Raw genomic sequence first — 144,179 nt, 5'->3', positions numbered from 1 at the left:
AAAATCCTTAGATAAATACATTTTAAACCATAAAACTGTCTACTTACTCCATTGAGATTAGAGTAACCGACTGCTGTTGCTTGCAGTGAACAGCTCCTACAGTGTTTAATCTCACTCGGTGTGATATTTATTTCCAGTTGTTTTCTTTCTTTGCTCCACCATGTCTTTATTATTCTCTTTCCTATTACTGAACAAGAAGGATATAAAATTCAGGTTCCAGACTATTCTGTCTTTTCTGGAAAAATTCAGTTTTATGCAACGCATGAAAAGTAAGGATTGTGAAGCTATTAAAACTGTTGACATATCATACGCTAACAAAGCAGAGCAACCTAAAATAGGTACGACCAAAAGGATAGCAGTGTAGCTCCTTTCAAAGCAGTTCAAAGGAGCACATAATCAGGTGGGGAAAGGTTGTGTATACTTCAAATTCTCGTGATTTAAACAGTATGGCTTGGTTCAGACAACACGTTTCTCAACGGTAGTTTTAGAACTCCACGGTGGAGCTTTTACACCACCATTGAGAAATGTGTTGTCTGGCAGGAAAACTCTACACAACAGTGGAGGGTTTTTTTTGTGGAAAACAGCCCACACAGAATATCCACGTTGTGCAGAGGAGAGTTCCTGCACAGCCGTTCTGTTGTGCGTTGTGTGGAGGGCTCCATAGAGTTTTCTGTTGCGTTGAGTTGACTTTTCCCACTGGCTACAGAGTTCCCTGGCAAGAGCGGAAAATGGAGCGAGTGCCTCCCTAGGACAGCTGCTGGGATTACTTTTTTTTGCAGCAATGGCTGATGGGATACCATCAGGAGGACTAGGGGAGGGCAGAGGAACTGTCAATCAAACATCATGATGGATTTTACCCCACACTAGCCCACACTCATGGCAGGGGTGGAAAACCTTTTTCCGGCCAAGGGAAAGTTCGGGGGGGGAGCACATTCCTCCTGTGGTCAAAATGTAATTCTTAACTATTTTAAGCCTACTCATAAGTAAGCAGGACAAGACTCTGCATGCTTGTGCAGAAATAAGCAGAATTGTATCACTCAGTAGCACTTTCGAATAGCATCCCAAATACCAGGCCTCTTACTCAGAAGTAAGCATTAGGAGCATACCTACTCATAAGTAAGCAGTGCAAGCCACTGCATTTCTACTCAGAGGTAAGCAGGGCAAACTTCAGAAGCAGGTCTGAAACACTCAACAGCTTCCTCCTCAGCCCCCCCCCCTTCTCCCCTCACAGGGAAAATCTCTTATCTCTGATCAACTGCTGATTGGAGAGAAGAGTTTTTCTCTGCCGCATGCTGAGAAAGGGGATATTTTAATTTTATTAGTATTCTGGGGAAGAAGGTTGAGAGAAAGTGCTCCAGCCCTCTCCAGAAACCATGATACTGATCGCTTTTCCCCAAATGTTGCTACAGCAAGGTAAGAACAATCTGTAACAAGACCACTGGGTGTGTGTGTGAGAGAGTACACATATGCATGTGAGCATGCCCCCCAGCCCCATGCCAATATCACATGCGCTCTGGGTCAAAAAGTTGCGTACCCCTGCATTAGGAATATTTCTGTATAAAGTCGCAGCAATACTTTTATTAAAAATTGCTTGAATTAAAAAAAAATTAATCCATTTCCTCAAGATCCAAAAATTCCTTGATGCAGTTTGGCAATCAAGAAGTTTGAATACTGCAGCAGCTGTGTAAGGGTTACATGTTCTTCCTGTTGAAGGAAATGACCTTCAATGGGCAAGAGGATATAGAACTATCAACCATAAAATCCTATATGAATACATATACACTCCATTACATGTGAATAACTGGGCGAGTGTACATAGATTCTCACAATCGTTTAATAAGTATCACTATCAGGATAAAATTAGGGGTCGGTGGAAGAACTATGTATGATGCTTTGAGTTCCTTGGAGGAAGATAGAAATGTAATTAAATAAATAAATATAAAAGTCTACAAGTTTAACTGCCTCCCCAAAAACTCAGAAATCCCTTAGACAAAAAGATCTTCACTTAATTATACTATCTTTGTTATTTTTAATGGTTCAGGTAAACCTTGTAGTGAGTTGGGAGTCTTTGAATTTATATTTGAAATACAAATATATGTCAACTACTATGAAGAATCCAGAATGACATTTTCAAAGAATTCTTATGCCTGATAAAGCTGTTAATACTATAGTAGCTGTTCCTTTTGCTGTTCCTCTGGTTAACTGCATAATGGTCAGGCGGAACAATCCTATGCATATTTACTTGGCAGTCAATCTAACTATATTCAATGGAGCTGACTCCATATAAATTCTATAGTGTTCATTTTGGTAGTAAATCATAGGAATCTTTTCCGGAATAATTTCGGTATCAACCCACTTCTCTCAGCACACATTTGTTACTGGCGCTACACCCATACACAGTTCAAGAAAAGTGTTTATATATACTTAGTTCCTTTACGTCGTTCTTGCTCACTTTATACTAAGGAAAAACAGTGGAAGAGAATGCATTATGCCATTCAATGGCCTTTGCAATGGCTTATTGCCCTCATATAAAACAACACAGAAATAAGTTACTCTTTTGGATTTAGTTTCTTCAGCTTTCATCTTTAGATGTCTACTCTTATTATATCTTCTTCAGCAAGATGTAGTATCATTGGATATAGTGCTTTTATTTAATATACTGCCGCCCAGTGAAAGTATTGAAAGGTACTGACAATATCCATTTCTTCTAATGAGCTTTACTTTGCCAATGAAACACAGAATGCAATGGTATTCTTGCTAACAGTCACCACCGGGTCATTTAGAAACCTTCCCCAACCTGGATCTCTCCAGATATGTTGGACTACAAGTCCCATAGTCCCCACTCAGCATGGCCTCATGGTGGGTTGAGAAAGACTGATTTAGGGCATCTTATGATCCATGTCGTGTGTCTATTTGTGCCTATTTATACCATGTGTCTATTTTTCTTCTCCTTCTCATCTTTCTCCTCTCCTCTTTTCTTTTTTTCATTATCTCTCTCATAATCTTTTAAACAAACTCCTAATTTAAAATGTGTGAAAGTGCCACTGTGCACTCCACTTTAGGGAAAGGCAAGATCATTTTTGACCCAAGACGTTTTGCTACTTGGAGACCAAATGATAAGGCTGCCTTTTACTGCATGAGCCTGGACAGATTCTGTGTCCTCTTCTGTGTCCCTCTGCTATCTGAAGGTAGGTAGATGGTGATCACAGAGAGGGCCTTTTCAGTTGAGGCAGCCCATCTAAAATGCTCTTTACTTTCTGGCCTCAACTCTGATGTTATTTTATTTGCTTGGATTTTTCAGCATGTAACGTAAGCTAGCTTTCATTATGGTTTTATCAGTTCGGTGAATTTTGTGGGTTGCTTTAATTGCTGCATCTTGTGTCTGTGCAATGTTTTGTATATTTACTGTATTTAAATTTATTTTATTGTATCCTGCCCAGGTTTAAGAATAATTGCTATTTCATCCTTTCTCTTCAATCATGACATGGATCTGCTTTTCTGTTTCCTAAGCAGAATACTGGAGGCTAAACTGATATTTTGGGAAGTCTCCCATAGGCCTAAATATTGTGAAATATGCATTAAAATCCTGCTAATAAAAAAAGCCTTACTCACCGTGGTTAAAGGTGTCTTCTGAACACAGTCTGGCTTTCTGGCTTAACCACCATGGTTAAAGCCATGGTTTAAGGCAGAGCTTTCCAAACTTGTCATGTTGGAGACACACTTTTTAGACATGCATCATTTTGCGACACAGTAATTCAGTTTTACTAGCAAACCGAAGGTTAAACTAACCCCTTATAAGAGATACGGACACATACATAAATTGTAATAACGAAATGTATGGGGACACAACATATCTCATGAAAACCTTTCATTTATATTTTTTAAAATATATGATTTGCAAGATAATAACATACATTTCCAAGGCTTTTCACATTGAACCAATTTTGTCGAGCTGCCATCGAGTGGCAGTTGAGACAGTGTTCTAACATAAAACTGGACCCATGGAATTTCTCGAATGTGTCACTTCAGGTGCAGCCGCGTCACCGGAAGTGACGCGGAATCAGCTGTTTCGACCCGATTATGCATACTGCGCATGCGCAGTACCTGTATGATCCCTCGACCATGGTGTGCATACATGGATGCAACGGAAGGGGAATATACTAGTGCACCATACTAATCGGCACCTTTGCTGTGTAAAAATGCATGCAAGTTGGTATTGCTTATTTCACACAGACTCAGAGGTTTCTCGTTACGTTCACACAACACACCTACACACTGCAGCTGACACACTAACATGTCGCGACACACAGTTTGGAAAGCTCTGGTTTAAGGTGTCTTCGGAATGGGCCCAATGAGCCTTACTGTTGCCTGGAGCTGAAAAACAGTCAGGATCTACACTACTGCTTTAAAATGGTTTATAACAGTTTTAACAACTGTTGGGGCCCAGGACACACAACATGCACAGTTTCCAAAATGTTTTCAAAATGTTTCATCCTGCTTGGTGTAGATCTGGCTCTGGTTATGGAATTTCTCCTGTTGGGCTTAACCTCCAACTAAGATTTGGGAGCTAGCGTTTCATCAACTGGGCAGCTAGCTTTTCAGAGGCAACCTATGCATACTCATTTAACTAGCATAATCACAGTTTATAAGAATGAAAATAATTTCATCAATCCCAACTGCCACAATCAACTCAGATTTTAAGCAATGTGCAAAATTCCTTTTTCCTGACTTAACTAAAAAGATGCAGCAATAATTAGTACATGCGATCAAATTTTGCACTGCAGAAAAAGAAATCACTTTAGATTTGAAACCGTCATCTTGAGAGTTGGTGAGTGGGGGACTGGGAAAACTGGTGTTGAACAGGCCCAGAGAATACACTTGTTTTAGTTCACAGATACCATTTGATACAAGCAATTACAAAAAGTCAACTTGAACTCCCCCTCCCCACTGCTCTAGACTCATAACACATTCAGTCCCCATGCGCATGCTATAACCCAATTTGGATGATACAATACAAGACGATGATATCCACAAATTCCACTTCAGACATAACAGCAAGATGTTCATATTCCTGCAGGCCTCTCTTCTCTTATAGCTTTTCTAGACGAAAACGATCAACCTGCTATTTCTACTTCCAGATACTTTGGAGAATTAAGATCAGATTTCTACACAAAGTTCTTTTCCTTTCTTGCCTTTACATATTTTCCACTACATAACCTCCAAGCGCTGCAGTGCACTTGTGCTTTGTTTCGCAATGCCAAAAAATACAGAATTTCCCCCACTCACCCCCAAAGCGCTTTTGAAAGGAGTGAAACTGGAGGGTGACATCATCATCTAGAGCACTTGGAAACAACCATAAGTGAGGAATGGCGAGCGCACAATAAAAGCCTCATCTGGGGAAGCTCTTAAAGTGTCTGCATAGGCTCTAAGATTTGAAGAAGTATAAAACAAATCCTCCCTTTCTCAGTTCTCATCCTATGATCCTGTATTTGAATAATCATATGAATGATATGAATGATCTACTGATATCATCGTGAATAACACCTTGTCTGCTGGCAAGAGATGTGGATTTATTTTAATATTCAGAAGAAACAATAATAAGCCTCCTTCTATAAACTCCTCTGTCCCAATAATTTATAATTTATTTAAGGCATTTTTTTATCCCAGTCTTAGGCCAAAAAAGACTCCCTCAGCAGCTTACAAAAATAATTGAGCCATTATAATGGCGTTCTAACAGTGGCACTTAGGGCCACTGGTAAAGTGCTCAAACAAATGGTTCAGTATTTAATCCATCTCAAAAAAGGAAAGGCTTCGCAACGAAAAATAAATATAAGAAAGGGTTTGCATTAATTGTGCCACAGGGTTCATTCTTTTTCATGGATGGTGACCAAAGATTTTAAAGCTCCCAAAGAAATCACACAGCAGCAATCCAGAACCACAGTGAGCCTGTTCAGAAGACACCTTAAACCCTGCTGGTTAAGGCTTTTGGTTAAGCAGCAGGGTTTCAGGCATCTTGTGCGATGCGTTTTGCTAAACTCTGCTCACTAACCACAGTCAGACTGTCTGCAGCAGGGTTAGTGTCTCTAACCATGGTTTAAAGCATTGGTTGTGACAGCACAGCTTCTGGTTAGTCGTAACTCCAGAATACCACAGTTTTGCTAACTACAGAGCCTGAAGTGTTGTCTGCACAGGCCCAGTACCAACACAGTTAATGTGTCTGCCGGCTATTTGATGGGCTGCTAAGGTCTTCACCAGAGGCCTGCCTCTGGATGCCAACAGGTTTATTTATTTGATTTGATTTATACCCTGCTTTCTACTAACAAATGGCACTCAAGGCAGCTTACAAAACTATTTAAAATAGATTAAAACAAGAAAACACATTAAAATACAATAAAAACATAATAAGTACAGAATAAAAAGAGCACTCAACCCACAGACTCACTTCCAGACTAAAAGCCTTCTTGAATAAAGTGGTCTTTGCCTCTGGCAGAAGAACAGCACAGGGGGAGCAAATATAGCCTCTCCTGGAAGGGAGTTCCACAGTCTGGAGTGGCCACCGAAGAGGTTATTTTGTTAAAATGGGAACAACCCATTTGCACCACTCCAAGCATCTTTGGAGACAGAGCAGGATATAAATGAATGAAAGACCAGCCAATTGCGGGGAGGGAGGGAGAGAGGGAGAGAGAGGAGGTGGCATCAATTCAAAGAGTGTGTGTTAATTTGGGTAAAATTTGAGGATTATCTACATGTCTGAAAATCTGTGATAATATATAATTATCAGATATCCCTGCTAATAGTTGCAAATAGAGAAGAAACTGGCAAGTGAGAGTTACACAAGAATAAACATGATTAACTAGATCTTGGTGTATGTCAGAGCTGATTAAAGCCACATTTGTCTCTCAATTCTGGGTTAGCTACACACCAGAATAAAGCTCCAGTTTAAACTAGGGGAACCACAAGGAATTTATAATTTACAGCAGCTACTAATGGCCCCCAGAGGGCTATTCTCATAACCAAGTTTCAATTGTGTCAGCTGCTTTTCCTGTAAGATAGGAATCTTGCATATTTTCTAAAAAATATTTTGTTACATTCATCCTATAGTGCAGGAGTGCAAAACTTGTGGCCCTCCAGATGTTCTGGACTACAACTCCCATCAGCCTTAGTCAGTATAGCCAATGGTGAAGCATGATGTAGGTCAAAACATTTGGAGAGCCACAACTCCCCCCACACACTCCCGCTACAGAGGGTGCAGTCACCATGACTCTCTCCAGGGTTAGGAAACCCATGTCCTCTAGACGCTTTGGACTACAACTCCCACCAGCCCCAGTCAATATCATCCATGATCAAGGATTAAAGGATTTTTAGTCCAAAACATCTGGAGGGCACTGGGTTGTCCACCCCTTTTCTATACCAGTGCAATAAATCCTAGTACTCTTTGCTTAAATATTGTGAGGATCAGACTATTCTATTATTATTATTATTATTATTATTATTATTATTATTATTATCAACCCACCTTTTTCCCAATACTAGGACTCAAGGCAGCTTTACAAATTAAAACATGTACAGTTAAAACAGAGATATACAAAAATTAAAAATATTAAACATACTACAATATGAAAACATTTAAAAACATTTAAAATACTTTTTTTTTAAAAAAAAAAAAAGATCCAGTATATAAACAACACAATGATGCCCAGACTACTCTCCAAAGGCCAGCTTGAACAAGAAAGTTTTAGCCTGCCTCCAGAAACACACCAGGGAGAGTGTCAGTCTAGCTTCCCTGGGAAGAGAGTTCCAGAGCCCCGGGGCAGCCACTGAGAAGGCCCTGTTCTGCATTTCCACCAGGCGTGCCTGTGATGGTGGTGGGACGGAGAGAGGGCCATCCCCTGAAGTTCTCAAAATATGGGCAGGCTCCTAAGGGAGAATACGGTGTTTCATATGAACATGTATTGTGTGGCCTTATCAGACTTCTCCCCCCCACACACAATTGCCAAGGCATTCCCCAAAAAAGGGGGGGAGGAATCACTTCCATTAGCCACACCCCCAGCAGTTGCGCATTGACCAGTAACGTGAAAGGGAGCCCATGCTGACACAGATGGAATGAAGGATTGGAGTCTGAAAAGGACTGAAATCTATTGCCAGTTCCCTTCTCTGCTGATGTTATACAAAGTTTATACTGAACTATAGCATGTACAGGAGATATTTATCAAAAAGCACTGGGCCTAATCCTCCATAAACACAATCCAATTTCATGAAGATACAGTTCCACTCATTTCAACAAATGCGCTCTTGATTCATATTGATAAAAAGCAGCAGAAGAGTTATTACTTGCACGTACGAGCACAGGGAATAGACAAAATGTAATGTCAATCATTAATTGGCCTTTGAGGTTGTTTTGACCCCACAAACATTTCATCCTGTGCCCTGCCTCCCACCTTATGCCAAGAAATGTCACTCTCTGGCAAATATATTGGAATGATTCATGGCAATGGCTGTCCCTTTGACAGAGGGAAAATCCCATTCACACTAAAGCACCAGGAGGGCATGAGAAAAGTGAACCATCTCCTCCCATAATTCAAGAATTCAGAGGCTGGGCAAACCTTAACTAGAACTAGAGGCGAAATGTATTTACATTCGGTCTTTTTTCTCCTCTCCCACAGCATACTGGCAAAAGGGTGACCATGTGCCTTCTTTTACAGAGGACTGTCCTCTATTTTGAGTGAGGGCTCTATTTGAAGAGCTGAGGCCAGTCTAACTCAGGTTTAAAGATAAAGAACCATCAGAAGGGAGAGGAGGAGCTTGAAATTGCCCATCCACAGTGAACACTTGGACAGCAGATTGAGCAGGTGCCCAGTCATCTGGTCACAGTCTTCCACACTATTATTTATTATTATTTATTTATTACATTTATATCCCGCCTTTTTTCCTCCAAGGAAGCCAAGGCAGCGTACATAATCCTCCTCTTCTCCATGTTATCCTCACAACAACAACCCTGTGAGGTAGGTTGCGTTGAGAGTCTGTGACTGGCCCAAAGTCACACAGTGGTTTTCCATGGCCGAGTGGGGACTAGAACCCAGATCTCCTGACTCCCAGTCCAACGCCTTAGCCACTACACCACACTGGCTCTCACTATGGTGAGATGTACTGTATGTCTATTTTATCATTGGTCTTATTATATTTGCTTTTATTATATATGTTGACCTGAAAGCTTTAACTATAGGGTGACTTATTAATTGAATGAACTGTTGTTGTTTCTAAATTTTCATTTTTATGTAAAAAAGGCATATGCAAATTTTATGTAAATCTGCATCCTCCTTCAACCTCGTTTTTGGTGATGCATTTCTACTATCTACTATTTCTACTATCTTGACAATTTCTAAGTGGCCATCCTACTGGCCAAACAGTCTACCCACAAAATATAAAAAGCAAATTTCACTCATCATGCTGCCAGTGGGTGGTAATAAAAAGAACTGACAATGCCATAGTATGCTTTCAAGTTGGCTTCCATGTGCAAACGCTTTTCACAGATCACTTCTAACCCAATTAGAATTGCTATCTTTTATAGCTGTGTGCCAGGCAGAAAATCAATAGGTATAGGCATACTGGCCTTACTAGCCTGGCAAAGATAACAACACACACACCCTTCCCCACTAAACACACACACACACACACAGAAATAATTGCAGAATAAATTATTTTGAGATAACAATCATAACACAAGAAACAATGTACTAAAAGTTGCAATGTCCAGCTCAATGTAAAATGGACTTTTCACCCTGGATTGTCAGGCAAGTCTTATGACAGGGCAGATAGGAACAGCCACTTCAGGCATGATAGGCAACACTCCTGTCAGAGCTTCAAAGGCCAATGTAGTTGCTGAAGCCTGTTCCTCGGTTCTGGGAAGGGAAGCAGCTATGCTCTGATCCAATTGGAAGCGAAGATGGGCAGTTTCCTGTTTTAATGGCGCATAGCCCTTCACTTATCAGAACATGGAAAGAAGCATCAGCAACCCCATTGTATTACTCCACCCAATAATAAGACCAGTCTGACAACTGGGGGTAAAAAATCTACTTTGCGTTGAACGGGACATTGCAACTTTTAGTATGTTGCGCCAAACACTGGTCTGATTGTTCTTCCAAAAAATAATTGGGCAGTATCCAATAATATCATTCCACAAATTCAAATAGCACTAGTAAAACTCCTTCGAATCTTTCCGTCGAGCAAGCAGTTGCTTGTTATACATGCAAGCAGTTGACCAACCGGTTGCACAGCAGGTAACACAAGTGGAATGCATAACCAGTTGCACAACCGTGCTATGCAAACATAACTTTAGTTGCATTCTCATCTTGTGCATAGTTCAGAACCTAGTTTCTGCTAGTGCAACTTCATTTGCACTAACAGAATGACCGCTGGATTCTACCGATTAGTTTTGCAATTATTTTAACATTCAGTCCTATTTTTACTGGACTATACCTGTCATGCATGTATAGTCACAAGAAAAAGAAGGGCACCCTTCCCCACTAAACATTTTGATATCTAGTATTTGAACAATAAAAAAAATGTTCTGATGATTTAGTCTAACCAAGTCTCTTTATATCCCAAATATATCTATAGATATACATACAGCTGTTCTGTATCATATGACATTTTAAGTGTTGAACTCAAAAGAAGCACCATGTTTTGTTATAATACCAAAACTAAACAAAAAAGTGACCTTGTAGACTAGAATTTCTTTGTTAATTTCCTTCCATCTATGTTCTAGTGAACAAAGACCATCCAACAACATTAATGTCCAGTATTTGGTTCTGAATGTCATTCTTGCCAGCTGGTCCTAATTTGTAAGCTTATAAACCACAGAAGTCCTGCAAAAGTACAGGAGGACTGTCAGACACATACAGAGACATACATATATCATAAAATAAACCATGATGTTAATAAAATCATGTCAAATGTGAAGGCAGTGGACATTTGAAGCACAAGCACAAACAACAACACTTTTCAAATACCCTGTATTGTACTGCGTTTATTATGGCAGAAAAGCTCCAGCAGAAACAGAGCATGGACTAGCCTGGAATCAAGGAGCAGAAGATGAACACCATATGAGAGAGATAAATATTTGGTTGCAGCCTAAAGCTGTGTTTGCTTGCTTAAACTCAGACAGGACCTATTTCCAATGGTGTTTTTCCCCCATGTATAACTGTGAGTGTAGGATTTCAATCTTCTCCTGCCTCACGCTTTCCCTGGGCAAAGGAAAAGGAGAAGCTGTCATTTTGCCCTGCCACTCCCCCTACAATCCACCTTAGCAGTTGTTGCAGGAGCAAATGACAAGTTACTCCTTTACAAAGATAAGAACATAAGAAGAGCCCTGCTGGATCAGACCAAGGATCCATCTAGCCCAGCGTTCTGTTCACTCAGTGGACATCCAGGTGCTTGTGGGAAGCCTACAAGCAGACTGTGACTGCAATGGCACCTTCCCGGTCATGTTCCTCAGCAACTGGTGTACATAGGCGTGTAAAGAAAAGTAGAATGTAGGCATCAGGAGGGTGCCTCATATCAAGAATGTAGCCTCATATCAAGTTGTTAATCTACAGCAAGGAGAAAAGAGAATCTATGACACAATTCTCCTTGACGCTTCGAAGGGCCTTAGCAACTACTGGCTTAACACATGGTTTACATGCACAACACAGTAAACTATAACTTGGTATCTAGTTGTCCATATTCGCCCTCTGCCTTGGGACCAAGCTCTTTCAGCTCTTGTGGGAGCAACTTCTACTTAGACTGACCAGTCCCGCTCTTGAGGTCTGTAGCACACATCATCACCTCACAGCAAAGCTATTCTCTCCTCTCCTCGCCTCCATCCACTGCATGTAAACCAAATATCACACAACAACCTTTGAATTAGAACTTGCACAACTATCATGAAAATATGTTAGGGCCATGCCCTGAGCTGATCATCTGGATAAACCCTAACTGCACTAATTTTCCAAGAAATAAATAATCCTCACTCAGGATAAGAATCTGATAGAAAACAGACACAGCTCATTTGCAATGGATCCCCATCGCTGATCCAAGTTACTTATGACACATTATGTCACTCTTGCCCTTGGCTAAAAGAAAAGAAAAGAAGTCAAGACATTTTGTAGATTGAAGGCAGTTCATATCCACACAAACATGCATACCCACACAAACATACCCACAATCAATCCAAACATATAGGCTGTAATCTCCAAGCCTGTACTCCAGAGAAGTGGCATCAAAGTCAGTTGAAAATATCACTCTGGAGTAAGCAGCTGGAAAAAGTGAGACCATAACCTTGGGTATATTAAGGATGAAGCACCACAAAACGGCATCGACTTCATAACATGAGTGAGCTCAAAGGCAAATTGATCAAGAGAAAATCAGCATACCTCAGGCTGCTATTTCTCATGCTCCATAAGATTTGGAGATCTATGTCAAGTAGACAGTGCTGATGTGTCAGTACAGCCAAACACTGAAATATATCAATCTTTTTTTAATTTTTTGGCACCAACACAACCAAATAAAGAGTCCAGCATCTCAAGTTATTTAGCACAATCAGGAAATATCTATAGCTGAGATATATGCATCCTACACAAAGGTGCCAGATGCTGTATATTCATTAATTCTAACATCCCTATCTTGTTTGAGAACTAACTTTAGAGGTTACTCTTCTAGCACCTACAATCCATCATTCAGAAAACCCCTCTTGTTTACACAGGATGGCACCCTATTTTCATAGAAGTGTACCACACACAATTTATTCCCATGCTAATGTGAGGTAAGCTATTATTTCTATATTATAACCTTCTGGGGGTGGGTGGGAGGTGGCCCAGTTCAACACTTTTAGAACCAAAGCTGTGTTACCTAGTTACAACAAATAGCTATTCGCTTTGTCAAAAGAGGTACATTAATGGAGATTAACACAAAGAACATAATCAAAATATATGTTATGGCTTGCTTTCCTTACAGGCCTTGCAGGGAAAGTGGTTCATGTTAGGGATTGAATGGGGCCTTTTTTTTTATCACTAATCTGGATTTCATGTTCTCCTCTCACAAAACCTATCTCACAATGGAAAATAATAACAATAGATATGGCACATATAGTTGTAACATTCTAGAAACACAGGGAATTGGATTCTTCTGAAAACAACCTTTTTAAAAATAGTATAGATGAAAATACAATACTATATGCATTTCTTCCTTGTGGCACTTGGATGTGAGAGCTTCATAGCCATGCAAAATCTTATTTATTTATTTATTTTTAAAACGAACAAGTGGTACATATTCTTTCCCCTTAGGAGCAACATGACCTCCACTAGAAATTTAAAACAGTCCCTGTGTCTCTTTATTGTAAGTAAATTTACATTTTACAATCTGCTCTATCCCACAGGGCAGGTTAGGAAAGAGATATGTAATATTTTCAGTCTTAGGACACTATGGTTTTACAGTATAATCCTATTCATGTCTACTCAGAAGTAAGACCCAGGGAATGCAATTTGTCTTACTCTCAGACAACTGTCTATAGAACTGCAGCTTTAAGCAGGTAGAAAGGAGAACCATAAAGCCACCCACCAGCACAGCATCACTACAATTGGGCAATTCAAAATGGCTTTAAATTCTCCCAGTTCTTCTTTGGATTTATCTGTACCAACCAGAGGCTAAAATCAGATGCATTATTTTCTGTGAAGGTGCCAGGTTGCTAAGATCCCATCATCTGCATGAGGAAATGGCTCGCCAGCTTACCTGATGAAAAGGGAATGACAAATCACAACACAGCAGCCTTCCACCAGGCAGGACCATGTAAAATGTTTCCTATTGTAATGATCCAGGTTTCTGACCACAACGCGCTCTCTCTCTCTCTCTCTCTCGCTCTTATTTCTGCATTCAGTAGAAAAGAAAAACACACAGACCTTTCCAGAATTCTCTTTGCTTCTGCCTCCGCTTCCTGTTCTCAGCCTCACTCTATGGTACCCAACATATATCAGAAAACAGCTCATTAGGAGGTGGGGAGGGGGAGAGAGAAAAGATGAAGGGGGTGGGTGGGAAGGCAGCACCTATCGTGGCAGCTCCACCTACTGGTAAAGAAAATGAATAAATGAGAAGTACCAGTTTTTAAAGCCTATTCTCGAATCAACAGCTTCATAGCCGTGTTGTTGTTGTTGTTGTTATTATTATTATTATATTTATTTGTATCCCGCCTTTTGCCCAATGCTGGGCCTCAAGGCGGCCTTACAAAGTTTAAAATATACATGGAGGGGGGGAAACAAAACCATAAACATTTAAAACACACAACAAAATTATAAGACATTAACATAGATGGAGGGCCAGATTATTCTCCAAAGGCCTGCTGGAACAAAAAAGTTTTAGCCTGCTTCCGAAAGCCCATCAAGGAGGGAGCCAGCCTAGCTTCCTCGGGAAGAGAGTTCCAGAGCACCGGAGCAGCCACCGAGAAGGCCCTCTCCCATGTTCCCACCAAGCGTGCCTGTGAAGAAGGTGGGACTGAAAGAAGGGCTTCTCCAGAAGATCTCAAAGCACGGGCAGGCTCATAAGGGAGAATAAGGTCTTTCAAATAACCTGGACCGGAACTCCCAGCAAGCACACACACACACACAAACACACACAGTCAAATTGACTGCAAAAAACAAGAGGTATTGCAGAATGCCTAAAAGATATTTAAAATACTGTTGCTTTCATTTAAAATACTCTGCACAGTCCTTTTTTTTTTTGCCTTGTACCGGCCATGGCCTCTGCTTTAGGAAAGCACAGTAAATAGGACAAACAGGAAAGTAGGCCACATATTTCAGAGCTGCCTCACCAGGTGAGGTACTGTTGCCATTTACTTGAGGGGTTCTCTTTTTTTCTCTCTCACATGCCCAATTCTTTTATTATTGACTGATATTGTTACTGTATTTAAAGTACTGTTACTGTACTTTATTATTACTGACACTGATACTGTTACAAGTTCTGCAATGGACCCCTCTCGCTTTCCTTCACAAACTGGCTCATGGGATAAAAGAACATACAACGCATTAAAAACACCCGATATAAAAGTATACTGTTAAGCCCTGTCAGTCTTTAAGGCCACATAGTTTTTGCCTGCTTTGGGGCTACTAATGACCTCTGTACCTGTAGATTACGTGGAGGCAAAGGGAAGCACATTTGATTGCCTGCTTGAGGTTGATGAAGGACCAGTTATTTCTCCAGCTCCCTTAAAAACTTTCCTTTTTAGGGTGCTAAAAAAGGTACGAGGCACATGTCCCCTCCTCTTATTTGTGTTGCTGTTCATAGAACCTGCAGGCCCCCACAATCTCTTATAGGGCAATCCTATGCATGTTTACTTCAGCAGTATGCTTCACTGCATTCAGTGGGACTTACTCACTAGGAAGTGTATTTAGAGTTGAAGACTTAGTTACTACTTTGTGAGCGTATGGCCTTCAAAATGACCTATAAATACATTGAATAAATAAATACTCCCTTCTTATCCCAAACCAGGTAACTCTCCTAGGTATAGGAAGCAGCAATATAAACGAACAAAAGGTTGTGCAGAAATGCTGTTCTTCTAAACTTCATGCAATATGAAGTGGACAGCATCCACTAAGATGTATTCCAAAATAAATTTCTTAGTTTTTAAGGTGACACAAGACTCTTTGTAGTTTTGCCCTTTTGGTAACTTTCTCTTCTCCGAACAGGCATCTGTATCATGGAAGCATTCTAGGGCACCGCAGAATCTTTCAAGTTCTGCAAAACAAAATGACTTCAGGGAAGGACATCATTCACCTTGCTACCATTATGGTTCAGAAGGCACAGCGAACAGGTTGTTGTGGGCTTGCAAGAAAATGTCTTTGTCAAGGGATACTCCAGAATAATAAATTTTAATTTTATTAGCGATTACCTGTGACACTTGAACTCTCTCAAGTTAAGCATGTTTGTGAACATTCATTGTCTACATTTATCTTGAGAAATGGACGCTAAAGCAAAAGCAAATGTTAATTAGTAAACTGCCATACAGACAAATGTTAACTACTGTATGAGACTATTGCCGCATATAGAGAGAAGGTGGGAAGGAATGGACTGTTATGTGCACGACAGAATGATAAGGAGTTCCATGGACACAGCACTTCTCAGGGTTTGGTTTTCTTTGGAAGGAGGTCACTTGAAGCTTATTGGCATTTTTATTCATATATACATATACAAGTTGAACATAAAACATATCTCCAGAATATTATGGCTATCAGCACTCTTTTGTCAATGCTGGCTAGGTATTTCCTTAGAGTAACTCATGCTGATAGCCCTTCTCACAGGAATCTTCCAGTGTGATATATGCCATCATTTGCCAGCAATGTCCTACTGCATTTTTCTTAAGACAAACAGGCCAGTATCTACACAAAAGAAATGGATACAAATCTGATTTCACGTATGGCAGTGTTCAGAAACTAGACATTTCAACCTCCCAGGGCCCTCCGTCAATCGCTTTAAGGTGGCCATTCTTGAAAAAGACAACTTCCAAGAGGGATGTCAGCATGAAATTGATGAAGTACAGTTCATCAAGAGATTCAACTCTTATTTCCTATTGGATGAAAAAGGACAAAAATGCTTCCTTAAAAAAAAAATCCCACTACATATGTTAATCGGCTTACCATTGCAATGATGCCTATGTTACCATCCAACAACATTTTGTGAATGGCAACTTGCCCTTCCACACGCCGTACTGAAGGCGCATGCATGCGCCCCAAGTACGACCCCAAAACGATAGTGTGTACTACAGCCAGAAGAGACGGAGGAGGAGGCGGCTGGGGAATCCGGGCGCGTCCCGCCACTGCCGCCGCCTCCCCGCCGGCCTCCTGCTGCCTGGGTAAGAGCGACCCGGGTCGGAGAGCTCGGCTTCCGCCTCCGCCGAGCTCTCCGACCTGGGTTGCTCTTACCCAGGCAGCAGGAGGCCGGCGGGGAGGCGGCAGCGGCGGCAAGGACACGCCCAGATTCCCCAGCCGCCTCCTCCTCCGTCTCTTCTGGCTGTAGTGCACACTATCGTTTTGGGGTCGTACTTGGGGCGCATGCATGCGCCTTCAGTACGGCGTGTGGAAGGGCCCCTTGGTAATTATTACTTTCTGCATTTCAGTTCTCTCTGACAACACATTTACATTTCTCTTATCCTGCCACACACACACCACCCCAGCAAACACATATAAATCTGCCAATTTGAGGCTAACACTTCGTGCATCTGATAAAATGGACAGTGTCCATGAAAGCTTATGCCAGAATAAATGTGTTTGTCTTTAAGGTGCCACAGGGCTCTTTTTTCTGTGCATTTTTGCTGCAGCTGACTAACATGGCTACCCCTCTGGGAATCTGATAGAAAACTGATAAGAATACTTTCTTCCCAATGCTTCTGCTTTGATCAACATAAACATTACTGATCAACCAGCAGATCTCTTCAGAGGCAATGGTTTGTGTGTCAACAGGAACCAAAATGTCTTGAGAAGCAGCGATTTAAAACAACCACAACACTACCGCCACGGAATGATGAAATCACTAGTACAAAGCATCCATAATAGACCTTAATACGTTGGTTCTGCAGATGCAGCTCAAGGGCAATCTGGGGCTAAATCCATCAGCCAGACCAGCTGGTTTTGCTGGAGATGTCACAAACAACTTGGCTGCATGCTGTTGAGTTAAACCTATGACTGGTTTCTGGGAAATTCCTTGTCTCTACCAAGGCAACATGGTCTAGGAGCAACCATTCACTAATAACTTAAGAGGGCTAGCTATGAAAAATGCACTTACTGCACGTAAGTGGTCTGCTAGACTCATCTTAGAGTGTAACTGAAGTACAGCACAATTTTGAAGGAACAAAAACATTTATTTCTTCTGTACTCTCAGGTATATACACCTACGCACTTAGATGACCACTTTATCCATCTGATGAAATGGGCTTTGGCCCACAAGAGCTTATAACAGGATAAATGTGTTAGCCTTTAAGGACTCTTCATTGTAGTAGATTAATATGACTATCCTTCTGAACTTTAGCACAAGCTTTATGCAAATAAATTACACTTTAAGACATAGCTTAAGACATATGCAAAAAAAAAAGGTTGTTATATGGATATATAACCATGTTTTGGCAATAATTGTAGTTATCCATATCTGATATAGATGTGACTCATAAAAGTAATTATAAAATAAACTACATCCAGTTGTCTATATTTCTTGGTCTCATTGGCTTTTGTTGATATTCAGTATATTTCAAAAGATTGCATGTCGAACTTTGAATGACTTGTTAGCCCATTCAAAGTTCTAGCTTTGTTATTCTATGGGTCCTTTGTTGGCTACTAAGGTTGCAATCCTATGCATGTTTAGACAGAAAAAAGTCCCTAGTAGCGTAACAACTAGCAGATTGGCCTTTTGATCAGATGCCCAGGTGTTTAGCTTATTTAAGGGCGCAATCCTATGCCTGTTTAGACCACACACAAAAAGTCCTACAACTCCCAGCATGAGCCAGACAGCATAGCTGGGAGTTGCAGGACTCTTTTTTGTCTAAACACACATAAGATTGTGCCCTGAAACTTTTAATTTACCCAAGTATGGTGAGGTACAGAGTTTTATCATGTATCGGTTTGAATACTGTACTGGAATTCAGGAGATCCAGACTCTAGTTCCCACTCACACCATGAAGCTCTCTGTGTGATTTTCGGGCAGTCACTGACTCTCAGCCTAACCTACCTCACAAGGTTGTTATGAGGATAAAATGGAGAGGGGGATACTACCTTGGATTCTTTGCAAGAGGAAAAAGGGCAGAACAGAAATACAAGAAAAAGAAGAAGAAAGGGAATTTGACAGTGAAAGAAGAAAGCCAGAAAGGAGTATCCTTAAGCTCTTAGAACAATTTTATGCAATGGGACTGTATGCTTTATTTATCAAACACTGCACAACGTCTACTCACAAAGCATACTGGAGCAGAGTCACAAGAGGTAATCCTTCTAAATCTGACACGAAGTAATGCCTGTTGCATATTATAAAATTAATTAACCTATCTGGCTTATTGCTAGATGTAAATTAATCCACGGGTTTAGTACATCCTTTTTAAAAGTATTAATAATTTACATGAGAACTAGAATAGACAGTTGTAGTTCAGGGTTAGAGCTGAGACTCAAGAATTCTTGTTCAGTGAAGTCCTAGCATTACTTCAGACTTCATTGTGAGCACTGAGAAATTATGTAGACATCTGTGCCCCAATTTTCCAGTGTGTATGATACTAATGCAGCCAGGTAGTAGTGGTATGAACATTCTTTCAGTGAGGGCCAAAACAGACATTACTTTAAAACTGTGTTGAGTAGCTATGTCTTCTCATTTTTTTACTTTAGAGTAGGTGCTGCACCCCTTGATCCAACTCTTCCATACTAGGGGCCCAATCTAGACTAGGGCCCCTGGGCCTACTTTAGAGTAAAAACATGGGAGAGGGAGATATGTTGGTGCTAGATACAGATTTAAAGTAATGTGTGTTCTGGCCCAGTGGGGAAGTGGGTTGAGGTGTCAGAGCAAATTGGGAATTGCAGGTTGAGAGGCAGGCCAAGGTGAGAACACCTTAAGGTACCCTGAAAGCCTTGAGTTGAAACAGAAGTCCTCCTGCCTTCTACGTCCGTCCCTCTAGAAAGGACTGGAAACACCATAACATTGTGCCACTGCCTCCTAATTCCATACGGTCAAGACAGTCCAGAGGGATACCAAGGTCAGTGGTAAACCACACCCCCATTTCCAGCCAATTCCAGCCAGAAATTCTTAGCTATCTTTCTGTCCACCTGTGGCCATAAAAACTGCTCTTTACTGTCCCTGTGCCCCGCTCCTTCAACTGGATGGGGTGTTATATTCCCCATGTTCTGATTGATACAGCCCAAAAGCTTCTCTACATTAAGGGAAATCCCTTTGTTTATAAAGTGCTGTTGTGCTTCCTGTTTCTTTCGTGGGCTTGATATGAATTGGATTACACAGAAGAGGAGGGGTGAGGAAAGGTCCTGCTGCTGCTTCCTGGGGCTCCTTGAATGGAAGGAGCACCTCTCTCCCTGCCTGGCATGTATCCAAAGGAGGGTTTTTTCTTGTTGTGTGCTTCCTCACAGCCCACAGGAAACCGAGGACTTACTTTGGAATAGAAGGAAGAGTTTGCTGTAAGTTCACAACCATTGTTACACTTACTTAGGGGTAAGCCCCACTGAACCAATGGGACTTACTTCTGAGAAGACACATGGGGATTGGATGTGCCTCCCTTAATTGCAGGGAGGCATTTTACTCTCTCTTTGCTCTGTTCAAAGTCCTTCCTCAGCAGGTTCATAACACAATGCCAGCTTTACACAATGCCGATTTCATGCCATAAGGGGCTTATTCCAGTTTATCTGTGATGTATTTTAAAATGGAATAAGGGGGAGAAATTACAAGAGACCTCCTGTTTGAGCCCAGCATTGTTAAACTTACCCAGAGATTTCCATGAGTGGCCAGAAACGAGCATGATGTAAATAGCTTGTTTAGAGGACACCCAAAAGTTGGGAAACTTTTTCACAACTATCAGGAGACCATGGGCACCTATGAGCAACCAGCCCCACCAATTCCCTTCTACAAGCGTCCACCCCTTGTGGTACGGAGATTCTGGGGAAACTCCTAATGAGCAGAAACACTTATTAGGGAGCTCCGGTGACCTGCCCCACTCCAGAAACAAATGTTTCCATTCATTTCGGGGTTTTCCCCTGGAAGTGCTAAATCTCTGTTCTCCAGCACTGGGCACCACTTGCAGAAGGGTGGTTACTCTCAGAACAGAAGCAGCAATGGCCCACTCACAGACAGGCAGCATTGGATGCTGCTGTCCTGTCAACATCTCCATGTACAATTATCAACAGATGAAGAGGTTAATAGATTTCTTACATATCTCATTATTCCTCTTGGTCAAAGATGACCCACCCTACCCCTGCCAATTAGGAGACCAGTATTTATTAAAAATGCTTGGCAACTCGTTTATTTATTTATTACATTTATACACCGCCCCATAGCTGAAGCTCTTGTTATCTTTACTTGGCTTAGGATAACTTTTTTAAAAATGTAGTGGTAAGAAGTGAAACATGCTGTGAGTGGCCCAGAAACCTTTTAATGAAACAAGAACTATACGCATGCTTGACTATGCACATTAATCCTTTTTCATAAAGCCATGCCTTTTAAAAAGAGTTTGCAAATAAATAAACAAACCAGTAAGTGGAGGTTTGTTTGTTTGTTTGTTTGAGAAAACTCACCTAAGTTCTAATGGCTAGATCACAGTTAACCTGACCAATTAAACCACATAATCCTGTGGCAATAAATGGAATGGAAGTGTGGAATCTTTTAATTTTCATGCCTTGGGAAGGCTTTCTCAAGTTTTAAAAGCTACTCACAGCTGTTATTGCTGCTATTGTAGTGCTTGACTCATATTACCTGAATTATTTGCAGCACCAGTCCTACCATTAGGCAGAATGAGGCCTTTTTAAAAAAAGTACCATTGCATAAGAACATAAGAAGAACCATGTTGGATCAGACCAAGTGTCTAGCATTCCTGCCTACCATTCTTTGCACCCAGTGACCAACCAGCTGCCTGTGGGAAGCTCAAAATAGGATGTGCATGGAATAGCACCCTCCTGCTCATGTTCCCCAGCAACTGGCATACTGCCTCTGATACTAGAGATAGCATATAGTCCTCATGACTAGTAGCTATTGATAGCCTTATCCTACGGTGACCCTATGAAAAGGAGGACAGGGCTCCTGTATTTTTAACAATTGTATTGAAAAGGAAATTTCAGCAGGTGTCATTTGTATATATGGGGAACCTGGTGAAATTTCCTCTTCATCACAATAGTTAAAGCTGCAGGTGCCCTGCCCTCTTTTAAATCTGGTCACTCTAGTATAGTCTAACTGTTGTGATGAAGAGGGAATTTCACCAGGTTCGCCACATATACAAATGACACCTGCTGAAATTCCCTTTTCTATGCAACTGTTAAAGATACAGGAACCCTGTCCTCCTTTTCATATGGTCACCCTAATAACTTATCCTCCATAAATTTAAATAATCCCCTTTTAAAGCTATCCAATTTGGTGGCCATCACTACATCGTGTGGTAGCGACTCCCATAATTTAACTATGCACTGTGTGATGTACTTTCTTTAATCTGTCCTGAATCTCCCACCAATCATCTTAATTTGATAACCTTGGGTTCTAGCATTATGCGAGAGGGAGAAAAATTTCTCCCTACCCATTTTTTCCAGACCATGAATAATTGTATACACCTCTATCATGTCCTTCCTTACTCACTTTTTTTCCTAAGTGTATTATAGCCTTCTAGGGATATCGCCCTATAACCTAACAATGCTAATTTTAAAAATCACTTTCTGGACACTGTCATTAACCACCTTGTTAAAATGGTGGTGCATTCCACCGTATAGAACTACAACACTCTTTCATTTAGGTGGTATTTTCCTTTTTTTAAAAAAAAGATATATCTGGAAAAGTGCTTTAGCACAACTGGAAGTTTGATTAAAAATAAACCTGTGATAAAAATGGTGGCCACTGCTAAAATAATGCTACATAGGTGCCAAATTGTGATACATTCACCTGCTGAATATGTCACTGCCTGCATCGAATCGATTGAGTAAGAAAAAAGTAGAAGAAGGAAGCAATGTTGGGAAAATATGGGAAAACGTTACAAATCGATGACGACTTGTGGGCTCTCCCATAAAATGTGAGTGAATGAGCCATTGTGATGCCATAATAAATCCTCATCTGGTAGCAGCCCAAATCCCCTGTAAGAGCTCTATGATAGACCTGAAGATTGGAAACAAAATCTACCCTTTCCATGGCGGGCAGATGAAGGCAAATGCAGTGGCCAATTTATTTATTTATTTTAAAATGCCAGCATATTGCAGCTTAAAGGTCTTACTGCCAGTAACTTTTAGAATGAGGAGAAACTGCACCAAAGCTGGGAAATGATAGGTGGTTAGGGATAAGGGTTAGGGCATGGGGAAAGGGGCATGGCCCTCTAGGGAATCTCAGATGCTTGTTTGGGACCCTACAAGGGCCAAATTTGGCATCCAGACCTGCTGTAAAAAAGAGAGATGAATCAGAAGCACACAATAATGTTAAATCAAATTCACAAAGGAAGATTTAAAGCCTGCTGTATAATATGTGTAATAATGTGATCCATATTAGTCATCATAACAGCTAGCAGCTTGGCCTTGAGATCCAGATGCCCAGGTATTTGGCTTATTTAAGATACTGCTTTTAAAAGGTCAGCTTCTAAAATGGAACTTAGAGGTTTTTTCCCGCTCTAGAAATACATGCCTTGCCCAACTGATGGAATTACCAAATAAGTTGCGAAAGTGGGAGCCCTGTGAGCCTTGTTCAGTTTTGGTACTCAAAACAAATTCCTGGGCTTAGAATTCTTCAATTCTAAGTGTTGTTGTTTTTTGCAGTGGAGCAGGAGACATTTGCTTACTCCTGGTGTAGAGGGCAAGCCCTGTTGTCTGAGCAGCACTACTGTGCTGGGATTGGCCATTCTTCTTTCACCTTAGCTCTAGGTAAGTACAATCCGAATCTTTCAGATGAGAACAAAATAAACACTAACTAAAATGTGGGCAAAATTTGAATTTCCAAAGGGTTATATTCCAGATGATGAACTGATGCTTAAAATAGATTCGATATGAGTGATCTGTGACCAGAACTCCTAACATCTATTTTTTTACTTCTGGTCACAGATCACTCATATCGAATCTATTTTAAGCATCAGTTCATCATCTGGAATAAGCTAGATGATGGAATAAGCTAGGGAAATAAGCTAGAGAAGGGAATGTTTTTAATCAGGCTTGCAACATTGTAGCAAGGGATGGTTAATGCTTTCCCTCCATGCTATTTCCCTGCCCTGGCTCCTGGTTCAGAACCTGCAGCTAGTGCAAAATGCAGCAGCTAGGATGTTCAGTGGAGAATCCAGCTGTACACACATTGCACCCATATTAAAAGCACTTCACTGGCTGCCTATTCACTACTGATCCACGTTCAAGGTTGATATCCAAAGCCCTAAACAATTCAGCACCAGGATACCTAGCCAACCATCTTCCCCAATACACATTAGGGCTGTGCATGGCCCCCACTACCCACTGCAGAGATTCAGAGCTTCTAAATCAGCCCTGATCTGCCTCAGCTCATTTCAGCCTGGATCTGACCTGCTCCAGATACGGTGCTGAAGCAAGATTCGGATGTCCCAATTATTTGGACATCCAACAGGTTGGTTGGACTGGCTATCCATTCACGCCTGTGATGTTGCATACATGGCTGCTTTATGGCTGCCATTTCTGCAGTATTTCTTTTACAGAGGATCCAGGTAAGGAGCAGGGAGCTTGTACAACTTGGTGGGCGCATCTGAGGGGGTGCGAGCAGGGGAGCTGTGTGTGGGGACAGTCCTGATTGTGCCAAAGCAATCCAAAGTGCTTCTGACCTGATCCGCTGCTTCGGCACAGATATCCCCTGCTCTGGATCTGGATCTGTTCTATTCGAATCAGCCTGCTTTGGCTCAGAATTCAGATCTGGAGCCAAATCAGTGCACACCCTACCTTTGAGATCTTCTGAGGTGGCCTTGTTAGTTGCCCTATGACCACTAGTGTGTCATCAAGTAATGGCACATAAGTGGGTCTTTTTGGTAGCGGCACCCATCCTCAGGAACGCTCTTCTACATGTGGTCCAAGAGATGGAAACTTTGGTGAACTTTAGACACCTCTTGAAGCTACACTTGTTTTCTTGGGCTTTCCCTGACTTATAATTGCACTGCTCTATTTACTGTTTTTGCAACACTTTGTATTTCAATAGACTTTGGGATCAGCATCTTCAGAGATAAGGGCCAGATTTACAGCTTGTATCAAATCATTACAAATGTGGAATAAAAAGCAGCAAATAACACTATGAAAGTGGTATATGGAATGTGGATTGTGCCCTAACCGTTAACAGTGCACTTCAATACCATTATAAAGCAGTAGTGTAATCTAGTCATGCTGGCCTGGTGTTTATAAAGGAAGAAGGCATCCAAAATTGTAGGGCCATAGCTAGACCTAAGGTTTATCCCTGGATCATCCAGGGGTCAAACCTGTTCATCTAGGTGACACACAGGGGATCCAGTGCTCAGGCAGGGGCGAACCCTGGATGATCCCAGGATAAACCTTAGGTCTAGCTGTGGCCAAAGATAGCTTTGGCTTGAGAGTGACTTCTCTGTGGAGTAGCTGCTTATAGACCACACACAGGCTTACAGGGAACCAACACTGAGATTTCAAATGCTGCCAGGGCCTAAGAATGGTGCAAAATTGTGATATTTATTTATGGTTTTGAGAATATTACATTATAATATCTGTAAGGAAAATACAAGGGCAATTGCAGACAAGAGTCCTCTGGCTACAGAAACTAGCAGCATCATTATTTAAGTTTCATGTGTTATGCACAGTAAAAGCAAAAGCCTGACCTTTTGCTCCACCTCTTGGTAAAACGCCTTTGCATGATTTAATAGGAAGCTTTATTTGCTATGCAGATGACTTGTAGTCATGCTCTGAGATGAGCTGTAAAGAGAGATTTCTAGTAGACACCAGCACTTTTAGCACGTTTGAATACGCTAAAAAAAAAAAAAAAAAGCTTCCAGCTATCTCAGACATAAGACACTTAGGGCACAGTCCTATGCATGTTCAGACAGAAAAAGGTCCTACAACTCCCAACATTCCCTAGCATGGATGGCTGGGGAATGTTGGGAGTTGTAGGACTTTTCCTGTCTAAATATGCATAGGACTGTGCCCTTAACTGATAAGAAAATGAGAATACTTTAACTGACATTTATGTTCAAGTTAGTATGATTATTAATTAAACCAGAAATTAAACCCAACCATTGTAGAAGTTGCAGAAAATCTTTACTAGATAATTTATTACTCTTGTGGAAGACTAGCTATAATTCCTGAGCTACCCAAAACTTTCAGCTTCTATCTTAAAGTATATGTAAAAGTAATATTGCCAAGGAAGTCCAACACAGTCACATTTGATTTCAAAAGAGGAAACTTCTCAAAAAATAAGGGAACTGGTAAAAAGGAAGTTGAAAGTAAAAATCAAGAGAATCATATTTCTCCAGAACACTTGCGGTTATTCAATATCACAATAGAAACTTCCCTAGAATGTTAACAAACGGTGTCAAGGAAACTATTAGAGAAAAGTAGGTTTCTGTTAGAAAATAGAAGTACTGCTGAAATGAGGCACACAGGAGGAGGAGGAGGAGGAGGAGGAGGAGGAGGAGAAGGAGGGAGGAAGGAAGGAAGGAAGGAAGGAAGGAAGGAAGGAAGGAAGGAAGGAAGAAAGGAAGGAAAATACTAACTTGCATAACAGAAATGCAAGCAAACAGCAAGGGATGAAAAAAAAATTCGAAAAGAATATCACAAATAGCTAACACATTATTGTTAAAACTGGAAGTAGGAGTTAGATTGTTGGATTACAAGAGAGTTAAAGGAGTACAGAAAGAAGGTATGGAGATTGCTGAGAAGTTGAATTAATTCTTTGTGTCTGCCTTCAGGTCGGAAGATGTAAGGCAGATACTTACACCTGAAATGATATTTTCAGTTGAGGAGTCTGAGGAACTAAAGCAAATAATTTATTTATTACATTTATATACCGCCCCATAGCTGAAGCGCTAACAAATAACCGTGACAAGAGATGACTTTCCAGAACTTATTGACAAATGGAAAATAATCTCATGTCTAGATAGTATCCATCTGAGAGCTCTTAAAGAACCCAAATGTGAAATTGCTGGTCTTCTTTAAAAAAAAAAAATATGGAAAATTTGTACTAAAGGATTTGAAAATGTCCAATGTAATGCCAATTTTTCAGAATGGCCTCAGAGGAGATCCATGAATTTTAAGACTAGTTAACTTAGGGCATAATAATATTAATATTATTAGTGAGATAAGTCCTACACCTCCCATGCACCATGTACACTGATGGTGCTATATAAATAAATAAAATAATAATAATAATAATAATAATAATAATAATAATAATAATAATAATAAATAAGATTGTGCCCTGAAATTCTTAATTTCCCCAAGTACAGGGTTTTGTCATCCATTGACAGCCAGTTGTACTGGTTTGAGTGCTGGACTGGAACTCAGGAGATCCAGATTCTAGTCCCCACTTGGGCCATGGTGTTGTTTAGATGCAGTGCATTTTAACCACTGAGTTGCAGTACATCAGCTGCAATCCAGTCTCAGGAAAGCAGACCCAGGCTGCTTCCAGATAACTCAGAAAATTCAGCTGTTGCTGAGTTCTTGTTGGGGTTAGATGGTTGGATCATTTTACACCACTTCTGTACCAGCTGCACTGATTGCTGGTGTGTTTTTGACCTTTAAAGCCTTACATGGGCTCCAGGTTATTTGAAATACTGCCTACACCACATCTGGACAACCTGCAGCTCACAGCTCACTATCTGAGTACCTCAGAGAGACCTGCCCATTATTCCCTGCAGCCCAGCTGATCAGCCGGGCTATGGAGAATAGATAGCTGTTTCCCTGCTGCTGGCAAAAAGGAATCTCAAAAATAATATTGTAGAACAGGATAGAGGGCAGAAAAGGGCAATCAAAATTATCAAGGTGCTGAAGCAACCTCCCTATGAGGAAAGATTACAATATGTAGGACTTTTTAGCTTAGGAAAAAGGTGAGTAAGGGAAGACATGATAGCGGAGTATAAAATTATACATGGTGTGGAGAAAGTGGGGAAAGTCTCCTTCTCTTATAATATTTGAACTCAGGAGCATCCAATGACACTGGAGGGGAATTCAGGACAGAGAAAGGGAAGCATTTCTTCCTACAATGCATAGTTAAATTCCATAACTTGCATCTACAAGGTGTAGTTATGGCCACCAACTTTAAAGGGGGATTAGGCATGTGTTACCTCCAGTATCACAGGCAGTGGCTCCCACCATCAATCCAGGGAGAGGGAGCAGTGTGCAGGGGAATCCATCCCATAATCTCCTATTGCAGTTAACAGCCCAAACCCATGGAGGAATCAGTGGAGACTCTGCAGGCCACATGGGCATCTCTAGGGGTCAGATTAGGCCAGAGGTTCCCCATTCCTGATGAAACTGGACACCATTGTTTTGCTTCATTAACTTGGTTCTGAGCACCAGAGTAGTATTTGCTGCTGCCCCCGAAACTACTTATCTCTGGAAGCTGGCAATAGTTCCCCATTTAGTACTCTATATTAGTGTCAAAACCAGCCATTTCAGATAGGACATAGAGTAAACCAATCCCTGGAAGAATGTAACTTCTGACAAATGCAGCAGCATAATAGAGACAGATGTCACATCATGAAAAAATGATATAGCATAGAAGGTAAAACAAAAATCCTTCACTTACTATATTTATGTACAAACTGTTAGTCCCATATAGTAGCTGTGTTAATCCTATTAAAGTGCATATTCAGATTGTTGGATTAGATGGACTGAATCTGCAGAATCGATTTCAACTAAGAGATGCCTGTTGCTGGGCAATGTTTGTTATATACACAAGGAATTCAATAAAGAAGGTCTTAGCGTGTATAAAAAAAATACCTACAGAGTGAGATCTTCCTTGAATCCTCCTAAATCAGGTGAAAGGGAGGCCTTTAAAAGGAATGATTTAGATCTGGATCTTCAGAGAAGGGCTGCAAGAGTACACAATCAGGGTAGTCCAGAAATCTGTTGGTTGCACACCACACCTATGCAAATTCAAGGCTACTGTCCCTGTAAAGGATAAATCAATGCAGAAGAGTGAGAGGGGGAAAAAGAGCAATGGGCAATGAGTTGCCATTGGGTCAGATTCTCCCAGTATTTTTTTACTTAAAAGAGATTTACATCAGGGAGGTAGGGATTAAGCACAAGAATGGACTACTATATCATTCACTATTATCCCAAGTTTTTTGTGCTGCTCGTTGGCTCACTCTCAAATCCTCTACTTAGGTCCGGTGAACTCTGAATGCATATATACAATATCAGACTGAAGCATATCATGCTTCCTCAGAGCTGGAACCATACCGGATGCATTGTGAACTCTTACACATGAATGGAGAAACCTTCCCATGTTTCTAGAATGATTGAGGAAGAAGACATGTTGCAGTGGCTCTCACTGAGATAATGTTGGACGAAGCCCCTTGTCATGTTTCTCAAAAACCTCCTGCCTTCTTCGGAGACAATAACTAGGCCTGCTAAGTAATCCACAAAGCTTTATTTAAGCAATGAACAGCTCTTTCCACCTGAAGAGAGTCTAATCTCCTGGAACTTTCCCCTAGGCAAAACTATGCAAACTAAGCAAGACAATTGTCCTTTCAAGGAGAATAGAAGGTCTTTTCCCAAGATGCCTTAACTTCAGAGAGACTAATTCTGAGGTGGCTTCTGATGCGATGTGAGCCGGCCTGACTTTCTCTCGCCTTCCTTTCGCTCCACCTGCTTTAGTTTGAGGCACACTCTAGGATCGGCTAACGTCTCTGTGCACTCTCCCTCGGAAGAATGTTGGCTTCCCACTGACTGTGTATTATTTGCCCTTGACAAGATAAACTCTGGAGAGAGTTCACCACGGTGAAGAGACCGTGAGAGCTTTCTCTCCCACTGGTACAGGCTGACCTGTGTTTGGTGCTGACTCCTCTACTTCAAAGTCTGATACTGACTGATTACCTAAAGCACCTTCTTCCAAACCAGGGGGAGCAGGACTAGACATGACACACCTAGTGTCTAATGATGGGCAAACTCACAGCGAGTGGATTTGTTATTTTCTCAGAAAGTAATGAATTTGTCCACATGAGTTCAGTTGAAAGGTCTCCTTTAATATGAGAGCTCGTTCCGTGTGTACAAGTTTTTTGCACATGCACAATGTCACAGTGCATCTTAGGAGCTGTAGCTTGCAATCACGCAGTGTGACTCTCTGCAACACCACGCTCTGTGCCCTTTGCCTGCTTGGCTGTTTCTGTGTGGCCTGCCTGTGTGATGATGGCATGCGATGTTTACAGGGAGGAAAGAAGATATCCCTGCAGAGTCCTCCTCCTTGCAGTGCCAGAGCTGGGGTAATGGTGATGATGAGGGAAGTGGTGGTGGATGCTCCAGATCATTCAGTGATTTAATTCGGAACCAGCCAGAACTCTAATGGTGTTATTCAAGGTGCTGAACCTATTTTGGGTTGAGGTTCAGCACCTTGGTTAGCTCCTTTAGAGTTCTGGCCCAGAATAGATTCATGGCCCCACTGAAATTGGGGCCACCGCTGCTTTGTAGCATTCTTCATCTACACTACAGTCTACTGGAATTAAACTATCAGTGCAAGAACATACTAAAACTATCACTTCTACCTGGTGACAATAGAGCCCCATTGATAATGCCTGCAGTGCCTGTACAGAAGAGAATGTGCATTGTTGTGGTTGTTTTGGGTTCGAATCTCTGACGATCTAGGTGCTATGATTGAGAATCGGGTTTCTTTGCATTTCTTTTCAATAAGGAGCTACCTTATAGTGGATATAATTATTAATTCCTATTGTATCATATGGTAGTGGTTTATATGACAACACTGTTTATTCCAGGGTAGTTGGCATTGCTAAATTTCTTTAACCATTCTTGACTCCATTCCGAGCTATGAGAAAAATGTAAGGGCTTTCACACATAAGCTTGTTTCGGTAGCATAAAGACATTACCGCAAAGTGCATTGTGTAGATGAACTGCATCACTCTCAAAAGTGATGCATGAAATAGAAAAGAACAGGAAAATGTCAAAAGTATGTGGTTTGAGGGCCTTACAGTGCAAATAATTGCTTCTTCAGTGCTGTCCTTGGTGCTGATTTCCATCTTCTTTAAAAAGACAGCACAATGTTCAAAATGAAACTAGCCTGCAGTTCATTGGCCTGAATGCACACACACGCACACACGCACACGCACACACACACACACACCTTCAAAATAATATTGACAATAATATCACTGAACAGTAAGTATTCTTATAAACATCATGGGGCACCTCTGAGACTACTCCACTATGGTAGATTGCATTTTTGAAGTTTAAGGGATGATCCCTAAAATAAGTGAGGTCTCATTATTGCAGGAGTGGGGAACTTGAAGCCCTCCAGATGTTTTGGACTACAACTCGATGATCCTTCATCATTTGCTATGCTGGCTAGGGCTGATGGGAGATGTTGGCCAAAACCTCTGGAAGGCCATTAGTTGCCTGCTACTGTATTGTTGGCTAAGAGTTTACCAGGGTAAATGGTACCTGAGTCATTCTGTTAGACTTTAAAAAACAAAAACAAAACTAGAACCTATTAGTCTTTGTAAGATGGAGCAACATTTTTGAAAGAAAATTCCAAGCAGAAAAAGTCCTACAATTCCCATTATGCCCCAGCTACCATGGCTGCTGGAGCATGCTGAGAGTAGTAGGATTTCTTTCTGTCTAAACATGCATAGAAATGCACTTCTAATTTCTTTTCACTGCATGGAGAGTTTGATCACAGAATGCTAGAGTTTACAGGTAACTTGAAAAGAACCCACTTCTTTACAATAGCAGTATGCCCTAAAGCCAAACCATCACAGACAATTGATACACAAAATCACATTGTTTTACTTCACATCAATTAATCCAGAATAATCATCAACTCCTGGTTCTGAACCTATATGCATTAAAGCACATGTGAATTCCCATTCCATGTATTTCCACCCTTTTATCATTCTTTATACAACCTGAGTGTGAATATTGAAGAGAAGCAAAGGGGTTTCAAGGGGGTCATTGATCTATTTTAAGTCAACATGAGCATATATTCTGATGCCCCATGCATGTGATGGAATATAGAGAAGAACAACCTATAACACTCACCCTCCTGATTTATGGAGAGAACCTAATAGGGCACACAGAATGACATTCTTGACAGCTGCTTTACAATTGTGAAAGTCACCTATTTGCGATCTCCTCAAGCATTTACCCGAAGTGATGCAATTTGTGATGGTTATGGGAAGGCACTGTACCTACTTATAGTGCATATTGTGTGTGTGGGGGGGAATCTTTGGAGAAATTAGTGAAAGAGCATTAAGGGGCCACTGACAGTGCAATCCAATACCCACCGACTAAAAAATAAGACCCAATGAGTTCCATGGGACTTACTCCCAAGTCCATATGTCTAAGATTGCAGCCAGAACTGTATTAAATGATCTTTAATACACAGTCTTGAGTTTATCATCTCCTCTATATTCTATAATCATCTATAATACTCAGCTCCTTGATTTTGCTTCCTTGTGTAAGAATGGCACAACTACATAGCAGCCTCAGTGGCTCCTATGTAGTTGCAAAGCTACCCCAGAGTTTGGAGACTGCTCAAAGGCCAGGCGTCCTGAAGTTGTGCAAGAGTGCATGTCCTAGATGGTCTTTGCCAAACAAAGCAAGAAAACTGTTGTCCTTCATGTCTTTCATAGCTGATTGCTCCACACAGCAAGGGCTTGTCTTGAGGAGGGGTTTGCCCTGGGGTGGCTCTGCAGTGGTGGCAGGTCGTCTTCAGTATATGATGCAGCTGCCATCATAAAGCCATCCAGGGGCAAACCCCAAAGCTCTGGTTTACCATGACTTTTTTCTCTTGGAGCGAGGCGACAGTGGCATCTGCCATCTGTCGCCTTGCTTCGGAGCTGCGTCAGAGGCATGCCCTGAATGATGGTGACCCCTGATTGGTCACCCAGCCAGGACAGGGAGTGGTTCAGCGAGCCGAATGGCAAACTGGACTGCCTCCACACCTCTGCAGGCCAGTGTAATTAAAAGTAAACCAAAAAAAAAACCCCACCCAAAACTGGAGCTGAGCGTGGGTAGGTGGCCACTGAGCAAAATGCCTGGCTGCTGCGCTGCGCTGGGTACGCACCTCTGTAAGCCAGTGGAGAAGTGTGGTTAAAGAAGGAATAAAAATAAAATCAAACAACAACAAGGAGCCAAGCAGCACACTGGCATAAGTGAGAGGGAGTGCCTGAGCAAGCCGCCCGGCTGCTGCGCCAGTTACGCACCTCTGCGCATTAACACAAAACCGAAAAATATAACAAAACAAAAATGGAGCGCCAGCTTCCCTCCTTTGTTTTTGGCTGGTGGGGGGGAGTTGGAGGAGGGAAACAAGGGGGGAAGTGCCCATGCAATGACATGCAGCAGTGCGCAGGCATGGGGAGTAGTGGCTAAGGTGTTGGACTGGGAGTCAGGCGATCCGGGTTCTAGTCCCCGCTCGGCCATGGAAACCCACTGGGTGACTTTGGGCCAGTCGCACTCTCAGTCCAACCTACCTCACAGGGTTGTTGTGAGGATAAAATGGAGAGGAGGAGGATTATGTACGCCGCCTTGGGTTCCTTGGAGGAAAAAAGGCTGGATAGAAGTGTAATAAATAAATAAAAATAAACTGCACTTGTGCTCCTTGATGTGCAGATAATGGGAAGGATGTTAATCATGTATGCTATGTTTTTAATCAGTTTTTAATGTGTTTTATATTCACTGTTGTTCCCCGCCTCGATCCAAGTGGAGAGGTGGGTAAGAAATAAATTATTATTATTATTATTATTATTATTATTATTATTATTATTATTGATGCTGGGATTGAGGTCTTGCAGTGCCAATGCACCGCCATCAAGACACGGCCCAGGTAAAAAAGCTTCAGCGCAATTAATTCTTTGCATGGCTGTAAGAAGCATTATCCCCATTTCTCTAAAATGGGGTCATATCACATTATAGCTCACCTCCCCATTTAAAATGTTGTAATCAGAAGGAATGTTGTGCCATTTCCTCCTGTAAGGCCAGTGTATTTTTAGCCCATAGAATGATTATATGTGACTAACAACGCAGCTCCTGCCATAGGGGTGTAAAAACAAGACGGCAGTAGTCATTCTTGTTGCCAGTAGATGGGGCTATCCCTTAATTTGCTGCCTCGGGATTTTTATTTATTTAATTATTGATATATGAATCCGTCTCTTCCCCCTCCCCTCCTTTTTTTATCCCCCCACCCCCCACCAGCAAATTTTCTTACGGACCTTGGGAAACACAGAGTGATCCTCACAGGAAGACGCCAGGGCAGAAGATTACTGCAAAGGTTTCCCTTTTGGCTTTGGGGGTGGATCATTTTGTCAATGAGACAACAGTGTAAAATGGGAGACTTTGGAAAGCTGTGGTCTTGAGGAACCTGAACAGCGGCTGTAGGAAAACCTTATATGCAGATCTATGGATAATGGGGCTCCTTGTGCTGTAATTCATCCTCATCCTCCTCATCCTCCTTCTTCTCAGGTAAGACAATGGGTTTAAGAGACTGTTTTACCACTGGTTTTATGCTGTTGCTATCAGGCCATTTTACCGATTGTCCCAGTCTCCTGCTGGCACACCTAGCTGGCCATTCATTTTGGATGCAACAACAAGAAGACGAAACATTGGGGCATTGTTTTCAGGTGGATATATGGCATTTTGTTCCATTTTCAATGGAGAAGGGTTTGATACCTTGCAGCTTAGCAGTTGTGCGTTTGGAATTTAAATTCGGATTTTCCAGAATACATGGGAGAGCCTTCTCCCTTGCATCACTGTAGCCATATGCTGTTGTTCCTCTTGTCAGCTACAAGTGTTATATTTCTCCACAGAACCTCAGGTGGTTCTTTTACACACAGAACAAAAATGGGTGAGAAATGATGAAGCTGATCAAGAAAGCCGTGGGGGTGGAAGGCGCTCACCCAAGCTGAGTCTGGCAGAGATGCGCTGCTCTTCTGTACCATCTTCAGGTGGCAGAACATTGGTTTGGCAAGATTAATTCCTCCTTCGGCTTCTTCAAGGGATATTGTCTTTGCTGCAGCGTTTCTTTCCCAGTGAAATAGCCCTTTCTAGGTAGGAGACTTTGGGGGAAGCGGAGATCAAGGGAATCTGTGCTGTATAGAAGGCTCCACAAGGCACAACTCATGGCTAAATCTTTTAATCATGGATGATGAACCTTGCTTTAGAAAGACTGAATTCCATGTTTTGTCAGGTATTGATATCCTTCCTCTCCCCCCTCCCCCCCCCCACATTATGTGCATTATTCATATGGTTCAGGCTGTGAAGAATGACAGATTTTCCTAGCAGGTAGCAAATTGATGCAGTTCCCTGACTTGCCCACTCCTCCCTCCCATGTTTTTCCTTTTGATAAAATGAAGATGGGGGTGGGGGGGTCAGTTTCAGGGTGGGGAACCGCTGGTAAAACTGCTTTCCTCTAGGAATGGATCAGAAACTGAGATTGGCAATGTTAGCTCAGCCAGCTTTAAAGAAAACCTCCTCTTGTCTCCTTGAGCAGTAAGCAACAGCATCAGTATTCCAGAGTCTGTGTCAGTGGCAGTCAAAGCAACAGTGGTTTGCCAGGCTGATTCCATGAGAAGCAGGATAAGTCTTGGCACGTATGAGATCCTTTGGCACATATGAAATTTAATGAGATTTCACAGCGGCTTTTTACATGTTGATGCGTGCTGGGTTGCTCCTAGAGCGGAGTGCTGGTTCGGTATGGGCACCGTGTGCAGCACTGTCATGGCTAGAGGGAAAATGCGGCTGTCTTCATGAGATGGTAAAGGATCCGCCCTTGTTGGGCAGGAAGTAGGGAGGAGGCACAAATGTTGTTCCTGGCTGATGTGCCACACGGGTGGGTTTTGTAGATGAGAAATGTCGAACGTTAAGCCAAGGATGATGCATCTCCCCTCAACTCTGCCCTTTTGTGCTTTCAACAGTGTGTTTATTATTAAGCAAAAGTACAAATTTAGTCATGAAGAAGTCAATTTTCAGTCAGCAGAGTCATTTGTCTCATAAAAGTCAGCTATTTGAGAATGCCTCTGAATAGGAATTTTGAAAATCAATGTGTGTCAGTCTGTCTATAGCAGGGATGGGCAACTTGTGATGCTCCAGATGTTTCAGCCTACAATTGCCATCATCCCTAGCTAACACAGCCAATGGGGAGCAATGGTGGGATCTGTAGGCCAAAACATCTGGAGGGCCACAAGTTGCCCACTCCTGATCTATAGCTTAAGAGTGAAACTTAAGGGAACATGAGAAGGGGAACAGATACCTGAAGATCGCCATAAGAAGAGCAATGCTGGATCAGACCAAAGGACTATCTAGTCCAGCATTCTTCTTCCACAGTGGTCAACTGGATGCCTGTGGGAAGCCCACAAGCAGGATAGGAAGACAACTATAGCACTCTCTCATCCATGTTCCCCAGCAACTGGTATTCAGAAGCACTAATGGTTGGGGTAGTAGATGACCAGTAGCCACTGGTAGCCTTTTAGTGGGAAAAGCTTGTGATAAACTTTTCAGCTGGACAGAAACCTAAATTGTGATTAATTACCAGATGGGTAGCCATGTTATTCTGTTGTGTCAAACAGAACAAAACAAAACCAACAGGTCTTGTGGAACCTTACAGATGAACGGATTTATTTGTGGCATAAGCTTTTGTGGAACAGAGCCCGCTTCAAATCATGCAGCTAACACCTGTGATTCATCTTCATTAGATGTTTGGACCAACTCGCCACATGGTGCTTTTCACTCTCGGGTTTTTCTACCCCACACTGTCTCTCATGCTTGGGTGACAGGTAGCATAGTCCTTTATTGAAGCTAATGGGGATATTTGATGCTTCGTGCAGCCTCAAGTTTGAGAACCTTTTCCTCTGTTGTCCCAAGAAGTATCCACACCACACTTCAGATGACAAGAAAAATGCCATAAAGTTCAAAGAGTTCACATCACACTTACCTATATGCTATATTTCTTTCTTCTCACATTATCACAACACTTGAGTGTCACCCATCCACCTTGTGTGTCTTTTAAATAGTTCTTCCACATCTCTAAGATGATATATGCAATCTGCTTTCTCTCAGCACAGAGCTTGTGTATTTCACTAGTGGAAGGGGAAAAGGAGGTAGAAGCAAAAATCCCACTTTGGATTTTGTGAAGGTTCATGGAAACTGGTCTCCACAGCTTGTCCATAGCATCTGGACCTGCTGAGGATCTCATAAGATTCTCCTTTCCCTATTTATCAGCTTGTGTACATGTATCTCATAAAGGCATCTACTCCATCAGACAACTTCATTGAAATAACTTCATTGGCTCCCTGTTTGCTTCTGGGCTCAGTTCAAAGTACTGGTGTTTACCTTTAAAGCCTGACTGATAACTTAGGAACCAGGCATGTGTTGGACCATTTTTATCCATACCATTCTGCACACACACCAAGATCTACATCTGAGCCCCCTTTCAGGTGCCCCTCATCAGACATAAGGCAAGTGGCAACCAGGGAGAGAGCTTTTTCAGTGGCAGCATCCTTCTTGTGGAATGTTCTCCCCAGAGAAGCTTGCCTGGCACCTACTAAGCTGCCATTTTGACACTGGGCAAAGACTGTTCCCATCATGCTTTTAAAAACATTGCAAACTTTGATAAAGGTTTTAGTTATTTTAAGCTATTGTCAGTTTTTTATTGGATTTTTGTAAGTTCTGTAAATTGGCCTTGCAATGCCAACTACCTACTGAAGAGAAGGATATACGTTTTAAAAACAAATGTGGCATATTGACATGTTTGGGACAGAGCAGCTCTCTTCTTCCAATACAGTTTTTCCAACTGTGACAAATATAACTGGAGTTGGTGGTTTCCTTAGCTATAGAGGGCTTTTTAAGGGTTGGATATTGTCATGATTGTTGCTGCTGCTGATAATGAATGTATACAGACTTTTTAATTTGCAACATTCTTTGTGATATGTGTTTGCACATAGCTCTGCCATCGTCTATTGATTTCAGTACTACTGGGTGTGTGTGTGTTTTAAAAAAGAAAGGTATTATTCATTATTTGTTAGATGTATATCCCACCTTTCTCCAAGTAGCCAAGGCGGCCTACATGATCCTCCTCCTCTCCATTTTATCCTCACAACAACCCTGTGAGGTAGGTTAGGCTAAGAGCCAGTTACTGGCTCAACGTCAAACAGTGAGCTTCGTGGGCAAATGGGGACTAAAACCTGGATCTCCCAGTCTACCACTCTAACTACCACTCTTTATTTTAAAAAGAACTTTCATTTTGCCTTTCAGGCCTCCAAGACAGACCAAACTCACATCAAATATCAATCAATAAACAAGATAAAATACAAGATAAAAGGCATCAGTAATTGCATGCAGGGTTGCAGCCTCTGTTTCCACTCATCAGCAAGGCCTCTACAATTTCCATTTTACAATACAGCAACAAGGCTGAGATATGGAGACATACCCAAGGCCACACAGTGAGTTCATATCATACAGCTGCCCCTTGAACCTAAGCACTGAAATCCATGCTTAAAACCATATTCATTTGTCTCAAATGTTACAAATCAAAGTTGATTGTTTTAGATAGGGTGACCATATGAAAAGGAAGACAGGGCTCCTGTATCTTTAACAGTTGTGTTGAAAAGGAAATTTCAGCAGGTGTCATTTGTATATATGGGGAACCAGGTGAAATTTCCTCTTCATCACAACAGTTAAAGGTGCAGGAGCCCTGCCCTCTTTTAAATCTATTCACTCTAGTATAGCTCCTGCAGCTTTAACTGCTGTGATGAAGAGGGAATTTCACCCGGTTCTCCATATATACAAATGACACCTGCTGAAATTCCTTTTTCTATGCAACTGTTAAAGATACAGGAGCCCTGTCCTCCATTTCATATGGTCACCCTATTTTAGAAACATTTGTCTTTCAAACCCATTCAGACTTTTCCTATAATATCCAGTCCATCATCCGTACCTCTAACGATTAATGTGCCACCTTGCAAACGTACAATGCAATCCTACTCTGAAGCATGCCCTGCAATGTTCAATGGGGCTTACTCCCAGGTAAGTGTGCATAGAAGAACTGCAGCCCCTGCCTAAATATTTGTATCTAGCAAAAGCTGCAATGATTCAAATTCAAATTTCTAGAAACTAATGCTTTAATTAAAATAAATATTTAATAGCAAGTTTAGTATTTCATGGGGGGTGGATTTTCAAAATGAGTGGGAGCTAAGCCAGCTACAGACATGATACTAGCATGGTAGGCTGCAGAAAGGTTTCCTTATAGTCGGTAATCATGTTGCCATATGTACACTAGTATTCCCTGGGGGGAGAAACCAATCCAGCTGGCATGTGCTATTGAGCTGCACAATATAACAGATTTGAATTATGCTTATAATATAACAACATTTTTCCCAGGTTAAAGAGCGTGGTCCACCTCCAAAGTAGTATTTTTCTTATTGCAAGCAGATTTGGTGAAGTGCTGAATATCTTCCACCAAAGCTAGACCTTTAGAGTTTGGGGGAGGCTTCTGTGGTGGAGTGAGTCTCGTGACTGGTCTTTTAAAGTCAAGGGTGCTTTTTTGTAACTATCTCATATTATCCCAATGCATTCTGGCTCCACTTCAAGACCCAGTCACACACCAATGGAACAGAGAAAGCATGGATGTGTGGGTCATCAAACCCTGTACACAAAACACAACAGTGTACAAGATATGAGGACCAGGCAGACCAACCCTATGGTCCAGTTAAGATGGCTGCTGCTACCCTGGGCCTTAGACCAGTGCAACTAGTTGGCATTATATACTTCAAAACATTTAAAATGTGAAACATCAAAAGCATCCCGCCATCCATCCTGAAAGGGGCTCAATTCTTCATGTACATCCAAAGCTGATATTCTGTGGGTGTGCTCCAAGAGCATGCATGCAAAACTCTCACAGGTCACCTGAGCACATGCAGCCACCTCCTCTGTCACCTTTCTCCTGTCCACATAAGGGCTCACAGACCTTACCTGGACCTTCCAGACCTTATGCAGGAAAGAAGGAGGTGACAGTAGTACTTGGCCTCCATTTCCTGCATGAGGAAGAGACAGGATGGCATGTTCCAGCATTTCCCACAGGAAAAGGACCCTACCCAGGAGAAATTCACACAAACAATGCCAAGGGAGGCTTAGGTTGGCTCCCTTTCTGCTGTCCTTCTGCCAACAGGCAAGGATGTTTTTATTTAGGCAGGTATTTGGCATAAATGTTGGTCCACTGCTGAAGTGTGTGTGCATGTGTTTTAATGGGTTGTGTGCTGTTTATTTTATTGGGCTCCATCACACCAGGGTTATAACCCACTGTCGCCGTGCATTGTTTGCAGAGGGCTCACATGACGTCATCCATATCCTGCCATGGTCTCGCCTCTTCTGAGGACATATGTTAAAGGGTCGGTATTGCTGATGAAAGGGAGGGGGTGCAGTCCTATGCATGTGTAAGCATTTTAAAAAGTCCTACAACCCCAGAGGGCCCCAGCCATGCTGGCTGGGGAATTCTAGGAGCTGTAAGCCTTTTTTTTCTGTCTAAATATGCATAGGATTGCACCCACAGCTGAATAACAGCTTTGTATAAAAAAGCTCTGGGGTCATTTGAAATGCTGTGCTTTTCCTACGTGAAAAGCACTCCCATGGAGGGCAAGGAGGGGCACGAGCATGAGAACCAAAGGTAGATTGCTGATTGTGTTGATCATGGACACCCAAATGAAATGGTCACTTGTGACAGGTTGCATACACACTTCACATTTATCCTAGGTAGGAAAGCATAACATTCGAAGCTGCCCATAGAAGTTCATTGTAGCATAAATGGCATTGTACAACCTCATGAAAGAAATTCATGGAAACTCAACTCTTGCACCTGTTTAGACTGCAGAAAGACAGCTGGTTTGATCTGATGTAGCTAGCTACCCATGTTGCTAATATAAGGGCAGGACAGAATGACTATCTTGCATTTACACTTTAGCTTGGTAATTAAAACACACACACACATAAAAAGACATTATTGAGTTTTGTTTGGCTTTTTTCTTTTCTTTTTTTAATGCTTTCCCCCTTGCCTCTTGGCGACTTAGAACATATACAGTGGGAAACGCTCTTACTTTTGCACTTTTCTTATTCTAGTTGGTAAAATAATTCTGAACTTGATTGCAAAGTGCTTCTTGAGAGACAAAGATTGTTTTCATACAGCCAAAATTGGGTTTGGATGGGCCCACTGTGGCGCTGTCCCTAGGCCAGCTTCATGCTGTGTGTATTCAGAAAACATGCGACAAACACAGCAATTTGACAAGCGCGGTGGTGAGTGTGTGACAGTGATTGCTTCCAACTTCTGTAGGCTCATTATTCATACCACCTTATTTACTATCTTGCTGAATGATTCTTTTTTGTGCACTTCTTGAAATCGGAAGCTTATCCTACGTTTCCCAGTATCGAAGTACCCAAAATGATCTCAGACAGGTTCCCAAAGTGCTGTGCAGCAGAATCATATTTATGTTTACTCACATGTGTTCAATGGGGCTTACTCCGAGAAGATGTGTATAGGATTGCAGCCTTAATCATCACTTAATTTGCCTTTCCAGGTAGGTAGCACTGTCCAGTTATTTCAAAGGCATGTGTTCAAAATATACTTTCATTCTGGAATGGATTAAGCATATGTTCTGGATCAGATTTTGGCAGGGCTCCACCAGAGAAAGTGTTCTGAATGCTGGAGTTCAGTCACAGGTACAGGCACTTCTTGCCCTGCAGGATAACCAGAACCAGCAGCTGTACAAATGGGATTAGGTGGCACTGCTTCTGTTCAGTGCATTGGCTTCTAGGTAAGTGTATGCCCTTAGCACTGGGGTGGGCAATTTGTGGTCCTCCAGATGTTTTGGTCTGCAACTCCCATCAGCAGAGTCAATTGTGAGAAATGAAAGGAGCTGTAGACCAAAATAACTTGGGAGCCACAGGTTCCCCACCCTGCCCTAGCATTTCCCTTTTTTTAGAAAGTGGGAACAAGGATGAGGTGATCTGGAATGACCTCTACTTCCTGGTTTTGCAGTCACAATCACCAGTGTGGTGTAGTGGCTAGAGTCTTAGACTGAGAGTCGGGAGATCCACGTTCTAATCCCCACTCAGCCTTGGAAACTCACTGGGTGAGTTTGGGCCAGGCACAGACTCTCAGCCCAACTATCTCACAGGGTTGTTTTTGGGAGGATAATATGGAGAGGAGGAGGATTATGTATGCCGCCTTGTGTTCCTTGGAGGAAAAAAGGTGGGATATAAATGTACTGTATTTCTTCAATTCTAAGACACTTTTTCCCCCATATAAACATCTCTAAAAACGGGGTGCATCTTAGAATCTTGGGTGTGTCTTAGAGTGTTTTTTTCCTTGGTGGTACTGAAATTAGTGTGCGTCTTACAATCGATGGTGTCTTACAATCGAAGAAATACGGTAATAAGTAAAATAAATACTGCTTACAAATACCAGCATTGAAATTGTCAACAATTATAATATATACCTAGAAATGTTCAACACTGTTTAGCCCAAGGCTAGGCAATGTGGTACTTATGTCCACCAATGCACCCTTTGACACCTTTCTTGGTGCCCTATCTGCCTCGCTTCCCCGCCCCGCAATCAACCAATTTTTTTCTTCCTGAAAGCTGGGATGGCTGTGAAATCGGTTTCTGGTCTTTCTGAAAACTGTGTATTCAAAGAAATTGTTTAATCTGTAGACCTGTTTACCTTGTACTCATTATTTTGGGCAAGTTACTCATCCTCTGCCATGCCAACCATTTTGTGGTGGTATCCAGGACTGTTTATCAAATTGCCAAATGTGCCTTTGTCCTAAAGAATTACTGGTCTGAGGACAGCCAGTTAAGTACATAATGATTAACAGAATTTAGCACTGGTTATTTTATTATGGCTTGGCTCCTAAGTGTCCTTTCTGGGAATGGAAGGGGTCCACCTGTCCAGTGGAGGCTCCCACCAATGAAAGGGGAGGAGTTCTTCAGCTCCTATCCCAGGTGGTCCCCCAACCCTATAGAGCTGGAGGGAGGGTCATGAACATCATCTCCTCACTTTTGCTGGCAGGAGTGTCATGTGAGCATGGTTCTGCTCAAAGGGACTCAAGATCCAAGCCGGTATCTTTATCCTGTTTTGCAGACCAAAATTGTTTCCCAAGGTGTCTCACAGTAATTAAAATTCAATACACCATGCTGCTGGCAGCTGCTCTATATAAATAAAAATAGGAAACAGGCCCTGCCCTCAGGCTTACAAACTAAAAGACATGACACAGGAGGGAAGGAGAATGGGAGAGAAATTTAGAAGAGAGAGATCTACCTGACACTATCAGAACAGAGGAGAGTTGTTAAAAGGCCTTTACATTGAGTTGGCTGGCCAGACTGAACTCCCCTTGCTGGTGCTCTGGCTGGGATGGAGGTCATGCTTATACGGTGTACCTGCCCTGAAGAACATTTAGGATGCAAAAAAAGGAGCCACCAGTCCAACTCATGGAAAGGGTAACAATATAAGGAAGTAGTTGCTCTCAAGGCAATGGTAGGCAGGCTAGTCTCCTTGTGATCTAAAACAGGGCTTCAGAACTTCAGGCAAGCCAGCCAAATTTGGTCCTCCAGATGGCCCCACCCCTTTTCCTCAAACACCAATCATTTAGTAGTTTCCCAAGTTTTTGGCAAACACCCCCCCCCCCCCCATGCTAAGGCTTACTTACAGGCAGTAAGTGCTTTAAGATAAAATATGCTGAAATTTTGGTCTCAGTCATTTGGCTTGGATCCCACTCAACACTGGAACACTGCCCTCAAGAACTTCTCAGAAATGGAATTTGGAATGATTTAAGGTCTAAGGGCAAAATGCGAGCTCAGGATTGTTGCAACATCTTATTCCTAGAGCAGAAATATATATTAATTCTCAGCTTAGGTGGCAAATCTAGCACTTGCCTTCTTGAAGGTTGCAATGCTTTAGATATTTACTTGGAAGGAAGTCCCATTGAACTCAATGGTGCTCACTTCTAAGTAGACATGTATAGGGTTCCACTGTAAGGTATTCTTCTCTAGCCACAATGGAAGCTGATTTTCCCGTTTTGCAAGTGAGATGATATGGGCATAGTTCAACAAGTCCAGAATGGCTTTTACTAGCACAGTATTCCTGTTACAAGAATTCCTGCATACAGTGCACTCTAGGATGAAAGCTGGCAGTCAGAGAAAGGACATTCTTTTATGACCCCTGGGCCTCAGGGAATCTTTGGCAGCATAAGGCCTGCACAAGCCAGATTTTTCTTTTTAAAATGAGACGATATGCTGACTGTGCAATACTCAGGCAGGGGCAATCTATTTATCTTTCACACAGTTCTGGTGCTTCTAAAATATGGGGTGGAAATGGTGCTAAGTCATCATGTTATCCCTATAGTGATCTCTGTGAAAACATACCAGTGATTAATGGATGTCTATCGGCAAGAGTCATGCTTGTACATTATCCAGGACAGGGTGAATTCATCCAGTTTCTTTTTGATTCACAACAAATATACAAACGGAATGAGATTTTATGATATAATGTAAATATCTGGCTTAATTTTTGTTTCATATGTAAATAAACTATCCTAAATTGAATACTAAACACTTAATCTTTGTAAACCACCCAGAGAGCTTCAGCTATGGGGCTGTATATAAATGCAATAAATAAATAAATAAATAAATAAATCTTTTTTTAAAAGTTCCTTTCTCTTCAGTGTTTTACAGCTACATAAAAGAATGAAGAAGTAATGCTATGCTTTCTTGCACTAACAGTATATACCAGTGTGGGCAGAAAGTAGATTGGGATCTCCTAGTAGATCTCCAGCTGATCTGCAGGAGATCAGTAGGTGTTTCCAGTTTTCTACATAGTTACTTGGGACTACGCCGCATTGTGGCACTTGCTTCCAAAGAACCACAGGCCAGATCAGGCTGCATGCCAGTACGGCTGACATAAATAGGCATGGGAACCCTACATAGCAGTTACAGAATAACTAAAGTCTTTAACGGTCTTAATGAACTCGCCCCACCCCAAGAGCATTTTTCATTTCAATATGAAAACACTCTAAGGGCATCATAACTTTTCCATTGTAATAAAATTTGTACTTCTGCCAACTGCCCTTTTTGTGAATAAGCTGGGTCCCTGATGATTTGAGGCAGAGCCTTGGCTCTATAATCAAGCCGAGGACAGGCCATCAATGTTATGCACTGTACAACAAGGGGGTGGGAATGAATATATGCAGATATACTTTGTTATATAAAGATAATGATCTCTGATATTATACCATAGGAATTGGAATCAGTAGACCAAAACTCCCTTGGCAGTGGGAGTGGCCTTTCTAATCTTTGATCACTGTAGCAAATTAAGAAGTAAATGATCATACATTCTCAGCTGTTTGAAATTTCGGTCATAATTGGGAGAAGGGAGTGCAATCAATAAAAAATGAAATTGTAACAGTGGAACTTAAATGTGAGAATCCTGGGGAATAGAGTGACATGTGGAAATTGAAAGATATTTAAAGCCAGGTCCTTCTACTTCTGGAATGTCAACGCCACCACTGCAGCTAAAGGCAAATCTGGTTCAGTCAGTTGGCCTTGTAATCTTGTATCATCAGTTCAAGCCCAGTAAAAGGCTCAGAGATGTCACACTGTGGGCAAGATAGGAAGTGATTGTGTAGGATTACTGTGGCAATACTATATTTAACATGTACAAATTTAACTAGCTCCCTTACCCAACCCCACCCAACCCCATTTTAAAGGCCATTTTAAAAAGCAGTGCTTTTCCGAAAACTCAGCTTCCCAATTTTGTGGCCTAGCAAAAATCTGTAGAGCCTGCCATATTTGCTGTAACCTCGTCCCTCCCCCTCCGGCCAGTTTTATAGTCAGGCAGCAAAACCAGAATGCTTTTTGAACTCCTGGTGCACTCCTCCATGGCTGGTGAATGTAGTTCAGCTTGGTGAGTAAGAAGTTGTTCATGCCTGTTTTATTATGTTTTAAACTGAGGAATAAAGAACTCAGTCTGAGCAAAGCTCCAGGCAGAATTATTGTTAACCTTAATCCCCTGCCACCATACCAATGAAAATATCCACATAAACATCAAGAAGGTGGCCATATGACCTACTTTAAAGAGGACAGTCCTCTATTTGAAGGCCTGTCAGAAGACAGTCCTCTAGTTAAAGGTGTCCTCTATTTCCAAAGTTGTCCAGTCCAAGTCCGGTTTAAAGACAGAGAACCAAAAAAGGGAGAGCCTTGAAGTTGCCAATCAAGAGTTAACACCTGGACAGCAGACATACAGTTCTTCTAGTCAGTCTTCCTAATATGTTAAGATGTACTGCATTCTTAACATATTTATTTATTTATTACATTTTTATACCGCCCAATAGCTGAAGCTCTCTGGGCGGTTCACAAAAATTAAAATCATAATAAAACAACCAACATGTTAAAAGCACAATTACAAAATACAGTATAAAAAGCACAACCAGGATAAAACCACGCAGCAAAATTGATATAAGATTAAAATACAGAGTTAGAACAGTAAAACTAAGTTAAAATTAAGTGTTAAAATACTGAGAGAATAAAAAGGTCTTCAGCTGGCGACGAAAGGAGTACAGTGTAGGCGCCAGGCGGACCTCTCCGGGGAACTCATTCCACAACCGGGGTGCCACAGCAGAGAAAGCCCTCCCTCTAGTAGCCACCTGCCTCACTTCCTTTGGCAGGTGCTCACAGAGAAGGGCCCCTGTAGATGAACTTAAGGTCCGGGCAGGTACATATGGGAGGAGGCGTTCCTTCAAATAACCTGGCCCCAAACCATTTAGGGCTTTAAATGTCAATACCAGCACTTTGAATCGGGCCCGGACCTGGACTGGCAGCCAATGAAGTTGTAAAAGGACTGGCGTAATGTGGTCTCGCTGGCCAGTCCCTGTTAGTAAACGGGCTGCCCTGTTTTGTACCAGCTGAAGCTTCTGGACCGTTTTCAAAGGCAGCCCCATGTATAACGCATTGCAGTAATCCAAACGAGAGGTTATCAGAGCATGGATAACTGTAGCTAGGCTATCTCTGTCCAGATAAGGGCGTAGTGGACTGAGGTGTCATCAATATGCGGATGATACCCAGCTCTACCTTTCCTTTTCATCAAACCCAGGTGAGGCAGTGGCTGTTCTGAACCAGTGCCTGGGCACGGTAATGGACTGGATGAGGGCTAATAAACTGAAACTCAATCCAGACAAGACGGAGGTACTGTTAGCGGGTGGTTCTTCTGTCCGGCGAGGTGATGTTTGCCCTGTCCTGGACGGGGTTGCACTCCCCCTAAAGGATCGGGTCCGTAGTTTGGGGGTGCTCTTCGATCCAGAACTGTCACTTGAGGCACAGGTGAACTCAGTGGCAAAGAGCACCTTTTATCAGCTCAGGCTGATATACCAGCTGCGCCCTTATCTGGACAGAGATAGCTTAGCTACAGTTATCCATGCTCTGATAACCTCTCGTTTGGATTACTGCAATGCGTTATACGTGGGGCTGCCTTTGAAAACGGTCCGGAAACTTCAACTGGTGCAAAACAGGGCAGCAAGGTTATTAACAGGGACTGGCCGGCGAGATCACATTACGCCAGTCCTTTTACAACTTCATTGGCTGCCAGTCCAGGTCCGGGCCCAATTCAAAGTGCTGGTATTAACATTTAAAGCCCTAAACGGTTTGGGGCCAGGTTATCTGAAGGAACGCCTCCTCCCATATGTACCTACCCGGACCTTAAGATCATCTACAGGGGGCCTTCTCCGTGAGCCCCTGCCAAAGGAAGTGAGGCAGGTGGCTACTAGGAGGAGGGCTTTCTCCGCTGTGGCACCCTGGTTGTGGAACGAGCTCCCCAGAGAGGTCCGCCTGGTGCCTACACTGTACTCCTTTCGTCGCCAGCTGAAGACCTTTTTATTCACTCAGTATTTTAACACTTAATTTTAACTTAAATTTAAATTTTACTGTTTTAACTCTGTATTTTAATCCTATATCAACTTTGCTGTGTGGTTTTATCCTGGTTGCGCTTTTTATACTGTATTTCGTAATTGTGTTTTAACCTGTTGGGTGTTTTACTGTGGTTTTAGTTTTTGTGAACCGCCCAGAGAGCTTCGGCTATTGGGCGGTATAAAAATGTAATAAATAAATAAATAAATAAATAAATAGTTGGTATATCAACCTAAGCTGATAAAAGGTGCTCTTTGCCACTGAGTTCACCTGTGCCTCAAGTGACAGTTCTGGATCCAAGAGCACCCCCCAAACTATGGACCCAATCCTTTAGGGAGAGTGCAACCCCGTCCAGGACAGGGCAAACATCACCTCGCAGGACAGATGAACCACCCGCTAACAGTACCTCCGTCTTGTCTGGATTGAGTCTCAGTTTGTTAGCCCTCATCCAGTCCATTACCATGCCCAGGCACTGGTTCAGAACAGTTACTGCCTCACCTGGGTTTGATGAAAAGGAAAGGCAGAGCTGGGCATCATCCGCATATTGATGACACCTCAGTCCACATCTCCAGATAACCTTCCCCAGCAGCTTCATGTATATGTTAAACAGCATAGGGGATAAGATAGAGCCCTGTGGAACCCCATGGCTTAGGAGCCACGGCACAGAGTAATAATCCCCCAGCACCACCTTCTGGAATCGGCCATCCAAGTAGGAGCAGAACCACTGCAATGCAGTACCTCCCACTCCCAGCTCAGACAACCTATCCAGAAGGATACCATGGTCGATGGTATCGAAGGCCGCTGAAAGGTCCAGGAGAGCCAACAGGGTTGCACTCCCCCTGTCTCTCTCCCAGCAGAGGTCATCCCACAGGGTGACCAATTTAAATTATAGTAATTATTTCTAAATTTGCAATATATATATATATATATATATATATATATATATATATATATATATATATCACATTTCCTCTTTTCTGGGCAATGTGTAAGTGGCCCACTAAGAACAAGGCTGCAGTCCTATAAACACCTAATATGGGGCAAATCACACTGAATGCAGCAGAACTTACTTTTGAGCAAACATGCAAGATGTATTAATATATTAAAACTTTGTCCACATAACCTCTCTGTGTGTGTGTCTGTCTGGGCTTTATTCTGTCAGCTTGTTTAACCCATAGGTTCTGAACATTTGTTTACATTTTAAAAGGTCTCAATAGTGTGCTAGATGGCAGAGAGATTCACCCTCGAGGTGCTCTTTTCCTACGATAACAAAAATGTCTTTTTCACCCTCAGTTAAGCCACATAAAACTGCCTTTTCTCTTCTTGTCTCTGTCTCATGGGACAGTTTAGGTCTTATAGGTTTTCAGCTTTATGAATTCCCGATTAATCCATTTGTCTTATGAAATTCAAGCCATCCCAAGCAATGTGCCTGACAGGGGAAAGCAAAACATGGCCAGCTGCTTCAAACGTTTTAAAAGCAGCTTTAAAAAAAATTGAATTGTGGGGCAATTAGCCAGTCAATTATCCTTTAGATAAAAAATGATAAATTCAATAAAGGCCTGCTTAATGTTTCCTAATACTATTCTGGATTGTCTAAGCTTTTCATTACCCACTGAAACAAATATTCCAGGCAGGGCATAGAGGTGGAAACATAAACATTCCTTTCCACAGAAAAGCACACAAAAAACAAAACAAAAAACTGATGCAAGGGGTTTTAAAAGTTAGGGGTGTCGTGAGAATGTGGGAAGGGGGGCCAATCTACACCAAGCAGGATATAACACTTTTAAAACGGTATGAAAACTGTATATGTAATGTGTCCTGGGCCTGAACAGTTGTCATAACCATTATAAACCGTTATAAGCAGTAGTGTAGATCCTGCCGGGGTAATGCTCCAATTCTTGCAAGCAGAATTGAGGCAGGTGCAGACTGTTTCGAGAAGGCAGCAACCGCCTCAATTCTACTATCAGCCCCCGCATAGCCCTTCACTACCCCATCCCCCAAGGAACAGTGCCAAGCAATGGAGGAGACTCCCTCGGAGTTAAGTGAGCCTCTCCCCTCAGACCCACTGAGATCATGCAGAATGAACTACAACTCTCATGATCCCTAGTGGGAAATGCCAGGAGTTATTTTTCAGACAGTCAAGGGGAGAATATCAAAAGGGCTGACCATGAATTGCTATCCTGCCTAGCCCCCAAGGTGAGCTTTTCCCCACTTGGGGATAGAACAGCAAGCAAGAGATGATCAGGCCTTTTGAGTGTTCTTTTCAACTACTGGAAACAAACACATGTACCCAAGCAAGGGGGTGCATGCCATACATGACAATGACTCTAATTATTGTATTTTTAACTCCTTAGGGTGAAAAGGTATTGCTTGTCTCCAGCATTGTCTTTGGGGATATTTCCTTGTTTGAAAAAGGGATGGCTCTGCTTCTAAAGTTTATACATTGCCTAGGAGCAGGAAAAGAAGTGTGAGCGGCTCATGTTACGTTCTCCACTTCCGTTATGTTGATGTTTATTTTGTATACTACATTTTGGCCAAGGCCCCCAGAGTGGCATACACATAAATTAAAATACAAATAAAACAGAATACAAATCACAACAACGAAATGTGAAGTCAGCAATAATGGCATCTATAAATTTAGGCAACAGAAAAATAACTAAAATGAGGAGACAAACTCAGGATCAATTAATAGGTTCAGACAACGCATTTTTGCCCTTTTCAGACTTGTGTGTTAAATATAATTTACCTGCTACGGCCCAATGGCAATACTTGCAACTGCAACACCTGCTGGAATCTAGGTTTGGTCCAGCTGCTTTTACAGCTTCAGAACCTCCAGCACTATTAGAAACACTTATAACAGCTGAACTGACACGTTGATCCATGACCCATATATATAAGTATTTAGCAGCAGTAAATAAATATAATACCCTTAGTTTAAGACTGGAATGGAATAGAGAATTGGAGTGCCCTATCTTGCCTAACCCATGGACAGTTACCCTAGCATCTGTATCTGAAGCTTCTATGGATCTCAGGTTACGTATTATTCAGCAAAAAGTTCTGTTTCAGTTTATTGGACTCCACAATGCCTTTTTAATAAGGGGTTGTCTAACGTGCACAATTGTTGGAGATGTAATGCATCTAATGCTTCTTTAACTCAGTTTGAATCAGATTGGTTCAGATTTAAGTTTGAATCAGATTGGTTCATCCCTTGATTTTAAGGAATTTTTAAAATGGAAATTTAAACAATGTTTACATCTGTGCAATTTTTAAAGATAAAGAGATCAAACTTGGCACAGTGATAGCTCTTAAGGAGGGCTTTCAGCATGCCAAGTTTGAATCTGATTGGTTCATCCCTTGATTTCTTATGTACTTTTAATTCCCCCCATTAAACCCATTTTCCTGGCAGTCCACAAGTCCAATGGATTGATCTTCCATTCCTTTGATCATGCGAAGCTGTGCAACTCCAGGTTCATAAACTACAGATCTGCTGATTCCCTTATTCAAGAGTAAATCCCATTTATTTCAACTGCATTTACATCCAAGTCAGACTAAAATCAGATGCATGCTAACCTTTGAGTAAACCTCATTGAACAGAGAGAGACTTACTTCTGAGTAAATATAAGTAAGACCTCAGAAGTAAACATAGGGTTGCAGAGCACTTCTTTCCAGTTTGCTGTTTTAGACTTTTTAAAAAAGCTTCTAAAGCTATTAAAAGTCAGTTCTATATGTGTTTACTCAGAAGTAAGTCTCTCTCTGTTCAATGGGGTTTTCTCATCTGGAGGGCACCTCATTGGGGAAGGCTGCATTAAACATACAAACTATGGAGCTCTTGCTTTAGTTTCAATAGTCTTCATTTTGAAGGATTTAGAAGCTAGAATATCACATCTCCATAGAACATATTCTACTTCAGAAAATATTTTTAGCTGTACAGGACAGACATATTTTTGAAATATCGAGTAACCTAGTTGCTCCTGAGAGACTGAAAAGAGGTGTGAGAACATGGCAGAATGATTTGGATATCCAGCAGGGAGCCATTTTAACAAAGATCACACCAAAGAAGCATGTTCAACCTGCACAGAGCTTCTCGTTCAACTTGTTAATAGCATGTCACTGGCCAGGTCATATAAACCATGATTGAGTTCAGCTCTTTTTTTTAACACCGTAAAATGCAAAACTGATTATATCTATTCCCATATATCTCATTGCATTGTTATCGAGTGTGACAATGATTCAAAATGCACTTTTCTGTGAGTAAGACCCACTAATTTCTAGGAGACTTACAAATGAGTCATTATCTCTCATACTGGGTTGGGCAATTTTAAAAAAGTTATTTAAAAAAGAATTACTCCTCAGCATGCCACATGAGACCAAACCTCACTTATACCTATTTAATAAAGTAAATTTAGGCGCCTAAACCAATATTATCGTAATATCTTTATTAAGCAAACCAAAAGATAACCCCAAAAATGCAAGCTTTGTTTGTTTGTTTGTTTTGTAACACCTTTCCTGATGGAAGAGATCAAAACCTTGCATATTTTTATGATAACAATATTACACTAATATAGATTTTGGAGTTTTACACATATCGGTGAAAAAACCACCTGCCCTTTCCTATTCCTATGCAAATGTTTGTACCTTGCTTCCTTGTTTATTTCCTGGAACAGCTATCCCAAAGGTGAGGGCACAATTCAATGAATTTTTAACAAGATAAGAGAGTTCATGGCTTTCCTGGGTGAGAGTCTGGAGAGTTGGAAGAAAATGTTGCTTGCCTGGGTCAGAGACAGGGGCGTACTAATTTTTGTTGATTCTATGGGTGCGTAAGAGTTAAGATCAGAACTTGCTTCACAGCTAATACTCTACCTCGGTGTGTTTTGTTAACTTGGCACTTTATAACTTATCATTTTATTTATAGGGCTAATCGGTTATGATAGTTTGTTTTTAACTGAGTGCACTTTAACTTGACTGCACTTTAGGTTGATTGCTCTCCAGGGTGGCTTCCTGATTGATGTGGCTCAGCAATGGGAATGAAGGAGGAGGGTATAGGGAAACCCAATTACAATAGTCATGAGCAGGGAAACCATGACCTTGGGGGTTCATTCAGCCAGCCAGTTGAGAGGAAGAGTGGTAATACACCTAAGAGCTTTGGCATCTCCTGGCCAACCAATGAGTTTGGATTAATTGTTAACCTGCCCTCTGACCTAGGGATGCTGTTTGTTAATGCCAGGTTGGTCTATAATAAATCAGCTCTCAACCACAGTTTAATCATGAATGAGGGCTCCAACCTGTTGTGTATCACCAAGATCTGGGTGGATGAGCTAGGAGGAGTTTATCTGCCCCAGCTTTGTCCAGGTGAGCATATAGCACAACACCAGCATAGGCTGAGGGGTTGGGAAAGTGAGGGGGCTGACTATCATCTATAAGAAATCCATCTCCCTCACTCGTCTGATGGATCCAAGTGTTTATTTGGTGTTGGGTCAGAGAGACAGAGGAATCCCACTGGTGTACTGACCACTGCCATCAGTTTCCCTGCCCAAGCTGGTTGAGGTGGTCTTGGGTGTGATTTTAGAAAAACCCAGGACAATTGTCTTGGGGGATTTCAACATTCATGTTGGGGCTGCATTAAAGGGACCAGGTCAGGACTTCATGGCCACCATGATAATCATGGGACTGTGTCAGAGTTCCTTATTTACACATAATGCTAAACAAACCATGGATGGAAAGATTGTGGTTTGTTCAGCAGGAGCAGTTGGACAGTGTTGATGAGCACACTGTTTGTAAATGATAAAACAGGATTCCCTAGAACCCTAACTTATCCTAACATACAAATTGGGCCACTCTGTCTTGGCTTAACCTACCTCACACAATTGTTGTGGGAATAAAACCATGCACACCACTCTGAGCTCCGTGGCGGAAAGGTGAGATATAAATGCAAGAAATAACAGCAACTACCACAACAAATATTGATCAATATCAATAGAGGTTGGTCTCTGAGAACCAAGCTGAAAATTCACTCAAAATATAAGATGATATCATTAATCATAATATTGATACGGAGGGCAGTAGACCCATTGGCTCCATACACAGCGTGTTATCATAGGAGGTGCTAGAAATCTCATTTCCAGTATTTACTAGGGACATTATTTGAAGACATCTGGGTAAAAGATTATACTGCACAGAATGACTGCTATAAGGAAAGATGCTAGAACCAGAAGAGAGACAGGATAGTAGCAAATCCTTAAACGAATGAGGCCAAATTTAATGTTCTGGTAACATGAACCTAGGCAACCAGTTTCGTACTGTATTTACTTGCTTCCCTTTGTTCTTCTGTGAACTGCAGAAGCCCTGCCTTTGCCACAGATGGATCAAACAATTCACGGCAAGTCCAGGGCAGGTGAAAAAAGCTAAGAAATATGCCCTCTATGTCTAATGTTTATCCATGAAGGAGTTCAGTTAATTCCACTCCAAGCAGAATTAACTCCACAGCAGCTGGGACTGCGCAGCTGCAGGGAACTGTCACTAGCAGCTTGACTCCCAAGGGAGAATTTTCACAGAGTATCCATGAAAATGTCAGTTGCCCCTGAGTGGTATAATAGTGTGCTCTCCATATGTTTACGGAGTTCCTAAGTTAAATGCAACTGCCTCACATGAGATGTGTAGGCTTCTAGCCTACAGTAATTTAACAGATTTTCTACAGAAACAAATATTATTGTAATATTAAAATTAATTTCTTGCACATAAAAGTTAATCTCTCCATGGTAGATACATCAAGATAAAAATCACCCAAATATGTTTCGAGAAAGGGAGCGTATTTTACCCAGCTTTGGATTTGTAACTACTATCAGGACTACACATTATTTCAAAAAAAGAAAGAAAAAGAAGTCAAACTATTTTTTACTTTCCCAATGCTTGCTGTCTGTTTTAATGTTCATACATGTTCCATTTTGAAGGCTGGCAATAGAGCAACAAGCCTTTAAAGTTGCAAACATATGTAAGACCTGAACTAAAATCACACTAAGACATAGAACTAAAATACAACTTCCCCTGCCAGCTTCTTTTTCTATGTAATGGTTTTTACTGGGTCTGGTTTAGCTGTGTTTTCACAAGATGCTCAGTTCCAGATTTATTCAAAGAGAGTTCCATAGATGCAGATCTGCCCCAAGAACCATACTGCCATGTCCAAATAATTAAAATACCGTCATAAGTGCCTATTTTCACTCTCCCCCAGATGGACTGAGTTTAACAGAATGACACTAAAAACAGGCACCCTTATCCTACAAAGAGGCTCAGCAATGAACAGAGTGACTTATATCAACACAACTATAACTTGCAAGGTAGGCCAAAGAGGGCAAACCTACCATTCTTGTGGCCTTTAGGGTTGTTTTATACATTACATAGCAACAAACCTGGATTTGTCACTGTGAGTATGCTTGACAGCTACAGCCAATCCAGCTCTCAGACAAATGAACTTGCACAACATACACGTTTTCAAATACCAGTTTATATTTTTAGGTGAACTATAATCTAAAAATGTAGTGGATAAAGTAGCTGTATTTTACAAGCTATTTACAGCTCTGATTAAATGTTGTTGTTCGTGTGTGTGTGTGTGTGTGTGTGTGTATGTGTGCGCGCGCGCACACACACATGCACATATTTGTAAACTGCCTTGGGGACTCTTTGAAATTCATGTTAAGTTACTACGCTATATCAGATGCAAAGGGGTATGACCAACCTGACTGACTCTGTGGTACTGAGAAAAATCCTTTAGCATGGTACACAGGACAGTTCTCTCCAGACCTGCCCCATCCACAACCGTTCTAGCCTTATTTGTTCTTTCCTGTATTGTATAGTGTATTTGCATGGCATCAGTAAAAGAAGCCTGGGGATGTTAGATGGACCATGGGTCCAATCCAGCAGGGGTCTTCTAAAGTGCTTCACATGAGCTAGGTTTTTACATTTTACTATTACAGCAGTCCTTGCACTATGTCTCATACACGATCTAACATTGTGAATGGCTGACACACATTTCAGTGGCCCCGTTTCCCCACAGCAAATACAGCAACAGGGACCCAATCCTTTCCCAATTGCTGCATCTGCATTTATTGCAGTAAAACACAAACCTTTCAATGTGCATTCACTATTCCTAATTTAGAAAACAAAAGGTCACCTTTTGATCTATAAACTATCAGTTATGGTTTGTACCTGAAAGGTAACAAAGTACTGCATGAATAAGGACAAGTAGGACCTTATGTGGCAGGCAAAAGAAAGTGCTTTGTCATGTACAATTTGATTTAGATATCACAGTAATAACCATAATTCTTGTTGCAATCCTAAATATGCTTACTAGGCAGTTAGCCTGATTGAACAGAATGGGTCTTGTTTATGAGTAAACATGCCTCTGGTTGTGCTGATAGAATTCACTACCATAAGATGCAGTGAAAGATGAGACACATTCATCGAGGAAAAGTCCATTGATGGTTATTAAACCTCCCTATTCAAAGGCAGTATACCTGAGTAAAAGACTCTTGAATTAATCAGAGGAAATCTATTGCCTTCTTTCTCAGAGGCAACTGAGAACTGAGTGAATATTGTTGGAAGGAGAACACTATATGGACCATATTCTGAGCCAGCAAAGCAGTCCTTCAGTACTACCTCTTATTCCCAGTCCAGTAGCTCATAGGATCAGTCTGTAAGCAATGACTCTGGCCGCTGGGGGGAAATGAAATTGAAAGTTCTCAGGGCCAAAACAGATAATATCACTTCAAATTTGAATCCAGCAGCTACATCTTACCCCCATTTTTACTCTAGGCACACAGGGCCCAGTCCTGATCTTAAAAACCCCTGCCGCCCCATGGCTAGGATCCAGATCCAGATCAGGAGTTCTGCATCTACCCTAGAGTAAAAACGGGGCATAGCTTCCAGTCACAGATTTAAAGTAATGTCTGCTTGGACCCTTAGAATCATAACAAGAATCTTCTTTATTTTGTTTCTTTTCCCTTCTGGGTCATCCTAAGTTTTGCTACAAGACCGGATAGATGGTTTTAAATGGTTTATTTTAAGTAACTTGGGCAAGCTCTGTTCAGGTCAGTGAGTTTAGCGAGACCTAGGCCCTGCTTCCAATCCTCAAAGCTCGACTTGACTACCTGTACTAGTTTCTACAGCAAGATAGCTGCCATGATTGCTAAAAAGCAGAAGAAATGAGGGGAACCATGTTACTGAAGATATTCTGGTGTCATCCCCATTCATGCAGAAGATGTGGGCTTCCCTCTGTACCTCCTTCAAATCACACCTCACCCCATCTCATTTAGCATAGCGAGATGGTGTATTCCACCCACCCACCCTGGCAAGCGGCATCGTCATACCCACAACACTACAGGAGGATTTTCACATCTCTCCTCCTTTGGGGGGGGGCTGCATATTGAATCCCCCCTCCCTCTGCCTGCGGTACAGATTCTTTTCCAGTCTCTCAACTGCTGGTAGCTTCTATCGCAGCATGTGGACTGATGCTTGCCTTTGGAGAACACCCCCCAACAACAACGTTGTGCATGACAAAACATTTCTAAAGCAAAATTGCTTCAAATCCTGTGGCAGCCATGGGGGGGGGGGATGCACCCTCTCTTGTGCTCCCCCTTCCTTCTCACACTGTTCATCTAGCTGCCAGGTCACAATTCCCTACTGCAGCTTCCAGGACCAGTTGCTAGGCAACCTTTCCCCACTCCCTTTGCTGTGCAGCATGACTGCTACCGGCCTCATGGAGCAGGCAGAAAACCGCCATGGCAAACACATTTTCTTCCCTCTCTCGCTGCCCCAGCTTATGAAGGAATGTCTTTCCTTGGCTTTCTCTCTCACTAGATGCAACCTTGCGACAGACATTCTTTCTTTAATTTGCTACCGGTCTGCTCATCTCTGACAGTTATCACGGGCTGAATTTATTCTACAACTCAGAGATTGCTGCAGGGGTAGAAAATGTGGTACTCTTCCTGAGAAACATTTCTTCCTGCTCAGGTTATTTATATGCAATCTCTACTCTGTGGTCTGCTTAAATGTTGCAGCACCTTGTAGGGGCAACTTACTTCTTTCTAAAAATAATTCTTTTCTTTATTAAAAAGGCATTTGTTACTTCCTATCTTACAGCTGTGCTTAATTTCTAAAATGAGATGTTTCTGGCCCAGGTTTAGTTTATTTATTACACTTATAACCCTTTTGTTCCTCCAGTTTTCTTACAACCCTAGTGAGTGGTCCATCTGCCTGCGTGGGGATTTGAACCTGGGTCTCACAGTTTTAGTCTGAAACTCTAACCAAACATATCTTTTAAAAAGACACTGAAGACAGAGATATTTACGTGTGCTGGGGATTAATGATTTACTGCAGCAGGCCTGTTGAAACTCAGGCCCACAGGTCAAATTCAACCTGCCAGAGGCGCCAACGCAGAGGTTTCCCACCACCACCCTTTTCCCCTGACTGTCAATTGTTTCCTGGCTTTTGGTATGTGTCTCCTCCCCCAATTCTAAAAGGTTAAAACGCCTCTCCTAAGGCAGTTATAGCTTTAAGCTATAACGTGCTGGTATTTGGGGGTTCTGCCCTTGCCCCCTTTTACCTTCAGCCCCATTACCACCACTGAAACCTGGCCTCCAAGGGTTTCTCCAAAACTGAATTTTATCCTCTCCAGCAGTTCAGGCAGGGATGTTTCCCAGCCCGGCCTGGAAATGCCAGGGATTAAACCTAGGGTTTTATACATGCAAAGCATGGGCTCTATGCTGAGCTACAGCCTTTCATCTACATCTCAGAGGCATATAACTAGCTGGTGTTGGCAACAGAATACTGGGCTAGATGGACTTTGATCAGATCCAGTGCCTGCAACTTCTCCCCTCTCTTCCCACCCTGTAGCCTCTCTTCCACATACTTTCTTCCATCTGAACCTGGTGAACTCTCAACGTCAGATCCTTCCCACACTTCATACAGGATTTGGGCAGACCTGTGTTTAAACAAAGAGATCTGCCAGCATTACATCTTGGGAGCTTTAAATGGCATGGCATAGCAGGTTTACTGGCTTTCAGATGAAATACGCCCTGTTCTAAGGAAATGAGGCTGGAATGGCCTTTGATGCACAAGAAAGCATAGAAACACTTTTATTTTACTTTCTTCCCCCCATAACCCCCCCCCCCCCCAAAGGTCAGTGTCTATAAAAATTATTAAGTGTTTGAGTTGGGGCAGAAGGTCGCAGAGCAGCAGAAGGGAAGAACGTTATAAATATGCAATGTGGAGTGTCTCTACATTAAGGGGGGGGACACATTCTTACGGGTGTTTTTTTCTGTATTCTTTCAGTGTTTGCGACTGGCTCCTTTAGATGGTGACCACATGAATTTGAATTGAAAACTTCCCCTCTTGGCAATACTATTCTGCTAAATACAACATTACACCAGCTTTATATGCTGGGGAAATCCCGCATAATATAAATACTGCATTTAAATTTAAGCGCAGGAGACATTCCGGATGTTGCCAGCATCATGTAAAGGACATGCAAACTTCTGTGAGCGGCCAGTCATGAGCATGCAATAAATTGCTCATGTTGAGAAGCTCGTGATCTGTGATTAACATGCATGTTCTGTAGCTGCATTCTTCTGCCATTTATTTGTGACATTTTTCAACACTCCTAGAAAGCTTAAGAGGACCACTATCAGTTTATAATTATAATAGAAATATGACAGTACTTTCTTTTGTAAATAAAAAGCTTCAAGAGCCATACATATAGTTATGACCAGGATGGGCTCAAATGGAAGGAACAAGCAATACTCTTGTACAGTATTTTCTATATGTTCTACATGGAGGGATTTGCAAAAAATGAGGAAATGATGCCTTGCCTTGTCTCCCCTCCCCAGTCCTCTGTAACACCTAAGCTGGAATTCCAACACCATTGCTTCTCTGCATTTGTTCATCAACATTTTTAGCAATGCAGGATGACTAATTCCATCTGTAGCTGTGGCTTAGCATTCTCAGGTGACACAGCAAAAGGACCACCAGATAGGATTCAGCAATGCCTTTCTTTAAACTGGAGCTCTTAAATTAGATGCCTGCCAGCCGCTGGGGGTGGGGGGGTGGGGGACAGAAGAATTCGAGACAGTGGCCTACCAGCAAAGCATAGCGGGCCTTGTTCCATTTGCAAAACCTTCCCTTCCTTGCAGCTTGCCACACACTTGGCTCATGGCTCTATTAATTCATTGTGCACAGGATTGTTTGTGTTCATTGGTTTGCACATTAAAACTATATTCGTAGCATCTGCAAAATCTACATATGTCATTTTGAGAGCAAAGTGCTGTTTTATATGTAAGAAACTGCAGCGCTCCCACCCCAGCCTTCATTGTCATTGCAGACTGACACCTACACCTACAAAATGCTATTTGGGGCATTAGAAAGCAGTAATCCCAATGTGTCTTCTTCGCTCAGTCACTTTACATGCTATGCTTAAACGTGCCATGCTTCTTCTTTTTTAAAGAAAGTATTGTTTAGGAGTGGGGTGGATGAGTGTGTTTTAGTTTCTAGTGGTTTGGGTGTAGAGAGCACACCTAGCGATATGGTGTTTTTGCTATTGAATGGAAAACAGCACATTGTTGCTGAAAGATCTCTCCAGCAGATCCCATGTTCCCATGGCTAAAATGCAGTCAATCCATGGTATAAGTGATCCCCTCTGGCAGCCTTCTTCCCAGTGTGAAGTTTCCCCACTTTTGTTTAGTTTGCCACTTTCCCCCTCTTTTTTCTTTAATGACAGGGCTACTGTGCCTTTAACAAATGCATGACAAGCAGAAATTAAGCAGGCAGCCCTTTATCTAGCAAGTGGATTCAACGATGCACAAAAGCTTGCACCTGCTGAACTGCCACATCCACTGAGCCGCTCTGCTAGAAAAAAAGCATTCACACCTGCTGAATTTCTGCCTGCAGCACATTGGCCAAATGAAAAACGGTGACAAAACTCATTGTACTTTCTTCATCTTAAAGTGACTGCCCTCTATACAAAGACAATCATTTCTAAAATCAGGGGAAACAAGCCCAACAGGACCAGAAGAGATCTGCACAGATAGCAGGGACTCAAAAGCTATGTAGTGAAATCCCTTGTCCTCCTCCAACACCTGGCAAGGCTGGAGGACTGGACAGGCAGGCTGCTCTGTAGCAGAAAGGGAAGGAAGCAGGAGAATGTACAACACCTTGAGTTGTATGTTCCCAAATCCAATTTCACCTTCCCGTCAAGGACCCCTTAAACTGCGAGAGGAATAGCCCCTTCACTGTTTAACAAACCCCTTGGAGGCCATCAAATCGACACTTCACTTTAAAGGGTCTAGGGAGCAGGGTTGGAGTTGGCCTTTGAGCTCAGCTCTCACCACCACCACCACTACCAGCAGGTCCTTTAAATGCCAAAGGGAATGCCCTCTCATGGGTTAAAGGGCTATGGGGTAAATGTAATGCCCATGGGAGCGCCCCCTAGCTGCACTGCTTTGTGTTCAATTGAATGCATTCATTACCATCCACATAAAGATGCAAACGTCCATGCCATCGATTCCAATGCAGGGTGGACAGGCAGCACCCACGATCAAAAGCATATCTGATTTAGGGCTCCAGCACCCCTACTTTCCCCCCCCCCCCCGGTTTGCCTCTGTGATTTCTAGCTCCATTTCATTAGCACATCAAGCTAATGGCCCCTTTCACATGGGTTTGTGGTATCGCACTATACTGATGAAACCTCCCTTTCACTTGTTTTCTCTTCCACTCCGCTGCCCTGCCCCTTCTGCCTCCAGTTCATTGGTTAGAACATTGTGATAGGTGTGGGCTCCTTCCCCCCTTGCTCTGGCTTTGTTGTCTACCGATTTAACATTTCATTGGCTGGACTCTGTTTCTAAGGGCAATGAGAGTGGGGTTGGAGCAGTAAAAGTCCATTCAACCAACTCAGCACAAGTCCGTTGGTTTGACACAGTGCTGGAGGAGAACTGTCCTGCTATCAGCAAGCCCTCTCTTCAAAGAACACACGCCCAATAAAGGAAATAGCGAGAGGATGGAACTACATGGGTGCTTTAATTCCATTTTGGGGAAATAACCCAGATTTTTCCCACTCTAGAAAAACATGAAAAAGGGAGGGGAAGAGGTAGGCTGTCTGCAGGACAGGCAAGACATCATCTGAGTGCCATGCTGCAAACCCGCAAACCAGGCATGACGAGAGTGCAATAAAATGCTTCGGCCCTACTCACTGGCCTTGATCCAGCAAGTGATATGCATGTAGGGGGCTGCTTACTTGCATGGATCTCCTTACCCAGATCAACTGAAGAGGCATAGGTGCGAGTGGAGAGGGAGAGGTGGAAAAGGAAGATAATTGTCCTAGCTTTAAGAAAAGAAAGAACAAAATGCACAGCCTGAGAGAGTTTATCATGAGTCTATACTTGTTCTCTTCCATTTTCAACAAGCACAAACTGTCCTCTCTCATCTACTCATTCTCCATCCTGATAGTCAGCCGTTGCTCTAAATGCCTACTCCTCCAGTTGCTCTGATAGGAGGATGGCAGGAGAAGTGGCGGGGGTGGGGTGGGGGAGTGGCATAAAGGATGGATCTGAGGCTTCACATACCCAACCAAGAAATATCTTCTCCAACTCGCTCTTTCCAGCAGGTTTCCACCCACAAACCCATCTGAGAGACAAAACGGGTAACAGGAGGTTATATTTGTGAGGATAGAACAGTAAGAGAAGGGGGGGAGGAACAGACAAACTTCAAAACACAAGTGATACATTGGAACTTATGAATAAGCATACAAATACAAATTATTCTGTACACATTTTTGAAAGTATGTATAAACCAGCCATTGTGGATAACATTTGAGGGCATGATTTGTGGGGTGATCTTAGGAATTTTTTAAATCTTGTTTTTACTTTTGGATCTTTTAGATTGCAGCTTGCAATGAGGGATAGGAGAGAATGCAGAAGCTGGTTGCAGTGATCATTATTTTACAAAGTGTTGGGGGATGTTGAATGGGGTTGCTCTGGAACAGTTGGTTGAGGAGCTAACTGCAAATCCCCACAAAGGGGATGATAGAAGCTTGAGTAGCACAGAAGAAAGGGAGCTTGTATAAGTTAGGGGAAGACATTGCAGCAAATATGGGCACGAGGGTTTTCTGCTCAGAATTTCAAAAATGTTCAATGTGAAATGTTCTTTTATAACTAAGAAGTTTCAACAAACCATTGGCTATACTGGCTAGGGCTGATGGAAGTTGTAGGCCAAAACATTGAGGGTGTCACAAGTGGCCTATCCCTGAAAGAGGCCAAATCCTCCTCCTCTGGGGAAGACCCCTCCAGGCATTTCCCTGTATGTACCAGTTTCCCCACTCCTCTTTGTTTAACTGATGAGTAGAAAGAAAGAAAGAAAACTAAGAGTGTCATCACACAGGGGAAAATCACATTTGCTTACCGTCGCTTCTCTGCCCGTGTGTTTGTCCCTCATTACTTCCTCTTTTGAAAGAGGAAGTAAACAACGTGCACGTGGCCCATTCAGTGGGCTGTTTTGATTGTGCTGCTTCTCCTACACACAGCAGGAGAGAGCAGCAAGTTCCATCTTTAAAAATAAGCCACTTACTGGGGTGGGGGTTTGTCGCGAAAAAGGCTAGAAGGGGTGGGAGGCTGCAATATCATGAAAGGGACCCATGGAAATCCATGAGTGCCCAGTAACGACCGTGCAATAAAACGCTCGTCCGATGGAGCTCTTAGAATGAGCAGAGATTGTGCGCATTGCATCTAAGAAGATGGAACCAGTAGCTTTTCATGTAAAAATGCATACAAGAGAATATTATGCCGTAGTAATGAAAAAGCATCACTGACCTTGGAGGTTGCCAATCCCCACCTTTTAAAGAATTTAGCTGCACTGGCTTAAATCCTGCCAAGAGTACCACTGGAAGAAGCAAGGACCCTGTTTACTTGGGGACAGAGAAAGGGCTGATCGGGATTTTTTTGCTGCTGTGCTTGCATTTATTTTAGTATTTCCCAGATAGTTGGTGTTAAATAAATGTTAATTACTAATAATGAATAATAAGAGGTAATTGCTAACACAGTAACATGAGGCATTAAACCCAGCTGTCCTTTCCTACCTCTTATTTGCTTTCCTCTGGCTGTGTAGAATGCTGACATGGGCATTATAAGCAGCCCCAGCCAGGTGGCTGTAGAGGACAATGCTAAGGACTTCTATGTCCATTTGCTTGAGACTTTGAATATGCTTTACTAGAGATGCAACCCTATTCACACTTCCCTTGTAGGACTTTTGTCTGTCTAAACATGCATAGGATTGTGCCTTTAAAAACTGGAGAGATTAAACCTGGGACTTTTTGCACAGAAAATCCTTGCCTCTAGTCCTGTAGATTTGCAGGTGTATGCCTCAGGTGGTAGCCATTCTGAGGGAATAGGGAAGCAACGATACACACAGCACAAACATCCCAACATAGCAAGCAGTGTTATGTTTTAAAATCTCTTCACTGGCTGCTGGTTAGTTTTCAGGCGAAGTATAAAGTGCTGGTTATTACCTTTAAAGCCCTACATGGTTTGTGTCCAGGCTACCTGCGGGATCGCCTTCTCCCATACAATCCGCCCCGCACACTCAGGTCCTCTGGGAAGAACTTCCTTAAGCCAGCCAAAACTAGGCTGACAGGTGTTACCCAGAGGACCTTTTCCTCTGCTGCTCCCAAACTGTGGAATGGCCTGCCGGAGGAAGTTCATCAACTTAACAGCCTTTTAGCATTTAAGAAAGCTATAAAGACTGATCTCTTCTGGCAGGCCTATCCAGTGGAATTTTAGGATGCTTTTAGTATGTTTTTAGTATGTTTTAAAAATGTATTCTTGTTTTGATTAATATTTTATGTATTTTATACTTGCTGTTGTTCCCTGACTCGATCAGAATAGAGAGGCGGTTTAGAAATAATTTTATTGTTGTTATTGTTGTTATTAACATAGCCTTGAGGGCAGCAGCATTTACATGACACCTATCTGTATGGTTGGCTTTAGGCTGCTGTTCTGGGCTTCCTGGCAAGACATTCTAGAGCCAGCAGACATAAGAGGTTTTCAAGGGTGTCAAAAATGTTATTCATTACACGGACCAAGCAGGAGTACAACCATCCCTTAACATCCACGTGGCTTAGATATTCTTGAACAATTACCCCATTTATCTTGAATCTTATGAAAGCTCTTAAAACATATAATGTATCTGTGTTTCTGAGCCAGCCCAAGCTACCGTTGATTGTTATGGCCTCAAAAACACTACTGTGAAATGGACTTTGCCCTCTTCAGATTTCTGGAACATCAAACTGCGCATCTTCCGTGCGCAAACTGCTGCGTTCCACATCCACTGCTTGCTATGGAATGCAAAGTTCTGCCAGTACATGGAACACAAAGAAAGAGGGTTTCCCTTTTGCTGCTCAAAAGGGACCAGGGGAAAAGAAGAGGCCTGTGTTTCTGATTCTTTAACTCAAGCAGCGTGTTGTGGACTGTGGGTTTTGAAGGGAAGAAGCAGACGGACAATCCAAAGATCTGAAGATGGTAAAAGTTACTTTATAATAGGATAGGGGTGGGGAACATGTGGCCCTCCAGATGTTGTCAGACTGCAACTCCCATCAGCCCCAGCCAGAACAGCCAGTGATGAGGGGTGAAGGGAGTTGCAATCCAACAACATCTGGAGGGCCACCCATTCCCAATCCCTGTAATAGGGTTAAAAGATTCAATAACACTGGATGTAGCCAAAGTAGAACATGCCCACGCAAATGATTTAGCCACTTACGTTGTATGCTACGCAAATGCTTAACTTTTTAGCATCCTATTCACACTGGCCTCCTACACTCTGGAATGTCCTCATTGCCATTTGGCCTCAAATTGCCACTTTTTGCCGCTACTCAAAACGCAAGATCCTCATTGTGCTGAGATGGGGACGGCGACGGCGACGGCTACCCTCCCCTCTCTTGTTGGAAAAGAGAGTTTGCCTGTATGCAAATGCATGGTTGTTAAGAACTCTGGAAGGTTATCCATGCAGAAATTAACACACATGAAGAGATTCAGTTGTAACTCCCATAGATATGCAGGTCTATACATTAATAATCACTCTGCTTTTCTTATGTAACCCTTGAAAATTAACTACCATGGGGAAAAGCCGCTCCATATTTTATCATGCCGATTGGACAGCCCTGAAAGTGCTTTCTTCAACCAGGCAGAGGTTTCTGCAACAAGACAATCTTATTTACTGTACAGTGGATCAGCAGTGTGTCCCCCACCCCCACTGCCCCAGGCTATTTAAAAATATTATCTGGAAGATTTGGTTTCTGATCTCTATTTTCTCCTACGTCCATCATTCCTCCTCTCACTTTTCTCCTCCTCCTTATTCTCCTGTCTTGCTTTGTTGTCAAAGCAACAGGACATACAGCTATAGAGACACACAAGATTGCTAGTTTAAGCTCCTTAACCAACCAGAAGCTGAAGGGAGGGCATATATGTGTGTGTATAATATGAAAACCTGAATTTTCATTGGTATACCCAAGTACTATGTAGCATCTTTCTCATCACATCTGCTTCCTGGCTTGAACAGTGAAGAAGCCCAAAATCAGAAGCTGAATTGTTCAACGATTTTAGATTTTGGAGAATGTATCTTTTTTTTCCCAGAGCACACTGAGGTTCATAGGAAGCTGCCTTATACCGAATCATACTTGACTAGCAATGGCTTTCCAGGGCTTCAGACAAGGGCTTTTTCCAACTCTTCCTGAACATGCTAGGGACCAAATCTGAAACCTTCTGCCTGTAAAGTACGTGCTCTATCCCTGAGCTCCAATCCCTCTCTTTGTTTCTGGACTTGGTGCTGCACACACCTCTTTCTTTCTTCCTAATGACTAAACTACTGGTGTAATGATAGGTTCACAAAAGTGAGCCCAAACAGAAATGGTTTGTAACACAAATTCTGAACTCAATAAAGCTCCAAGGGGAAGGAGTTCCACTAGCTTCATACATATCCTTATTTTGTTTATACAATGTGGTCTGAACCTTGCACATGTACGATATTGCTAAGAGAGCTCTTTTGGTTGGTCTCAGATACTTACACAGGACATAGGTGTTTGGCCCACACCACTTAGGGATGTACAGTACGTCAAAATGAGTGCCACCTTCACTGGAGCTCAAAAGACAATAGCAAGCCAGTGTAAATGGATGGATCAGTAGTGTAGCATTCTATCAAGAGGTTGACTGTCATGATGTGCAGATGCTAAAGCTTCTCAGTCAAGGGCTGAACTATGTAAAGTGCATGTTAATTCTCTAATGTGGTATTCTCTAACATCAACACTACATTTCTATTTCTCTCTCGAGACCAGGAGCGTTGGCCCTTAGGCCTGCTGGCCAAATCTGCCTCCGCCATGGGGTCTCAATCTGTTCGATCTCATTGGCTGACCAGAATGAACTCCCCTTGCTGGTGCTCTTGCTGGGATGGAGGTGCTGGTTATAAGGTGTACTTACCCTGAAGAATATTCAGGATGCAAAAAAGGAGGCACCGGTCCAACTCACAGAAAGGAAGAAAGACAAAGGCTAACAAGATAAGAATACAATTGTCCTCAAGACAACGGTAGGCAGGCTATTCTCCTGGTGGTCTAAGGCAGGATCTCAGAACCTCAGGCAAGCCAGCCACATCTGGCCCTACAAGATTCTCCAGTTGGCCACACCTCTTTCCTCTGCCCCCACCCCCAAAGTTTCTCAGCTTTTGTGCCATTTCCCCCCATTCTAAAAGATTAAAATGCCTCTCCTAATGCTTAGTGACTGGCAGTAAGAGCTTCAAGTCAAAACATGCTGGGATCTTTAGTATTTTGGCCTCACCCCTGTTGCCCCCTGCCCACCACTGGAATGCCCCCACCCTTCCCAAAGTTCTCCCAAAATTGAATTTGACCCTCAGGCTGAAAGAGGTTCAACACCCCTCCTCTAGACACTCCTAAGAGGCTACCCAGTCTCATCAAAATGTCACTTGCTCAGCATGAATTTGAAGAGGCAGCCAACAGGTGAGGATATCTGGCTTCTCTCACTATACTGCTGCAGCAGCCCAGCCACCCACGCCCTCTCCCACCTAGCCAGAGAACCACATGCTAAAGCACAAGAGCCATTTGCACTGCACTCCCCCCACCCCGGGTCTCTGGAGCCCGACAGGGACCATGTTCTTCAGTGAGACAGTATCTGGAAGTCACTATTTCATCATTCATGGCAAGGGATGCTTTTTAGGTTTCCTGTCATGGAGGATTGTTTTTTCTCCACACACGACAAAATCCATGCAGTATAAAATATGTTTCTGATGGAGAAAATGTTCAAATGGGGGTGGGGGTGGGGATTTAGAAGAAGAAACGTGATCCAGTTTTCGCAAAATAAATTCCTGTTGCGTACAACTGTACCTGGCAATAGGAAGGCTCACTCACAGCCAAAAATTCCAACCCTTTAAGCAAAAGCACTCATGCCACAGGAGAAGAAATTATAGGCACATATTTCAGGGGGTTCGTTTCAAATTTCAATATTGGAATAAACAAAGATTTTTCATTGGGAAGGCAGGCTTCATAGAAAGGCCTTCTTTAAATATATTTAAGATTATATTGGGGGGAAAAACACCCAAAATACATATACATGTGTTTGTGGTCACCAATTTAAACGTCATTATAACTACAGATATGCAATCCTGAAGAATAATCACATATAATCTGTCAGGCAGGGCCAGGCAGGAGACTGCCCTCCCCAAATGAATCATCTGTCCTGGGCGTTTCATGTCAAGCCCCCTACCCTCACCAAAATATGCCTCCCCATTCACCCAGTATTCCATAAATAAAGACTACCAGGTTTTCATGTAAAGCTAGAACACATTGGTTAGGACTATAGGGCAATAGCACTTTGTGATAACTGCTTGCCTAACTGCTTTGTGTTACAGACATACATTCAATACAGACCCCAAATTCCACTTTACTGCCACTCAACTCTTCTGGAATGTTCTTCTCGGCAGTAGATAGAAGTGAAGAGGACAATAGTACGTGGGAAAGGGAAGAAATTGAAATGCATCATCAGGGAGAAGTGGGTGTTATGTCAACTTTTTCAGAAAGTATGGCATAAGTTAAATCACGGTTGAGATAATGCTACTCTGATGAACTAGACAGCTTATCTGAGGCCTTTCATGCCTTTGGGTGGTTTTGCTACCAGTTCGCTGGACAGCCAGCCATGTGAAATTTAAGAGCTGTGAGAGAGACAGAAGTTAGAGGCAAGAAAACATTTCCTCCTCTGGCATCTGCCAAGTGAAAAGATTGCTTTGTGAAGGTATGGCCACATTAATATAGAGATGGGGAAACTAAACAATCTGACCGAAAAGTGGAAGGCATCCATTCTCTTATGGTCCCTCTCTTTAACAAAACCAACCTTCCCAAAGTGATGAACTCCAGAAGTTTTGGACTTCAGCTCCCATCAGCCATAGCTAGCATGGCTAATGGTCAGGAATCTTGAGAGATGTCCAAAAGACTTGGAGGGCAGGTTGGGGAAGGCTGAACTAGACCCTTAGCATGCACACTTTGGTTCACACACTCCCTAAGGAAAGATAGGGCCCTTTTCTCAGTGCAATAGTCTCACATTGTGACATCTCACCAGCAGCTAATGCCTATGACACCTCAAAGAAAACAGGGTGGTGAGGACGAAGGACATGAGAAGAGCCTTGCCACTGCCTCTTGTCTGGAGTGGGGGATGGGGGTTTCTTGTTGTGGCTTTCATATCTTAGCTGCATTATTCACTGCTGCTTTCTGATTTCTAGGTAAAATGGTGAGCTACGTTACATTTAGGCGGAAAATCCTATTTACAATTACATGGGAGTAAGCCCCACTGAACCCAGCATGGCTTATTTCTGGGTAATTATGCACAGGATTTCACTGTAAAGATTCTTTATGGCAGGACTCATGAAGATTCACTGACACTGAAGAGCATAAGAACCCTGCTGAATCAGGCGAAAATGTTGCTGTAGTCCAATGTCCTGTTTGCCACCCAAGTGCTTTCAAGAAGCCCCAAAGCAAGGCATTAAGGCAACAGTCTTCTCCTATTTGGTTGAATCCTAGGTTAGTCCTACTTAGAGTAGACCCATTGAAATGAATGGGACTTAAGACAGACTAACATTGGATGCAACCCACTGTTTGCAACTCCCCTCCCTCAAATTCAAAAGGTACACTGTCCCTGACTCTGGAGGTTCCATTCAGCAATTCTTAATTGTTGCTCTTCCAACTGTACTATTCTATGATTTATATCCCACCTTTTTTCCTCTTGCAAGGAACCCAAGGCGGCTTACACGGTCCTCCTCCTTTCCATTTTATCTTCACATCAACCCTGTGAGGTAGGCTAGCCGATTATGGCTAGCAGCCACTGGCTGACATGTTTCCCCGTTCGTCAATTTCTCCCGTACTCCTTTAAAGCCAGCGGCCACTGCCACTTCTTGCGTCAGCGAATTCCATAAATTAATTATACATCATGCAAAAGGCGGCTTCGGATTTTTAGAAATCTGTTTGATTGGGCGACGCCACGTTCTTAGTGTTTTATGAGCCGCGAGAGGAAGAAAGAAAATAGGGTGACCATATGAAAATGAGGACAGGGCTCGTGTATCTTTAATTGGAAAGGGAATTTCAGTAGGTGTCATGGAGAACCTGGTGAAATTTCCTCTTCATCACCACAGTTAAAGCTAAACAGTTGAATCTGGTCACTCTAGTATAGCTCCTGCAGCTTTAACTGTGGTGATGAAGAGGGAATTTCTCCAGGTGCTGCACGCATACAAATGGCACCTGCTGAAATTCCCTTTTCAATACAACTGTTACAGATACAGGAGCCCTGTCCTCCTTTCCATAGGGCCACCCTACCGGACACCTTTCCGCAGCACCTGCCATATTCCAAATTCACCTCGGCTGGTTCTAGCCCTCTCCTGTTCCTGGCTCCGTTGCTCTCACAGCTTTGCCTGCTCTCATCAGCGTCGCTTACACCCTCCTCCGTGCCTACACCAGCCTTAGCTCGCTGCAGGCCAAACAACCGTCGCGTCGCTTAGGAGCGTTCAGACTCTCCCCCTGCTGCAATCCAGACTTCGAAACCCAAAGCCTCGAGGCTCGCGAAACGCTCCAGCCTGGCCGAGACACGTCTCGCCCGACGCGGAGCCGCTGAGCGCCACCTGGCGGCGCTTAGCCGTATCGTACCGAGTAGTCCCTTTGCACAGGAAATGCTCGTTTTTACTTCACTAACCAGGATCCTTTAGCAGGAAGTTAGGTGTGGTCTGTTGAAGGAGAATTAATTAACAGACACACACACACCACCCCTCCTCCTTCCTTTCCAGAAGAGGAAAAGGGATGATGGCATTTTGGCTGTAACCTTCGTATTCCAGTCCCACCTAAGTGGATGATCCTATGGGGTCAATGCAAGACCTATTCATCTGTAGGGCTGGCAAAAATAAAGAGAGAGAGAGAGCTCTTTTTGTGTGCCTTTTCTCGATCGGTCACCGATGAGGGGTTTGCCCTGCGGCAGAGAAAGCCGCCTTCGTTTTCAACCCCGGCCCTTCTGCCGCCCGCTCGTGCCTGTTTGCATGCGAAAGGTCCGGGGCGGAATCACACGATGCGCCCCGGCTGCATTGACTGCTCTGCAGTGGCTGAGCGCGATTCCCTGATGTTGCACCGACCTGCAGGAGTCGGGGAGTGTGCCCGTGTCGGGGTGCGAGAGAGCCGTGGCTGCCGCTGTGTCCCCCGCAGCCCACCCCCAGGAGGGCTCCAACCTGTGAAGCCGCTGGACACTTGCGATGTATATGACTCGCAGCAGCGGGGGGTGGGGAGGAGGGGGAGATACTTATATTCCCTTTTATCATTGCTATTCTGAGACATCATATCTGGCACTCAAGCTGTTAATCTTCTGTTGCTGTTATTATTTAATTGCTTGGATAATGCGGCTTGCTTATTCCGGTTTTGTGTGCTGTTGTTTTGTGTGTCTGTGTTTGTTTAAGGGATAGGTGGCAAAGATTACACTTCGGATTTTAAGCTTTCGTCGGGTTTTTTTTTTTTTTTTTTTTTTTTTTTGCATTGGATTAAAAAAAAAAGCCAGCAGATGCAAAAAGGAAGCACTGAAAAGATTCCGTTCTCAGTTCTGGAAAATGAAGCTCATATATGTGTCAGAGTAATAGGCTTAGGGTTTAAGAATAGGGCTTGTTTGTATACCCCCCAACACACACACACACACACACACACACACACACACACACACACATATATATAAATCACATAATGTTTTCAGGCAGGGCACTACTGGATTCAAGGATCCAAGCCTGATTCCTTGTTCTAAGGATGGGAATTGCTCTATGCATATGGCACGTTCCAGCCTAAGTGAGCACAGGAGTACACTAGGCTGACCTTATGGAAAGGAGGACAGGGCTCCTGTATCTTTAGAGTTGTATTGAAAAGGGAATTTCAGCAGGTGCCATTTGTATATATGGAGAACCTGGTGAAATTCCCTCTTCATCACAACAGTTAAAGCTGCAGGTGCCCTGCCCTCTTTTAAATCTGGTCACTCTAGTGTAGCTCCTGCAGCTTTAACTGTTGTGATGAAGAGGGAATTTCCCCAGGTTCTCCATATATACAAATGACACCTGCTGAAATTCCCTTTTCAATACAACTGTTAAAGATACAGGAGCCCTGTCCTCCTTTTCATATGGTCACCCTAAGTACCACACCATAGTAATGGCCTCTAGCTCACTTTGCTAATAAAGCTCTCCTGAGGCCTTTTGTGGCAGTGGTGGAAGCAGCAAAGAAGCAGGAAGACAAACCCCTCCCGGCCCTCCACTTTGCTAATATATAAACATTTTTTTGAAAAATGCCCCTTTAAAAATGCCCCTGAGTCAAACAAGCTGACTCAGCACACCGGCGAACCAGGCCTGCCAAAATATCAATTTACAACAGATTTGTATGTATTGGAATTTGCGTGTATTGCAATGGTCTCATGTTCTCCTAAAGGTCCTTTTGCAGGATCGCACGGGCTCTCTTCATGACAGAAGGGAGCAATCTCCATTTGTGTCTTTTGGCTTGTTCTTATACTGGACAAAAAGTGGTAACCTTTTTCACAGTGGATGGCAAGCTTCAGGGTATTGTGTGCACTGTGGCCTTCACAGTGGATGGCAGCATTCTTGTCTATTTTAGGGTGGCCATGTGGAAAGGCGAACAGGGCTCCTATATCTGTAACAGCTGTACAGAAAAGGGAATTTCAGCAGGTGTCATTTGTATGCATGCACCACCTGGTGAAAATCCCTTTTCATCACAACAGGTAAAGTTGCAGGAGCTCTGCCCTCTTATACATCTGGTCACTCCGGTATAGCTCCTGCAGCTTTAACTGTTGTGATGAAGAGGGGATTTCATACAAATGACACCTGCTGAAATTCCCTTTTCAATACAACTGTTAAAAATACATGAGCCCTGTCCTCCTTTCCATATGGTCACCCTGGTCTGTGTTCCATGACTCAGAAGTGATGCCCTTTAATACAAGATGTGCTGGGACTGTTTGATCCTAAGGCCAAAACAAGGCACTTGGTATAAAAATGTGCAATGGAATAGGATAGGAATAAGGCATAATGGATGGTGGTGGTGTTATTTGGATCCAGACTTAGTACACCCACTGAAATCCTAGTGTACACTCACTGAAATCCATGGGACATAAGTTAGGACACTTCCTGTCCTCTCAGATGCTTAGAAGGTGTAGAAAAAAAAGAGTAAGGTTGGCTGTAAGGGAAATAAATGAACAAAGCATTATTATTATTATTATTATTATTATTATTATTATTATTGCTTTTGCATTTGTAGCACAGTCAGTAGGGTCCCCTGCAGACCAGGCTGTGCAAGAGCTTTCCTTTTGTTGTACAGAGCCTGGCACTGATCTTCATCTCTCTCTCTTCTTTCTCCTAGCACTTTTTTATGCATGGGGCACAACTGTAATTAAGAGGTGCAGGATGAAAAGATGGCACAATCAGTGCTGGTACCACCAGGACCTGACAGCTTCCACTACTTCACGAAAGAATCCTTGGCAGCTATCGAACAACGCATCGCTGAGGAAAAAGCGAAGAAGTCCAAACAAGAACGCAAAGATGTCGACGACGATGAAAATGGACCCAAACCCAATAGTGACTTGGAGGCCGGCAAATCACTGCCCTTTATATATGGAGACATACCTCCGGGAATGGTGTCTGAGCCCTTGGAGGATCTGGACCCGTACTACCTTAACAAAAAAGTGAGTGTTTGCTACTGGTGTCACAAAGTTCCACTGGAATTTGGTAGGAGAGAAATCCTACAGCCTCTCAATGGTGTAATTTCTAGCCAGTACATTGGAGCACAACTTGCACAATCACTGATCTGTGCCATATGTAGCGAGTGCCCACTGTGTTATTCTCCCAGTTGAGTCCTCCAGTTCACTGGTGCTGCTCACAAATGCCCACTACATGGGGAGACCACGAGTGTTCCCCGCCCTTGCATTTACATGTGAAACAGTTTTATTATTATATGCTTGGTGTTTTGTGGTAAGTGTTGCTTTACACTTTTATTTTACACCTGGGCAAACAATTGAAAAACTAATGAACAAAGGTTTTATTAAGCGCAGTACTAGTAGCAAATCTTCTGCTTACAGTCACAGTGTTTTTATGATTAAATGTATTTAGCAACTGCCCTTTGGTCCATTTTCTTCTTTATCTCAGCAACGAGGGTATAAACCAGGAGTGAGCAACCTGTAGCACTCCAGATTTTTTTTGTCCTACACCTCCCATCAGCCATCACCATAGGCTATGATGGCTAGGGCTGATGGGAGTTGTAGGCCAAAAAATCGGGAGGGTCACAAGTTGCTCACCTCGACATAAACCATTGGTTCTAACCCTACCCTATCATCAACAGAGTTGCTGTGGAACTATAGTCTTAGAATTAAAAGAGCCTGGCTTACCCTGGAACAAGGAGAAACTATTACATAGGGCAGCAGATCCCACAGTCGATGCTATTTCCCTGCCTTTAATTTCCACCTCTGGCTGCCATTTTTAAAAATACTCTTCAGTCCATAGTAGTGGGGCATCCTTTTGCCTTTCCGCTTCAGCTCTAAAAATGTGGATCTTGGGGTGGGCAGCACTGTATATTTCCCTCTGATGTAGTTTGAAGAAACACCCAAGTCCAACTCAATGAAGAATTGTTAACTCCTGAAGATTATAAGCTCCATCACACCTAGGAAGAAACCCTAGCTACTATCGCTTCTCTGTTGTCGCTTAGTTACTTCCTGTTTGAAAACAGGAAGTAAACAAGGAGCATGAGGCCCATCGAGTCCAGCGTTGTAATCATGCTGCTTCTCCCACACACAGCAGGAGAGAGCAGCAACCTGACTTTTTCTGGTTTTTCTTGTGGCACAAGGAAGGCCAGAAGGGGCAGAAGGCGCAAGAGGCAGACAGCGTCATGTGAGTGACCTTTGAGAAATCCATGAGTGCCCAGTAACAAGCGTGCAATAAAACGCTTGTGGGATGGAACTCTTTGTTACCCAGTACTTATCCTGAATAGAGCTGTTTTACTATGGGCAAGAAAGGTTGCAGCTAAAACATAAATGTGGTTCCTAGCTACCTTCCTCCTGAGCCTTTCCCATGAAGTAAAAGTCTGCTCAAAAGTGAGGATTTCAACCTTAGCTGGTAATGTCACTGACTGTGATTAGGCAGAAATACATCATTTTATTAGAAACAGAGAGGTGACATTTTCACTTAACTCTTTGTGTTGCCAATTTGCAGTGGTTCTTTTACTGATTCAGGATACAATAAGCACACTAATGGCTGAAGGAAAGATTTTATTAAACAGAAAGCAGGTTAACAGAATCATTAAAGCAAAAGGGAACAAAGCACACTACTTTGAAGCAAGGTCATAAACCATATGTCGTTTCTGCCACTGGGAACCACTTATCTTGTGATCAGTGGCGAACTTGACTCCATATGGCCTGCCTGCACAGCACCTGTCTGGATCGGCCTGTACTGAGGTTCTGGTTTGGGAAGGGCCTGGGAATTATATACTGTCCCATTGATCCTTCCTTTGAGAGTGTTTCTTGCATTCTGTCAGACTGGCAAAGAACTGGCCCTGACAATTAGTAGGCCACCAGCCCAGCATAGAAAACTCCCTCAGCTACTCTGCTAACATCAAGTGGCTTCACCTTGAGGTTATGCCAAAGTCTTATCTGTGAGCCTTGAGCTGTACAGCATCAACAGAATTGGCCCTGGGAGCTAATAAAAAGGCATAGCTAGCCAGCTCAACAAACAGGCCCAAACAGCTCTCTGGACATGGGCAAGAGAATTTGTGCCCCTATAGCTCCTCAAGATAACAGTGGTCTTCTGCATTTCCACTGCAACTCTGCAGAGCAATACATGGGAAGCTGCATCAATGGCAGAAGCCCAGATCTTCCCATTTTGAAGGCTAGGCATAAACCATTCTCCTTGGACAGGACAGCAGGGTCAGTTCCAGAAGGTAGTTTTGGGATGGGGGGGAGGGTTCTGTTTGACTCTATGGCACTTACGTTATGTGGTCCTGCAGGGCTCCACCTTATCCCCATGCTTTTCAACATCTATAACAAGGTTGAGGGATTTTTAGCACTTCAGATGTTGGACCCCAGCTTCTATCAGCCCCAGCCAGCATTATCAATGGTCAAGGATGATGGGAGTTGGAGTGTAACAACATCTGGAACCTGATCTATATGAAGCTGCTGGGTGAGATTATCCAGGGATTTGGACTGAGATGCTGAAAGTATGATGATGGCATCCAGCTCTGTTTCTCTATTCTATCTTAAGTCAGGTGAGGCTGTGAAGGTGCTGGAAGAGGACCAATAAACAGAAGTACAATCCTGACAAGACACAGACATTGTGGGTAGATGGTTCTCAGGTCTGGGGAATTGGTGTACTCCTAGCTTTGGCTTTGTCACTAGGACCATGTGGCCTTGGTAGACATGGAGGACCCAACTTTGGCTGATTTGCCAGCTGTGGCTGTTTCTGGGCAGAGATAGTTTGGCCATGGTACTCTATACTCTGGTAACATCACAGTTGGATTACTGCAATGCATTATATGTGGGGCTGCCCTTGAAGACAAGTCAGAAGCTTCAATTAGTACAGAATATGGCTGCCAGAGTTTGACAGGTAGGGCCAGGTTTATGCATTTCTATCCATTTTAAGAGAACTTGATTGGATGTCTGTTCACTTCCATGTCCAATTCAAGGTGCTGGTTTTTACCTTTAAAACCCTATTTGGCTTGGGATTCATCTGAAGGAGCACCTCTTCCTAGATCAATCTATTTGTAGCTTTAAGTTCATGTGCTGACCCTCTTCTCCACAGCATTAGGTTTTTGGGTTTGCCCTGATGCTTGTCCCAAGCATCTATTATTCAGATGCACTGCCTCTGTACATGGAGGTTTCACTAATCCAGCCTTTTCCAACCTTGGATCCCAGGGTGGTTTTGGACTACAGCTCCCATCATCCCCACCCTGCATGACCAATGATAAGAGATTATTGGAATTGTAGTCCATCAACCTCTGGAGCCCCAAGGTTGGAAAAGTGTGCCCTAAGCTGTCATGACCCACCCTCCCTGAACCTGTCGGATCCAGTTTTAACACTGTCTAAGCTGGCTGCTATTGCCACCTCTTGTAGTATTTGGATATTTGGAAGTTCTCATCATACAAAAGAAATCAAGTTTCTCTTCTGTTAAAAAGTTGCCCTTTAGAAACTAACTAGTCTTTTAAACCATTTGTTATCATTCATATATATATATATATATATATATATATACACATACATACACACACACACACAGTGGTGTAGCAGAGCCAGGGCTTGGAAGGAAGCAGCACTGGCATTTTTTGATGAGCAGGAATTCTGACCTCATCTGCCACCTCTCCCTTCAGACTTCCCTCTGAGCTTAGTTGCAATACTGACCGTGGCTGGGGTGGGGGAGTGAATTTTCCCTGCAATGAAGTATTTTGGGGATGGCCTTGTCTCGGATGGACCATGAAGAAGCTTTACAAAAGACCTGTTCCTAGTGGAGGTGAAAAATGCTGGGACTGGTTTGTTGATGTGGATCAACACAGCATCCTGCAGTTTTGGACTCTCCTAAGGACTATGGGGACTGTCACATTGAAGTAGGCCTGCAATTCAAAGCTTGCCACTACACCGCTACAAGTTGATAATGCTAAAATAAGGGAACAATGGCAGCCCCACTCAATTTATCTTATATGGGGCCTTTCTCCCCACCCTCCACCCCTGGAAAATGGTTATGGTTCTTTACAACCAGTTGCCCTCTTTTCTGAGACATTGCTGGAGAAGGCAAGTAGGCTAAATATTCAGAGTAGCTCCTTTGCATTCCAAGGAGTCAGCATGCCCAAGCACCTCTTTCTGGGGCAGGTGTCAGGAGTCTGCACTGTTGGGCACTTGCTGAACCCACACCCCAGGAGGAGACCCACTGCCAGCCCCTGGGAGCCCCCAGTCATTCTGCTCCCCTTCTTTGCGGTCACGGCCTATTCGCCTGTCCTCTTGGAGTGAGTGAACAGTGAAAGGCACAAGGAGGAGGAGGAGCCATTATTTGCCTTGCCTTTCCCCTCTGGATTGCTTTGTACCCTGAACCAGAAGTGGGAGGGAAAGTATATTGGCAAAGGTAGCAGGAGCAGGAAGAGGTGGGCCTGCTCAGGGGAGGAGCCTACAGAAGTGTTCTTTCATAGCCAACCCCCTTCCAAAAAAAAGGGGGGGAGGGGGAAAGACCCGGAGTTGGCAGTGCTTTCTTAAGGATGGGTCAAAAATGAATGAAGACTGCAGAATAAACTGCTGGCTGTTTCATAAAGTGCAAGAAGGGGAAAACACTGTGAAAATTGAGAGCAAACATTCAGTGCTCAGAATACCAACTTCATTATAACATCTTGATCGGAGCAGATTCCTGAGAGTGAGGTTGAACATGAGATTTAAAAGCCGGAATGTATATAATGGGGCCATAGAGAGAGATATCTCTGCTTCTAAGGCAGCCTCCAATGGCAGCTGAGGATGATAGGAATTGCAGTCCTGGAGGGAACCAGGTTGGGGGAGGCTGTTCTGAGAGAGTGGAACAATGAATCATTGTATTTTCTATTTCTCTATACAAGCCCTAACACTCTCCTTCACCCTGGGCCTCCTGTTTCGTGAAATGCAACTGGAATCAGCTTGCCTGCCTCCTAGGGGAACTTACAACACTGCTGGATCTTCATGCAGCCAAAGAATATAAATGTTTGCATCATGGTTGTCTCCAGAACAGAGGGAAAGGCTCCGAAGGCGCTATCCAAGGTGCTGAACCCCAACCCCAAACCACGTTCAGCACCTTGGCTAGCTCCTTTTGCTAGTTTGGCTGGTTCTGACTGAAACTTCGATTGGATTCACAGACCCACCAAAATTGAGCCTCCAGAGAAAGTCATTCTTCTCCCCCAAATATGGGCTCGGATCATAATGAAGTTCGGAGGTTTACAGCTTGTTGAAATAAAAAGGGAAGTCTTCTAGACGAAGGATTTGATGTAAAGAATTAACTCAGGGGCTCCCCCCTTCCCAGTTTCAACATGAGACAACTTTTGATGCAACTGCTATGAGAGGATTGTGAATAAAATATAAATTATTGTTTGATAGCTATACTTGGCTACGTGTTGAGAGAGCATAAGCAATTCATAAAAAGTGAGAGAGAGACTGAAATAGGAGGAATAAATGTACTAGCAACTGCCAAAACCTGGCAGAGGAATATAACTTGCAATTTTGGCAGACAGAAAGGAAAACAGCCATTATAGCTATTCAAGCATCTACTCTCTTGTGGGTAAAAGGCAAATATCTAAGTACTTCCTATAGCAAGTGATAGTAAAAACAAAAGAAATCCTCATGGCCGGAGTTTGTGACATACTTTGAACTTGAATAGTTATAAGAAATGAGACCTAACTATTCATAACTGAATGTAATAAATAATATATTGGAAGATCACTTTGAAAATGTGATGGACTCGGCTGAACCAACCCATCCCCTCTCTTTCCTGTTCAAAATGCAGGCTGATTCCATGAATAATTCTAATGAGGATTTAAGGTTTTATATGCAGCTTGAGATAAATAAGCTAAATGCTAGTACCCTTATGGATCAAATACAACTCACCAATAGGATTTAGGCTAAAATCCTAAAGACGTTTACTAGGGAGTATGCTAGTAAGTGCCACTAGAGCATAATGCAATGGGAATTCCTTCTCAGTAAACTTGCATAGGATTGCACTGTCAGGCACATAGAATTATTCCAGTGCAGCAGCAGCAGCGAAGGCTGGTGACTCTGATGTCAGTGGGGCTGTGAATCTGCTCTGGGTTTCAGTCACAACTCTAAAACAGCTATCCACAGTGCTGAACATATTTTGGGATGGGGTTCAGCACTGGGTTCAGAACCTTGGATAGCTGTTTTCGAGTTCTGACTGAAACCCAGAACGGATTCACACCTTCACTGATATCAGAGCCACTGGCCTCTGCTGATCTGCAGGATGCTGTTTTTAAGCATTAACAGGGCTCTTGAGGTACAGGGATGAGTAGTGATCAGTGGTGCCATCAGGACGGGACTTTGAGTTCCAGGGCCCCACTCAGCAGAATGAGCGGGGGAGGGGCCGAATGGAGCAGTGCTGGCTTACCACATTTTGAAGTGAAATGATACACTTCGAAAGACTGCTAAGTTCAGAGTCTAAAATTACTTAACTGCACCACTGGCCGTAATATTAAAACATGTTAATTCCACTTCTTTGTGATGTTCTGTTCTGACCAACGGCCAGATTGCTCTACCTTCACTCAGACCCGTCTGAGTGTAATAGAGCAGCCTTTTGAAAGGACAGCTGTCATGCAGACTGCCATGAAAACAGGACCAGCTGTATACCCAAAGCCAGGTCTTGTGTGGTGGCCGCTTCTTTAAACTCGCACATACAGTCTTCCAGAAAATGGCTGGGGGCCATCATGAAAATGAATTTAAGTGTAGTTGCTGTGAACCCAATTACCACAGAGTGCATGATAAGCTGGCACTCTGGATTGTCCTTGCCAGGTGGTGAAGAGAATTGTAATATGCTTCCACACTTGATCACAAGTCTGGGGAAACAGGGAGGTCATAGAATTGACCTCACAATTTGTCAGGGAGTTTAAGAGGACCAGCTTATCAGGGGTCTGAAGCAATTGGCCTGTGACTGCTTTACTGTATTCACCTCAGATCAAGTGTTGGGATATGATAGAATTCTCCACACCACTTGGCGCCTTGAGATAGATAACCAACTAATAAATGTTAGGAGCATAGGATGCTGCCTTATACCAAGTCAGATCATTGGTCCACCTACCTTAGTATTCTCCACACTAACTGGCTGTGGCTATCCAGGGTATCAGACTATGGTCTTTCCAAGTCATATCTGGAGATGCCTGGGAATCATTTATTTTTGATGTAAAGCAGGTGCTTTATCACTGAGTTAAGGCCTTTCGTCCAACACATCTCATTTATCCTAATAATTCTACACAGTAGATCAGGGGTGGGCAGAAAGTAGATCTCTTAGATGTTTTGGACTTCACTTCCCAGCAGTCCTGACCATTGCTTAGCTGGCAGGGACTTCTGGGAGTTGAAGTCCAAAACACCCTTCTGCCCCCTACCCCCTGCAGTAGATCACAGGCCTAACCTTCATTCTGTTCTCCATTCTGCATAGGCTGCTGCTGTTTTAATTTTAATCTTAATAAAGGACACAACCACAGCTCTCCTTGTCATGTGATAATGAAAGAGTGACCCTATTCTGAGCTCTGAGGAATTTTACAGGCAGTAGGAATAGGGACCTGAATACTGTTCATAACACAACATTCCCAGTGCATTACTCTACTACAGCAAGAGGCCCAATTTGCCAGTAGCAATATTTAGCCTTGTGGTTAATGTCACTCTCTCAGAATGGGGTGGGGAGTTGCTTAGGCAACCTGTTTGACTTGATATTTGGTATACCAAAGCCATCGCGGGGTGATGACTAGTCAGTTGAATTTACTGGACACTTAGCAAAATGAGCGCTTGAAACATTTCCTCGAAAACGTATGAAGTCTGTATGTCAGAGCATTCAGATTGCCCATAACACTTATGCACACTGCTCAGTAAACGACTCCACTGGGCTCTACCACATCAATTACTTTATTAAACTGGCCACCTGAATTGATGTTAGGATTGTTTCACTCACACAAGTGTATGACTTCCATGTGATCAATCCCTCCTGTCTGTCCCTGAGTAGCTGGGAAAGTGTCTTGTGTGACTAGCTGCTGCACAGGGATAGTTCCTATGGGATTTCCAAGAAGTGCAATTGAGACAATGAAAATGGCAGCAGAAGCACAGCCACAGAACACCACTTTATACACAGTGCTTTCCTTATGGGACCATACCTGGATACACTCCGAAGAAACCACACATAGCTTCACACATGTGAATGAATCCAGACTTTCTAGCTGCTGAGAGTCATGCACTCCTAGAAGGGGAAGTGTTAATCTTCTTATCTTTACTTGTCTGGGAGGAGCACAGTGGGCCTGTTCAGACAACATGCTAAGCCATGGTTAGTCTGCTAACCCTTTTGCAGTAAATGGTTTGTGAGTGTGTTTAAACCATGATTACGTAGCTACTCCGGTTAGGAATGGCTCACATGACACACTAAGTCATAATGTTTAGTGCAAAATGCTTATGTGTCATCTGAACAGGAACTATGTTTGCAATGCTATGCAGAGCTAGGCCTGCTTAAGCCCAGTGATCTCAATAGATGTAAATGTGCCTGACTCTGAATATAATGGGGGTACTGGGAAGAAACTGCTGATTGGCTGGAACTATTCGATGTAATACTCTCCCTTGGTGAGGAGCTGGTCTATAGTCACAGCTCTTGAAAAGAAAACAAAACTACCTACCAGGGCCCTTGACCAAGTGAGATGCAGGTGAATAAGCAGCAGATTGCAATGGTGAGGAGAAGTAACCCTAGGGAGCTCTTGTCACTGGGCCCCTAATGGGGTATGGGCCATTATTATTATTATTATTATTATTATTATTATTAATTTATATAGCACCATCAATGTACATGGTGCTGTACAGAGTAAAACAGTAAATAGCAAGTAAATGCAATAACAGTAAATAGCAATAACAGTAAATAACACCCTTAGCAGGTGCCCCGCCATGCCTACCGTTGATGCTGCCCCTGCTGCCCAGCCAGAATCCACTGCTTGCTAAAAAGTGGGAAGAAGTCTATGAAATGTATACACTGGTGAATTGGTTGCATGTGTCTGTCTGCACAAAGGAGGAAGCCTTGAGAATGAGTCCTAATCAGCACCTGATTGGTTGAAGTCACAATAGTGTGTGAACTGGACCACACAGGACTGGGAGGGCTCTGTTTGTATATGTATACTGCTCTCTAACCTGGCCTTTTCTATCTGTATTTGTGATAGAGTTTGAGTGATACCCAGGTCAAAGTTGCATGCTCTAAATCCCATGTTTTCTCCATTCTGTCTTCCTTTTTCTTGCAGACATTTATAGTATTGAACAGAGGGAAGGCGATCTTCCGATTCAGTGCCACTTCTGCCGTGTACATGTTAACTCCTTTCAACCCTCTTAGAAAAATAGCTATTAAAATTTTGGTACATTCATATCCTTTTCAAGTGGTTGGTTCACAACAAGTGAAATAAGGCTCATTCAGTTTTCGGTGTTTTGATTATTTGCAGGTATTTGGTCCCAGATATCCCAAGAACTGCGTGTCACTTGTCACCTTATTGCCTGCTTTTTCCTGTACACTTCTTCCTTTTCCCTCTTCCCCACTTCTGCAGCTCTTGCTCTCTACTCTCTATTGGAGGGCAGAGCTTTCAAGTGAGATGCTAAATATCCTCTACCCCACCCCTTCCCCAGGTTCTGGATTTAGCTCCAAATTTTCTTATTTCCTCAGCCCCTTTTCCATTTTGTTTTCTTACTGCAAGCACATTATCTTACACCAGTGTCTTGTGTGTTTCACCTGGGGTTCATTGGAAGCTGATCAGAGGGTTCTTAATGAAACCAATAGTGATGGACAAACTTTTTCAGACAAGCTCGTCCACCATAACAAATCTTCCCTACAATCCACAGCAGCAGGGGAAACAGTGTGCTGTTATGCCTCACTCTCAATTCATGTGGGGCAGGGAGGAGGCCCCCGCTAGTCCACCGTGAATTGAGTGTGTCCTGTACAACATGCCCCACAACTTCCTGCAGTGTGATGAGGTTCCATGGTGTATTAGGGTCTTGTTGCTGCTCTCAGACAAATAGTATTGTAACAGAGATGCTCTGCTTTTGCAACCTTGAGTGGTCCAGATGTATTGTGACTGCTAAGCACAGAGAAACCCAGTTCTGATGTATAACATGGGATGCATTCGGTATTCATTGAATGGATCTTGATTGCGGCTTCTATGTTCTTATGTACTGAAACGAAGGTTGTAGAGCACATGTGCTTCATAGATTGCATCTATATGTGTGGTCCTCAAAGAATTGTATCTAGATGCAGGACTGTCAATTATATTGTGACTACCTCCTAGAAAAATGTAGTTTATGCTCTCTCCATCATTATATATATATGCATGTGTATGTAGACACACACGTGCATGCTTAATATAAGCACTTCAAAAATCAAAACAGTTTTTCTTGTTTCAGTAGAAGCTAATGGGTCTTACAAAGCTGGTATGATTTACAAACTTTCATATAGATTGCAAACTTTGATATTTTATTTTATAATCTTGAAACACATGAAAAAAGTTTCAGTACAGATTCTTGGTTACAGAAATGTAAAGCTGTTGTGGTGCCGAGGCTAAAGGTTTGGATGTAAGAAATCAGAACCTCCTCAAGTCGATTCTCTATGTCTTATCTACATCACAAGGATGTTGAGAGGTTAAAAATGTCACCCTAACCTGTTTGGAGAAAGGTAAATGCGTATAAACAAAAGATTTTGCTTTGCTAAAGGCACCTTGCAACAGGGTGAACAATAAAGTTAGCAAGCAACTAAGATACATGATAGGAAGTATAGGCCTGACAAATGAATTTACTTTTGAAATGCCAAGAATATAATTTCTATGTTTGATTTGTATCTAAGTGACTAACACTGCAATCCTATACATGTCTACTCAGAAGTAAGTTCCATTGAGTTCAATGGGACTAACTTCCAGGTAAAGTGTGTACGGATTGCATCGGTATAGTTTTCAAAGCCACCTTTAAAGGTGTAATCTTATGCATGTTTAGAAACATCCTACAACTCCCAGCCAGCCATGTGACGTATTTCCTCTCGGACTCCACAGCCTCTTTCCAGTCTATGTGGATTCCATTCAAGGCAATTCTTGATGAGCAACACAGCTATACTTTGCATGGCAAATGGAGCAGGCTTGCAGGAAGAGGAATAAAAGCATCACAGAAGAACAAAGTGCCAGCATGCTTTCATTGGAGGGGATGCAGATTCGGTTCTGGTTGTGATCTTTTCATCCCAACAAATAACCAGAGCAGACCTCTGGTCTTTGAATCCATGTGCCTGAGCAGAAGCACCAAGAGTACCTTTGTTCTTAAGGATCATCACACTGAAAACATCGGTCAAAACCTGAGTGGTTTGAAGTATTTCCATCATGTCAAACAGTTCTGTGGTCTGTCCTGGAGGTCTTTTATACCCTGAGCTCCCTGCAGGAAGGGTGTGATGCAAATATACATGACCCTCAAAGTAAAGGAGCTCTAAGCATTTCTTAGTTTATGGTGCCATCCTGTGGCCATTTAGTGCCTGTCATTTCTATTTCATTAGCAGTATATGTTCATGGGGGGCTGTATTTTTAAGTTTTATACTTCAATAATAATAATAAGAGATTATTAGCTTATTATTGGCCAATAATAAGAGATCTCTTAGCTCAGTGTTGTCAACTACACTGACTGGCAGCCACTCCGCAGGGTTTCAGGCAGTACTCTTTCTCAACCTTACTTGGAGACTCCTGGGATTGAATCTCGGACCTTCTGCAGGCTGAGCATGTGCTTCACCCCTGAGCTATGGCCTGTCTCCATAATTTTTTCAAAATGGAAGCCATTTTGGAATGTTCCTACGTGTTAAAAGTACTTGGAAACCTGCCCCTAAATCAGTGTAGATGAGACAAAAATTTTATCTATGTTTAAACCCAGTTGCCAGCTGGCATTAATCATTCAGGATTATTATTAGTGTGTTTTAGTAAATAGTACTTAATAGCACATTTGTTTAACCCTAAAGAGTCCTGGGGGTCTTCAGCTGACCACTTCATTTCCCACTTATTGTCCAATATCTTTCTGAAGCATCGTTTTGAACTCCAAGTTGCTGATCATTTTGCAAACTGCTCGTTGCCATTCATGTCTTTTTGAACTTATATTTGCATCCTGGTATTATATTAACCATCCAAATCTGCATCAAGACACTTAAAAAAACACCTTTTTATTCAGAAGTAAAATGGTTTTTTGCATGTTAAAAAAAAGCCATCACTTTTATTTCTTTATATTTCAGAAAGTTTATTTGAATGTCCATCTGTTCTCTTTTAATTATAGAGCAACATGTAGGAAAGTTTTGAGGGGTTCTCTTAACATCATGGAAACAGAGCAAAAATTAATGCTACTGGAAGTAAGCAAGAATGGTTTGTGATGTGACAGTTATTCTTATAATGTGTTCTCAAGTATATGTTCCTTAACTATAGCATACATTATTCAGCATGCTTATTATGTGCACTATTTTAACCAACTGTGTATTTATGACCATGAGTAACCCTCCGGAATGGACAAAGAATGTAGAGTAAGTCAAATTTAAATTCCACTCAATATGTTGATAAATGCATTGTGCATGTCTCTATAAATGGTCATTCTAGATGCATGTTCTGGTAGCAAGCAACCTATGACACTGGTTCCCACATTATGCAAAGTTGAATGTACATACACACACACATCTTAGGCCAGCCTTTTCCAACCTGGTGCCCTCCAGATGTTTTGGACCACAACTTCCAGCATTCTTGACCATTGGCCCTGCTGGCTGGGGATGGTGGGAGTTGAGGTCCAAAATATCTGGTAGGCACCACATTGGGGAAGGCTATCTTAGGTTATACCTAAAAACACATTGTGAGAATTCGACTTCAGGACATTGGCTAATTTCAGTTTTGTATTCTCCAGTGTAATCTGTGTTCAAGGGCCAATCCCATAACTTCAGAATATTGATCTCTGGAGTAGAATTAGATGGTTTGTAATAGCAGTTTCTGGGCTTCTCTACACCAGGTTTTTATGCTGCAACTTTACCGGGGCTTCTGCTTCCAGATTCTTTACGGGATTAAGATTGGCTCCTTTACATGCACTTTTTTCCCAGGGATTTCCTCTCTCTATAAGTTCTATATGTTTAATTATACAGCTATTAGATGGTGCTGTGGTATAGTGGAATTGTGGAAGTACACAAGACCTGGGAATGCTTCAGTCCTCAATTAAAAGCCGCAATAATGGTTCAGAAAGCACAGGAGAGACTCTGGAGGTTAATGACATTGTGTAAAAGACCCTAAAACTTCTGTGAGTGAATTGTCACAAATACACAAGAGCCTCTGTAGAGAAGCCTTCTCTCACTGCGTCTCCTCTGCCCCATGCCATTTCCCAGTTCAGAGGGCACTGAAAATGTAGGAGTGGTACCAGAAGTTAATTTCTAATATAGTATCCAATAGTATCTCAGTAAAACATGCATTGAAAGAGGAGCAGCCATCCTGTTGTGTTTCTCAGAAAGCTCCTGCTTTCGATGGGAGACAAATGATGAGGCCTGCCAGATAATCTGCAAAGCTCTTATTAAGCAGCAAACATCTCTTCTACCTGAAGAAAGTCTAATCTCTTGGAACTTCCCCCTAGGCAAAACTATGCAAACTAAGTGAGACAACTGTCTGACCAAGGAGAACAGGAAGCCCCTTTCCAAATGCCTGTAACTTCAGAGAGCTTGGTGTGGAGGCAGGCTCTGGCGCAATCCTAGTCAAACCGACTTTCTCACACCTTCCTTCCGCTCTGTGCGTTTTAGCTTCCAGCAGACCCTAGCATCAGCTAGCTTGTCAGGGTGCTCTCCTCCAGAAGAAAATTCACTTCTCACTGAGTGTGTAGGATTTAGCCTTGAGGAGGTAAGCTCTAGAGAGGGCTGACTCCCGGCTCATGAATCGCCCATGAGAGCTTCCTCCCCCACTAGTACAGGCTAGCTGGTGTCTGGTGCCGCCTCCTTTAAGTCCAAATGTGATTCTGATTGATTACCTGAAACACCTTCTCTCAAAACAAGAGCAGTAAAGTTAGGCATGACGCATCCACCCTTCTGTGCAAAATTTCACTGTTTCTCAGTAGCTAACTTTCCAAGAAGTGGAGGCTGGGTGAGGATAAGGAAAATTAACCACCAAGGAAACAAATAAACAAAGGACAAAGACAGCTTAGTAGCTCCTCCTCCCCTTAATGTTTGATTTAGATCCCCTCTAGTTTTGGGTGGGGTAGGCACCACCCAATAGAACAAAAGGCTAATAGAACAAAAGGCTCGCATTTGCCTTTTGTGCTTCTGCATTCTCATCCGTGGGCTAGTTCACTTGATCAAGAAGCCCACTGTGGCTTATTTAAGCCATGATAGGCTGCTTGATTGTGCGAACCAACCCATGGTGTTCCAAGGGGATAAGGAATGAGCTCCACCTATAGAAGAGAAGCCATTCAAAATGGCCGCACACACACTCCATAGCCTACTTTGGCTTATTTAAGCCACGGTGGGTTCGACTCATGTAGGTGGTCATTTTGAATATCCAAACCACAAATGCAGCTTGTTGTGACATCTGAACCCAGTGAGGGTGGGTTGTTGATGTACTTAAGAAATCACCCGAAAACACCCCAGGGGTTGGGTTAAATAAGCCAATGATATTGCAAACCGGATGATTGTTTGCTATTTTATTTTAAAAGTCTTCTGTCATCTTCCTCTCCTGCACCCATTGTTGTTGTTTTAATCGTGTTAAAACCATATCTGTTTTACGTGAACTTTTACCCTGCTATCTTCCTCAGATACACATTCACTGGAATTTATACCTTTGAATCACTAATAAAAATTCTCGCGAGGGGCTTCTGTTTAGAAGGTTTCACTTTCCTCCGGGATCCTTGGAACTGGCTGGACTTCACGGTCATTACATTTGCGTAAGTATATGTATATAGTATTGAATAGGGATTGTTAGTTGAGATAACTTCAAATAGAAATTTTATTTGGCAGGGAGAACCTGTGGGAAGAGTTTCCTGTTACAATAAATACCCCCCTCTCTCTTTGTTATTAGTAGTAGTATTTATTTTTAGTGCCTCAGAATAAGCCTTTTTTGCAGAGCCAGTATAGTATGTCTGCAACTAACTCTGGCCAACTCTCTTAAAATAAGCGAGAATTAGCTAATTTCATCTCTTGTCTTTTTTCTGTTCATCAGAATGGAATCAGCCTCTCCCAAAACAGCCTCTCCCAAATTAGTTTGCTTCTTTTCTTTCTTTTATTAAAAACCAATGTGATTTGCTCACTGACATTTAAATTTAATTTGAAGGTCAGGAAACCATATTAATAAACACAAGCAAATGCAGCAAAAGGGGACGAAGTCTTGATGAAAGACCCCAAGTAGTTAGTTTCAGCTCTGCCTCAATTCTGAATAACTGTGATTTAATTCTACAGGTATGTAACAGAATTTGTAAACCTAGGCAATGTTTCAGCTCTTCGAACTTTCAGAGTATTGAGAGCTTTGAAAACTATTTCTGTAATCCCAGGTAAGAAGTGGAGTGGTTTGACAAAGTGCGAGGCCCCTTGTGTATCTCCAACTGTTTTTTGTGTGTTGTCATTGTGTTTGTGTGTGAACTCCCCTATTACAGATATGTGACAGAGTTTGTGGACCTGGGCAATGTCTCAGCGTTGAGAACATTCAGAGTTCTCCGGGCATTGAAAACAATATCAGTCATTCCAGGTGAGAGCAAGGTTAAACGTGGAGGCTGACTTTTAAAAACTCCATTGAAGATGAAATCACGTTTTTAAGCCTAAGCCATGTTGCTTGCTGCACAATAAAAGCAAACATTAAAAAGCAGGAATCGAAAACTTTGTTTTCAGTGAAATGGGATTCTTCGCTTTTTAAATATCGTCGCTTGATTTTGTTTCCAAATCAGCCTTTGAGTTTAACAAATTCTTGCATGAGACATTTGCAGTAAGTGGCTATATGGTTTGCATCTTATGACATCAAGCTTTCTACTTTTAAATTAAAGTTCAATGTACTAAGGCTTTCATATTGATGCAAATTTTACCATTTGTTGCAGGCACTTCAAACTGAAACTGGCAATCTGCTCTGTGTGTGTGTTGTTGGTGGTCGTTCTTTTAATTTTTAAAGATACGCAGAACATGAAAGATAGCATGGGCTGTGCATGGGGATTTTCTAAAAGGTGTCTTTCTTCTCCAAGCCTTCACCTTTTTTATTTAAGAAAACTGAACACAGTATCATTAAAATATCTAACCTTAACTTATTTGTGTTGTTGAACACTTTAAAACCTGATTCTGCAGTTACGGTTTGGGCAAGAGACACCAGCAAAACCAAGTAATATACTTTTCTACATAGAGCTCAGACAGAGCATGGAGAGCAAAATCACGTTTTTGCTTAGGCAAAGCTTCTCGGACTATATATTACACATATATTGTTAGATACCTATTTTATTTCCACACACGGTTTCAGACCAGCATAAACCTAACAGCTTCTCATTCATGTTCATAGGCAATCAGGCTTTTCATGGAACTGTCACAAATATAATCATTTCGTTGTCATTCTGCATGAAATGTTACCTAAATCGAGCACATTCTCATGACATGCTGTACGTTTAGTCTGTGACGTCATAATGAATCGCCCTTTCTGCTTGCAGGCCTGAAGACAATTGTGGGAGCCCTCATTCAGTCAGTGAAGAAGCTCTCGGATGTCATGATCCTGACTGTGTTTTGTCTGAGTGTATTTGCCCTAATAGGGCTCCAGCTTTTCATGGGAAACTTGAGGCATAAATGCCTCATTTGGCCACCAGACAATTCTACTTTTGAGATAAACACAACTTCCTACTTCGATAGCACAATAGGAGAAAATGGTACCTTTGTTAATACAACTGTGACCACGTTTAACTGGGATGAATACGTCAGTGATGACAGTAAGGACTAGTGACACTGCATGACTTCTTAAGGTTTTTTTAAAAAATTGCTATTCGCAGGTGGACTATTGTCAATATGTACTAAAATTATGCAGCGTAGCCTAGACTGCAATTCTCAAGTTTGTCACTCTTTAACAAACACCATTAACCATAGTCTTATGCCTCTGTGTTATCTTTCGTAGAGCTAGTATAACTTCTACTTGTGTGGGTCCTATGGGACTTAATTAAAATAACATTTGCAAAGTTATAACTAAACACACATATCTTTAGTAAGAATTAAAATTATACAGAACATGCAACTATTTCCCCATACAAATAAATGCAACAACTAGTCCTTCTGAGTCCAAACCGCCCCCCACCCACAACCACAAGAGTTCTTGCTTGAAACCTTGTAGGAGGCCAGTCACAACATAAGCAGGTCCCAGTGTGACGAGTCCCAATTGCTTTACTTTAGACCACAGGACAGTCCACGCGGAGTAACTTTTACAATGTAGTTCAAGGTACTAGTCCTCCAATAATAATTTAAATGTCACAAATATCAAGGGTACAGAATGATTCCCTATCTCCTTGAAATTCCGCTATAACACAAATCACCAGTTCTGTTGTATAACGTATGTGATAAAAACCAGCAATCGTAAATTTGTCTTCTAGCATTCCGCTTCCCAGCAAAACAAACTGACTCTGCTATTTTTTCTCTTAAATTAATCTTAATTAGCAGGGGGGCTAATTAAGATGGTCTGCCCCAGGAAGTTGATGGATCCAAATAGTTGCTTGTGGCTCTTGGGGATTTTCCCACCCCCTCAAGAGGCAATTCTGTTGAAGGTCTGGTTCACCTCAGCAATGGGGAAATGGCCCGGGCAGTTGACCTCACCACTTCTGAGCATCCTCACCCTCTGAGTTGAGACAAAGGAGCTACCTAGGACCTGATGGGATGGTGACTATAGCAATGTTGCCAGAAAAACTTGGAACAACTCTAACCAAACACAGGCTAAGGCCTTTCCGAAGGCCTACTACATAGGGGTGAAGAAAGTGTTCTTCTCTGCCATTATTGTGTTTACACAGGATTGCCTAGTGAGGCTGTCTTGATATCTCATTATGGCCAATTTGTGCAGCACTTTGCAGATAAAATTGCTCATATCTGTGCTGACCTTGATGCCATGGTTGATGCCTTTGGCTGATGCTGGCCCCATTCAGAAGACAACTTAAACCATGTCTTTAACCACAGTGGTTAAGCCAGAAAGCTGGGCCGTGTTCAGAAGACACCTTAAACCACGGCTTTAACCATATTGAATAAAGCAAAAAGCCTTATTCACTGTGGTTAAAGCCATGGTTTAAGATGTCTTCTGAACAGGCCCATTGTTGAATTAAGAGAGAGCATTTGCCCCAGTGGGTTTAAATGTCTCGCTATTTTGAAATAATGGAGGTTGCCTACATATTTACCCACACAGTTGAACCTGGTGTCTCCTTATGGGTTGTACAGCCTCTACTTATGAGAAGAATGTATTACCAATGCATCATCCCAAGGCCATTACTGCCATTAGCTTCACTGCTACAGTTCAGTGTGCCAACTATTAGCCTGTAACCTCTTCTAATGGTTTTTCAAGGGTTCTAGCTAAAATGAAGTACCGTATTTCTTCGATTGTAAGACGCCATCAATTGTAAGACGTACACTAATTTCAGTACCACCAACAGAAAAAAAAACCTAAGACACACCCGCGATTCTAAGACGCACCCCATTTTTAGAGATGTTTATATGGGAAAAAAGTGCGTCTTGGAATCGAAGAAATAGGGTAGTCTTGATTTTTATATTGTAGCTAGGTTAGAACGAACTACTCTGCAATCTAGATTTACATATATCTTGCTTTCCTCTTTCCTCTCATTCCTTTTTCCTTCTGTAGCATCTTTTAATATCTGTACAGCACTTAGAAAAATGTAGGTGTTTTATCAGTAATTATTATTATTATTATTATTAATAATAATAATAATAATAATAATAATAATAATATCATCTTTGACAGCAAAACTATGGCAGCCAGCATGGGACTTCTGCTTATGTAATGGGACTTCCCTTCCCTCTCCTCCCTCCTGTTGCCCACCATGCAACTCCCTTCAACCCTCCAAAGCAGATTTTAAGGGCACAGAGGGGGAGGGGGGATTGATTCTGCCAATGGTTCTGTGACTTTGGCAGATGGATGCCATTGGATTTCACCAATTATTCTTTAGATTGACCTTTGTTCAAGCAGTGATAAATTCTAGAGGGGTAGCCATCTAGCGAGGTTAGTGCGTTGGAGCAAAACCAACCAAGGGTCTTGTGGGACCTTAAAGTCTAACCAATTTGTTGAAGCATCAACTTTCATGGACTAGAGCTCATTTTACCAGATGCATGACTGATCACATCTGATGGAGTAGGCTCTAGTCCATGAGAGCTTATGCCATAAATGGGTTATTCTTTAAGATGCCAGAAGAGCTGTTAGTTAGTTCAAATAGTTATTTTCAGTGCAATTAAATTTTATCCGTTTATCTTTCCGAACAGATCACTTTTACTTCTTGGAAGGACAAAATGATGCTTTGCTGTGTGGCAACAGCTCAGATGCAGGGTGAGAGAGTAGTCTGTTTTATTGTCTTGTATACGCAGTAGGTGCAGTGGTGATTATTAAAGTTGAACTATGTAATTTTTCCTTTAATATCTACAGCATTTCAAATCTTTAACATTTTGGGACCGGAAATCTCTTATTTTAATGCCAGCATGTACATGTATGAGATAAGTGAAAGAGGTGTGGGGGGGGGCTATATTCAGCATGTATTCCCTGAAGTTCGTGTTAGAGTAATGTTCCCCACTCCATCCATGTCCCTGGCATATCTCACAATTAATTATTTTTTAAAAAATGGGAAGCATTTGTAAGACCAACAGGAGAATTTCCCCTCTCTTTAGGCTTTATGCTAAAACATAGTAAGCTTATAGGGTAACACTTTCTGATGGTGTGCTAAGGATTTGGCCAGGTTTCCAGTTAATTTTGATAAAAGCTTTGACTCTGTAGACCTTTGCATGCAGTTGGCTTTCTTGAATTGCTTCGCAGAATGAAATCACAGTTGCAAAGCCTTTTTATTCTACTGAAAATTGACAGATCAGTTGCTCAAGCTGCAGCCTGTAGTAAAGCATTCAGTGATTAGGATAAACCTTTTAAACATGGCATGCTTTCCCCCCTTTTTTTCTAGTCAATGTCCAGAAGGATACATGTGCGTCAAAGCTGGTAGAAACCCCAACTATGGCTATACAAGTTTTGATACCTTCAGCTGGGCCTTCTTGTCACTCTTTCGGCTGATGACTCAGGACTACTGGGAAAATCTTTACCAACTGGTGAGGGTCTTTATGAGCAGGGAGTTCCAGCAGTAGTGCTGAGCTTGAATTTTATAGAGCAACTTATAGTCAAAAGCATATTCCAAAGCAAGATGAGCTCAGTTAACTATATCACAGATTTCAGAAGTGTAACGTATGTTCAAATCAATCAAAGAACTTCAAATGCTATTTAGTAGACTTAGTGCTAACAATGTAGTACCTTCCCAATGTTTTGGACAACAGTTTCCACCTAGCCCACCCAGCATGGGCAATGGTTAGGGGTAACTGGAATTGTAGTCCAAACCATCTAGAGGACACCATTTTGGGGAAGGCAGGTGTAGGCTCAAATTGCACAATGTGCAGGCTTGGTTGCCTTCATGCTCATGAACAGGGAAGGCCCTGAGGCCTGGCTATAGCATAAAATCAGACTTGTATCCTGACCTGCCTGTCCCCTATGAGCACATGAAGCTACTTTATACTGGATCAGACCATTGTTCCATATAGCCCTGTCTATGTCGAGTGTCAACTCTATGACCTGAGATCCTTTTACCTGGGGATTGAACCTGGGGCCTTTAGAATGCAAAGCATGCACGCCTTCCCTGACCGTCGGATGGCTTTCCTGCAACCCTGTAGACTAGAGGCAAAATGCCCCCAGGCAAAAGGGTTGCATATGGCCTGTGACAGAATGGCACTTCCTTATACACTACTCTTCTCTTTGGTGCACCTGCCAAAAAGATTGCACATCACTGGCATAGTAAGCTCTACAGCAGCGTTGTTGAACCTCAGGTCCACAGAACAAATCTGCCCTGCCTGGCTTCTCAATCTGGCCCTCTGGACTTCCCTAGATGGCCACATCCACTTCCTCTTTCCCCTCCCCCAGACTGCCAATTGTTCGGTGGTTTCCCCACTTTTGCATGCTTTCCCCCCATTCTAAACAGTTGAAATGCCTAACTTAAGGCTTAGGCACTGGTAGTAAGTGCTTTAAGCTAAAATAGGCTGGTATCTTTGGCATTTTGGCCATGCCCCCTTTTTCCTTTTAGCTCCTCCCCTTCTGCACTTGGCTCTGCCCACCCCTGGACTGTGGCCACCAAGAGCTTTTCTTCCTCTTGTGTTCAGTGCTCAGGCTGAAAGATTTTCAACGCCCTTGTTCTACAGAGCGTAGATTTGGAATGGCCACGACCACTAATGCTCAAGAGTAAGGTGATAAGCAGGATGGAACAGGAAGGAGAGGAAAGGGAGAGAGAAATAGAAAAGTATTCGTGGAGTAAGAGGAGATGCCTTTGGAGTTGGGAATGCAAACTGGCATCTCATGGCTCCATTCTGCAAGACCCAGTGGTGTACAATAAATAAATAAATAAATATTGTGAACCGCCCAGGGAGCTTCAGCTATTGGGCGGCTTAAAAATGCAATAAATAAATAAACAAATAAATACTCAGTGTGTGGGCAGCACTTTCACGTACCTCACTGGTTTTTCCAGGAATTAACTCGGCTATTTTACAAAATGTCCCTGCCAGGGTCATCCATAAAGCTGCACAGTAGAGAAACAAATATATTGTTAGCGTTACTTTAGGCAAATCAAATCAGTGATATCTTGAAGAATGACTGTATAAGACCTTAACTTTTTATTCCCGGTGCTGAGAGAACTAAAATATGCAGGGGAACAATTTCATGTTCAGAAGTGGAATATCTGAGCTGCTCCTGCACCTTCCCTTCTGTTTGAGATCAGGGATGCAGGAGAAGTGAGATTCAGCAGAGCTAGTATTAGAGCTGTTATGTGTATATCCCCACCACCACCAAAAAAAGAAAGAAAGAGAATGCATTGGCAAATACAGCAACCTCATGTTCATTGTGCAGATTAACATGTGAACATGTACATGCAGTTCTCACATATAACATATGTGGCCAGCATATAACAGTATGTTAATTCAGAATAAAATAGTCACTGCTAAGGAGGATGTGATCAATGCCCATCTTATGGAGCACTGCACAACAACAACAACAACAACAATAATAATAATAGCCAATAAGTTTAATAGGAATGTTGTGAAAATTTTATTTTATTTTATAGACCTTGCGAGCGGCTGGCAAAACCTACATGATCTTTTTTGTTCTGGTAATTTTCCTGGGCTCTTTCTACCTGATCAACTTGATCCTGGCTGTTGTTGCCATGGCCTACGAGGAGCAGAATCAGGCCACCATGGAAGAAGCGGAGCAGAAAGAGGCGGAGTTTCAGCAGATGCTGGAACAGCTGAAGAAACAACAAGAGGAAGCTCAGGTAGCTTTAGGGTGGAATACAGTCTCTTATGTTTTTGTCCTCTGCTCAAATAGGATTTTGCCATATCACATTAGGGAACTCTTAACTGCTTACCATCAGCCATATGTGAGCTTGAAACACTTCAAGACGGCCGCTGGGTAGTGGGCATGGACACACACGTACGTCAATAAGAGGCCCAGAAGACCATTGAAGCAGGAGAAAATTACTATATGTAATCCCTTCAGGCAAAATTATGGGGCTTAGGCAGAGCTGAGTCAAGGACTCTGTTCCTTCTGCCTGTGAATCTCAATATGACTAAAGTGTGCCTTCCCTAGGGGGGTGAGGGAATGTGGTTAGGAATAATCAAATATGAAGTGTATTTTCTACACTGCACTAAAGCAGGCATCTAATCTGGCCTTATTTAATTTTGCACACATTGCCCATTCTGTTAAAAAGAACAGGCTGTGAAACCCAGCCTAGAGAACAGGAATAGACGTGTCACTTTCCTTTTCATGCTGATTATTAAAACAGAACAAAGGGACTCCTGTCCCGCTTTCTCTGGGCCAGATTCAATACCTGTTCAGCCTCTTCTGCTGTGACCGTGTTCTCAGTAGGGCCGTATTGCGAAGCTAAAGAAGAGAAATGTATTCTCTGTATTCCTTTCTCCCCCTCTAGTGAGTGGTTTTCAAAGGAAAAATGTATCTACGCTGATTCCAGCTTGCTGGATGAGGCCTTGGCTCCAAAACAGTAGGGATAGACCTGCCTTCTTCTCTTCATCCCTCGCTAATGAAGAAGGGGAAAACATTCTTCAAGTGAGACTCAGCAATTCTAGAATAAACCTGACCAAGGCAGCAGGGTGAAGTAACTTGCTTCTGGCGATACCATGAGGGATGGTTAGATATAGAACTGGTGTCTGAATTTTGCAACAAGCCATTTAATATTTGGTCCTAGCAGTGGGGAGAGGAGGCAGGGCTGGCCCAAGATATTTTGCTGCCTGAGGCGAAAGACAAAATGGTGTCTCCCCACCCCCATTCCACGTACAGAATCTGACTGGACTGGCAGTTGCATCCAACTTCAACCCTAGTGATGGGACAACATCCTCCACTGTAGCTGAGGTGCAGTAGGGGTTTTTTTAGGGGGAGCAGAGGAGACCAACTTAGGGAATTCAAGGGGAATGGGGGGGTGCTACCACCGCCAGCATCTGCAGACTGAAGCAGCCGCCTCAGTCTGTCTAATGGTAGGGGCAGCCTTGAGAAGAATGGACACTACTGTTTGAGCTTGGCTTCACACAGCAAAATGTGTTGTTCCTGGACTGAAACTGCCACCCTGAGGTAAATTTGGCGAGGTCCTGGAATGCTTCTTAGTGTTTTAAACCTGCACAGTTGTTTTGTCCGCTCAATCTTTTCCCCCTTGGAACATAGGATTAGTGTAATGAACTTCAATTTCATCTGCTTTCAAAAAGAAACCCCAATAATAGTATTAACAGATTAGTATTGTACGTCTTAAATGTATTTAACTTTGTCATACAACAGGCAGCCGCTTTAGCTGCTGCAACGGGGGAATCTCGAGAGTTCAGTGAAGTTGGTGGTGTAGGAGGCTTCTCAGAGAGCTCTTCAGCGACATCAAAGCTAAGTTCAAAGAGTGCTAAAGAGAGGAGGAACCGGCGGAAAAAGAGGAAGCAGAGGGAACAGTCTGAAGGAGATGAAAAGGATGACGACAGATTTCACAAATCTGAATCAGAAGACAGCATCCGAAGGAAAGGCTTTCGGTTCTCCATTGAAGGGAACAGACTGACATATGAAAAAAGGTTCTCTTCCCCACACCAGGTATGGAGAATGCATCTTGGTCTGCTTGGGTAACAACTGTAATTGTAAGGAGCATCTTACCTGCAAGGCACAATGAGCATCTGCCTGGCAGGGGAACTGAAGTTTGTCTCTACCTTCAAGTTTGTCTCTACCTAAGCATGCAAGCCAATCTGTCCTGGTTCCAAGTTCTGGAGGGTCTTTGGAGCCAGATGCTCTGACTGCACCCTCCTCACCACCTTTGCTGCAATCTGTTCAATTGCCTCTCCCTCTGGGCCCAATCCACACCACCTCCATGTGGGGGAGAAGAAGGCATGCAAGCGTTACTGCTTCTTCTCTTCCCTCCTCTCTCCACTCATTGCTGGCTTCCTCAGAGAGGGCAGGTGAGCAAGGCAGCAACAGCAAAGATGAAGGGCTGCGAGGCTAGAAGGCTCCAGGGGAAATGCAGTGATCCCCCTCCCCCACTGAAGCATGGGCCTTGGCTGGCACCCAGAGCCTGTCTTGACATGAGGTTTGTCCCAGGGTGGATCTGCAGTGGCGACACGTCATCTATACTGCTATCACAAAGCCATCCAGGGGCAAACCCCTGAAGCTCCGCTTTAAAAAGGTCAGGGACTTACCACGACTTTTTTCTCTTGGAGCTGGGGTGGAGGCGTGCCCCAGCTGATGGCTACCCGATTGGTCACCATCAGCTTAGACATCCCCTCCCCTTTGGGTTTTTTTTAAACATATAAATATTAAAAAACATCCCAAAAAGTCTGCTCCCCGTCTGTTAAAGATTAAGTTTTTTAAAATAATAAAAATCAGCAACCTGGTCCTCCTCCCCCTTCAAGAGCCGCCGGGATGTGAGGGGTTGGCGGTCCATATCCCTGGCTCACTTTGCATTTAAAGATTAGTGTAAAAAAGAAGAAGAAAGCTGCTCCTCCTCCCCTCCAAGAGAAGCACCGGCATGTTTTTTAAAAATGAGCAACCAGCCCTCCTCCTCCCCTGTAAACCCCGCATTAGCTCCTTTGCATGAAGTCAGTTCAAAGGAGCGCAAACGCGGGGGTTTCGGGGCTCGCGGGGCCAATGCGCCGCCGTCAAGACGAGCCCCCAGTGTTTCCAACCCCTGATGCTCGCCCTGAATCCAATGAAAGGATGGGAATGAGTGATGGTTAGCTGTGGTTTCCTTTATTTATGATCCATCTTACACAGAATGCAAAGTGATGAGAAACAGTTCTGTTGAGCAGAGCCTTTTGCTGGAATTAAGTGGCGTCATTTGATACATATTGGTTTAATATTTTGGGGGTAAGTATTAATGGAGATGGTTCATGTGCCCCAAACCGACTGTGTCCCATCATTTCCTTTGAAAGTTGGGTGGTGGTGGTGGTGGTGGGAAGAGCCTTACAACTCCCTTGTTTTGCTACAGTTAGGATTTCATCCCCTTTCCCACCTTGTGTGTGGCTTATAGAATCATAGAACAGTAGAGTTGGAAGGGGCCTATAAGGCCATCAAGTCCAACCCCCTGCTCAATGCAGGAATCCACCCTAAAGCATCCCTGACAGATGGCTGTCTATCTGCCGCTTGTAGGCCTCTAGTGTGGGAGACCCCATGACCATACTAGGTAACTGGTTCCATTGTACTGCTCTAACAGTCAGGAAGTTTTTCCTGATGTCCAGCTGGAATCTGGATTTCTGTAACTGGAGCCTATTATTGTCCTGCATTCTGGGAGGATCGAGAAGAGATCCTGGCCCTCCTCTGTGTGACAACCTTTTAAGTATTTGAAGAGTGCTGTCATGTCTCCCCTCTATCTACTTATCCAGGCTAAACATGCCCAGTTCTTTCAGTCTCTCCTCATAGGGCTTTGTTTCCATATGGATGTTTCTGATCTTGGGTTGCCTTCTCGCGTTCCCTTGCAGTCTTTACTGAGCATCCGCGGATCCCTCTTTTCCCCACGGCGCAGCAGCAAAGCCAGTCTTTTCAGCTTCAGAGGCCGGACAAAGGACATTGGATCAGAAAACGACTTTGCTGATGACGAGCACAGCACCTTTGAGGACAATGAGAGCAGGAGAGATTCTCTCTTTGTTCCGCACAGACACAGCGAGCGGCGCAACAGCAACATTAGTCAGGCCAGCCGGTCGTCCAGGATGGTCCCGGTGCTTCCAGCAAACGGGAAGATGCACAGCACTGTGGACTGCAACGGGGTGGTTTCCTTAGTTGGTGGGCCTCCTGCTCTGATGTCACCTACTGGGCAGCTTCTGCCTGAGGTAAACATAGAGAAAGCAGCCACGGACAGGAAAGTGTGCAACCCGTGAAAGCCTGTTTCCTTATGAATATGAATAAATGCCTTTTGAGTAAATCAAAATAATCTGAAACTGTAGCCCAGGAGCACAGAACTTCAGGCCAAATCCAGCACTCCTAGAGTCCCAATCAGGCTCTCTGGAGTTTCTCAGGAAGCTATACCCCCGTTTCCTGGCGCCACCTTATTTCCCCCCCCCAACCACCTATTGTTTTGGGGTTTCCCCACTTTTGTGCAGTTCCCCCCCCCCCCCATGCTAAAAGGTTGAAATGTGTCTCTTAGAGCTTAGTTACTGCCAGTTAGAGCTTTAAGCAACAATATGCTGGTATCTTTTTATATTTTTGGCCTCACCTCTTTAGGCTTCAGCCCCGTGCACCACTGGAATGTGGCTCCCGAGAGCTTCTCCAGAATGGAATTTGGCCCTCAGGCTGAAAGAGGTTCAACACCCTTGCTGTAGCCCTATTGAGGCATTCAAAAGAATCTGTGAGGGAACAAAATATGTGTGGGGGTGCAGGGATACACACAAAATATTGTATGGGGAGGCACAAAAGAATGTGTGAGGGCACAAATATGTGGGAGGCACAAAACTGGGAGGACACAAATATGTGTGTAGGGGACACAAAAGAACGTGTGAGGGCACAAGATAGGGGGGCAAGACCATGGACAAAATATGTGGGGGACACAAAATATGTGGGGGGCAGGGTCACGCACACTAGCCCCACCCCAATATGTGTGCTGGCCCTATCCACTTCATTTCAAGTGTGTTCAGCATCCCTGTAATCAGGTACCCTGATTATGTAGAATTGCTGATTGTGGGGAGGAGTCTAAGCTCTTTCAGCAGAACATGCTTAGGATCTCGTATGAAACCATTGCGCTCAGTACAGGAAGGCCATGCATGGAAGGGGCATGGCCAGTGTATATAGACACATTGGAGGTAGGGCCGGTGCACATGGCCCCACACCTCCTACACTGTTTGTGCCCTCTTAAACAGGGCTAGCACCCAGCACAACTCTGGGAATATTTGTGAACGCAGAACTCACCATCTTAAACTACAGAGGAGAACAATCTGGCTTAGTACTAAGGTCTTATTGGCAGAGTTCAATAGTAGTGTGGTGTAGTGGCTAGAGTGTTCGACTGGGAGTTGGTAGATCCAAGTTCTAGTCCCAGCTTGGCCATGGAAACCCACTGGGTGACTTTGGGCCAGTCACAGACTCTCAGCCCAACCTACCTCACAGGGTTGTTGCTGTGAGGATAAAGTGTAGAGGAAGAGGATTATGTACATCACCTTGGAGGAAAAAGAAGGGATGTAAATACTATAAATAAATAAATAAATAAATAAATAAATAAATAAATAGCACTGCAACAATTTGTCAAGATAGTGGATAGATTAATCAATGAAAAATCATTTGATTTGATAAAAATAACGTTCAAGGGTAAAACTTGGCCTAAACTTTTCCATGGCAAAATTTGGAATGGTTGATGGAATTACCAATGAGCATCAATATTTCCATCGGTGTTCACCTTTTAAAAACCAAAAAAACCCAAACAAGAACCACCTGGAAAAGGCATTGAGTATGGGTGGACTAATTTGTCAGGTTCGGTTTCTCATTTTACAATCTTAAATTTGGTTCATCCCAAAGTTTGGAATTTTTTTAAAAAAGGTTTTCATAAAAATTTGAAATGCAGTTTTCTCTAATGGATGCATATTTGCAAGCAATTTCCCTAAAACACTGCAGTATTGAACATTATTTCCGTGAATGTATGCATTTTTGTGTGCACTTTTCCTAAAAAATATTTGTAGATATTTTGTACACATTTTGTTTTTGGAGAACTCCTTCGCAAAATTTGGAGAAAGATAATTGGGTTTTGGTTTGAGTATCAGTTCAAAAGTGCAAAATTAGGTAAGTTTGCACTGAATGAATTCCTCTCGCATCCCTAGGGCTGAACTCCAATTTTTACAGATTGGAGACTTATTGCTCAAGCCTAACTATCAATGGGACTTACTTGCAAGTATACTTATGTCTTACTTTCTAAAGGATATTTGGACATCTACATCTTAGTTCTGTTAACAATTTGTGGTGTTTTCTGACTATTTTTATGAAATCGAAGATGTAATGACTATTTACATTCATAAGTATTTTTCCCCCCAGGGCACCACTACAGAAACAGAATTAAGAAAGCGGCGCTCGAGTTCTTACCACATGTCTATGGATTTTCTGTCTGAACCTACTGCAAGGCAAAGAGCAATGAGCATAGCCAGCATACTTACCAACACAATGGAAGGTGTGTAAACTTATAAGACTCCTCTGAGCGAGGCTTTTGGGCTGGGTGGGCTCATTGGGAAGCCATGCTGGACACTCTCCTGAGCACCTGGTGGGGCTGGCATCAGCCCTCTGGAGTGGCCACCCGCCCCATTACTTGCTCTTTCTGTTGCACTAGCAGAAACCAATGCTGGCGCAACATCTTTCGAGCTAGCAGAATATAGCATTGGATACTATCCCATGGTTTATTCTAACCATAGCGAAGAACCCACACCATGGTTTGAGCTTCCATACACAGAGGAGGCAAACAGTGGTACAGAGCTTCTTGTCTGCTCCCTCTCCCCCTGTTTACTCCCATCTCTGTGATGCAGCAGCCTCCTGAGGTGGAACAATGGTCCTAACTGGGATTCGTCCATCTCAATTATCTGTAGGTTGTGAATTCAGACAGAACAGTAAACCGCAGTTAGCAGACATTGTGGCTCACAAACCAGCTTCAAAACGTGGCTTGATATACTAGTTTGGCTGCCTCTAGCAAAGTATTTTGTAAGCCAGAAGACATAGCATCAAATTATGGCTTTGCTTAATAAACCATCATTTGACGTCTTATCTGAATGCAGGTCCTCTCTCAGTGTTTGGGCGCCAAATGGCTCTTCTTATGTTCTTATGGATGGATTGCTTTTTAAGTGTTTCTTCCCCCCACCCCTTTTGTGTGTGTGTGTGTGTATTTCTTCTTCCCCACCCTCCTTTCTAGAACTTGAGGAATCCAGACAGAAATGCCCTCCATGCTGGTATAAATTTGCTAACATGTGCTTAATCTGGGATTGCTGGCCTCCGTGGTTAAAAATAAAGCATATTGTTAATTTGATTGTGATGGATCCATTTGTCGACCTTGCTATCACCATCTGCATTGTTTTGAACACTTTGTTTATGGCCATGGAACATTATCCAATGACACCACAGTTCAATAACGTGCTGTCCGTTGGAAACTTGGTAAGTCTGTCGCAGTGTCCTATATAACAAAACACAAATAGTTGTATTTACTGAAAGAATGACTGAATTGTGTAGGATTTCTAGGCTGGATCCAGATTAACTTAGGCAGACTCATGGCCTATTGAAATCAATGTGAAAAGTTAGACCTGTGTTAAATCCCATTGAAGTTAATGGAAGCGAAGTGCAACCTACAGGCAGACCAATCTTATGTACCAGGGTGGGAAGAGAGCTCTACCGAGGATCCACCACAGCATCCAGAGCCTGCTGGCTCACAACATTCGGAGGGAGGAGGGTGTTTCTTGTTCTTCTTGTTCCAGTGATTTTATTTATTTATTTATTTATTTATTTATTTATTTAACCTATTGAATCCAAGGAGAGAGAAAATATCTATACCAGGTCAAGGCTAATGTAGATTTGGAGTCCAATCCAGGAGTGTGCCAGGGCAAAGAGAGAGGGCTTTGGATCTGATGGAAACAGGGCTGCTCCTGGAACACCCTGTTTTGGGCCCTATTGACATCATTAGTAGTACACCCACAAAGTACTGCACCCACAAAGGTTACCAGGGCTTTCTTTGGCAGACATGCTGTCATGCCAGCAAAGCTCCTCTCTGCCAATAAGCTGGTATTCCTACTCCATCCTAACCCCCCTCAGCTGTCCATCAACGGTGGCTAGGATCTAACCCACCATACGTGAGGTGTGCTTCCAGAAGATGTAACTAAGGGAGGTGTACATTCTGCCTATCCCTGTCCAGTATAACTTTAAAAACAAAAAAACATGTACCATTTAGCTCAGGACAGGATAGTGCCAACATAGTCCATCTGCCAATAAGTGCCGCTAAGCTTAGTACAATGTTCACCAATGAATATTTAACTCCCATGGAGTGCTTGATGGGCGTGCACAGGTATGTAGAAGTAAAATACTCTCTCTACCCAGAGAGCTAGCTTTCCATGTTAGATGAGACGGGATGAAGGGAAAATGACAAAGATGTTGTTGTTACGATGGGGGAGAAGGCAAGAAGCGCAGGTGGCAACAACTGCAATGTCAGGAGTGGTAGCTCCCGATTTTTGGAGGGCCCTTGGACAGGATACCTTCAATGGGCCCCTTCCCCCAGTGAATCTACCTTTTCACTGCCAATGACCCCATTCAGAAGACACCTTAAACCATGCAACCTGCTTTAACCACAGTGGTTAAGCCAGAAAGCCAGGCTGTGTTCAAAAGACACCTTCAACCACGGCTTTAACCATGGTGAATAAAGCAAAAAAGCCTTATTTGCTGTGGTTAAAACCATGGTTTAAGGTGTCTTATTTATTTATTTATTTATTTATTACATTTTTATACCGCCCAATAGCCGAAGCTCTCTGGGCGGTTCACAAAAATTAAAACCATCATAAAACAACCAACAAGTTAAAAATACAAATACAAAATACAATATAAAAAGCACAACCAGGATAAAACCACGCAGCAAAATTGATATAAGGTTAAAATACAGAGTTAAAACAGTATAATTTAAATTTAAGTTAAAATTAAGTGTTAAAATACTGAGTGGTACACTTCTGACACGGCCTAGCTTTCTGGCTTAACCACCATGGTTAAAGCCATGGTTTAAGGTGTCTTCTGAACGGGCCCATTGTCTCCAGCTCCTAGTGCTCTTCCTCATACTTCTCACAGTGGCATCTCCTTCTCACCATTGCCGTTGTCTGTGCCAGAGCAAGAGGCAGGTAAACAAGCAGGTTGCAATGGTGACGCGTAGAGGGACGTCCAGGGGACTCTTGCCAGGGGGATCCTGCTGGGGTGTGGGCCCTCAGCAGGTGCCCAACCATGCCTACTTTTGACATTGGCCCTGGCCAGCACCTTTATCAACAACTCAATCTAGGCCTTTACTTACCACTTCCAGGGGGCAATTTATAGTAGAGTTGTCACTGAATATTCACTAAAGCAGAACGCCAAGTGAAGGATTTTTCAAAGTTTTTCAAACCAGAAGGGGTTTGCTCAACTGATACATCCATAGAAATTTTGAGTAGACAATGCTGGACTGTCTGGACAAAAGAGTCTGGCCTGGTATGAAGCAGGTTCCTAAGTGCCAAAACAGATGTTACTGTTGTCCAGTGGCAATTTTAAAAGAATTAAAATTCTTTTAATTTTCACTCTAGAGTAAGCGCAGGGGGTCTGATCTGGGTTTTAAAAGCCGCTCATGCTAGGGTCCCAATACAGATCAGCCAACTGTACCTACTATAAAGTAAGAAAAATAACAAATGAAGAGACATAGCTGCTAGACACACATTTAAAGCAACGTCTGTTTTGGCCTTAAGAGGAAGGCATATGAGGCTGAGATTCATGCAAACTCTTTCGCCTAGTGGTGAATGCATGTTGAAAAGTGCTGGGTATACTATGTACCACAGTAAAACTTTTGTAATTCTCTGGATCACAATCCCATGTGTTATGCTGCCATTCTTTTTTCCTGCTCAACACACATTTTGATGAATATGATCATTATTTGGGACTGATGACAAATCATAATTTTGCGTGTAGGTGTTTACTGGCATCTTCACAGCAGAAATGTTCCTTAAGATAATAGCCATGGATCCTTATTATTATTTCCAAGAAGGCTGGAATATTTTTGATGGTATCATTGTCAGCCTGAGTTTGATGGAGCTGGGTCTTGCCAACGTGGAAGGACTGTCAGTCCTAAGATCCTTCAGATTGGTAAATATAAAAATAAGCTTCAGAAGTTTCAGATTATGACTGTACATGCTCTATATTTTATTACTCATATCTTAGTTTTATATAAGTAATGTTCCTGCAAGAATTAACAAGTGGTGGTATAATAATTTAACAGCACAACCTAATGCATAATCATTTGGAAGTTCAGTGGGACTTTCTCCAATGTAACTGTGCATAAGATTGCAACCTAAAGCTGGTAATCATTCAAGCCATCAGTACACATCTGCTTTACATCAGGGTGGGTAGAAAGTATATCTCAGGAAGCTTTGGACTTCAACTTCCAGGATTCTTGATCATTGGCCATGTTGGCAGGGGCATATGGGCACTGAACTCCAAAACATCTGGATATCTTCTTTCTGCCCACCCCTGCTTTATGTTACATTTTTTAAAGTGATTTTTATTAATTTTTCATCACTACACATATATGAACAATACACATACATAACAATAACATCAATCTTCAATATTTAACTACACATTACACTTATTGTTACCTATTAACATTAACAAGTGCACCCCTTCCCCAGGGATCTTATTCTACTTTCCAAAATTGCATTGAATCCTCTGGAGGTGTTCTTCCTCTCCCTTTTAATAAAACGAATTCTAAAAACAGTTTCCATATCTCTTCAAAGTCATTTTCCATACATTGATAACAATGCTACGCTTGGTGTCTCTTCTAACTTCAATCCAATTATTTCATTTATCTCTCTAAACACCATTTTCCATAGCTTTTGTACATATTCACAATTCCACCACATATGAATATATGTTCCTTTCTCCCGACATCCTCTCCAACATAATGCTGAATTCCCTTATTTACTAAATTTAATTTTACTGGAGTTAAGTACCACCTCCAAACCAATTTATAATAATTTTCTTTTATCCTTATGTTACATTTTACCACACAAGGAGTCTAGAATGGATATGTAAATCTATCATCAACTTTTAGCAGCAGAATTCCTGCAGAAAGTAACTCCTTCGTTAATTAAACTGCAAAGATAATGAACTCTGATTTTGATTCTGTGCACTTTTATTTTTCAGCTTCGAGTTTTCAAATTGGCAAAATCTTGGCCAACATTAAACATGTTGATAAAAATTATCGGCAACTCCGTGGGTGCTTTGGGAAATCTGACTTTGGTCCTGGCCATCATTGTCTTCATTTTTGCTGTGGTTGGAATGCAGCTGTTTGGCAAAAGCTACAAGGAATGTGTCTGCAAGATCTCTAACGACTGTGAACTTCCACGCTGGCACATGAATGACTTTTTCCATTCTTTCTTGATTGTCTTTCGAGTACTTTGCGGAGAATGGATAGAGACCATGTGGGACTGTATGGAGGTTGCTGGACAAACCATGTGCCTTACTGTCTTCATGATGGTCATGGTGATTGGAAATCTGGTGGTATGTATCCAACAAATGCATATTTTAAATCTAGTAGTGCATGATAATTTGACTTTTTATGACTTTTTAACACTTTTTAAGTATTTGCATATCATAGAAAGTCAAACACGAATTTAAACCCCCTCCAACAAATGTAAACCAAATTTATACCAATTTAGATTACAAATCAAATATTGTGTAGTGTTCTTTCAGTTTTTGTGCCTATACTACTCAACAGGTTTCATAATGAATGAGACTTAAGTATGTGTATGCTTTTTCCTCATTAATGTGGTCAGGTCATTGGAAAGTCTCCCCAAAGGACAGAGGATGGTTTTACTTATTTCCTAGACTCTACATAGCCCTTCTGCCACATATACATCTCTTAAAGAGCACATGTAGAGTGTGATCGAAGCCCTATGTGCACAAGAGTTTCCTATATTCTTTTGTGAGAAGGAGTTTGTTTACAGAGGCATTTCCATTGTACATACCCAGTCCTTCCCTTTTCAACACAGGAACAGAAGCCCTGTTGAAGAGTTATACCTCAGTAGGATGACCTAATGCAAGTATGAGGCTTCTACTTGGGTTCAAGCAAACATGAGTAGATGCCCGCTGCAGGCTTTACCATTCAACGCAGGGAGGTCAGAGACTAAGGGGGTGCAGGACTGGTATGTGTGTCCCCATCCCACATACCCATGTTAGTGTATCCCGTTCAAGCACAATGCTCAAATAGAACTATAGGAAACTGCCTTACCCTATTAGACCCCTAATCCATTTAGCTCAGTATGGTCCACATGGACTGCAGCAGCACCACTTCAGGGATTCAGATGGGGTCTCTTGCGCTGGGCCCTACCTGGAATTGCTATGATCTGGGACCCTCTGCATATAATGCATGTGTTCTACCACTGTGCCACAGTCCTTCCCTTCAAGGCTGAGGATGGTAAACTCCTGAACTATCCAGATGATGGACATCAAGCTGATTCCCAGAAAAGTTGAAGAATGGGCTCTTCTATTTTACAAAACTCTAGTTCTTCTGGTACTCATGACTGCTAAGCCAATTGGTAGACTTGTCAGTCAAATATCTTCATATAAAGTACAACATGCCCTTGGAGGATCTATTTATTGAGTGCAAATTCTGAAATAAGCAGTCAGATAAGGGATGCTCTGATAAGCTACAAGGTCCTTTTGTGGACATTTATATTGTTATGCACATGCACTCCACTTCCGAGTTGTGAGATGTTTCAGGGGTACCAGTGCTTACTCAGGAGCCGGTTCTTCTAAAGAAACTCAATCCTGTGTAATCTTTCCTTCTGAGGTCATTGGAGGCAGATACTGACTCTATGATATAAGGTTAATTTACTCATATATACACATTGAGCATAAGATGAGGGTCCACAGTATTAACAGTCCAACATTTTACTACTCCCCATCAAATGTCTAGGGGAATCCATAGCACCATAGGATTTGCTGCAGAATGGCTCCTTTTCAGATCCAGTTCCTGCAGACTGACTTCCTGCTTCCCTTTGTCTAGTGGGGTGGTGGTGGTAGAAAGATGAATCATCTCCATCTATCACCAATGCTTCTTGGGCCATCCTAGCTCCCATTGAAACACATCACCAGAATGTTACCCGCTGTCAGCTGTCCATTAAGAACTATAACTTCAAGGCACCTACACAGATAGCTCTACTTTCAAAAATCTTAAGGAGTTAAGGATTATGTAGTTGGAAGGAGTCCTGAATCTCTGTGCGGTCATAGGCACTAAGGAGCTCCTGAAAGGTCATTCTGACCAAGTCTAAGCCCATGACAATATTTTAGTTCCACTAGTGTGGTCAAATTTCCTAGACCCTCCTTGTCACTGATTTGATTTGATTTAAATTCCATCAGGAAATAAAATTATCAGTAGCTAGATGCGCAAACTATTACACATACTGCTCACAGAAAAAGATTAGAGGCAATTGGATGCAAAACATTTTGCACAAACTTGAAACTATGTGTAGAGAGGGTGCAAAGAGCACAGTGGAACTGATACTCTTTCCTCCCCACCTTCAGTGTTTCCAGATTACTATAGAAGTGGATTTATAAGGCTTCAGTCTGAAACCCCTAGTTAGTTTCACTTGGGCAGTGAAAGGGTTGTCAGCTTCACCTCAGTTTTTGCATCTGGAAAGTCAGCGGCGTTAAGTCACTTGTAGTATCCATTCCTTGCGAATCTGTAGGATCATGTTGAGTCCATAATATTTTCAGGTAGGAAATCTTGGGCAGTAGAGCCAGGGACATCTTCAGCCTAGAGAATCTACTAGTTGAGTTAGTAGTAGGTTAATGGGAACACTGATTTCAGGGTCAACATTAAAGGTAAGCATGGTTAGGTGCCTGTCAAGGGTCCACACCCCAGCAGGAGCCCCCTGACAAGAGCCCACTCTTCCTCTTCTTCATCATTGCGCCTGCTTTTCCACCTGCCTCTTGCTCTGGCGCAGACAACTGTGGCGGTGAGGAGCAGGAGATACCACTGCCTGCTTGCACATTGACTCTCTTCCTGTCAAGCAAGCAAGTGATAGCAACAGGGCCGGGCAAAGCTGGTAATAGTCCCGGGCCAGATGGGAAATGTAGGCCCCATTTCAAACTACTCATTAAGTATTTTTAATCAGTTCTAAACACATATGAACTGGAATGATTTATAAAAAGGTAAATGGCAAGCACTTTTATTCAAGATGTATATAAGACATCGCTTCTTCACATTCAGAAATGCTTTACATGCTTTTCTTTGGGCAAATTCATCATCAACAATAGAAAAATCAAGCAACTTTGCCTTGTCAATGGCAGGGGGACTCGAAGTAGGCCCCCTCAAAACTGTAGGCCCATGCCATGTGGCCCCACTGGCCCCCTCTCTGCCCAGCCCTGGATAGCAATAATGAGAAAGAGGATGAGGACCAATCACAGGTGATGACATCGATGGTGAGAAGGTAGAATCACTGAGGGAGGGGGCCTTGCCCAAGGGCCCTCAAACACCTGGAGCTAGCTCTGACTGATTTGATTAACTGTTGGAGGGGCTGTAACTAAATAGGAGAACACCTGCTTTGCATGCAGAAGATCCCAGATTCAATTCTCAGCACCTTCAGGTAGGGCTAGGAAAGAATTCTACCCTGGAGAGCAGCTGCCAATCAGTATTGACAATACTGGGCTAGATGGACCAATGATGTGACTAGATATAAGGCAGCCTCCTATGTTCCTTATGTCCCAAATAGATTATAGACTAGGAAGTGTGGCATAAGGGTGGTCTGACATGAGTGTAATTAGGAACCAAAACTGTTACACTAAAACATTCCAAAAGTACTTTTTTTCATTGTGTAACTTACAAGAAATCTGTTGTACTCCTTTTTTCTTAATAGGTTTTGAACCTGTTTCTAGCCTTGCTCCTGAGCTCCTTCAGTTCAGACAATCTTGCTGCTACAGACGACGACAATGAAATGAACAACCTCCAGATTGCTGTGGCAAGGATTCAGAAGGGAATAGATTATGTGAAAAGAAAAGCACACGAATTTGTCCAAAAGGCCTTTGTGAGGAAACAAAAGGCTTTGGATGAAATCAAACCGCTTGAAGAGTTGAACAACAAGAAAGACAGCTGCCTTTCTAACCATACCATAGTAGATATTGGCAAAGATTTTAACTATCTCAAAGATGGCAATGGAACTACCAGCGGCATAGGCAGCAGTGTGGAAAAATACATCATCGACGAAAGTGATTACATGTCGTTCATAAACAACCCAAGTGTCACTGTGACTGTGCCCATTGCAGTTGGGGAATCGGATTTTGAAAATTTAAACACCGAGGAGTTTAGCAGTGAATCCGATTTGGAAGAAAGCAAAGAGGTAGGTTGAGTTTAATGCAGGTTTAATTTACTACACAACACTGCATTGTTTTGAAGTGCTGGCCTTTATAAAACATGAACAATTCTGATGGCGATTTTACTGCTGTTTTACTGTTTTTCAGCCTCTGAAAATGTGTGACATACCTTGATATAGCATGTTTCAAATGTAAAACTAGATGCTGATGTTGATTAACATAATTGTTCATTTATCTCATCTAGATACTTTGGCCTTCCTGTGGAAATAAACATCATATTTTCTAGATTTTTATATGATAAAATAAATACGTATAGAATAAATGAGAAACAATGATAGTTTTGTAGCCTTGTCATTAAATGTCCTTTGGAGTTTCAGTGGACATTGGTGCAAGACCCTCCACAGCTAATCAGTTGGTTTATCCTTTTGTTACAATTGTGTCCTTTATGGGGAGGCCTGTAAGATTAGAGAAGTTGTTCCGTTCTTCAATGTCAAAGATTGTCAACAGCGGCTCCTGTAAGATGGGAATCAATTTCTAGACCCAAGTCGTTTCTCAAACATTAATGGGCGCTCATTTAGAGATTGATGATATAGGATTGGTTAGAGCTGCAGTGTCTTAATTTACACAAAGAGGGGGTGCCGCCTACGCTGCCTCCCAAGACCTGCCTTTGTGCTTTCCTTCCTGGTTTGTTTCCAAAGGAAAATTTTGTAATTGGTTAGAGCTTTTCTATGAAAGAGAGAAGCCTTGCACAGCCCCATTTCCTGACCATCCGACTTTGTTATCAGAGACTTTTGCTTTCGTCTACACCTTCTTGTGGTGCATATGAGCCATTGCTACTGTGCTTCGAAATTCCCCTCGCTTATTTCTTTAAGGGGAAGCTCAATTTGGCTGGTTAAGGATACTGGAGTCTGCTTATTTAAGGATACACTTCAAGGACACCAACCCCTGCACAGAGACATTTTTTCAAACTGGATAAAAATTGTTAGGAAACGGTATATAAGTGCAATTGTACACACTCAGTGTTTCCTAAGATTCTTTTTTAATTGAACCCACATTCTGTGAGAAAGAAACGTGCATGCATGGGAAACACACAGAGATCTGTCTTACAGCAGTGAGGAAAGAAAGTTAAATGAAATGTTGTTGGTGAGCGTGCTCCCTTGGACTGGGGCAAAGTGATTCAATTCTGTAACCACAGATGCCATTTTGGCTGTAGCTGTATTGATTTGTAAAAGGCTAGATTTGCGACTCCAGCTTATCAAAAATGTGTAACGTTGCTTTAAAGAACAAAGATATATATTTCAAAATGGCAAACATTAGGGTACGTTGTTTGTTTGTTTATAAAACTTATATTCCACCTTTCAGCAGCATGGCAGGTGTGGGGACAGCAGGGGCTGCAGAAGAGGCTGAGGGTGTCGGTGGCGAAAGTTGCCCGACCAAAGTTGGCCAGACTGGCAGCTGAAATCTTCAACAACAGTGATAAAGGATGCAGCCTCCTCTGCACCTGAGGGCTACAGGCTAGCTTAAGGAGTGCAGGACAGGCCTTGTGGCACTCACACAGCTCTTTCCCCCAATACCCTGCTGCTCCTGCCCGCCCACCCTAGCATCTGCCAACTGAGGAGACTTCTTCACTCTACCTAATGGCAGGGCCGTCCCCGCAGACAGCCTTTTTGAGCTCCCATCTCACCATTCACGAAGGAATTTATTTATTTATTTATTTTATTACATTTCTATACCGCCCAATAGCCGGAGCTCTCTGGGCGGTTCACAAAAATAGATCCATGCTTAATTTCCATGGCCATGTAAATAACTTGGGTAATTTAAAATACATTGCAGGAATTGCCCTGGCAGTGCACTGTAAAAGTTTGACTTTTTAAAATGTGAATGCATACATATGTGTTTTACACAGTTATTTATTTATTGCATTTATTTCCTGCCTTCTTCCCTCCAAGGAACCCAAGGCAGCGAACATAATCCTCCTCCTCCCCATTTTATCCTCACAACAACAATGTTCCCATAGAAATGTGAGGTAGGTTGGGCTGTGAGTCTGTGACTAGCCCAACATCACCTAGTGAGCTTCCATGGCTGAGTGGGGACTAGGACCCAGATCTCCTAACTCCCAGTCCAACACTCTAGCCACTACACCACACTGGCTCTCCTAATTTACCACTGCATAAGGTTTCCTTATCAAGTCGGCCTTTTACTCATTAGAGTTCTGGACCATTAATATTTTAATTCTATGCTATGGAAAACTCATTTGTAGATATACAAACAATAATTTATTTAATTATCCTTACGCTCCATCAAGTAGTTATGAGAAGAAAAAATCCTACTGCATTCAGTACTGAATTGGGACAATTTTTGGCAATTTGGAGCTAGGCCCCTTACACACACACACACACACACACAGAGGGGATTTTCTACCACTTTCCTCAAGAGTATTTGGAATGGATTGATGGCAGACAGAATAATGAACTCCATGGACAATTCCACAATTAAAAAAAAATCTAGGAAATGGTTTGGTGAATGCTTCCTTCTTATGTTCAGTGGCTGACTGGCTGGCATATTTGGCATCAGGAAGGAATTTAAATTAATTGGTATCCCAGGAAGAGAAGTTGTGGGAATGTCTTTTTGAAACTTGACATTATTGCATCCATTACCTGGCGTTGTTACTGTAAAAGCGCAGCAGCCCCAAACCTTGAAATGTGAGGCAGGGCCTAGTGATGAATGCTGTTGCTTTATTCTCCTCAAGTCCTAGGCGCAAAAGCTGCCTAATCCCTTAAGCAGTACAGACACAGCTATTTGTTTGCTCTCACAAATCCATTGTTGCAACCAGCCAATATCAGCTGTCAATCCAGATTACGATTAATGCTATATACCTGGAACTGAGCCACAAGCTGAGCCAAACTAGCCATTACAGGGGAGTTCCATGACTAGAATTCCTTGTGGGTTTTTTTTTCTTCCTTAAAAAGCAGCCATGGTTGATCCCAATTGGGGCTTAAACAGCACAGTCTGTTTAAACTGCACAGCATTTTGCCCGCTCCCTCCCAGTATCCTATCTGTACCTCACTCATTACCTCCCCCCAGGTTGAGAAGGTACCATTGATAAGCACTCTTTGAGTCCGATTCAGTAGCCAACTGTGGATCCACCTAATAGTTGTCTCATCTAGCCCACTTTTAGCTAGTTTGCTGATCAGAATATCATGGGGCACTTTGCCAAAAGCTTTGCTGAAGTCAAGATATATTATGTCCACAGCATTCCCACAGTCCACAAGGGAGGTTACCTGATCAAAAAAATAAGATCAGATTAGTCTGGCAGGATTTGTTCTTGACAAATCCATGCTGGCTTCTAGTAATCACTGATTTGTTTTCAAGGTGCTTACAGACTGACTTCTTTATAATCTGCTCCAAAATTTCCCCAGGGATGGATGTCAGACTAAGTGGTCTGTAGTTCCCAGGTTCCTCCTTTTTGCCCTTTTTGAAGATAGGGACAACATTAGCCCTCCTCCAGTTTTCCGGAACTTCACCAGTCTTCCTTGATTTCGCAAAGATAATAGACAGTGCTTCTGAGAGTTCTTCTGCCAGCTCCTTTATTATTCTAGGATGCAGTTCATCGGGCTCTGGAGATTTAAACTCGTTCAAAGAAATTAGGTGTTCCTTGACCATTTGTTTATCCATCTCAAGCTTCAAAGGATCAAAACTCCACTCACAGAAGGTGCCTCCACATGATTTTTAGGGATCACCACATTCCCCCTCAAAGCCTAACCATAACACCTGACCCACTGAATAGCATTTTGGGGTGGCTGGAAGGTCAGCCTTGGGGAGAAAGGGGCAGTGAAGTCCACTTCTGCCAGCTCTGTAAAACACACCTAAATCTGGACCCAACCCATAATTTGTTTGGATTAAGAAATTAGGAAGGCATTTATTTATTATCTTTGACTGTGAAACTATGTCATGTTATTGCTGAATGAAAACAATAAGGTTGTATCTTGAATATATCTATGAATGCTCCAACCTTGTGGATAACCTTGAAACAAGCGTCAGGTTTGCAATTTGAAAATACAATCCAACAAATCAATGCAACTTCTGCAGGCATCTCCACATTTTTAAGACTCAACTTCCAATGTATCTGTATACTTTATAATAACATTCTAATGAGATATAATAGTGGATGCTTTTGAGGATCAAGCTGGCTATTTTTAATAAGAAAATGAATACATCTTTTTCATTTTTACTTGAGAGTACATGTAGTATATCTGTATACCAAGTCATACATGAGAATCCAAAGTCGAGAACAGAGATACTTTATCATAAACTTCATTTCCTACCATTCTTACTTCTCGCAGGATTAAAATCAAGCTGGATCATTCGAGAATGCAGCACTGGTGGGTTTTTTTTATTATCAGGCAGAGCAACGGGCAGCAACCATTTTATACAGGTTACCTAAGCAAGTTCTACCTCTGTATGATCACTTTCGAAATGGGTATTGACTGGCCTGCATGCTACTCAGCCATCTTCCTTCCCCATCCATTGCAATAGTATACAAAACCTTCACGGCTGCTCTCTGCTGAGTCACATGACTCGCATCACAGCATGGTCAGGCAGGACTGGCAATCCCAACATTCGTAGGATTTCAGATTCCAATGAACCTGCGTTCTTTACCACTCAGTTATGGCAAGATGTAAAAGTGCATGCTACTGATTCAACTTGTAAATTATTTCTTTAGTTAGATATTGCTGGGAGACCGAACACATTGGGCAAACTAAAGGGCTCATTGCTTAATCAAACTGAGGTGTATTTCATTCTACTTTACAATTAATATTGTTGGATACAATGCATGATATTTCAATATATATTTTTAAATGAAGATAACTAGCTTTTCTTTTCCTCCTCCTCCTCCTCCTTTTCCTTCTTCTTCTTCTTCTTCTACTTTTGGTAAGCTTAAATGCATATATCACCTGCCATTCAGCTATACAACTAATACCAAACAGATAGCATCTCAGCAACTTCTGCAAATTGTCAACTGAAAAGTGTGTGAGGGAACATTTTAAGTGGCAAGATGGTAATACTGCTAATAGATCAACTCACCCCAGTGCGGCAAACATGATAACAATTGTCCACCCTCCAAAGAAAATAGCTCCGGGGGTGGGGGGGCGGATTTTCATTTAAACAACAGAACAGGGATAAAATCATGCTATGGTCCTAGTCCAGAGCCCTCTACTTCTGCTATTTAACACTTTAAAATTAATCACATAACCCCAAATTACCCATTTTATTTATTTATTTTATTTTAATTATAATATATACCGCTCCCCATTCAAAATTTCAGAGCAGTGTACAAGATAAAATAAAAACTGAATAAAAACTCATTAAAATAGTTTAAAAAAAAAAAGCAGCATATATAACATGTTGTTGAGCCCCTAAACATATATTCCGATCTAGGGGATTCTATGCAGTACGCAGTTATTTGAACAGGTTCTGCATAGTGTCAAATGCAATGGTCGAGGCCACTCCACAGACATTGGCTTAAGTCTGTTATATGAGCAGACATCTGCTTGTGCAATGGGACTTTCCCTTGCTCTCCTCATCCCTGCAGCCTCCTATGCGCTCTACAAATCCGTTCTGGAGGGTCCCCCAACACTCCTGAGCTGATTTAGAGGTGCGGCTGCAGCAGGGAGGGAGGAACTGTTCCCCCAAAGGTCAGGGCCGGTGCCAAACTATTTCGCAAGGCGAGCTATTTGCACACACACCCTCAAATTTTTTTTTACCAACTTCAATTCAGCTGTTCAAGAAGAGTTTCTGAACTATTATATTTTCCTTTTATTATTATTTTTTCTTAAAACAGCTAATTTGTATAAAATTGTGACCCTTAAAGGGCATTATTGCGCCTCTCTGAGGTCTGTGCCCTAGGCAGCTGCCTATTTGGCTGAATGGTAGCGCCGGCCCTGCCAGAGGTTTGCGTTCCACGGGTGGATGGCCTGTTACCCTCATTGCTGGGTGTGATCTTCCTCCCCCTGTGTAGCAGCGTTTTGCATGCACTACAGCTAAGCAACATGCAGAAATGTGTTTTCTGCAACAGCTGTTGCTAGATATTGAATGTTTTGATTAAGAACTTTTTCTACACAGGGCTGTTAATCCGCTGTATTTACTTTTGGTCGCATAATCGAGATCCGTGCACTACACAATGAGTTTCATTTCCTGCTTTTCCACTACTTAACCTCTAGGTAGTGCTGTGGCATAGTAGAATAGCACAGATACATAAGAGGAAATCACACTTTAACTTTTAAAAATTTAATAGCACACTTAACAATTAAATGCCACACTTCTTCTGCTCTAAAGAAAAAATCTCATCTGAAAGTGCTGCTTAGACACGAAAGTGGAGGGTCATCTAAAGTACCCATAAGGACTGATTAGTGAACAATAAATGCTTTGTGTAGAAAAACCTGAAGTGTACCTCCATATGGAGGACTCCTAGCACAAATTATCAAAAAGCATTGTGCAACTGCTCTGTTTTTTCTTCTTAACATTATTATTTTTTTTTTACTGGTAAGGAAAAAGAAGGAAGAAGTGGTCGGGAAACATGGCAGGGCTACTAATTGAAGTCAGCAATGTTTGGACCCCCACATAAAATCCCATGAATGAGTCAATGTGATTGCACCGTAAAAATATTGCTTCCCCTAATTTAAGTCCCTCACCCCCCAGATATATGATGAATCAAATTCATTTTAAATCTCTTTGTATGGGTTGTCCTCTCTCTTCCTCTCTTCCTATAGTAGCTCAATCTATCTCTTTCGCCTAATTTCCACATCCTGGTAGATTGTAAACTCACCATTTTAATTTTTTTAAAAAAATGAAATGGAGACTGTTGGCATGTTCTCTGTTTAGCTTCTTTTTAAAACATTTTGCTTCAATTCCAAAGGGGTCTGCAAGTGATGTAAATAAATACAAATGTGGGAGTCATGTGCAAAGTATTTTTAAAAAACACATATTCAGAATGTCATTAATCAGGCTTGTTCGTTACTTTCTGAAATGATTCCCTAATGACCGTGCTTATTTCTGACTTTACCTTCAGTTTTCTAAATTGAAAATCACTCCCCTTTTGTAATACCGTATCGCTGAATGAAAGCATGAGAGCAAATTTGACACGCATGTGAATAAGAATACTTCCAAACCATGTCTGTTCATTTGTACCTTTTGTTTGGTATATGAAAAGTAGAAAGCAAACCAAAACAAAATGAAAATGTTAGCAGGATATACTTATTTTTCCCTGTCACAGTGTTCCCTCTGATGCAGCTACCATGCCAAAAATAAAAAAAACCAGAATATTAAGGTATGCAGAGTTTCTGAACGCTAACAAATTAACCATCTTTTCTAAAATGTGTTACTTGGGTGTTTTAGACATCCAACATGGCCAATGGTCAGGAATACTGGGAACTGAAGTCCAAAACATCTGGAGATCTACTATCTACTTTAGAGTGTCTTGCCATGTGGGTTGCCCATATCAGTCCATGGAGAACCTGTACAGCACAAGAACAGGTTCATGGCAACCTGCACTTCTCTTGCCCCCATGGCATGCACGGAAGTGATTTCTTGTGGACTCTGTATGGCTGTGACACAGTGTAGATCGGCTTTAAGTCTCTTTACAGTTAAAGGAATGCCTAAAGTTCAGCTCTTCATTTTTATTTAAGCAGATCAGGTCTTCCAGTTGGTTTAAGGTTTCCAACTCAAAAACTAAATACAATAATCTGGTACCTGGGTGGGGCCTTGGAGTGGTACTCAGACCAGACCCAGTGTTGGAGCCAGCTCAAAACTCGGAGTGTCAGATGAGATATTCATCTTTAAAAACAAATAAACAAACAGGGGTGGGGTGGCATTTTCCCCCTTGCTTTTTTGGTAACTGGCTGAAAAGCAAAAAGGAGTCTGGTCAGGCTTTGTGTTATGTTTTGTTTTTGTTTGTTTATGATTGGCAACAAATATGGAAGATGTAATTGTTGGTACCATTGCTTTTATACACAACATCCATTTCTTCCAGTTACCCATCACTTTGGTCCCATGTACCTTTAGTGAAACTGGATTAATTTCATTTTTCAGCTCAATTCAGTCTTTATATAGTTCTTTTTATTTCTTCATATGGAGCTACAATGTATCCTATTGTTCCCTGTTAAAAATGTTTTCCCAATGGCTATAAAAGTTCAGTAAGTCAGATCCTTCTACATAAATCTGGACAGATTTCCTTGATAGATACCTGCAAAAAGGCTGTGTGATCTTCTCTGAATATATTCATATCCACATACCCACAAAATCCAGGTGAAAGCACAGTTCATCTATGATAAGAAACATGGTTGTATCATCACCCATAAGTGACTTCCATGTTGCTACAGTATGACCTAGATATCTGTTTGCTATAAACCAAGGGCAGGCAAATCTATTCCTCCAGGTAGTTTGGAATACAATTCCCATAATATTGGCCATGGTGGATGAGGTAGATGGGACTTATAGTCCAAAATATCCAGAGAGTGCTAGGTTTATACCCCTGTTACGAAGGATCAATCCTATCTACTCCTGGATGGCACTAGGAAGAGCAATTCAGAAAAATACAAAACATTACTGAATGGCCTGCCTATAACTCCATCCATCCCCTGACTCAGGGTATAGTGTATTTACGCCTATCACAAGATTTGCTTTCTTCTTGCAGTTCTAGAGGCTATGATCTATCAGGATTGCTAATGAACAGGCAGTCACAATAACATACCCTGCCCTGAATTTCATAGCCTGACCCAACCCCAAGGGGCTGTGGAATGGAGGAAGCCAGGCCTCATGAACTGAGAACATGTCCCATACACACCATTTTCAGTCCGTTATGTGCCCTTCCCTGTAGAAAAGTGAAATGCTCAATGGGCAGGTTTGATTAGAGTGCTTCTAACAAGCCCAGTGTGCACTGTGTAAATCAGTGCTCTGCCTTGCCCCCAGTATCCCTTTAACACCTCCCGCCTCCAAATTATGTCCCCTGATAATCTTGTGGGTGAGCCTAACACACTTTGACAGAAGATGCCAATCGTTGGCCAGCAAATACGGAGAGCTACAGGAGACAGCACTCTCCAGCTTGAATAATAAATATCTCTGAATAAGCTCTGAATGAACATCTCACAAGCCCCGGGGTGCTTCCTCGTGCAGTGTCCAATTCAGATATTATTATTATTATTATTATTATTATTATTATTATTATTATTACTATTATTATTATTGTGGTGGTTGTTATTGCCCGTTACAAGAAACATACTCATTTTTCACCAAGAAGAAATTTCAAAGATTTAATTTACAATTTATGACATGTAAACACATCCACCATTCAACCTGAATGTAGATTAGGTGTTTGCGTTTCTGGCAACGATCTCTCAGATTTTTGCCTGATCATTTTTGTTTGCATGTGAAATGTCTAACATACTAATTTGATGAATGAACTGCATAGAATTTCAAGGATTAAAAAGAAAAGACTATCAAATTTGTATTTATTTTGCCTTGCTTATAATGCAATATATATATATAAGTTATAACACTTTTTTTTCCTTCAAAAAATGAACAACCTAAAGATATCGCTTTATTTTCTGATCAAGATTTGTGATTTTTTTGCTTTGGTTTTGGCTTTTTTGCTCTGCTGTTGCTCAAGTACTCAAGCTATAAAACAATGTTCGGGTTGGAATGATATAAGTAAAATGTTTTTCAATTCTTAACTATAAAAAAGAGTAATCAGTATTTTACGATTTCTATATTACTTGATTAATTAATTAAACATGAACTGAAGAAATTTAAAAAGAAAACATAGGAATTGGCATCCCAGTCCAGCCGTGCTTTATAGTCCTAGGAGCTCCAGTTTACGCACAGACACTCCATTCATTGCAGTAGTGGGATCTGGCCCACATGTGCATTCCAATGTGCATAAGCATTGGGCCCTTCTATTGGAACGATTGGGGCAGTCAGTGCATACCAAAGATTCATTTGTACATCTGATGTATTATATTATCAGATTGAAAACTGTCTGCATGCATGCTATTTAGTTCCCTGGGATTTAGGTATGCATAACTGCACAATTTGACTACCTGAGCCTAAACTTTACCTTGAAGCCAGATCCTTGGATTACAGTAGAAATCATTTTTTAGTGGAATTTAACTTCAGATCATACATCACAAATGATGCTGTACATGGAAAAATCCTGAGTACAAAATATGTCATACGAAGCTGCCCAAAGTATGCTAGAGTTTCCCAAACTTATTTTTCCACTGTTACTCAGATAAAACGCCACCAAATGCATATAAAGGAGCTTCAAGCACACAGTTAAGAAACTACTTACTTGTCCATCCTAATAAGTATTATTGATAAATAGATGTTTTCAGGTTTTTGTTTTCTGAAAAGGCTAACAATACAATTCTATAAGCACTTATCTGGGAGTGAGCCCCATTTAAGTCAGCGGGACTTACTTCTGAGTAAACATGCATAGGACTGCACTGTAAGTTTGAAATACTTTGAAATACCATTGTATGGTTACTGTTTTTAACATGCTCGATACAGAACCTTCCTTTTGCCATTGGAAATAATACTATGAACAAGTGTATTAATGTTTGTAACTCCCCTTATAGTATATATGGTAGCATTAAAGTTATTTTATTAAGTTTGATTAAAAAAAATGTACTCGGGGATAACAGTTGTTCCCCAAACGTTAACTTTCATTTTGTTTATTGGTATTCAAGTACATTAAAAATCCAGTATGTAAAATTAACACCAACAGTTTTGGTTTCTTTAAAATCTAGGGATTCAGATGAGCTAAAAGATTGCCTTGAATCCAACTCTGGGGTTTTATTCCCCTAATGAAAAATTTCAGGGATTTTTTTTTTCCAAAGAGGAAAAAAAAACAACGTTCACAAGGGTTGGGGGAAGAAATTATCTGATGAAAGGAATAACACCTGTTCAAGCCTCCTTGAAATTGATTGAACCAGTCTGAAATGACAAATGCCCTTAGTCAAACCGCCTGAAATAGACTAGAAATGGCTGAATTTGCTCTAATTTGGCAGAAAGAACTTGGATCGTCTGAGACTCTTTTAGTAAGTCCAAAATGGTAACCAAATCTTTCTACTACTTTAAAAAAAAAACATCCTCAAACTGGAACAGAACAGAACTGGTAAAGTACTTTCTTCATCAAACTAATATTTTAGCCTGTTACAAGTTCATGAAAAAAGCTTGATTAATGCCTATAGCTTTTGTTTGGAGTGTTATGTAAAGAATGATCTTTTATAACAATACATTGACACAAGTATGCGTTATTCACCATCTGCTTACATCATTCCCCACGTAAAGATAGCTACTTACCAATGCAACCATTTTACAGATGTTATACATGGTAATAACATTGTACAAGGCTACAGAATGCAGTGATGGACACTACTTTTATTCACTATGGTACCCATATTTGTCAACTGTTATTCATGCGATAACGCCATTTGTTTCACTTAATAGCATCAGGAAACTAGTTGGGAGTTTGTATGACATCATTTTTTGTCATTGGCATACTGGCTTTCCCTCCAAAATAGGTTTTGATTGCATTTTAATGGCTTTAGTAAAAATATGCATTTTTCACTATGTACCAAGAGGACACATATGTGTACCATGCAAGAGTAAAAAGTAGTTTTAAAATGCACAGTTGTGCAAATGCATTGGCAAAAGAGAATGCAAAATAATGGCTCTTGCTCTGGATTTAATATGCTGCTTCCCTTTCTGAAATAACAGAAACCTAAAAGTACTATATACACTGATAATTTGTGTTTTCATGTCAATGGAAAGTGGAAAAGTTCGTTTGCTGCATATTTATATTCTATCTGCATTAGACATGAAAATACTTCCTTCAGCTTTCAGTTAGTGTGGTCATAATTTTGGGGGGGGTGGAAATGCTGCAATTCATGGTGCTCTCTATATCGCATGATTTGAATAACCAGCTAGCAATTTTTAGTGTTAATAAAACTGATTTCAGAATTTTCAGTTCTGTATGTGGCTCAGCTGGCTAGCAAAATTGGTTCAGAAATTGTGGTTCGAAGCAAACGGAAACTCTTGCATTTTGGGAAAATCTGTGTGAATGTAATTTCTAATTCTACCGACTTCACATACAGAAAGCAAACTGGCATTACATATTTACACCTAAGCAGCTGTGCTCTTCGTTTGAGAGCTCTTAAATACATGGAGAGCATTTTGGAATGCGTTCAGTGCACCCAGTGCTATTCAAAATAGGAGAGTAATTAATAGTTTCTCCTGGGGCTTCATTTGCAGAAACTAAATGCGTCTAGTTCATCTGAAGGTAGTACAGTTGATGTTGGACTTCCCCAAGTAGGTGAACAACCTGAAGCTGAGCCTGAAGAATCTCTTGAACCAGAGGCCTGTTTTACAGAAGGTGAGTAATATAAACTATTGGGAGTATTTTGTTTTGGCTTACCTATACCAGCAGACTTCAGGTTTGCAGCATTTCCTTTGTGGGTTTTTGCTAGAACTCTGAGATCAAACAACAGGAGCTTGGTACAAAAAACAAAGGTTTAAAATGAAAGAAGTCTGAGCCCAGGATTTTGTTTTGAATACTGGAAGTGAATGGGGCTCACAGTCCTTCTTCCGCACAACAATCTACTCCTGGCTATCCTAAGCATTCATAATTTCAGCAGTATAATGAAAGTATGATTTCGTTGTTGCGATAGTTAAATAACTGGGAGTCAGAAAACCTTGGTGATCTACTGCAAATCATCTGGAGATCTACCTGTAAATCTAGATGTATCCTCTGCCCACCCCTGACCCATACTTCTGCCCCCAATCATACAAGTTGCGATTGTGCATGTCCTAAGATGAAACATTTGCTCCCATAACAAACACAGTTATCCAGTTTGTTATTTTATTTTTTGTTCAGCAGTTTTATGAACTGCACTAGACAGGAATCTAATATTAACCTTGAAAGGTACTTCCTGGGGTGGGTGGGAACTGACTTAATATCCAATGGTAGCTTTTTCTGTTTTTCTTTTCCCACTCACACACATACCTCAGAAGGAGACAAAGATTTTGTGGGAAGAACTAGGGCCTCTGCTTCTGCAATTAAGCTGCACTCTTATTCCTAGTGAGGCAGAGTTGTAAATGGAAAGCTCCATGGGTTTTACTCAGACTTAGGCAGGCCTCTTTATAGCAGTCATAGGAACCTGAAGTATTTTTATACATTTTATTTATTTATTTATTTTATTACATTTTTATACCGCTCAATAGCCGAAGCTCTCTGAGCAGTTCACAAAAATTAAAACCATAATAAAACAACAGGTTAAAAGCACAAATACAAAATACAGTATAAAAAGCACAACCGGCATAAAACCACGTAGCAAAATTGATATAAGATTAAAATACAGAGATAGAAGAGTAAAATTTAAATCTAAGTTAAAATTAAGTGTTAAAATACTGAGAGAATAAAAAGGTCTTAAGTTGGCGACTAAAAGAGCACAGTGTAGGCGCCAGGCGGACCTCTCTGGGGAGCTCATTCCACAACCGGGGTGCCACAGCGGAGAAAGCCCTCCTCCTAGTAGCCACCTGCCTCACTTCCTTGGCAGGGGCTCATGGAGAAGGGCCTCTGTAGATGATCTTAAGGTCCGGGCAGGTACATATGGGAGAAGGCATCATAAAATAGGGCAGGATTTGTGCAAAATGGGATCCATTAAAGGCAGATTTCATGGCATGTAAAATGAGTAGACATGAGACAAGATGGAGGGCAGTGCATGGTGAAGTTGGCATATCTTTTTTCCTCATGAAGAACTGAGCCAACTTGCACAGTCACATGGCACACTAAATGAGCATTTAAATGAGGGATGGGGAACCTCGGGCCCATAGACCAAATGCAGTCCACCAGGCTGCTCCATCCGGTCTGTGGAAGCCTTGGACAAGGCTCCTCCCCCTTTGCAAACTCCCTTCCCAATACCCCGTCCTCATGATAGATGGAAGATGAGGAGGCTCAGTCCTGTCTGCATGTGTGCGTATGTGAGAGGCATGTGGGAGTGGGAATGTGTATGGATGTGTTTGTGAGTGAGTGTATGTGTGAGGGAGGGAATGCCAGCAGTGGGGGTGTCCCTACCTACTATTGACAGTGGTCTCACCCACTGAGGCATGAGGCCCTCACGGCACTTTTCTGGAGCCAGTTTGGACCTCAGGCTGAAAGAGGTTCTCCACCCCTAGTTTAAATTTTAATGGGCCAACTATTTCAAGAATATATTCTTCTCGAGATTGATGACAGAAGAAGTAATTTCTTAGCTGTTGCTTCAGGATAATATGTTAGTCTACTCTGTGCTCTTTTGTTCACATATTTTTACAGGCTGTATCCGGAAGTTCAAGTGCTGCCAAGTCAGCGTAGAAGATGGGAAAGGAAAAACGTGGTGGAATCTTCGGAAGACCTGCTACAAAATAGTAGAGCATAATTGGTTTGAGACATTTATTGTGTTCATGATTCTCCTCAGCAGCGGTGCTCTGGTAATTTTGAACCTTTGGAAACCATTCTTTATGACATCTATATAGCATAGAAAGCGATTCATACACATAATTATTGTTTGAAAATGTGCACATTTTAGTGGTGTGTCTGTCCTATGAGTCATACCAGACCCTTGTAGAGCGGTGCAAAAATATTTTTAGCTGTTTTCCCTAACTTGTCCCACATTATACTCAATTTTATTTTCCCACAGAAGGAGGTCAATTATTCTGTGTTGTTTTAACCCCATCTCACCCCACATTGTGCATGTATGCTTTTAATTTGAAAATTTAACTAAAATAATGCATGAGTCAGTAGAACTCCATATAGAAATTAACAGTGGAGTCATCACAAATACCTTCACTATAAGTAATAATCCTTAACAAAATGTTATTTTTAAAAACATTGTATTAGATAATTGCCAAATACATTTCACTGGTTTTATTTTTGTTTTAACTGTGGTTTAATAGGGATCTATTGAGCCCCAATCCTGAATTAGTAAAGTGCCACTTTCAAGCCTAGACATCCTTATTATGGACTGAGAGTTTAAAATGGATTGTAGATTGACACTGAAAATGTGAAGTTAGCATCCTACTGACAAAGTGAAATCTAGCTGTTAAGTCTTTCTATATAGACAGGGGTGGGAGAAATAAAAGTTTCTACTTCAGAAAAAGGAAAGGAGTTTGTAAATATTTCAAATAATGAAGTCATATACAATTTGACCAAAAAAACTCGTTCACAGGCCTTTGAAGACATATATATTGAGCAGCGCAAGACGATCAAGACCATGCTGGAATACGCTGACAAGGTCTTCACGTACATCTTCATTTTGGAGATGCTTCTGAAGTGGGTGGCTTATGGCTTTCAGACGTATTTCACCAATGCCTGGTGCTGGCTGGATTTCCTCATTGTTGATGTATGTATTGCCTTTAATAGATTGTAATGAAAATGAGTTATAGTGCATTAGTTACTGTTGCTGAGCTGTGGATTTTCAGAAGCAGTCTTCCGACAGCGGAAAACAATGATGACCTGGCTCTTCCACCCAGAGACCTCTTGGTAGCATTATGCTGAATTTTTTGATCTATTTATTTTTGATAGGGCTGTGCAGAGGCCCCCCTGATCTGCTTCAGAGATTGATTTGGAGCTTCCGAATTGCCCCAACCCACCTTGGGGTGCTTTGGGCCTGGTCCGACCTGCTTTGGATCCGAAGCGTGATCTGGACATCTGAAGCGGGTCGGATAGTGCAGGTTCCCAAGCACAAGGCCAATTGGAAGTCCATTTGATTCCCCACTTGTCCACCCTGCTCACTCTCCCACTCCCTGCTCGCCCCTCCAGAAATGGCCCTTTACAGCTACCATAATTTGAACATTAGATCTAGAAAACAGCAGAGCCACCATCTTCCTTAAAAATGGCAGCTCTTATCAATGACAGGCAGCTGCTAGATTCGTCAGGTAAGTCCCGCGGGCTGGTGGGAGCAGTGGTCTGCTTTGGCCCAGGATCTGGATTTAGACCTGAGGTGGTACACAGCCCTAATTCATTGCAGGGAAAGGCTGAAAAGAAATTGGACCTGAAAACTGTTGAAAGGGATGCGAATTTCAGAGATATGCAAGGTTTCAGTGCTGACCTTACTGTAAGAAGATGGATGAGGTGTGTGCGCGCTCTTCCTTTTACCGTTTTGCCCCATTCTGGCCTTGCAGCCTCTCTGGCTTCTTGTGTTTCGTGGAAAGCTCCGTAGAGAATTCAGCTAGGACTTCTACCCTTAGGGCTTCTTTGTGCTATTACAGTACCTGAAAACTGAATGAGGTGGTCTCCTTCTCCTCCTCCTCCTCCTCCTGACTTTTAATAACAAAGCAAAACCAAAAACCCTCTCTCAGAAATGTGCACAAATTGCTCAGACATTTGCTCAAATTGCAGAAACCTGCAGGAGGAAATGTGCAAAATGCTTAGAGAAATCTGCGAAGTGGCCCAACTCACTGCAGACTGAGTCAAATGCCACAGTGGGAACTGGAACAAAGTCTGGGAGGCCGAACCTAGGAAAACCTGTCAAACTCCCACCACCACCACCACCGCCAAAACGGATTTCTCCAACATCCCTAAGCTTGCCTGATTGAAAAAGTGCCCTTCTCGTCTATAAAGGCGTTTGTACCAACCTAATTTTATCATGAGGTGCCCTTTTAACATTCTTTCACTGTTCATTCTTTCACTGTGACTGATTGGAAAGATCTCTGCAAAGAATTCTGGAGAAAGAGAGCATGGTGGTTCTTGTACATCCAAGGAATTAATTTCTTTCCTTTCTTTTTTCTCGTTAATGTGTAGGTCTCTTTGGTTAGCTTAACAGCGAATGCCTTGGGCTACTCTGAACTCGGTGCAATTAAATCGCTTAGAACTTTAAGAGCTTTGCGACCTCTGAGAGCCTTGTCCCGCTTTGAAGGAATGAGGGTAAGAAGAAGCAAAATAAAAAATGAAAGAGCTTGAAATAATGTGCATGAAACGAAACCATTCAGCTCATCTTCTTGCAGACATAGTCCCAAGTTTACATCTCATTACAGATAAGAATTTACAGAGTGGTTTTGGGCAACACACCAGCTGAGTTCGGACGACACACTAATCAACTGGGGGTGGGGTAATAGGAACAGAATGCGAAACAACCGTTGATTAGCGTGTCATCCGAACTCAGCCACCATTTACTCTTTCAGCCTTTCTGCAATGTGGGGGGAAATAATACCTAACAAACTGCTGAGAGATTGCTGCGAAATCTGAGTTAACGTTTCAACACTTGACATGTGATATATAAATGCCGATGTTTTAAGTATTTTTAATTTTCCCTTACTAATTTTTAAAAAGCTTACACAGTGATCCTGTGTTCCCAGGGGCCGTAAGATATGTCAGATTCCCCCTCTCAACGCTGCATCGCTGTTTTGCAAATCCTTATTATTTGTTCTAATAAGTAGGAGAATTACTGCAGTTCACACTTTTACATAAGAACGTATAGGCTAAAGAACATTTTTGGCCTTACTTCCACTTCTTGTCCATTTCTTGTAGGGGTAGACAACCTGGTGCCCCCCAAATGTTTTAGACTACAACTCCCATAATTCCTTTCCACTAGCCATGTTGGCTGGATCTGATGGGAGTTCTAGTCCAAAAGGTCTGGAGGATACAAGGTTGCCTTCCCTGGTCACTTTCACCTATATTTATATATTCGTGTATAATGCTTTCATTCATTTCATCACACTTTTAAATTTTAATGGAACAGCAATACTTCTTTTAGATCTTTATATTCTTAGACTTCCTTGGAGTAAATTGTATAATTAAAAAGCAGATTTTGGTAATGCCGCTCATCAAAGCTTTTCTAAGAAACCTTCCTATTGAGCAGCAGCAGTTAGAAAAAAGAAGCAAAATTGATGATGATGATGATGATGATGATGATGATGATTATAAGTGTGTGTCTTTGTCCGTATATCCATCACCACCATAGTGCCAAGACCATGAATCATAGATAAAGAGAACTTGGCATAAATACTATGGATACCCCATGGGTGTGCACCTCAGGGTTATTTTGATTTTAAAACAAACTAATTAATTTAAATGTGCCCATGTGGTTGAACATGCAGTAACATCTTCAGAAGTTTACAGATGTCACGAAACTATTGAGGATGGTGAACTCCCAAGAATTCCAAAAGATTATTTCTTGAGAAAGGAAGATCCTTCTGTAGCTTTTTAATATTTAAGCTATGGAATCTTTAACCATTTGACAATGTAGATCAGATAGTCTTTCTTCCTTAACATCCAAAGAAGAAAAGAAAAGAACTTCAATCTTCTATACCAGGGGGCTGCAGAAAGTAGAACACCAAATGTGTTCTACTTCAACTCCCAGCATTCCTAAGCATTAACTATGCAGGCAATGGCCTCTGGGAGTTGAAGTCCAAAACATCTAGAGATCTACCTCCTGCCCACCCTTGTTCTATATAATAATATATTGAGAACAATATTGACCCTGTTCATACGATACGCTAAGCAACAGTGGATAAGCATTTCGAGCTAAACTTTATGGTGTTGTGTGAACTATTCCTAACCATGGTAGCTATATAACCATGGTTTAAACACATACACTAACTACTTCCTGCAAATGGGCTAGCAGCCTAATCCATAGCCTAGCATGTTGTCTGAGCAGGCCCAGTGTGTTCTCAGTATATTATTAACAGTATTCCAAATATTGTGCAGTGTTCTAACCTGTGCATGGGCCCCTACCTTTAAAATACTTCTCATGCCTTTTGCATGCTTCAAGCACCATCTGCTCCTGGGGCCCTGTAGTCCACATTTCATATTGGTGGGTGTGCTAGCATGTATCTGACACTTGATATTTTGAGCATTGTCAAAGGATTCATGCTGTAAGCAGGTGGTATAGCTTTAGGGCTCAGGAAAGGGGAAATGTAGGTCAACTGTTGTTGTGGAAGGAGTAGCACATGACTGATCATGCAGCTAGAAGAGAGGGGGGGAGAGAGAGAATCTTGCCACAGATTGGTCACTGTGTGTGACTTGAAGCCCGTTGGCTACTATGCTGTTTGTTTGTTTCCATTGAAATGATAATGGGTAACCCAATATTAAAAAGAAGGTAAAAACATAAAATAAAACACATGTTAACTAAAATAGTGCTACATTTAATCCTGGCTGTTGTATGCTTGTCCAAATTAAAACAATAACACAACCTTTCCAGAAGGTCTTTGGTTTTTCAAATGGAGTTTCAAAGTTCTAGGCAGCCACTTAGGCCCATTCCATGGTTAATGCCAAAACCTCACTTCTGTGCGGTTGGAGCTTCCTGTTGCAGCCGTAATATATGGAGGCAGGTCATTCAGATCAAGAGGTTCACTCCCCTTTCAATTCCACACCTTCATCTCATAGAATCATAGAATAGCACAGTTGGAAGGGGCCTACAAGGCCATCGAGTCCAACCCCCTGCTCAATGCAGGAATCCACCCTAAAGCATCCCTGACAGATGGTTGTCCAGCTGCCTCTTGAATGCCTCTAGTGTGGGAGAGCCCACAACATCCCTAGGGAACTGATTCCATTGTCATACTGATCTAGCAGTCAGGAAGTTTTTCCTGATGTTCATCTGGAATCAAGCGAGCGAGCGAGCTGGAGCGGCGGTGGCACTGAACTCACGGTGAGCCAAGCAGGCAGGCACTAGCACTGTAGAAACTAACCAAGTCATCTGGATGACCCATGTGGCTGCAGCTTACATAGGCTACCGTTATAATTCGGAGCACCAACTACACAGAGGCAGGTTTCCTTGCTAACTGTGCTGTCAAGGCAACTTAATAATTGGGTTCTGCCACTGTTCCTCCTCTATGGCATATTGACTATCCTTCTCAGCTGACCACAGAGATTGCCATAGAGGAAGCAAATGACTCAGGAATGAAATGCCAAAGCTTGAGGATACTCCATTCCCAGAACATTATGTCCAAAAGCTGAGAGTCCACTTTTCTAACGTAAGCTTTCAGAAGCTTTCTGTTTCTTTCAGAAATACTCATCCAAAAGCAATCAAATATCCTGTGCTTCTTTTGTAGCTGTGCACTCACACTTTCACTCTATGGCTTCATTTGTTCTACAGGTGGTGGTGAATGCCCTCTTGGGAGCGATTCCATCTATCATGAATGTGCTTCTTGTATGTCTCATATTCTGGCTGATCTTCAGCATTATGGGAGTGAACCTCTTTGCCGGCAAGTTCTACCACTGCGTTAACACTTCGAATGGCGAAATGTTCAGCATCTATGAAGTTGACAATCAGACTCAGTGCCAGGAGCTCATAGATAGAAACGAAACGGCCCGATGGAAAAATGTGAAAGTCAACTTTGATAATGTGGGACTCGGTTACCTGTCTTTGCTTCAAGTTGTGAGTAGCCTTTCTTTTTCTATTTCTTAGGGGGATCTACACTATTGCTTTTAAAGCGCTTTAAAGCACTTTGAAAATGTTTTGAAACCTGTATATGCAGTGTGTCCTGGGCCCCAACAGTTGTCAGAACTGTTATAAAGCACTTTAAAGCAGTAGTGTAGATCCCCCCTTAAAGTCAGATGGCTTTTGAAATTGTTGTTCCCTCATGCTTTCTTTCCTTTGGCAAAGCTGTCCCCTTCACTCAAAAAATACAGTTCAGATGGAGCAGGCAGTTGGCCTATGCCAGGGGTGGGCAACACACACAGCTGGCCGACCACATGTGGCCCTTGCCACTGTCCCCACTGGTGCTGCCCCTGCTGCACCCCCATTAAAAACATTATTATATTTCACAAACAAAATGGTGTGGCTACAGAGTGCTAAAAGGGTCGTACTTAGTTTATTTACAAGCTATATTTGTCGTTTTAGCACCCCAAAGTTTGTTTTTTTCAATCCCATGGCAGCCCACAGCCCACTTGAAAATAACCTGCAGACCTTCCTCCATTGTCCACCACTGCCCTACACTGAACCAGCTTTACTACTTCTTCAAAAGGCACATATTTGCAACATAGATAAGATATCTGTATATTTCATGCATACAGTAGTCCTCTTTAGGTGTCCTTCATCCAGTGTTGAATGAGCACTTGAGAGGAGCACTCCAGCCCCACTTCATTGTTGCGTCTGCCGTCCTGGTCACATCAAGAGTGATGGTCTGCACCAGAAAGCCTCCTGTATCCATGGAGACTCCACATGCAATCCAGGACCTGGAGAATTAGGGCCATGGACCGCGTGTAGAGCTTCCACAGATACAGGAGGGGCTCTTCTTCAGACTGTCACCCTCCACAGATACAGGATGATGGAAGTGTGCATGGAAGGGGGCAGGGCTCGAGCCTCATTTCCTCACATGTTCATTCAACACAAATGAAGAATGCTTGAAGAGCTCAAGTACTGATCTCTGATCTGAAAGACACATATTTGCATATTTTTCCACTGTTTTTTGCGGATCAAAGCTTTCTTCGACCTGCACCCAGATGTGACTCTTCCCTCCCTCCCACCTCTACCAACTGGAACACCAATGGCTGAGGAGGGGCAATGCCTGGCAGATTTGGAGGATTTGCCCATCTCTGAGACACCCACACATACACACAAAGACACTCATGATATGAATACTTTTGTTCCTCAGTCTTTGAAAACAGTTGCTGCCTTGCATGCATTAACTATGTGTTCTACTTGCAGGCTACCTTCAAAGGGTGGATGGACATCATGTATGCGGCAGTGGATTCACGAAATGTAAGTATGCCACTGTGGCACATTCACACGTTTGCGCCCACATTTCACACAGCTATTATTTCAGCTATTGTTTCTTAGGACTGGTTTAGACTTTTACATTTTATTTTGAAGTCACTTAGGGCCATATACTATTAATCACATGGTTTGCCCTTGAGTGCAGGATTTTTCTTTCACAAATAGCCTCCCTCCCTCCCTCTCTCTCTCTCTCTCTCTCTGTTTATCTATTCTTTATTATAAGTTTCAATAAAACAAAGCGACAAACAAAAAATCACAAGTGTAACCAGATGCTTTAAAGGCCACAGTTTCAAATATTACAACATTCTAAAAAAATGGGGGGAAAGGAGTAAATTGCACATAAACCTCAGTAAAGGCACACCAAATATCCAAATATGTCAATTCACGAATGGCATTTATATATCACTCTTTCAAATGCTGCCAGTGTTGTTAGGTGCTGAGCTTTTATCTTTCTAGTGTTGTAGTATCAGTCTTCTCAAAGTCAAGAAGGTGCCAAAAAAAATCCATTTATCCTGAACATGTGTTACATTCTAAGAAGCAGGTAAATAATTTAAGAGAACATGTACACCAGTAAATATTGAAGAGCTTTCCCATATAAAGTTTACCTATATGATAACTTCCTTCCAAAAGGGGGCAACTATTGGACATTTCCAAAACATGTGAATAAAAGGAGCATTAACTGTATCACACCTCCAACAATTGGCTGAGTTAGACAAACATTTATTAAATAGACCCCCCCCCAAAAAAAAAGTTGTTGCTGGATAGGACATAACCAGAGGTCCATAGAGATATGAGATACTGACCCCAAAACATTGGTCCATTGATTAGACAAAATAGGACATTCCAATTCCCTTTTCTATTCTTGCTGAAGTCCCCATGTGTCATATTTGTTCACTGATATTAAGTATTTATAAACATGAATCGTGAGTCGATATACCTGGTCACCTTCAAGAAGCGTTTCCAAAAGCAAAAGGGACTCCAAGGAAGTAAAAGATGTGGGACCAAATCACCATGTACATTGATGGTGCTATATAAATAAATAATAATAATAATAATAATAATAATAATAATAATAATAATAATAATAATTGCAATTGCAAATACTGCCATTCAGCTTTATGAGATAAATTCGGCAAAGCAAATTTATCTCATAGAGCTAAAAATAGTAAAAATTTATCATCAACATCCAGTAATTGATCCAGGGTAAAAAAAAAAATCATTCTATCCATTCAGGTCAATCGTTTAAAAAACAAACAAACATTTTCTTTCCCAATTTTACATCTGGATTTCCCCAGATGAATGCGAAACCAAGAATTTTAAAGATGTGTTGATTTATTGTAGTAATGTTGTTCCCCGCCTCGATCCAAAGGGAGAGGCGGGTAAGAAATAAATATATTATTATTATTATATTTTTATAAAGTCAATTTTCCATGGGAAAATGAGTCAGACTGTAATTGGCATGATATTATAAACCACAGTGGGTGGGTGGGTGGGGGAGAATATGGATTAGGAACCAGGCTTTAACCCCTTGCTTCCTGTTTTAATGTGATCAGCTGCTAATTGAAGCTGATGGGAACTTTCCCCCCCCCCCATGCAAATTGCTGTTGGGAACTTTTCCCCCCCATGCAAATTCCAGATGTGGGAGCCATAATCTGGAGCACATTAGTGGGCCCTGCTCCCTATGTCAGAGTCTCAATCTAATCAGCACCCGCCCACCTGCACCTAGTTGTGAAAGAAAAACACTGTAATGACAAGCAAACCCTGTGATTAAAGTCATATGCAATTTGGCCCTCAGAGGTAATTCAAACCCAACAAAATTAACTGCCTGCCATCCAAAATGCTGCAGTCGAAGACGGGGTATTATTTCTGCAAATTTGAATTGGCCCAAAGTTTTCACTGGCTGTCAGACATGTTCTCTCTGGCTCTTTTCCCCATTAGACCCACGTGCAATCTACGGTGCTATTTTCCACTCTCTGTTCTGACAGACTCCTCTGTGATCCTTAGTGTAACATAAGCCTCAAAGGTTCTCATTAGGGTGAACAGATAGATCGTCTGCCACATTGTCACTGCTGAGCAACTATGAATGGTGTAATCACTGCAAGGCAGTATTCCAAAAATACAAATAGTATCATGGCAAATTTAGGTGTTTTCTATAGAACAGTATAGGTTCGAAATAGTTCCAAATTACAACCTAAACTAAAACGTACACACAAAAACCCTAAAACATTTGCTGGCCAATGGTTGCATTCTGAATATGAATAAAAAGAACCTATTCCATAGCTTTGTCAAGCTAGGACACTAACTGATGCAGATTTCTAGCAAATCTACGGATTTATTAATATATACTACTAAACTTAGGCTGTTTTCCCATACCCCCAAAGGGAAGTAAAACAAGCAAAGTCACAGGAGCAACACATACATAATCATTTGGTAGCTGTTGTGCGGGAAAAATTGGTGGGGAGCAGTGGGGGAGCTGGGACGGGGACACACACTATGTACACTGCCTTGAATGTCTTGCAAGGAAGATAGTATATAATACATACTACAGCCTTATACTAGCAGTATACAACAGTAACACCAGTGGTATTTTCCTTCATTGTGTGTGTTTGTGGCCTTAGCTAGACCTAAGGATTATCCCAGGCAAATGGAGGGGTCGTCCCTGCCTGCTCCTGGGATCCCCGTGTTTCATTTGGATGCACAGGGATGATCCTGGGGCAATCCCGGGATATAGGCCTGGTCTAGCCATGGCCTGTGTGTGTGGGTGTGTGGGTGTGTGGGGTTCTGCTCCTTTATCTATAAAGCCCTAACCATCTTGAGGCTGTGGCATAAACCTGCCTAGAGGTTCATTCCTCATTCATTTTCGGAGGCCCTGTCACATGTTCCACCTCACAGAGAGGTGATGTTGATGGAGATTCAAGACAGAGCCTTTTATGTAGCTGCACCGCACCATGGCTGTGGAACTGCCCCTCCAGGGAGGTTGGGTTGGCTGCCTCATTAATGGCCTTTAGACGGCCTTTAATTTAGAGGGTTCTCCTGTTTGTAATGGCTACATTTTATCTGCCTTTTTATGATTTTTAATTTTTTATCTTTTTATTGTTTTATTATAAACTGTCTCAAGCACTGATGACTGGAGGGGCAATTCAAAAATACATCACATCAAGAAATGTGTGTGTAGGTTGAAATCCAAGTAGATTATGGAACCCAACTATGGGAGGAGAGACAGAGAAAATCTTGTACTTACATATTTGGTGCACATGCTGTGACAGATCACCATGGCTTAATTTACCTTGTAGAGGCTTTTTCCCCAACACCCACCGGCACCATTTTTGCATGGCGCCTGTGAGTGCCCAGCTTGCGGTGTCATGCCAACATGGCTTTCTGAGGGTTAGGCAACCGTCAAATAGCTCTAAAACAAACCATGGGTTATTTGAGGGTTGTCTAATCCTCAAAACCCAACACCTCCATGTTTGCATGGACCACAAGCCAGGTGCCCATGACGACAGCCACCACAGGTAAATTAAGCCTCTCTGGGCTGTCCTGTCATGTAAACCATTCTGTACCATTTGGGGCAGGCCAGAATAATTTGTATTTGTCACGTGTAGGTGTAAAGTAAAAAATAAACAAGCACAGCTCTGTGGCAGTTTTTAATAATTTTACCAGATAATGGTAAATATATTAAATATTGGCCTTAAAATGCAAAAATTACAAAACAAATAAAAGAAACCCATTTTATATTGTTGATAATACTTTCTTCCCAGCTTTTCTGCTTAAAATTTCTGATTACTTTGTAGGTGGAACTGCAACCTCATTATGAGGATAACCTGTATATGTATCTTTACTTTGTCATCTTTATTATCTTTGGATCCTTCTTCACCTTGAATTTATTTATTGGTGTCATCATAGACAATTTTAATCAGCAAAAAAAGAAGATAAGTATTCTATTCCTGCATTTTGAACACACTGTAAGAGGTTTAATGTTGTGCTGTTGTGCTGTGGTTATGTTCAGGATTGGTCTTTTTTCTTCTTCTTTTAAAAGGTTTTTCATGGGGCTAGTTGGTTTTTTCCCCTGAGAGTGTAGAATTCTCAGTTTCAACAAATCCAATGTTTTCATATAATACAAAAAACAGATGTGTTTTAATTGGACCATGTGTACTTATTGCTAAGGATGAATGCTGAATAGCGAATTCTGAAATGCTCTGTATAAAAAGGAGTGTGTGGTAAGAAAACAACAACAATACCTAAACATATAGAGCATGATCTAATTGTGCCCTTGCGTGGGCAACCACTGTTGATGGCAGCCGTGACACAGCACTTCAGTGGGGAACCCTAAAATGGGGGGGTGGGGAGGAGTTCAGAAATGCTGACTCTTATAATAAATGCTTTAAGGTGGATTCCTGCATTGAGCAGGGGATTCAACTCGATGGCCTTATAGGCCCCTTCCCACTCTACTATTCTCTGATTCTATGAAATATATAAAAAACAAAGAGTCTTGTGGCACATTATTTATTTATTATTTATTTATTGCATTAAAGATGAATATATTTATTATGCCATAAGTTTTTGTGCACGTTGCCCAGTTCCTCCAATCCAATATAAATATAAAGTGCATGATGAGGATAAGGTTGGCCACTGTCGATGCTCTTCCAGTCTATCATATCTTTGCTGAGACTACAGAACAAGCCAGAAGCTAAAAGTGTGGAAGGAGGCTCTATGTGCATTGTAGTTTCTTTGGTTTCCCCAGGGATATTTTCCCCATTCTGAGTCTAGTTTTTTCCCCTTAGATTACTGAGAATTGTATATTTCAGTCTCTTAATTTTAATTTGTGTGCGTGTGTGTGAATGGCTACGTCACTTCACTATAGATCCTGTTCAGATAACACGCTAAGCCACGATGGTTAAGCATTTTGATTATGGCTTGATTATGGCTCGGCATGTCGTGTGAACCATTCCTAACCATGGTGGCTACATAACCACGGTTTAAACATGCTCACAAACCATTTCCTGCAAAAGGATTAGTGGCCTAACCATGGCTTAGCATGTTGTCTGAACATGTCTGTGATGTCTTTTTTCTTACCCATACTTTCTTTAAAAAACAATTTTTTAAAAGAGACTTTTGGATGAGTTGAGAGAGTCACCTTGTTCCAGAGACCCACAGTTCCCTGCCATAGACAAAAGGGCCCTTGTATGCAGGCAGCACTAATTTGAGAGGTCACCATTATCAGGCAACTGTTGAGGCCCATGACCCAGTAGTGGTCCTAGTGCTGATCTCTGGAGCTTCCTGGTCCTCTTGCAAACTCTTTGCTGTTGCTGCCTGTTCATCCTGCTTCTGTGAGTGAGTAAGCGATGAGAACAGTGAGGGAAAGTAATGACCACATACCTTGTCCTCTCCCTCTGGGCTCCAGGCAGAGAAGCAAGTAAATAGGTAGGGGTGAGAAGGTGGGTGGACTCTGGGAAGGGGCCCCACTGAGAGCATTGTGACCATAGGTTCCCCAAAACCTGGAACCAGCACTGTGTGCAGAGGCTGTTTCATCAGTGGAGAAAGCAGATTTATGCATATGTGCAAAGGAATGGACACACGGATCTCCTCTCTCCAGTCAAAAGAATGGGCAAGAACTATTGTGGGTAGTGCTATTTTGTGGGCTCTTCAGAATCCCCACACTGGTAAGAAAATAACTGGCCCAGGGAACATGTATTCTAACGTGGTACATACTGTCAATGTCTGAAAGTAAAAGCAATGTTCTCTGACTTGTTAACAGCCTCAATTTCTCACCCTGTGCTATTGGCCAAAGAGAAGTCTGGCAAAAGTGACTGCCTATTAAATTGTGTTGTTGTTTTCTTTGAAAAAGAGTTAACTGGTTGTAACCAGTTTTGGTTTCATCCTTTTACTTTGGAGGTCAAGATATATTTATGACAGAAGAACAGAAGAAGTATTACAATGCAATGAAAAAACTGGGGTCCAAGAAACCACAGAAACCTATACCAAGGCCAGCAGTAAGCTTCATGCGTTTTCCCACCATGATTTACTTATTGCCCTTTTGAAATTTATGCTGTGATTGGAATGCACTTGAGTGATGACTACATCAAATTATATCCAAGGCAACTGGGGCAGGATCTACACTACTGCCTTAAAACTGTTCATAATGGTATTGACAACTGTTGGGGCTCAGGACACACTCCATATACAGTTTCCAAACTCTTTTCAAAGTGTTATATCCTGCTTGGTGTAGATCTGGCCTAAGATAGCTTTTATAAACTGGTTTCTAAGGTGTTCTTCCTTCCCTTCCTAAGCACAGTAAATAGTGAGTATCCATTATGTTAGCAAATAGAAACACGGTCACTGTAGGAATGGTTGCAATTCTCCCTATGCTAGCCTTCCCCATCTAGCTGTTATGAAGTGCAACTCCCCTGATCGCCATGACCGATGGCCTTCCTAGCTGGGAATAATGGGCATTGTAGTCCAACACATTGGGAGGCTACCACATTAGGGAAGTCTGACCTGTGTCATTCAGGTCATGACTATGAGACCGCATGGCCACTGAAGCTATTACTTCACATACCAGAATTGCCCCACTTCATCAGAGCGATGATGGTGGCATAGGAAGTAGCCATGTCTTTTTCATTGGAATGATGTGAGAAGAAGCCTCTCAGTAGCCGCTCCCAAGACTGAGTTGCCCTTAGTGCACTTGCTTTGTTTATACCTTAACTAATTTACTATGGAGCGGATTTACAAATGTTCTGTACAAAGTATCTGTTAACAATCCCTGTAAATCATGAGATATACGCACATTCCATTCTTTTCTTCATCTACAGAACAAATTCCAAGGCATGGTCTTCGATTTTGTAACAAAACAAGCCTTTGATATCAGCATCATGATTCTTATCTGCCTTAACATGGTCACCATGATGGTGGAAACGGATGACCAAACTGATACAATGGAAACAAACCTATACCGAATTAATCTGATTTTCATAGTCCTTTTCACTGGAGAATGTGTTTTGAAACTGATTTCACTCCGCTATTATTATTTCACCATTGGCTGGAACATTTTTGACTTTGTAGTTGTCATTTTATCCATTGTAGGTAAGAAAAAAAATCTGTTTCAATAGACGATTAAGAGAGTGATAAATGAAAATTGTGAAAAGTTAACGGGGGTTTTAAAATTAGCTTTTCCAGACAGGGCTTTAATTAATCTATTTAACCTCTAGTAATTTTCTAAAGCACAGGTACAGATCACTTTCAGTTTTAAAGGGTTAAATCTGGTGGGGAGCAGTTTTAACATTTATAAAGATTAGATGTTAAATGCATTTCCAACTAATCTATTTTAAAATTTGGTGTGGTTTTTTTTAGGTATGTTCCTAGCGGAGATCATTGAAAAATACTTTGTGTCGCCCACCTTGTTCCGAGTGATTCGGCTTGCCAGGATAGGTCGAATCCTGCGTCTGATCAAGGGCGCTAAAGGGATCCGGACTCTGCTCTTTGCCTTGATGATGTCTCTTCCTGCCCTGTTTAACATTGGTCTCCTCCTCTTCCTCGTCATGTTCATCTACGCCATATTCGGAATGTCCAACTTCGCCTACGTGAAGAGAGAAGTTGGAATTGACGACTTGTTCAACTTCGAAACTTTTGGCAACAGCATGCTCTGCCTCTTTCAAATCACCACCTCTGCTGGCTGGGACGGCTTGCTCGCGCCCATTCTCAACAGCGGGCCGCCCGACTGTGACCCTGAGATAGACCACCCGGGAAGCTCCGTCAAAGGAGACTGCGGCAATCCCTCCGTTGGGATTTTCTTCTTTGTCAGCTACATTATTATATCGTTCTTAGTAGTCGTCAACATGTATATTGCCGTCATTTTGGAGAACTTCAGTGTCGCGACTGAAGAAAGTGCTGAACCCTTGAGTGAGGACGACTTTGAAATGTTCTATGAGGTCTGGGAAAAGTTTGACCCAGATGCAACACAATTCATAGAGTTCAGTAAACTCTCCGATTTTGCGGCTTCGCTAGATCCTCCTCTTCTAATACCAAAACCAAACAAAGTTCAGCTTATCGCAATGGATCTGCCCATGGTAAGTGGTGACAGAATTCACTGCCTTGACATCTTGTTTGCCTTTACCAAGCGTGTTTTGGGAGAAAGTGAGGAAATGGACTTACTCAGAGTACAAATGGAAGATCGGTTCATGCAAGCCAATCCTTCCAAAGCCTCCTATGAACCAATTACCACCACACTGAAACGAAAGCAAGAGGAGGTATCTGCTCGCATTATTCAGCGAGCCTTCAGACGCTACCTTTTAAAGCTAAAAGTTAAAAAGGTTTCCAGCCTTTTTAATAAAGATCGAATAAAACACGGAGATGATGCTCTTATCAAAGAAGATATGATCATTGATAAGCTGAATGAAAATTCCACTCCTGAAAAAAATGATATGACCCCCTCCACCACCTCTCCGCCTTCCTATGATAGTGTTACCAAGCCTGACAAAGATAAATATGAAAAAGACAAATCAGAAAAAGAAGATAAAGGTAAAGATATCAGGGACAGTAAAAAATGAGCAAAGCGAACGATGCCCTTTGTGACCAATTGTTTACAGCTTGAGAAAGTAAAGTATTATTTCAAAAGGACTCCCATAGGAGGTTTATGCCAAACTGACTGTTTTTGCACACAGACACACACACACACACACACACACAAATATCTATAAATATATATATATACAAATGTTAGATATATACTTAAGGTCAGTGCCTATTATCAAGACAGTGACCCTTCGTCAATCGAAATGCTGCTCTGTAAAACAGGATGGCAAGTTTGACAGGAGGTTACTGTTTTTATTACCAGCTGACACTGCTGAAGAGGAAAGAAAAATGGCTACCCAGACTGTAGGGACCAGGGAAAGAGGTGCAAACCTAGAATTTATGTGTGTTTAACATAAAACACTCAAGTACAATAATTGTAACCCACTGTTTGCATTCCAACTGCCACATTTTTGCCATATTTTTACAAAAAAAAAAATCCGTGTTGGTGAGGTTGTCGTTTTTTTAATTCACAGGTTGTTTACTATTATATGTGACTATTTTTGTAAATGGGTTTTATGTTCTCGGGGTGGGTGGGTAGAGGGTCAAGGGGGAATAGGAGGACCAGCTGTTCTGTCTGATTCTCTTGTAATGTACAGGCAGAACGGGATTGCATGAAGGCATGCTGCACTTATAGACCATGCATGGAAACAAATAAGACTTCTTTGCACAAGAGTTTTAAATACTTCCATGTTTCAGGATGGATCCAGATTCTGAGGTGCTTAATAACAGTATACATCTTTATGTCTCATCCTGATAATTCTCAATGTGCCTGTAAGTCTCATAAAATCAACAGTTATTCAACAGAGGTGTCTACCCCCCCTCCCCATGACATTCAATTGTAATGTTGACATGGACATCACTAGCAATGCAATACTATACATGTTTACTCAGAAGTAAGCACCATTGAGTTCAATGGGACCTGCTCCCAGGTAAGTATGTATAGGATTGCAACCTAAATTCAGAGGTTGGGTAGGGAGACTGGGCGGGATGTTCTTTAAGTGTTCTGAAGGAAACAAAATGTGTTCACTTTACTGATCTGGAACTGGCCGAAAGAGGGCGGAGAAAAACTGGACATTTTGAGTTTGTTTTTGCTTTCTCCTGCAGTATTGTTTAGCCATCTTCTGCTCTCAGCAAGGTTGACATTGTATGTGTCAATGAGATAATGCTGTCTATGTAAATAGTTACTTTAACCCTGTGGTGCATGTTTGAGCAAAGGAATAATGACCTGTGCACAATATTTATTGCATCAAATATGTACCACAATCAGTGTAGTTCGCGAGCCTTGAACAGGAAAATATGATGTATTCTGTACCATTATAAGTAGTTTGGAGGCTATCACTAATGCATGTTGTTTATCTTGCCTTCGCTGCTGTATTTTTCTTGGATTTATTCAGAAATCTAATATGGGAAGCCATATGTCAGTGGTAAAAGTGAAACAAATTGTTCAACCAGGCATCATTCATCATTTCATCAGGCAATAGTTTGCAGCTATCGAAGCAGGGGTGGGAGCGTGGGGGAAAAGCTTCTTGTTCTGCCCTTACTTATTTTATTCTTCTCTTGAATTTTAAGTGAGTATTGTACAGTGTGTAGCCAGCTGTACACATCATACTACAAACAGCTTAATCTGTTCGAAACTCATGGTTAGAATTTTCTAAGGAGAAAAATATATATATAAATAGTGTATAAATCTCATTCAATTTTATTTTTCAGCATTTTGTACATAAATGACGAAACAAAACTGACCTTCAGGTTGATGTCACAGGTGGTTGTTACTTTCTGTCCATAGCACTTTTTAATTGAAGAACTTCACAAAGTAGGGGGAGGGGATGCAGGGAATCAATGATGACGAGAGAACGGGGATAACGTTAGGTACCCGGGTTGCTTTTTTAATTAGTACTGTATTTTTGCACACATCTTAATGTGGTTTTTCAGACTGAGTCCAAAATGCACTTGCTTCCAAATAGCTATAAC

At 42.1% G+C, this 144,179-nt stretch overlaps 1 protein-coding gene across 2 annotated transcripts; it reads left to right on the top strand.

Moving 5' to 3' along the window:
* The first annotated feature begins 73,753 nt into the window (after nt 1–73,753).
* On the top strand, nt 73,754–142,749 carry LOC134392274 (sodium channel protein type 2 subunit alpha). Of its 2 annotated transcripts, none has more exons than XM_063116460.1 (26): nt 73,754–74,083; nt 83,377–83,495; nt 86,562–86,651; nt 88,901–89,029; nt 89,735–89,826; nt 90,764–91,036; nt 93,570–93,633; nt 94,253–94,394; nt 96,443–96,649; nt 98,161–98,454; nt 100,329–100,676; nt 102,859–102,991; nt 103,721–103,959; nt 106,489–106,662; nt 107,722–108,078; nt 111,438–111,917; nt 124,201–124,321; nt 126,260–126,414; nt 127,152–127,325; nt 128,726–128,848; nt 132,018–132,299; nt 133,572–133,625; nt 137,432–137,569; nt 139,526–139,630; nt 140,450–140,720; nt 140,988–142,749. In XM_063116460.1, the coding sequence occupies exons 1-26, from the start codon at nt 73,814–73,816 to the stop codon at nt 142,181–142,183; spliced, it is 6,030 nt and encodes a 2,009-aa protein (XP_062972530.1). In that variant the 5' UTR covers nt 73,754–73,813; the 3' UTR covers nt 142,184–142,749. The 2 variants fall into 2 exon arrangements, with proteins under 2 accessions (XP_062972530.1, XP_062972529.1); XM_063116459.1 differs by lacking the exon at nt 89,735–89,826 and adding an exon at nt 89,541–89,632.
* Nucleotides 142,750–144,179: the final 1,430 nt, after the last annotated feature.

This window comes from Elgaria multicarinata, chromosome 2 (assembly GCF_023053635.1).
Source record: "Elgaria multicarinata webbii isolate HBS135686 ecotype San Diego chromosome 2, rElgMul1.1.pri, whole genome shotgun sequence".
NCBI lineage: Eukaryota > Metazoa > Chordata > Lepidosauria > Squamata > Anguidae > Elgaria > Elgaria multicarinata.
This window is presented reverse-complemented; position numbering and strand designations above follow the sequence as displayed.

Bases quoted from the DNA above. Each gene is read 5' to 3' on its own strand.
- LOC134392274 (XM_063116460.1), top strand. From the start codon at position 73,814: ATGGCACAATCAGTGCTGGTACCACCAGGACCTGACAGCTTCCACTAC. The intron at 83,496-86,561 runs ATATCCTTTTCA...ACTATAGCATAC, and splicing joins ATTAAAATTTTGGTACATTC to ATTATTCAGCATGCTTATTA. The intron at 139,631-140,449 runs GTAAGCTTCATG...CTTCATCTACAG, and splicing joins AACCTATACCAAGGCCAGCA to AACAAATTCCAAGGCATGGT.